At 39.4% G+C, this 137,132-nt stretch overlaps 2 protein-coding genes across 2 annotated transcripts; one reads left to right on the top strand and one right to left on the bottom strand.

Annotated features, from left to right (window-relative positions):
- Nucleotides 1–5,923: 5,923 nt before the first annotated feature.
- Nucleotides 5,924–35,919, top strand: SLC18A2 (solute carrier family 18 member A2). The gene is made up of 16 exons (XM_074831372.1): nucleotides 5,924–5,996; nucleotides 6,136–6,285; nucleotides 8,037–8,388; nucleotides 16,020–16,078; nucleotides 18,054–18,137; nucleotides 20,957–21,049; nucleotides 21,472–21,561; nucleotides 21,670–21,713; nucleotides 21,789–21,849; nucleotides 27,071–27,166; nucleotides 30,000–30,078; nucleotides 30,325–30,376; nucleotides 30,838–30,901; nucleotides 32,020–32,139; nucleotides 32,673–32,806; nucleotides 35,407–35,919. The coding sequence occupies exons 2-16, from the start codon at nucleotides 6,165–6,167 to the stop codon at nucleotides 35,515–35,517; spliced, it is 1,560 nt and encodes a 519-aa protein (XP_074687473.1). The 5' UTR covers nucleotides 5,924–5,996; nucleotides 6,136–6,164; the 3' UTR covers nucleotides 35,518–35,919.
- A 2,984-nt stretch (nucleotides 35,920–38,903) lies between these two features.
- Nucleotides 38,904–100,987, bottom strand: PDZD8 (PDZ domain containing 8). Its single transcript, XM_074831373.1, has 5 exons — nucleotides 99,937–100,987; nucleotides 80,323–80,445; nucleotides 75,211–75,313; nucleotides 45,801–45,963; nucleotides 38,904–43,496 (listed from the first exon to the last, which is right to left on the bottom strand). The coding sequence occupies exons 1-5, from the start codon at nucleotides 100,869–100,871 to the stop codon at nucleotides 41,299–41,301; spliced, it is 3,522 nt and encodes a 1,173-aa protein (XP_074687474.1). The 5' UTR covers nucleotides 100,872–100,987; the 3' UTR covers nucleotides 38,904–41,298.
- Between the last annotated feature and the right edge of the window lie 36,145 nt (nucleotides 100,988–137,132).

Consider the following 137,132-nt stretch of genomic DNA (forward strand, 5'->3'; position numbering starts at 1 on the left):
AGAAGACCCCTGCATTCATGCACTCAGCCTTGTCCAGTTCTGCAAAACTAACCAGTGCTAATGCAGGCAATGAGTTATATGCCAGCAGAAAGAAGAGGTTGAATCCACTTTCTGATGTAGAGCTGTGTTGTGGCAAAGGGCTTACAATGTGTGTAAAAGCTGGTTAATCTTTTAACCAGTTGACAAATGTTAAAGGTGAACTACTACTTAAACCAAATTGACCTTAAAGCTTCCTGTACACTCTGAGTTACTGCACAGGCTGATGCCTGGGCTAAAAAAGCAGGAAGGTATTTGCCTCTGAAGCCCAGCCACTGAGGGAAAAGCTATTGCTTCCTTTCTCCACAACCTGCTCGCCCTCTGTTTTCCTTCAGATTTCCCAAGGCATGTGGCTTGTGCACCATTACCTGAGTAACTGATGCACGGTGGCATCTTACATGCACACATATATAAGCAGGCACACACACGCGCACAACCATTTATGTGCATACATCTGTGTGTGTGTAAATATAAACACATACTACATTGTTATTACTAAGCCTGTTTCTTAACATATAGAGTTCACAGTTTGTGCCTGGAGGAGACTGTGTTTCCTTGCAAAGCCACCTAAAAGGCACCAGTTTCAAAAGACATGTAAGCGGTCAATATAAACACAATTTACATGCAATGACTGAATTCCTCTAAGCTCCAGGGATAGGAAAGATTTTTTTGTCAGATGCCTTTTAGTTTCAGACAGATTTCTGAAGAAAATAATTAGGTTTGTAAAACTGAGGCCAGCACGTCTTTCCATTGATCACGAAGCTAACAGTGGGTTGCCCTCAGGGTTGTGTTCACTGCAAACAGAATACCAGCTTGGAGAGAACAGATAAAACAAGGTGTTATTTAGCCTAGTTATTTTCCAGCTTTTAAGGTGCTTGGCAGACCCTCTTTTCTTGTCAGAGCAATGAAACATGTCAGAGCTAGACCTCACCATCACTAGCCTGTGGTCAGCAATACCAGAGTGGTTAGACAAAGCCTGAGACGGAAAATGGTAAAAATAGCTTCCCTGGCCATCTTGCAGCACGATGGCTCCCCTGACAGATCCCGAGGACAGTCATGTTAAATCCTCAGCATCACACAGGTCTTGCTAGTGTTTGCTCTCAGGAAGGAAAAATATTCTGGGTGCAAAAAGCCAGCAGAGAAACAATGATGTTTTGAGGTGTGGGACCAAAGGGGACTGCCCTTCCCTCCTCTTGTGTCACAGACAGGCACCAGTAACACAGCACTGGAAGAACCCCTTCCCCTGCTCCAGAATAGCTGAATGTTTTTTCTAATGTGAATAGAAAAATAGTATAAAAAGTGAATTTTAGAGAGGGTTGTTGTGCTGTAGAATAAAATTTCCGGGTTCTGAAACACTCTGAAAATTTCAAACCCTCATTGAAACTCTTATAATATTGTTTCCCAACCATATCAGCTTTTGGTTGGTTTGGGTTTTTTTCAGTGTGAATGGTACGGAGAAAACCTGAAGGGACTGTACCTCATACTTCTGCTGCTACTTTGGGTCAAGACTATGTGTGAACAATATTTTAGAGTAAGTGATCTAATTTGAAAAACTTTACTTTTTAACAGGTTAAATTATTTGCTACATAGAGATAGCCTATGCCATCATGTATTGTGGTCCAGGACTCTCCCCATGACACATCTATATGTCTTCTGACGTCTATCACTTCCCATAAACATCACAAAAAGAATTACCTATTTATCTTCATCTCTCCTTCTTCTCCTCTTCCACTACACCCTTCCTAAAACATGTCTGCACTTCCTGACACAGTTTCTTGGTGCATGGGGAAGTGGCTGCCCTATGTTCCTACATTAAAATTAACATTGTTGTTTCTGAGCAAAGGGGCAAGTGATGTTTTATTTCTTTTCAGCAGAGACACGAGCTGCATAATATCTCTTCTTCCCCCACACACCCTTTCTCCACCCTGAGCCTTTCTAGCTTTAAAGATGAACACCTCATAGTCTCAGACTTGGGTATCACACACACAGTTGTTCAGCTAAATAAATGTTTATCATTATAGATTAACTGATAAGTGACCCTCTTAAAAGTAAGGTTTCTGCTTTTTTTCTCTCTCTTCTGAACATTGCATGCCACAGTGAACAATCATATATATAAATATACACATTCATACATACACTTTCTGTAGGCTATATGTCAGAAAATTAAAATACAACACATATCCTCAATGCCTGGAGAAGAGGAGATGCATTATTCAGTGGAACTAACTACCACACAGTCTTACTACAGAGTAATTAGTATCATGACTGTTGGGCAAAAAGAAAAAAAATCTTGAAAGAGCTACAAAGGTTGAAAAAGCTGACTAAGTATATTACTTCTTATTAGTAAAACATAAGCTGCCAGGTATGTCTTCCAACTTAAATTGCAAGAATTATTTATAGCAGGAATTTTCCCCAATAGCAATAACTGCAAATGATTAATTCATACTGAAATCTAAGATAATTATGAATTATTGCAAATTAAACTCCAAGCTCTAAAAATAAATGTAAATCTTAAAACGAGACAGCTTTAAAAGGGATTACTTTTACCAAAGAAGCCAGCAAGGTAGTGCATTTCTCAGCCTGGATGGTGAGAACCAGAGGTGATTTTTTTCTAAATTTCAGCATTTAAGGAACCTGTAGGCAAACCAGCAAATGTCACTTCTCCCCGGTGCTCGTAATGACATTGTGCTGCTTCCCATGACAGCATCCAGGGCATCTTGCCATAGAGGAATCTTCAGCTGAGGTCAAAATTTTGACTACTAACAAGTACTATTCTCTAACATTGTTTCCAGACTGGTGATCATTTGCAGTATCATTGCCTGTGTGTTTATGGCTTTTATTTGTCTGCATAGCTCACTTGGCTACACAGGCTCTATGGCACCACAGAGGTGACTCAGGAGAGTCCACCATTCGGTCCACCAAAGACTGAGAGTCAGATACCACATTAAAATATTTTTTTTCACCCCCAGCTTTATGATGCTCCATGCCTTTATGTCTACATCCTAATGGCTTAGGGGTGTTTCACTCACAGGGGAGTATTTATAAGTCCTTAAAATGTTGATTCCTAAATAAATATATGCTTTTGGAACTAATTTCAGAGTTTATAATTATTTCTTATTAAAAGTTAATATGTGACAATATTATTAAATCTGGGTATAATAAGCGTGTGTATGCTTTAAAGGATAGTCAAAGCAAATAGAAGGAATAGACTTAACAAAAGAGATGAAGCTGACCGGCATTTTTCAAAATATAAAATTTAGCTCAGCTGTTCTGCTGAAAGCTCAAATAACAACTGGAAAAAATCCCACAGATTTTTTCCCTCCTTTTTGACCAATCTTAATTAGCAATTATAGGAAAACCAAATCATCAACAGCTTCCCAAAAGTAATTGCTGGTTGGGCTGTGGTCCTACCCTTTTGCTGCTTGTTCTTCAGTAGACACAAATATCACTGATTAAAGAAAAATAAATATTAATGAAGGAACCATTATATGCCTGAACACAGTTTACACCTGCAAAGCAGCAAACCTAGCAGGTTTCTGACCTGCTCACTTCCTAGAGGTAACCACAATTTCATCAGCTAGATTAGTAAAGCACTAGTATCCGTGCATGAGTAGGCATCTTTTCATGCAAATAAATGTATTCAAATGCTTTTATGCTTATCCATGCTAATAGTGCAGGCATGATTTTGCATATATATTTTAGCATTATTTATCAAACAATCAACTGGCTGAAGGCAAGAGAAACTTGGACAGTAGAAAAGAGGAGTGATGTAAAGTCCAGCGAACAGAGTGGCCAGATGCTGTCAGTGTGAGTGTCAGCACCGCAGGGATAGATGGATGAAGAGGAGAAATACTCTACAAGAAAGGGCTGGGAGGGGAGGCAGGGGGAAGGGGAGGTTCACCTTGTCACATAGATGATACAGAGAGAGAAGCAAGTTGTTTCTACAATCATATGCTTCATCAGAAATGGCTGGAAATGCATCTTATTTCTCTCCACATCTGTTTTCTGATGGGTGACAGAAACAGCAGCACTGCTGTCAGTTAACTCTCCTGTGAACTGCTGGGAATACAAAATACCCAAACCCATATTTCTTTCTCTGATAGAATATTGCTATTGACATTTCACTGACATGCATCCCCTAGTAATGCTGTTTCTACTGTTAACCAGAGCCAGTGTTCCTCTTCTCCTACTGTACTCCACACAGGTTCTCAATTAAACAACGTAATTTGTTGTCTAAGTGCCTTCAGGATCTGATACTTGGGAGATGAAACATTTCTCCCCAGTCCAGTCCAGTAGATCATACTTTTTTATTTCCTCTGAGTACAGAAGCAAAAGCTCTGTTTTGGAAATTCAACTTCAAACACGAATGTGCCCAAATCCTGAAGTTCCTGGTGAAAAAAGTTTGGAAAGACAAAACATTTATAAGCCATCATCCGAGAGTCAATATCTTATTAACAGCCTTGGGTGATATCTGTCATGTACCAGCGTAATAGGTCCTATATAAAAATAATACATAATAGACATGTCAAATAAAATCAAAGCTACCTGCATGCAAACAAAAGAGGGATGTGTTGTCACAATATACTCTCCACTTTTCATTATTTTTAGAAAATCTGTGTATAGTCAATAACACACTGTACGAAAATTTACTGCCATTCCCAAGGCCCGTTAAACTTCATCCAGAGATAGATTCAGGCCTAAGAGAGCAATTTAGACCATAAACATTTATTTTCTACTGTTACTCACACTGGAAAAACTCCACAGTGTAAATGTCTTTTGTTATTCCTGAAACTGGGTGTTTACAGCATGAAATGACTGCTGCCACAGAAGGGCCAGCGTAAGTTTGAGCACTGCTCCCTAAGACTGCATCAGTAACAGGATGCTTATGCGTCCTTCCTACTGCATCAGTAATGAAATCCTGTCACATTGGAAATGGACACCACCACACTGGTTAACATACACAGCAGGCAATGTAGTTAAAGAAACAAATGAGTTGAATACAGATGATGCCATCAGCTTCAGTTTGACGTTTGGTTCTGGGATGATTAACCTCATTAAGAGCCTTCCCTCAGGGTCAGTGGGCTTTACCAGAAGTGAAGCCCAGTGGAGACAGCGGAGCAAAGAACAGTTCATGAAGTTCAGCACCGGGTGACTAAAAGAAAGTGGTGTATTATGCGATATGAAAGACAATGTTTTACAAAAACGCAAATCTTTTTCAAAACATGTTTCTTGATCAGTTCAACACGGTTAATCTCTCTTTTTTTTAAGATAGATTGAGAAGAAAAGCAATTCCTAACGATGACGGCCTAATGTCACAGGCTGGGTACACCGCTTGGAATTCTGTGCAGAGCAGAGAAGAAAAATGAGCAATTTAAATGCCAAAAGGCACAAATCCCTGATTTTAGGAGAAGAATCAATCCGTGGCACTGTTTTCGATGCGGCCCGCCAACAGGGCACGCTGCTGGTGTGTTTAAGCGTTAGAGCAGGGACTTTTTTTTCCCCTTTGTATCTGTTTCGGCACACCTTAGTGGGTACACAGAGGTTTTGAGGTGGCCCAGAGATGCAGGCAGGCAGGCGGGGCAGGCAAGAGGGCAGGCAGGAGGGCAGGCAGGCGGGCAGGCAGGCGGGCAGGCAGGAGGGCAGGAGGGCAGGCAGGAGGGCAGGCAGGCAGGCGGGCAGGCAGGCAGGCAGCCCTACCCGGCACGCCTGCTGCTTGCCCCGGAGCATCACTGCCCGGGGCGGGGGGGAGAGGAGGGGAGTCCCCCCCCTGCGCCGTTTCCAGCACTCCCAGGGCTCACACGGGTACCAGAGGTGCCGCCTCCGCCTCCTCCTCCTCCTCCTCCTCCTTCTCCTCCTCCTCCTCCTCCTCCTCCCCGCTCCTGCCCTGCCGGCTCGTAGCGGGCGGCTGGACGGGGACCGGCGCCGGGAGCTGGGAGCCGGGCCGGGCCGTCGGGGACCGGGTGCGGCGCGGCCGGGGAGGGGGGAGGGCGGTGAACGCGGAGCGAGACTGGGGAGCTGCGGGGCCGGGGGGCTCCGTGACACCGCGGAGCTGCCCCCCGGGCTCCCCGTCTCGTCCCCTAATGGCCTTTGTCTCGGCAGCGAGGGGCAGCGGCGCAGGGACGGGGACCATGGCTTGGGGCGAGCTCAGCCTCCTCCGCTGGCTCCGGGAGGGCCGGCAGTCCAGGAAACTCATCCTGCTGATCGTGTTCATCGCCTTGCTCCTGGACAACATGCTGCTGACGGTAGTCGGTAGGTAGAATGGTTTATGGGCTTGTGGTTTTGTTGTTTTTGTTTTTTTTTTCCTTCCCGATTTATGCCAGAAATAATCTCCAGTGACAGATGTACTCCCTGAACGCACGATTAATGCTCTCAAACCAAACATTTTCAAGCACTGATTTTTTCTGAAACACGAGTGATATTCTAGGTGTTGCAAACACACTGCCATACGCATCGAAGTCTCGCTTTATTTCTGTGTTAATTGCAGGATAAGGAATGGTATAGAAAGGTCTTCATAATTCTTTTTTTTCTACTAAACGCCACTAATACTTCACAGAACAACAGATAACAGTATTTTTAGCTCATCATCGTTTTTTCTCCTGTGGTCATGCAACTGAAAGAACAGGCTAGATAACATTGGAGATGCCTGTTTCCTTGTGATAGTTCCTCTTTCCCCCACATTGGTCTTAAAATGATAGGTTAATAAGAAAACTATCTAACTGGGGTTTAAGAAAAACACTTCTATGAGTTGGTTTAATAAAATAATCCAAGTTTTGATCAAAGACAAAGATGCAACTTTTACTGGCTTCAGTGGCATAATGTCAAGAGCTAGGAATCTACTCAAATGCTGGAACATTTTTCACTGGTAGTTTTCAATGTTTATATGAATTTAAAGAAAAGGGTTCAGAGAAACGAGTGGTTCATGGATGCACACACACACACACACAAATGCACATGCTTCTCTCGGAAGTGAACCAGGCAGTGCCGAGCCGCTCTCGGACAATGCTGCAGTGTCAGCCTCTGAATTAGACTCCTGAATTTCTTGGGGCACTTCAGCTTAAAAGGTGATGCCACAATGTGGACCTTAGCAAAACCCATATTTTTAGCAAGTCGATTTTGCTTTTTTTTTTTTCATGAATATACTTTCTTAATAAAGTTATTAACATTTAATTACTTATTCAGTAATACCTATGCTAGAAGCTCTAGAAATTATTATAGTTTGCAGACTTATTGAAAGAGTGGGCTTTTTCAGGGTGAGATGCAAGACAAGGAGGGGTGATACTCTCACTAGTGTTAAATTGAATGAACCTGACATCTGTTTTTACAAATTCTGAAATGCTAATTTCTGAGATACATATTAATGCAATTAAATTGCATCTAAGATCCTAAGACATAAAGAAGGTCCCTGTTGGATGTTCTTTTCAGTGTAAATTTTTAAAAAAGAATGAGATGTGCAAACATCAACACATTAGTTCTGATTACTTAATATGGGAGTGTTACTTTTTTTCCTTCTTATGGCTGTTACTTATCAATATTTTTGTGTTTTGTTTTAGAAATGTGGATTTTTACATTTTTTATATTTTGGTTTAATAATAGTTTCAATGTTTTTCTCATTTTTCATGTTTTCATAATCTAATAAATGGATTTGTGCAGTTGTGTGCAACAAAGACTCTTCAGACATGGGTTTTGACACTTCTTATATTTTGCTTTCTGAATGACATCTGTATAGAAAATCTTATATTTATGAAAATGGCAAAAAGTAAAGACTAATGTAAAGAACTTTTTGTTTTAAACTGCACTTGGCTGAGTTATGGGTGTGTTTTTTCCCATGAGCAAACTTCTATTTCAGTTCTGTGTTTCCGCCATTCAAAGTCCTTACTAATGTGCTCTGTGGGAAAGCCTTTTATTTCCTCATCAGTGGCAAAGCAAACAGGAAAATTTGGTGATTCCATTTACAAATAACCTGATAATAAGATGCCAATATATTCTATTTGTTTTTCCAGTGCCAATAATTCCCAGTTACCTTTACAGCATCAAACATGAGAAAAATGCCACAGAAATCCAGACTACTAAGCCTAACGTAGTCTCAACAACGATGGACAATTTTCAGAGCATCTTCTCCTACTATGACAACTCAACAATGGTTACTGGAAATGAATCTGATAAGACACGACCCAGAGAGTTGCATCATACTCAGACAGAACAAATGGTAGTAAATGTGACTCCTTCCCCATCTGACTGCCCTAAGGAAGATAAGGACCTGCTGAATGAAAATGTTCAAGTCGGTCTCTTGTTTGCTTCAAAAGCAACAGTGCAGCTAATCACTAACCCCTTCATAGGGCCGCTGACAAACAGGTATGTTATTTCTGCTACGTTACTCAGGATTTTATATTGATGTGTTACTCCAGACTAGTATTTCAAAAGAAGTATCTTCAATGCTATTGTGGTTCTGGTTTACTGGCCACACTTTATCTGGAGGAATATTTTAGTGAAATATGCTTGGTGAACACTTCTAAACACCTGCATCCTTTCCAAAATAAATCGGTAAGCTGCACATGAGCCATCGGAGATGTTCGGTATTGTACACTTTTCCTCCAGCTCCTGAGACCTCAGGGTTTTAAGAAACTTTTGCTGAAATGGTGTTGAAACGTCTTCAATATAGTTATATGGGACCAAAAGGCAGTAGAACACAGTATTTACGAAACACTGTGAATTGATGATATATCTGTTACACCTGCATTAGGCAAACGTGATACTGAAACTGTAGTCAGGGTTCAGATCCCTCCCTTGCTCTCACAGAGAGACGCAGCTCTTGGTGCGATTTGGTATTGAATGATTCGGAGTCGTATGAGGTAGGAATCGGTGGGAAATTCATGTGGACTTCAGTGAAAAATGAGTAAGTGTCAAATTTTGCTGATGCCATGTTTGTCACTGAGTTCAGTGGATCACAGATTTGCATCAGTACACGATCTAGCCCGGCCTTCAAATTGTTCTCTCCAAATTCTTGCATATATATGATGCCTTGAATGAAATATGTTTAAATGGTACTTTATAGAAAATCTATTTGAGCCAGGATCAAGTGTATAAGCACCAATACCAATGACTTACAATGCCCCCCCCACCCAAGCACTAATGACAGTTTACATGGAGATTAAGAAGTATTTATAATATCATTTAAATTTTTGATGTTAATAATTTATTTTATTGTAGCATTTTGTGTAACTGTTCACCACAGAAGCAGCTGCAGTCCTCCTAAACAAACTATGAGATCAATCTCTGCAGGAAATAAACTCCAAATTGTATTTATTCGGGTCACTAATTTTCATGTTTCTTATTTAAGCTGTTCTTATAAAGAAGAATTTTTCCTTTCAGAAAATAATATGCAGCAGAAATTTGTCCTTGTAAAACACTTCTGTTAAGCAGTCAATGCCTATCATATGTGACAATACCCAGAACAACCAACAAACTTTAATGCTAGATATTTCAGGTTTTGAAGCCCAAACTACCTCTCTTAGGTTTTACAGCTTACATACATAGTCTGAGTGTTTAATTTCAGTCTGATAGAAGAGTATCCCAACTGAGGGCTAAACGGTGGTTTGACTCATAGTGCTGTGAGTTCAAAACCTGTATTCGCTCTGTGGAACTGATCTAAACACAAAGGATTTAAATGAGATAGACAGTTTCATTTCTCTGTCATTTCACCTTATCTCCTACAGCATACCACCTATACAGATATAGGTATGCCGTTGCAAAATTACTTTTCCACAAATATTGCTGCAAGTTGAAGAGGAAAACAGATTTTTTGTTACCTGGATTTTCTGTGTTGTTCTGTGAGGATATGATAGCTCATCCACAGGCAAAGTAACATAACATCAAATAGTTTCATAATAGTTCATTAGGTGTTCTTCAGATTTTCCTAAATGTCTAAATTATTGCCCTATTGATAATTAGCTTTCTCCGTTAGTATCATCATTTCCACAACCTGCCAAACCAGGAGAACAGCAGTAATACACTCCACGTTGTCAATGACTTATTCAATAGTGCAGTTACATCACACTGTAGGTATGATCTCTGCTCTTTGGTAGACATCTACCTAAGTAACAGGGTGCGTGTCCCTGCCGATGCCTCTCGGTGTGCCTGCGCATCCCAGGGCCAGAGCCCCGTGCTGCCTGTGCCAAGGCAGGGGGTAACCCCTCTCCCCTGGAGCCGACTGCCAGGACACGCGTGATACATCCTTAAGTTTGGCAGTGGGGCAACAGATGTTCTTGTGGCATCTCCCTTTGCTGCTAGGAGCAGGGTTGGCAACACACCAGTGTGAACATTAGTGCTGTGAGCTGAAATTTCCTCCTGGAAACATCCTACAGGTTTTTGAACGGGGCTGAGTGTGTGACTGCAATCGCAGGGGCTGGTTTGCAAGCTCAGATGCCCAACAAGTGCAAGAAGAAAAATCAAGGAACACATCATCCTGGTGTCCTGTGAGACAGACTCTTCTCTCATATCGCAGAATTGAGTGTCTTAGTGGCAAAGTGGCCCTAAATTAGATTTAAGGATTACTGGTTTTCTTTCATGCATTATTTGTATCTTGGTACCAGTATCTGCCTTTCTTCTGAGAAATGTTTAGCGGGAAATATCAGTTAACACATTTATCAATTAACTGCAGTAGTCATTGGCAACCCCACCCCCCAGAAGTTGACATTTCCTAATAACAATGTATATGATCAGTTAAAAAGCAGTGTGAAAATTGTGATTATTGTAAATGAAACAGAAGATATCTGAGTTGTCATTATAAAGACTTCCTTACCACTGATAAGCTGTTTAGTGATAATTGTTACTGCCGTTAGTACTTTTGCAAAATTTCAGCAAAATATCACATCTTAAGGAGAATTGGTTGCTTAGTTCAAGATTAGTGCTCACAGTTTGTTAGGATGCCCAGGAAGCTCCTTTTTCAAATAAGTTGCACACCATGTTCATGGTTTTTATTTTTCAGTCAAATATAGTTGTTCAGGAGTGGTTTAAAGTGTTAATCAAGTATGGGGTTACTGGCTTTCAGTAGGCACTGGCTTTGAGTGCTTGAGTTTGTACAGGATGCAGCAGAATGTTCTATTCATATGAGTCTGTGCCACTAATTATTTTAGGTTTTCTTTTCTGGAAGTTTTGTAGGCAGTTTTTCCCTTTTTCTGTAGCTACTGGAGGTGTAGATTTTTAAAAATAAATTTCAAAATTGGTTTCATTCAAGAAGTAAGTTCTGCTAAAAATATTTCTTATTTAAAGCCCAGCTCTTTCCATGGCATACCAGACAAAACACACACCTGGCTTAGTGAACTGATTTGCAATTCATGAAACAACACAATTTACCCTTGGTCTAACAAAGTCCTAGTGAAGGAAATGCTAGGTGATGGCTTTGCCATAGGATGTCAACACCACAGTTCCCACCATGGCATGGTTTCAGGTCAGAGTTGATAGTGAAATTGTTAAGAAACTATACAAACAGCACAGCACTTGATACAGGGCACTTTATGAGGAGGATGCACTGGCAAGGGGAGATTTAAGGCTCTGCCTAATCTTTTCCAGTGAAGAGTGGGCAAAGGCTGCTGTGTCCTCTATAACTAACTGATTTGCTCCATTATGTTTTTCAAACTCTTACCAAGCTCTGTGAATGAGGCTGTGAGCCCAGCTGTGCTAGCCCCACAGTCCACTAGAGCCAGTGAATGTCTCTCCTGCCACATCTCTCTCGCCCTTTTTTATCAGTCTGAAAAAATACATAAACCTTGTGCTTATCCATATTGGCCTAAAAAATCTAAAAATGAACAGATATTTTTGTCACCATTTTTACACCAGCCTGACTACAGCTTTGAACTTCTTTGCGTGAGAGAGAGTGGCTAGGACCATGATATGTTCATGACCAAGGTGCATGCAAAGAATGAGGCAGAGAAATAAATAGCGTTTGTAACTACTTAGTTACAGTTCAGTTCCTGTGTAAGCTTTCCTCTCAGGTTTTGGCAGGTGATTGAAATGGCCAGTTCTGCAGATTGGACAAAGCCCCTCTGCCTACCCTGTGCTACAGTAAGGAGCATAGAGTTGGAGAGTGCATGGCCCACACTCCCTGTCCCTGCTGACCCTGCACGTTCTTCCTGACCTTCACACACGTTCAGTGGTTCATCGGTTCATAACCTCGAGGAAAATATTCTTCTTGCCATACATCCTCCCCACTCTTCACAGGCAGTGAGGAAGAAAGCCAGACTGCCAGCCAGGCCAGACTTAACAAGGGGTGCTCACAATGGGACCGGTGTAGCTGCGTAACAACAAGGATGGAATCAGTGGATTTGCAGCACTGTAATGGATGGATAATTAGGCTCTAATCATCTGCAGCTGCTAACCTGGTCAGTGTAACCTTTCTTTTACTGCTGCACAGGACCCATCCCTTGGTTGTCTTATTGTAGGGTAACCTTGTTAATGGGTATAATCCACTTCCAAACAGTCCTGCAATCTGGGGCCAGCGTGGGACTGAAACAGAGAAATTTAGGCATTCTCCATCAGTGGAAGCCTTTCCTCTCCCTCCTTCAACTAATGACTCCAGCTTTTTCAGAGATGAGAAATACTTCTAGGAAGCACTTTTAGCTGCAGGTAGCCTTGGTGAAACATGCTGGACTGTGCTTCAGATTCTCTTGGAGGGTTTTGAAAGGAGTGCCTAAGGAAATTACATACTTGAGCGTGGTGACAAGAAAAAAGGAGAGAACACAGGCTCTAATATTCTTTTGTGTTACATGCATGCAGAGGAACAAAATGTAGAGATAACTGTGATGGAGTATGTCATGTCATGGCCAAGTAGAAAATGCATATTCACAGGTTTCATGTGGCAAGAACATGAATGGCCCAGGACCACAGGACAGATTCACTCAATAGTTGACTGTTACAAGTAGTGCCTCTCCTTTTGTGGTTGTTTATGTCATATAGTGTAATTGTTCAGCAAAAACTCTGTGCTCTCTAATATCTGTTGGACAAATCAGGGAATGCAGCTGCAGATTAGATGTTTGTGGTAGCACAACTGCCAACTAATTAGTGCTGCTATTTCAGGAAGAGGCAGGGTTTGCTAAGAGGCAGGGTTTGCTAAGATTATGCAGAAAAGGACAATCTGCATATCTAACTAAATGTCATCTGGATGTGGGTAAGACTTTCCCCTGAGCAAGAGCAGCCACAGCTTCTAGAGGTTCAGCAGTCTCATTCAGGGACCAGATTCAGCACACCAAAATCGTGCGTGTCCAAATTGTGGGTGAAGCTCCTGGCAATTTTTAGCTTTTCAGAGGATTAAAATAACTTGTTTAATTCAGCACAAGTATATGTCCCGTGCTGACCTGTATACCTTTGCATCAGCTTGTATGATGGATCACTAGCAATGCAGACTTGGGCTGAAATGTGCCCACAGAGTCTAGTTCTGAAATGATTCATTTCTGTCAGGAGGAAAAGGTATGTGTTAGACCTTGGTATGTGTGGTAAAGCATCATGGTCTGCTAGGTAGAAAGAGGACTGAGTTCTGATCCAGTTCTGCCCTCATCACCCTCTGCTATGTGTCACTTCACACCTTGCTCTGACCCTGTTTGTCAAAGATAAAGGAAGAATAATATCCGTGACCACAAAAATTTAGAACAATGCTTGAACAGTATTTCACTGAGCATTAGAAGTGACTTCCAAAATACTTCTTTTCTTACAGCCTTCAACCACCAGCAACTTTCCAAGTGTAGGAAGCCTATGGGAAGAATTGAAATCTGCTTTAGCTTGATAGAGTATCATTTAGAACTAGTACAATAGCCCTTCTCTTTGTTTAACTCATTAATGTTTATGGAAGATCTCACAGCTCATGTCTCTGATCTAGTGATGGGAACGTGAATGTGGGAACCAATTTGGGTAGCATTTGTCTTCATGCAAATAACTGAACTTTGATTCAGTGTGCTTGTAGCAGAAGCAAATTGCTGTTTCAGGGCCCCTGTGTCAAGTCTAACTGCTTGATTTCTGCACTGAAATCAGACTTCTCCCTCACAGTGTCCATCCATACCTCTGGGATGGCCTTGACAGACACAACCCTACTTTCTTTGCAATGGAAGAAGGCATGAGGACGTTCAACTTTTGCTTTTATACCACAGAAAATGATGACATCACTCACCAACAGCAGTAGCCATACCTGCAGGGGGTTTTTTTCATCTGTACTTCTATCAGTGCTTTCTTTAATTGAAAAATTTAAATCGAAGCAATTATGGTCAAACCCTCTGTGGCCTGTTCTGCCTGAGCCCACTGGGAAGGGAAGTGCCCACTTCAGCTCTGAGGCAGGCAAGAAGTTGGTAACAGGTAATTTTTTATTTCCTCATGTACATAGGAACATCAGTGGAGATTATCATCCCATTGTATAGTACCTACTATACATACAGCAAGAGAAGGGACAGGCTTAGAAAAATCATCCACTTTAAGTAAAGCAAACAAAAAAAGGTAGCATTATTCTCTTGCAGGCCAGGTATCAAGTTGCTGAAAGATTAAAATGATTGTCATAAGGCCACAGAGGAAGTCTGTGATAGTGCCAGGGATTTAATGTGCTGTGGAGATACCAGTCCAGTTAAGTACCACACAAGTAACTAGTTTCTGCTGGATATTTGTAACACCCACTTACAAATTTCAACTAGAAGAATCTGTGCACTACATTTTTGTCAGATTTTAATGCAGTGATGATATTTAAGGCAAAATCATTCTTCGTTAGAGATTTCTGTGGCGTGTAGAAATGTGCGTGCTAGATTTCTTTCATTCACAGAACTCAAATGTTACAGTGAGACATATAATGAAGATTGAGCCCTGCACTTGAGAGAGTTTTCCATTATCCAGGGTCCTTAACTGCATAAAAATTATATTAACAAAAAAACAAAGCTCAGAATAATTATTTTGGTTTACCTATGTCGTGACTGCCATTATTGAAAATTAAAATGGCCATTATAGACTCTTCCATGATTTGATTGACCTACTTCAGCCAATACTGCCAATATAAATGCCCAATACTGTCAAATCATCGGAAGCGGAAGTCAATCAGTACTCCTTTGGAAAGAATCATCCATTGTTGAAGAATTTGGCCATTAAATAATGTCTTTTTGCAAATACATTTGAGATGGACAATCCTACAAAAAAATAAGCTGTGAATAAAGTGTTCTGAATAGAATATACAGACTCTTCACAGCTGCCTGGGTAGTGTTTTGGTTCTAAGGTAAAAAAGTAGTATATTGTGAATTTTTTGTTGAAATTTCCATTTTAGCTGCTCAGAAAATGTATTTGCTTTCCAGACAGAAAAATTCTTTATTTACTGGAAACTTGAAAATACTTATAGCAACCAGGCATTCCTACAGGATGTTTAGAGTCCTAATGAAGAAGTGGGCTGGTGAAGAAAGCTTTGATCAGCTCCACTTTTACTCCTAAACCCATGGAAAGCAAAAATATTCTCAGGCTCTTTGGGACTTTTCCAGTGCTCCTGGCTGAGACAGAACTCCCAACAAAGCTGATGACAAATTTTTCCTGTAAAAAAGCCATTGGTTTGACCGTGTCTCATTATAGTCATTGTCTCATGAGGATGGAAACAGATGAGCATTGAAACACTACTGGGATATTTCAAACTTCATCATGCTCAGACAAATCTTCCCTTCTCGTATCCTTGGCAACCCCATGGAGGCCCAGAGGGGCTTTATTGAGAACAATTATGGTGGAACAAGAACAGGGCAATCAGATTCTAATAAGAGAAGGATTTCTTCCAGGGATTTCAGATACGAAGTCTGCTGTGCCAGATGAGAAGGCATTTCTAACACGGACAAATTTGATCATGTGGTCCACAGTAAATAGTTCAAAGCCTACCAAGGAGCTACAGGTTGGGTTTTTGCAGTGTGTGCATTCATGTGATTAAGTCTAACTCAAAATGTCTGTGAGACAATCACAGAAATGTGAATGTTGATTTTGTTTTCCAGAATAGGCTACCAGATTCCACTGTTTGCTGGCTTCTGCATCATGTTTGTGTCAACAATCAGTAAGTGCCCACATCTTATTTGGTCCGGCCCAGATGAAACTTTTAAATAAATGATCTATAATAATTATCAGTAGGAATTCTTCTTCTTGATGTAGATGGACTGATTTCCAAGGAGAATTTAAGGGTGGCTGCTCCATATGGATGGTGGTGCTGATGAGATTTGACAAGTGTGCTCTTATGAACATGCTCTAAGGAATTCACCACCTTCCATCCCACCTCGGCTGGTCTCTTCCTTAGCTGAACCTTTCTCTGAGGTTTTTGTAATCTGAAGCAGTGCTTGGACAGTTTTAAGCTGATAACTGTGGGAGCGCTGTTAGCTGTGAGAGGGCTGTTTTGCAGGGTCCTTAACAACTAGCTATTGTAGGGGCTTATCAGAAAGATCCTGAGGCTGCAGTGGCTTACGGGTAGAATATGAGTCAACAGTGTTATAGCGTTGCTAAACATCACTGTAGGATGTGCAAACAGGAGCATAGCCGGCAAGTCAGCTGAGATCATTTGTCTGCTCTAAATAACACTGATAAGGCCTCAGCTGGTGTTTTATGTTCAGTTTTGGCATGGCACTTAGAGTAGTAGCCCAGATGGAAAGAGTACAGAGAAGAACATCAAAGATCCTTAGAAGCCTGTGAAGAACGATTAAGGAACCAGGTTTGCTTTGAAAGGCAGATGTAAGACATATCAGAATCTATGACAAAAAGGAAAGGAACAAACAGTTTTCCATGTCCACTGTACATAAAGAATAACAAGCTTAAAACTGTGTCAAAGAAAATTTATGTTTAATACTAGGAAAATATTTCTAACTGCAAAGGGACTGAAGTGCTGGAGAAGACTACCTGATCTTAAGAGTCTCTGACAACTCTGGATTTTAGGAACATGTTGGACAAATTTTGATTGGGCTAAAGATAAGAGTAATAAGCCTAATTTATGACAAAGGGGAGTACTGTTGATTTGCAGGCATACTTTCTTCCTTTATTTTTCTTGATTTTTCTGTGTCTGCATGGGTAGGGATTTTTGGAAGACCCAGTGAAAAGCCCAAGAGGCACAATGCCGCAGGGTGGGTGGGAGAAGGGCATGTGCATCTTGTTTAGTTGGTGTGTAACAGCTTCCCCCAGCTATAACCTCTGGCAAAATTCCTTAGGTAACCAACATATAGGGGCTGAAAAAGGTTTTTAAAAACTCACTGGAGATTTAATGACACTGACCATGACACAGGCTCCAGAGATGTGCTTGGGTTTCTAGGACATTACTTTTCAGTGTCATGGATGGGGAATTCAGTGGGACTGATGAGTGCAGCATCTGGGGGCTCTGCCCCAAAAAGCAGAGCAGAGTCTGGGGTAAAAATCTCTCGGGGAGAGATAGACAGGCACCTCCGCAGGTGCAGTTTCTCTGGTGGTCTGCTGTTGGGAGGATCAGGAACATGCTGTAGCTCTTGAATGAATGGAAGTGGCTTCCCTGCACCTTTAGCCAGCTGTGCTCCACAGCATCTATTGCAGAGCTGGCAACAGCAGGGTAAAACCTCTCTCCACCCATTTACTTATTGGAGGAAACATCGGTGTGTGCATGCACGTGGGTGAGTGTGTGTTAAATCCTGCTTTCCCTGAAAGCCTGGAGCTTCAGACTAGGCAGCCTTAAATGAAGCAGTATGGGGAGGCAAGGCTGGAAAGAAAGGTCTTGTTACTCCTCCTGTGTGCAGGTGAATCAGAGCAGGATGTAATCAAATCCTAACTAATTAGTTAAAACTGCTTGTGTGCTTGCGTTCTGTGTTACCAGGAGGCTTAGACACCTGAGAGCAATTCAACACTGACACATCTAAATGCAATAAGAGAAAATAATGCAGTTAGCATCGAAAGTGGCACAAGTCACTGTAAACACTTGACTAAATTGTATGAAGTTTTTGTGATAGTTTCACAAAATCTAACTTTTTAACCTAGTTAGAATTAACCTAATTTAAAAGATTTACCTCTGTTTTTTTCTGTAGTGTTTGCCTTCTCTGGAAGCTACACATTACTGTTTATTGCCAGGTCCCTTCAAGGAGTGGGTTCCTCTTGTTCTTCAGTGGCAGGTAAGAGAAGAGTTGATAGAATGAAATGCAGATCACCAATTCTGCCATTTTTAACCATTTTCTGAATATTATTTTGTCTGCAGTTTCAGTAATTAGTACAAAAATATTCAATTAAATCAATTTCATGTTTTTTCTATCCCTTTCATATAAAGTAGTTCAAAAGCAAATGTCTTTTCAGACTTCCTTGGTATTTGGGTTGCAGTAAGGTAGAGCAGTAAATGAACTGCACTCTCCCTGGGATTTCTGCATCTGTGTCTTCAGCATTTTAAATTCATTTTAGCCATTTTAAAGGTCATCGGGAACTTATGTCGGTACTTATTATAGTAAGGATAGCAGCTCTGTCTGTTACTGAAATTTTTTGTTATAAAATGTTGTTTTCAAGGACTTACCATCCTGTCTGCGAGTTTGGACTCAGTTTACCAGTCCCAGATTTCCAATACAAGGTTATAATTTTTAAATGAATAGGTGAAATGGAGTATGGGTTTTCAGCCCAAATTATTCAACTATTTCTGAGACTTGGACTAGAGAAAATATGTTTTGTTCACATTAAAACATTTCACAATCTTTTCTTGGAAAAATTTCCTGTGATGGCAGCAGAAATATAAATTTGGCTTGGGAAGGGAGGTGAATACAGCATTTTGTCAAGAGTGTGTCTTTTGGCTTCCTCAGGAAAATTCCCCTTTCCAAGTTGGACTGGCCTATAAGCAGGGTTCACATAGAAACTTAACAAGAATTTGGCAGCTGGATTCCTCCTAGGTTCCTTTTGCAGGGATTTTGCTCCAGCCCACATCTGGGCAGCGCTGCTTGGGGCAGCGGGGAAGATGCAATGCCCCAGACTGAGCATTCAAACTGGGAGGAAGAAGCACCTTATGCTTAAGATGGGTTTGAAGCTGCACAACAAGCACTAGTTAAGCAGAGAGATTTAAGCCTGGATGAGTAGTGGGGATGTGGCTAAGGGAGCAGGCAGGGGCTGGGATGAGGAGCAGGGATGGGGAAGGCAAAGGCAAGCAGGAGGGGTAGAGACAAGAAAATCCATCTTTTTTCCTTGTACCAGTTAAGGTTACAAGTCAAGCTTTCCAAAGGAAATACATGACAGAATCAGAATTATTGTTCAGCTTTAGCTCAGTCCCCAGTCCCTGTGCAAGTGTGCATCTTGAGATATGGCTCTTACATGAGTATGTGACTTTTTTTCGGACAACCTACAAAATAGAGCAGAAAAGGCCAAGAGACCATCTAGTCCACCCCCTTCCTGAAGGCAGGATCAGCTTTGTATCTGTCATACCTCATGCATACTTGACAGGCATGTTCTCAGAAGCCTCCAGAAATGCCCTCAGCATCTAGCTTTGTGCTTAAATACCTTTACTGTCAGGAATTTTTTTCTGATGTCTCATCTAAAGCCTCCTTACTGTTATGTAAACTCATTTCTGCTTACCGTACTTGAAAGAACATGAAGAACAGTTTCTTTTCTTTGTCTTTGTAGCTTTTTTTTCATATTGCAAGACTATTATCACATCTCACATCGGTTTCCTCCTCTCTGGTTTTAAATTGAAAGTCCAGCAGTTGTCCCTCACAGATATTTTTCTAAGCTTTTGCTCACAATTATTGCTCTTCTCTGGATAGTCTCTAGTCACCCCCACCTTTCTTCCTGTGCTGCACTAAAACCAGACCCAGCACTCAGAAGAAGCTCTGACTCCTTACAAGGGCCAATGACAGTGAGAGTCATTTCACATATCTCATAGGCAAAGGAAGTTTTCTGTAATATTGCTGCCAATCAGTCATTTACCCACCCCACCCCACATTTGTGCATGTAGTCATTCCCACTTGAATGTAAAACTTCGTGTTATCTTCTTTTTACTGCCTCCTATTTTTTTCCCAGAATATTTCTTCAAGTCTCACAAATGCATTGTGAATTCTGGTATCATCCTCTAACTTGCTCTTCAACTGTTCATGCAAACAGTTTGATGTCATCCACAATTTTCTAAGCATGTTCATCCCCACAGAACCTCTGCTCTTATGGTGCACATGATGAATGGTATTCACTTAATGATCAATCATGCAATACTTTGTTTTCTTTTTCTGGCTCACTATATAGCTGTATTACTGAGTCCTACTTAAACCTTGATTTGAAAACAGAATTATTAATTTATTTGAGGACTCTTCTGCACCATTTACCTCTACAGTGTCTGAATGCTTCACAGAAAACACAAATAAATTGGCCTTCATGTTTCCTTTTGTGAAATGAAGGCTCATCATCAAATGCAGAAGTGAGGCATGTGAAGATAAAGGTCAAAAGAATCCTTTAATTTTGGAAGCTCAACTTGAAATACTCATTTTCAAAGTAATCAACTCTGTATAATACCTCCTGCCTAGAGCACAGCTAGCACTGACCACAGTTATAGCTGGGGGAGTGATCATCAGACCTTTGTGTCAAGTGCCTGGAATATAGCTAACAGATAGTAAATACTTGTCAAATACTTGTTTCACCTAGTTGAAAAGCATCATCTAAAAGCTCTGTGAAAAAGACGGGGCCAAAGAATCTAGCAAATGAGGGCATCATTAAATTACCTGAGTCATACTGTATAATAGAACATGGTCTTAGAGACCATTTATATTTGCCAAACATCCTTTTTGTTTCAAGGTAAATTCCAGGGGGGGTCATAAAAATATGCGTTTGTATTTATATAGAGAGGAGATACCTGCTGTCATGTCTGTGTAATGTTTAGTAGGGCTGGCAAATGATAACCATAAACTATAGTAGACAGCTGCCTAATTTTGTGTTGTGCCTTTTGTTTCAATCTTTTTTTTTATTATTATTTTAGGGATGGGTATGCTCGCCAGTGTATATACGGATGATGAAGAGAGAGGCAATGCAATGGGAATTGCACTAGGAGGCCTTGCTATGGGAGTATTAGGTCAGTGAGATGGAGGCTCTGCTGGCAAGAGAAACCACCCCCCAGCCTTCCCCAAAGCATGTACTTGTGTTCTATGAAAGCAGCAGAAGAGTCCAATCAAGTGCAATGTTATCATGCTGTCTCCAGATTAGATTCATGGTGCATGTTAAGAATAGCTTTTCCCACAGAAGCACATTCTTATGCAGATATATATGTCACACAGTAATCTCTGAGATGTTTGGGTTTTGTTTACATGGAAGAGTATTTTGGGGAGTAAAGAATATGGTTATTGTCAAGATCAATGAGGTTTGTGTTCAGTTATTTTTTTAAATTAAGCTTTTTGGTCACTGAGTGCCAATAGCAGGATGCCCAAATGCTTGCAGAGGATGTTTGTTCAGAGTCAATGTGGCTTCTCAGCTGTGTCCTTTCTTCCTCCCTGGCAGTGGGCCCACCTTTTGGGAGCGTCATGTATGAGTTTGTGGGGAAGAGTTCTCCTTTCCTGGTGCTGGCAGCACTAGCCCTGTTAGATGGAGGTCAGTAAATATGAAGAGTCGATATCACCATGTAGCACATCCCTTTCATATTGCTACCATCTAATCCCCTTCTCGAAGAAATGTTACAGTATTGATTTCTTTTCACAGCTGTTCAATTATTTGTTCTGCAGCCATCCAGAGCACAAGCAGAAGTAAGTATTAAGGTAAAACACTCTAGGCAATGGATGACACTTTGCCTTTCCTAATCCCAAACTTTTGTTTCATAGAGTCAGAAGGGGACACCATTACTGACACTTCTGAAGGACCCGTACATCATTATTGCAGCAGGTACCAGATCCCTTTTTTTTTTTTTTTTTTTTTTTCCTTCAAACCAACCATTGGGTTATACCTGGCATCCTGGAATGCCTCGGGCTGAGCTGTTTAACAATATTGTCATTTGCTGGTTTCATTTACATAAACCTCAAAGAACCTGTTGGTAATACAGGATGAATATACCAGTAGAAACATAATAGGCAGAAAGTTTGAAATGTAGGTGTCTTTTCAGGTGAGAGGACACTAATGACTTGCAGTTGCTTGCTAAGGCAATGAGATGTGGCGATGAAACTTTTAATGAGGCAAGTGAATAGGGCCAAGGCTTTTGGAGGGAGGGATTGCCAGCACATTGCAGGCACGCGTAGGGAATAACACTGAACTTTGTTTCCGTTTGAAGAGGGAGTGAATTTGGTCTCTAGAGCATGGATTATATTTCAGAAAAGGTCTGGGTTGAATGGTGAATGGTGTTTGGTATTACATGTATTGTTTGTCTAACGAGTCTTTCTGTCTCAAGGGAAGTTTGCCTTTTTGTGTTGCGTTTTGTTGAATTTTTATTCTGAAGTCTGTAATTAAGCCTGGCCCTTTTAAATGTTCATAAAATATCTGAAAAGAGATCATAATTTTTACAGTTTTGTTCCTTAATCCTGACCTGCTTGTTCAAGAAAGTGATTCTTCCAGGCATTTTTTGGGTTCACTGTTTCTTGGTGGTCTTAGGGAATGACCATTACCCTAATTATTTGACTAGACTCTTGATCAAGCTGTGACTGAAGTTATACAGACACTTTTGCTTGAGAAAGTCTTGGAGCATTAAAAGACCTTTTCATAGAATAAAAATGTTTGAGGGAAAAGAGTAGCAAGACCAGTACCTGTCATACGAGATCAGATCTATCATTCATCTAATTCAATACCTTGTCTCTTAGAGTGCTTAAAGCAGGTGCTGCAAGGCAAGCTTCATCTAGCATATAAAGTAGATTTCTGGAGAATAATGTAATCCCTGCCAAGGTCTAATCTGTGACAGAACTTGGTTTAAACCACAAAATATGACCAGGGGATTGATTTCAAGGAGTACTTTGCTTGACTTAGACTTAGCTGCTCATGCTAAACTAGTCTTAGCCAAGGAAGATAAAAGGTACCAAAGACCATGGATCCCACTGTTTTGACTATGTCCCATGCCTGCTAAGAGCAGGGGTGGACTTTGTTCCCATTTTCTAACATATTTGCATGGCACTCAATTTCTGCAGCTATTCTCTTCTCTGAAGCTGTTTCAGCTGATGTTTTGGGGCTCTCTAAATCAGGGATGCACAAACAGTCTCAGGGCAGCAAAGTAGTGAGAAGATTTGGGACTGGATAGCCTGGAATCAGGACACTATGTGCTGGAGAGACCTTACCTTTACTGCCTTGGCTCTTTTTGCCTCTTGCTTCCCTGCACGTGCTTGCAGGCACTGCCAGTGCCTCCTGTTTCCCCTTTCCCATCGTTGATCCGCAGCGGCTGGGCATGACAGGAGGGAGGGAAAGGGAGGATGTACAGAGGGGTAGAAACATAAAGACGTTCTCTGTTCCGATCCCTCCTGCTCTTGACAACTGCTCTGGGTGACCTGTCCTGCTCCCACCACACATCAGTGCCCAGGATCTGAGAAAGTCCCTGCCGTGGGTTACCGGCAGGGTGAGGTACAGCACCCAGGGTCTCTGCCTCCCAGGCCAGAGACTGCCTAGCACTGTGACAGTAGGGATGATGTTGATGTTCTCTAACCTCAGCCTCTTCTCCCTATGCTTTATTTCCCTTGCAGACTAAATTTGTTTTTTTTCAGAGCTGAATGACAAATGTCAACTAGAAATTAAGCATTTTTTTTATCGCCTACCAGTGCACATCAGTCCAAATGCAGATTTCTTGATGCCTCAGGAATATACTCTTTAAATGTTAATTGCTTCAGTTGTGAAGTTGTTGCTTTTTACAGCAAAAAGGGTCTGAAAGTTTCATTTGTTCTCCCTTACCCCAAGGAGTTTGGTATTTTCCTTGCTTTGTTTTCTGAGGTGGGAACTTCTGATTCTGATACTAACAAGGCAGGGTGGGTAAGCAGTTGGTTGGAACGGTAGAGTTGGCTCCATGTGCTGACACCTTGGGGCAATCAGCCAAGGCATCATGCCACGTTTCTCCGTATCTAAGCCAGGATAATGTCTTCTGCTTCACAAGGATGCTGTGAATGTAAATGTCCCACACTGTGTATGATGTTCAGATAGAATGATTAGAGAGGGGAAGGTTAAAAAGTCCCACTGGCTTTGCACTGCTCAGGGAGATCAGAGGTTTTGAATGGCTTTTAAGGCAGCTAACTACCTCATTAAAAAACTGACTGCATCTCTAGTGGGCTGCCTTGTTAACCACAAGTGAAAACCGAGGACATCTTAGGTGTGCTGCAAATGGACTAGCAGTTTAAGTGGTTTTTGCACTCTTGATTTAGGTACCCTAATTTCATGTATAAATTCAGGTTCAATCTCCTGAGCATGCGTCATACACTTGAGTCATAATTGTTTGCATTCACAAAGTACAAGCACTTTCTGACCAATTTGGCTCATCTATAGCACAATATTACTCTTTTTAACACAAGATGTCTTGAACTCAGACATGGTGCTCCTCTCTCTTCTTTCTGAAAGTCTGACTTTTTCCCTTGATAACCCATGTTGTCTGTGAGTTAATAACGGTGACTGCCACAACAGGCAGGAGGCCAGTGCTCTTACTCACTGTATAGCGCAGTCCCTATGGCCAGGCTTGCTGCCTGGTCACCTTTGGTGCTAGTAATGGCTTTTGCAGGGTGCTCCGTGGGGAGCGGTCCTGGTGGGCAGGTCACAAAGATGTGGGCATCAGAGAGATGGAAACAGATGATATGGCAAGCTCACATGAAAACCTCTGCAGGAGAAAGGAGCCAGAGTCTGTATTTGCTCTCATTTCTTAAGTGGGTGAAGAGGTGAAGCTTCGAAGTCAGTGCCATCAGTACTCACTGACCCAGGCAAAAGACACATTACTGACATTTTTTGTCACTGCTCATAGGAGCTCAGTGAATGAAGTCAGTGGCATTTTCACAGCCAGACCTCACTGAGAGGGATTAAAGAAACTTTAGGTACTACCGGGTGACAAAGTTGCATTGGCAGACAAGTTAGTTTAAAATATCAGATCCAAAAATCAGAGTTAAGACAGAGGTCATCATGAGCACATAGGTTCCTGAGAAGGTGTGTGACAGCTTTTCATTGGGTACCTGCTTTTGCACGGAAAAATACTGGTGATGTCTAGGGCACTCTGCCAAAGGCCGAGTGGGTTTTCAGCTGCGGAGATAGGATCCAGCTGGAAGGTTGCAATTTCACACCTTCTGGCCAACAAAGGGTGTTTAATCTAATTTTAAAAAGAAACAATGTGGGATTTATGCCTTTGAGAGATAGCCCTCTAAAGAGAGGTCAGCTTCATGCAAGACAGAGGAATAAAATATTTTTATCTTCTTTTGGGAAAGCTATGCTAAGGTAGCACAGTCTTTATAGGACTTTACCCTGATTTTGCAGAGTACCAGCTCAGGCTCTCACTTTTCTTTTGGGGCACATCCTCGAGATCTGAAGTACCTTTGTCACCATATACCTGACTACTTTAATAAGCTCTGGTGATGCTTCCTGACCTAATGAGAAATAGAGGCAACAAACATGTGTGTGCACACCTGTTTCTCATTTCTTCATAAAGTTCATGAGTTGAGTAAGACCTTTGCCATTTAAGCCATCTCTGTTAGAACGGCCCTGCACTTTTTGTGGCCTGAAATGTTTTTCCAGCATCAAGGAATCTGCTTGAGCGTGGCTGATTTTGGCTCGGAAGAGGGCAGCCCTGAGGTGTTTTAACTGGGGCTTCTCACAGACACTATGCTAGTGGGAGCTTGCAGCAGAGTGGAAAGGTTAGCTTTCGATCTAACCTTTTGTCTGTAAGGTAAAGCGGTGCTGAAGTGTTGCTACTTGCCCCAGGAAGGGAGTGAGCCAGCTAGCCTGGAAGTTCATTTTACGAATTGTGGATACACAGTCTAATATATTCTGACAGGTTTGAGCAAAGAATGACATCAGTGCTCATTTTGTTTTGAACTGTATGATGAGGAGCTTGTTCCAGGAGAAATAACATTTCTCTGACCTCAGACAAATTGAGCTTGCTTTTTTTAAAAAAAAGAAAAAAAAAAAGTAAAATTTGGATGGTAAATGACTATAAGGGCCTAGAATATTTTCCTAAATTTCAGAGATTATAAATATTAGGAAGAAAAGTGGGAATATGAGTTTGAGGTTGTCACTTCTAGTGACTTCCAAACTCCCTTGAAAGAAATTTTGCAAGGGATTAGCAGAGGGGACTTGTCCTGTTGCCCTGCATTAGGCTTTGACTGCCTCGGGTTCTCTTCAGTAAGTGGGAAAGGCATGTTAAATCCAAAGAAATACAATAGCGTTTAGTAATCCCCGCACTAAAGCTGAAGTGCACTACTGAGGATAGATGAACTTGACACAAAGCCACTGGAGTCTTGATCTGCAGGTGGTGGCACAGGGCAGAGCTGAGCCAGCAGGCAAGACTGAATCAGCACTTCCACCGCTTGTTATCCTTTGCGCCTGGGAGACTGAAGGTCCAGAATTCAAAAGAGATTTGGAAGCATTTGAAATTCATAGGGCTGGGCAGGCTCAGCCAGATCCATGCTTTGCTGCATGGACTTACTGGCTGCTAGCTATAGGATCTCTACACAGAATTCCCTTTTGTAGAGGATAGACATCTCTGTGATTGTCTCATGGTATTTTTAGGATCAAGACCTCCACATCTCGTTGTAGTCATTCTCAGATGATGGAGGCATAGGGTCAGAGCCTGTGCCTCTTATACAACACGGCTCCATCTTTGCCCCAGGAGACTAGATAAAGACCAAAAGATTGTAGCTTTAGCTAATCATTTGTACAACAGTCAGACCTCATGAACTTTCCAAATGTCATCAAGCTCACTGCAGACTTTCATATTATGAAAATAGCTTAACCTTTATTGCAGAATTTCTAGGAGAATAGAAATATACAGAAAGTTACTCTTCAGTGATTTTTACATTCTGTTCTATTTAATCAACATCTGATGCATGACAAATAGGACTGTAAAAAAGCGATGTTTTTTGTAAAAACATCGATTCTTCGCATGGGTTTTTGTTCATAGTCAAAAGAAATAATTGCTACTTTTTTTTCTTCCTCTTCTTTCTTTAAGGATCAATCTGCTTTGCAAACATGGCGATTGCTATGCTTGAACCAGCATTACCCATCTGGATGATGGAGACCATGTGTTCAAAAAAATGGCAACTTGGTAAAGTACAGTATATTATTTGCATATTTTTTATATTTTGTCTAATGACTGTCTCAGTTCTGGTCCTGTTAATGATGGTTTCCTTACACGCTTCTGGGTGGTAATTTTTTTTGACTTTCTTTGGTCAGTCTTTCTTTGTCTTTCAGTGGTCAGTGTTACACCTTCAAAATTGCAAACATCAGTTCGTAAGAAAAATAGATAGTGGATTGATGTTATTGCAATAGAGGCTTCAGTAAGGGGCAACACTCACATTGCAAGGAGAAATAGATGGAGGCAGCCATGGCACTGTGCTTGTCCCGGCCTTCGTGTGCCACAACACATAGTGCTGATCCTCTGTATTGATCTGACTGATGTTTACCTTTTTAAAAGTTTGTAGGAAAGAGTTACCATTATAAACACAACATGTATCTGTTTGATAAAGTTAATGTGTCTGTGCTGTGACATTTCATGAGGGTATTTTTTTAATATCAATATATGGCAGTTGAAAGAAAAAGAAAAATCCTTCATGAAAATTATGTTCAGTTAGCATCTAATAGGCCTACTCTTATGTTAATGTAGGTGTCCCTACACCATATAGAAAGCACAAACCTTAGTTCTAATTAATGCAACTCAGATCTAGGGTGGCCATAGGTAGCAGTCCTTAATGTCCTGCAGTACTGTTGAACATGGTTATGACTTCTAGGCTGTGATATAGCAACATTAACACAGAAACTTAGATATTTTAAACCTCGAGAATTAAAACAAAGATTGCTTATCTACCTCCCTCACTACTGGTGCAACGGAAATGAGATTTAGAAGTCTCTTAGTTGAATAGAGGTTCCTAGAAGGAAAATATCCGTTTTAAATTGAGACTAATTTTACCCCTTAATGATATAAGTAATTGACTCCATTACACTTTGTCTGATTTGACAGCATTAATTAAAGTTTTTAAGCCTCTTAAATTATATCTTGAACTGCAGGGTTTTAAGCAAATGATTATCTTATGCAATTTGGAGATCCAGCTGTTTGAAGCATGATCTGAAGAAGGTATAAAGAACCTTGATTTGATCAATTAATGTTACTGTGCATAAAGCTTATTTAGAAAATTATGGTTCTGCTTCAGTATACCACAGCTTACATGCCAACCTGCAAGTCTTATTTAGCAAGCCTTTGCAGTATTTTTTTTTTTTTTTACAGTTGTCAAGGTCTGCTGTATGTGACCATTTGGTATAAAAGGATAATTCCAAGCAGTACAAAAGTAGTTGTGGATACACAGGTGAAAATATTTCCCCAGTATCACCATTGTAACTCACAAGGATTTTAATCACAGGATATTGCTCTGCTAAAAATTACCTCTCAATTTTTTTTCTTATGAATATCAGAGAGATAGGAAGGAAGATGGATAGGCAGGAAATGAGAAAATCTATGTTGCCTTGGTGAAAGATGAGGAGCACATACACTTAAAGGAAATGGTTTGATTGTGTACTGTAATGTCACGGCTACTTTCTAAATCTGAATTACCTGATTTAAGAGTGACCAAATGGAAGGCTTGCCATGGCATGTGCTAATTTGTCAGACTTTTCCAGTTTTGTCAGGTTTCCCAGTTTTGTTTTTCTTAAAAAGACACAAAATTTAACAGGAACAACAGAAAAATACTGTGTGTTATTTCTTCCAAGACACATGAACCATTCAATGCCATTACAGAAGGATCCAACATTCGGCACAGCCACCTCATTCCTCTGCCTCTCAGATATTTTTTGTACAATGTCTTCTCCTCAGGGGCAGTCCCTGCTCTCTCACACGCCTGCATCGTTCTCCCTGGTGCTCTGCAGGCAGTGGAGGCAATGGCACACCGTGCTCTCCATTACCATTTCTTCCTTTGATATTTCCCCTCTGACTGGGTCCTTACAGGTAGGGAGAGGATGAATCCTCAAGTACAGACTGTAATTGGCTTTTAAACCAGAGATATTTCTGGCCACCATGCAGCCAGCATCTACTCCAGATACAGCTGCTGCTGGGGAAACCTCAAGACTAGAAAAAATTGCTGGTCCCAACAGTATGTTTTTCCAAGTGGATGTGGGAGAGACAGGAGAGTCTGCATACCCTCCCATCAGAGTCAGAGGGAATTTACTTGGGTGCCCTCATCTGCAAGTCATTACAGATAATTAGCTTTTTATAAATTTAAACCAATAACTGATTTTTTTTCTAAATTAACTTTTACTGTAAATATATCGGCTAAATAATTTCGAAACCATGTTTTCAAGGTTTTTCACCTTTACATTGTTGATACATGCATGACTTCAGTTACTTGCCCAAGGACCATATTGCAGCATTACAAACTCACCCTAACACGAGGCTTCACAGCATTCACAGGCTTGAGGGGGACCATGACTTGCAAAGCCACAGCAGCAGTCCTGCTGCCCGCTCCTCCGGGGAGGGATTCGCCCACCCCGACCGTCTTGGCCTTCCTGCATGTGCTCAGCATATGCTCCATGAGCCACACAACTGCAAAAGAGTTGCTTTCCTTGACCTATCCCAATGCTTACTGTAGTTAGATATAAACTTTTTGCTCTTTGTTGTTCCCCTCTCCCATACCCATTCTTGTAGCTGTTGCTGAAAAACTCTTTTCAAAGGCGTCGCATCACTCCTGCATTTCATAGATGATGTCCTTAGATTTCATGAGAAGGCTGCAACAAACCGGATATTTGATTTTTTTTTTTTTTGGGGGGGGGGATATGCACAAAGACTCTATTAGATGCGTTCAAATCAAAATTGCAGTGTCTGGAATTTATTAGTTTCTTCTAACACTTCACTAAAATCATTGCTGATAAAACATCTCATTCGTGTTTTTCAGGCGTTGCTTTTCTTCCAGCTAGTATCTCTTATCTCATTGGGACTAATCTTTTTGGGATACTTGCGCACAAAATGGGAAGGTATGCTTAATTTAAAAATAATAATAATCTTCTAGTCTGTTCATGTACCATTTCCAGTGTTTCACAGGGCAGTTTATTGATAGTGGAAATTATTAAAGTTTGTTCTACAGTAGCTAAATAGCTTTTTTGAACACGTTGCTACTTTGGTTGTGTAACTTGGCTCTTCAGACATGACTCTGAAACATTCAGGATCAGCCCTAACATCTCAGTATCACAGATCTCTGAGTGATGTTTCTTCTTTGATAGGTGGCTTTGTGCTTTACTCGGCATGCTAATCGTGGGAATAAGTATTTTATGTGTAAGTAAAAGATCATGTATCTTTCAAACCATCTAAATGTTCGTGAGTTCATCTTCAAATATGTGCTTTTCCCCATGAGATTTTGCTGAAGTTTCTGCTTTATGATATATTATTAAACAATGTGTAGTTAATAGGTTCCAGATCAGAGTTTTGAGTGCTTTCAAATTTCAATGCTTCAATTATTTTGAAGGAGGGCTGGCTCTGAAAGGAGGAGGATGATCCTTTTTTTTTTTTTTTTTTGAGCTGTCCTTGGCTCTTTATTCTTGCTCCTAATAGTGTGTCAGTGGTTTAATGGCACAGTTGTCTGAAACAGTAGCCCAAAACAAGGATCAAGCTCTTTAACTCTCGCATCTGTACAAAGCGTGCCATAACTACTTCGAGAATTTATCTTGGAAAAAGAAAACTAATCTCATTAGTATGTGCAGTGTGACATAATTAACTGCCTGAAATTTCCTTTATAGGTACCATTTGCTAAAAACATTTATGGGCTCATAGCACCAAATTTTGGAGTTGGATTTGCCATTGGTAAGAAAAATTACAATAACTTCTTACAGTCTGTTGGTGATGTAAAAATGATTTTGTATGAGGTTACATGGAAAGTTAGTTTTGTTGCCATTCTGATCTGACAGTAGTGAAGCCTGAGCTGTGGCCCGGACTGGTAGGTAGCAAGAAGGATTAAAGGATGGTGCTCAGACAGTTTCAACCAGGCTGCTGTTAGACAAGCTGGATCCTGAAGTCTGTCCAGAATTGCTCTGTCCACCTAAACAGATCTTTTAAACCATCCATGAATGTATACATTGTTTTCAGAAATAGAGCCATGCAGTACTCAAACCCCACAGTCTTCCCTGTTGTGGAAAAGAATTTATATAGACATTTTCATAGAAAAAAGAAAAAACAGGCTTAATTTTTTTTTTCATAAAATAGGAATTCTGGAGCCCATAGGCATGTATTCTTCTTTAAGTAATATGTATAAAATTTGCTTATGCCGGACCACACAGTCAGGCTGGAGTGGGGACTAGGGCTTGGTTTTTAGTGCTTGGCTGGTCAGCAAATGTTCTGGGTCATTTTCACATGAGGGATGTGTAGTTAGGAAAGAAGTTACAGGCACAACTACAAATCCCAGTATCTCAGCAGCTGTGTCGGCTGTCTTGTGCTGTTTCTGGGTCACAATGAAAGTGTGGCTCAAAAGACATGTTAAATCCACCATAATAATTTTGGTTGACTGCAGGCTAATGCAGTCTTCTAGGCCTATAGTAAGTGTAATATCGTACAAAATAACTTTCCCCTAAATGAAAGCTACTTGGCTGGTAATGTGAGATGGGAGCCTTTGCATGGACAGTTGCTGGGTAGTGGTTGATACGCTCTAAGCTCACATCTCCCTTGTCCTCTGGCAAGTGTCATATGTATACACCTATACATGTCTGTATGTGACCTCAGACACAGTAAAGACCATAAAAAGCACAGATAATACAGTCAATTTTTACACAAATCTTTTGCTTACTTAAGAATAAGCATCCTTTTAGTTGCTTTTGCATCCCTTTTTAACACATAGTTGGCCAAGACGTTAAAAGGAAAAAAAAAAAACAACCAAACAAAAAAAGGCAGTAGTTTTCCTGAAATGTGTTTCCCTCCCTCACCACCAGGAATGGTGGACTCCTCCATGATGCCAATTATGGGCTACCTCGTAGATCTGCGTCATGTATCAGTCTATGGCAGCGTGTACGCAATAGCTGATGTTGCCTTTTGCATGGGTTTCGCCATAGGTAAGTCCGGCCTTTTCCTGCCTGTAATGCACAGTTAAGACAAGAGAATATGCTACGATGCCAGGTGTGAATCCCAGTGGCATTTGCAGGCTTTATGAGCAGGGTTTTTTATTTTCTACAAGAAATCAAAGCAGAGGGAATTGTGTTTTGGCATCTGTTCCCCTCCTCTGCAGCTTCATTAGCTGTAAGAGGTTTGAAGGTGTCAGGGACTGAGCAAATAGGGTATCCCTAGGAAAGAGGCCTTGGAACACTTAAAACTTACACCACAGCTGCTGTGCTCCTAATAGTCTGCGAGGGGACTCCCCACTAACACCCTGCCTCCTTGAGTGCATAATACAGATGCCCCTAGGAGCATCTCTAATTTCTTCAATGAATGTGGAGCATGGAGCCAGGAAAGGTTTATGTTATAATTACAAACATGTCTTTACATTCCTCAAATCAATTTGTAAAGCAGGAGTTTTGTATGTAAAATTACTGTTGTTTAAAGTGACTGCTGCAAATGTTGTGTCTGAGTGACCTTCTGTTTATACAAGGTCCCTCCGCTGGTGGTGCCATTGCAAAGGCCATTGGATTTCCGTGGCTCATGACAATTATAGGGATTGTGGATATCCTCTTCGCTCCCCTGTGCTTTTTCCTTCGAAGTCCACCTGCCAAAGAGGAAAAAATGGTAAGCATAACGTGGTTTCTTTCTTTTTCTTTTTTTTTTTTTTTTTTCCAGTGAAACAAATGATAACTTATTTCTGCATCTTTGCCTCTAACTTCCCCAAAATGAGACCAGCACGGTTTATTGCATCCTCATGCATCATCTTTGGAATGAACTCTCCATTCTTTTTATGTCCAAGATATATAAAGAAAAGCTTTTTATTAGTTACATGTTACAAAGTCACAAATTTGATTATCACAAAAAAGGATCCAGCAGATATTCATCTGCAACAGCATATGCTGTGGTGAAGTCAGTATAAAAGTCATGTTTTCCCTGAAGTGCCAGAACTGTATTGACCAATTTTGTTTTATTCCTTTGTGTCCCTCAACCTGTTTTTTCCCATGGCCCTCTACAGTATATTTTACATCATATTTTTTCCTCCTCCTTCCTCCATACAGATCACCTGCCCTTACAAATTAATGGCTGCTTTTATCCTATCTGTACTGTGGGTTTTATCCTCTTTTTTTAAATATAACTTTGTCAATGACTTAATTTTCTAAAGCAGTCAGTGCTCCCCAGCTGCTGTATGGTGTGTCAGAAGAATGATGCTTGGCCACATCAGCATCTTGCCCAGTCCCTGCTGCCCACAAGGGGTATCTCGGATGAGTCTCAAAGCAGATGAACATGTTGTGATACATCCCTAAAATTAGGGGTTAAGAGACCTAAGTCAAAAGTGACACTGTGATAAACAGCCTTTAACAGACCTTTTCCCCACTGATGTTCACATTTGCTCTCTGAATAAATGTAAAAGTCTAGCTCCCACAGGAGCTGAAGTGAGGAGTTCCCTTGCTTATTCCATGAGTTCTGCCCCAGGACACCCACAAACGTGCCTTGCAGGAACATTTCACTCCTTCACTTCTATTGCTCACTGTTCACTTAGCCTGTCGCAAAAAAAAAAAAAAAAAAATAGATTCCTGCTTTGCTTTTGGTAGTTCTTTTCCTTTATTTCCCCTCCTATACCATTCTCCTCTCTCCCTTCCTTTCCCAGTTTACCCTTTCATATAATGTCTTTTTCTGCTCCCCTACTCTGCTGTTGCAAGACTTGCTGTTCCTGTAGATTTATACTAGATCAGGTTCAAAAGCCCTCTTACTGCAGGAGGGGACCCATTGCTTTGCTCACTAGCTTTCCTCTGCTCAGCAAGAAGATTGGAAGCTCCCAATGGTATTACAAGGCTATGCAGTGAGGAGGCAGAACAATCCCTTTTCTGATTCCAGGGCTGGGAACATCCTGGAAAACAAGTACCAATCTTTGCTGCAACATCTGTCACCAGCTGTAGGGCCAGCCCACCCAGTGCTCCATCCTTGCTTGTACTGAATAAGGTTGACTTGGGCCCAAAATGCAGTTGCTAGTTGTCTATTCAGGTGAAAAGAAAATGTAATTTTGCATGGCCACATTGTGACTATGCAGTGCCACATCTCTGCAAGGTAAGGACAGAACCTGCTGCGTATGCTGCTCACACTTTGTACTGGCATGAGCAGAACAGAAGGTGGAAAAATGAATCTTGCAAAAATAGTGGCATACATGAGGCTGGAGACCTTTTGTTTTGCACATATTTGGACTGCAGAATCCCAGAGATTCTAGTTAATCCCTTGTCATGACCTTTGCAGACTGCACTGGTATTTTTTTTTTGTTTGTTTTTTTAAATTCACTAAGGCTGAGAAACAGAAAGGGAAGAAAAAAAAAAGCAGATGTTGTTTGCTAGAGATAGGAAGTTTATCATGTACGTCCCTGATCACTGACAGGGTTTCACTGAAGGGACAGGATCTCTCCCCATGGCTTAAACACCCCCCAGTGTCTGCCCCCTGCCCCCAGCGTACTTTCACATGCAAAGTGACTCCTATTCCCAAACTGGCTTGTGTTGGTGAACTGATGTGCCATTTCTTTCGGGTTTGAAAAGAGTCAAAAGGATGGTCCCTACTTTGTGGTCTTTGGGTGATTAATTAAAAAACAAACTTAATCACATTCAACATAAAATATGCTGCACAACTGCTCCAAGTACAGACTCCAATTGTCCTAGGAAAATTCATCCCAAAGAATGCAATACTGTAGCTGGCCCTTAACTATGATAATCACTTTTAGCTTGCCATGGGTGCCAAGTCACAATATGTGGGCCACCACTCTCAGACAAGCCCAGTTATGCTGTTCTGGAGCTCCACAGAAAGGGGTGGGAAAAGAAAAGCTGGTAAGGGAGACTCAGCTTGAGGCAGTAGGACTCCTCTTGCTCATTCATCCAGCTTTTAACAGATGGAGATTAAACATAGGAGAGGTAAATTACTGTAACTGGAGAGCAGGTAGATGTATTTCAATTTAATACATGGTCTGAAACTACTGGCTCCAGTAAGGCAATAGAAATTTGCTGGTGATGTCTTTAGGGCCAAGATCCCACCTCACACAGACCTATTGACTTGATTTGCTCTAATTGAAATCAGTCTGGGCTCTGCTTTCAGGGAGGAGAGGTGAATCCCTGGATGGCAGATGCAGGAGGATGCCTGTGTGGTGGTCAGCCACAGACCTCGGCTTGATGCTAAGCAGAAATGCTAATATTCACACTGTTTTCTTTTAGGCAATACTCATGGATCACAACTGTCCCGTGAAAACAAAAATGTATACCCAGAACAACATCCAGTCCTACCCCATAGGTGATGATGAAGAAGAATATGAAAGTGATGAATAACATGAAAAGCCATATCATGTATTTTGGTGTACAAAATGCAGTGTTTCATGTGAAACATCTCATCCAGAAATAGGTTTTAGTTGTACTGTACATTTAATAGTGAAATGGTCAAAAAAATCCAAAGGTATATTATTCATCACCCATGGTTATAAAGCAGACTGCTAACTGCCTTATAAGGAGGAGGGAAAGCTTTTATAGAGGATTTGTATAGTGTTAATCTTTATTTTGTGTATTTAATTTTATTGAATATTACACTATATTTTTTATTAAATGTGTAGTATAAATCTGTACAAACATGTGAATTTTAACTTTGTTTTTTAGTCAACTCATTGACATACAATATTTCATATTTGGTTTTGAGTCAGGAGTTAGTTACAACAGCTTGGGTCTTATCTAATGGGAATTGGGGGGGGGGGGGCAGGGCGGGAAGCAAAGCTCAAAGAAAACCTATCCAATTTGCATCCTTTTAAATTCTACCCTTGTAAGTACATGGAGAGGAGCTGAAGGCTGGAATTCAGAGTGTGGACATTGCTATCACTTTTTTGATCAACTTTAGGTCATATATAAGTAAAATAAAAGGCACAGCATCTTTGCTGATTTAAAAAATGTGCTCTCCCTCTACCACTCATGGAATGTTGGGGAAAACAGTATTTTAAACAGAGGAGTGTACTGCTGTTAGTCAGTACTATTTAGTGAAATCTTAACTGGTTAAGCAGTTGTACAATATGAAGCCCCCAAAACACACAACACCGGGTAAACACGTAGGTATGAATGTGCATTGTTCTTCTCCCTTAAAGGGAATAAGAACAGCATGAAGATATTTTTTATATGTCTATCTTTTGCATCTTTTATTTTTAACATCTCAACTTTATTTTAGATGCATCTTAAGTGACTGGTTAAGAAAAGCTGGAGTAGCACAGTATTTAGTCTTAGCGTGTACTGGCACTAAGCTGAAAATTTAAGCAGTTCAAACTATTTTACATGTATTTACATAAACATCTAGAAATTCAATATATTTTTTTTTTTTTAAATCAGTTAATATCAACTTTGCTAAAAATGATGAAAAAAAAATGACCGGTTGTTGCCAATCTCTCTTAATGTTTGGGGACACAGTCTACTACAGGTAAAGCACTGTATTAGGCAGTCCCTATCTGCACTGAGAAAAATCAGACTTTGAAAGAAAGCGTTTTAAAACAATCCCAGCGTCCTTATCAACTGTGGTGTATCTTTTCATTTGTAAAATCAAAATCTTTATGTGCCTTCTTTCGTGTAATTGCAAATGTTTTATGTACTACAGTATAGATATTATGTTTACATATAGTTTTGTAAAGCGCATATACTATGGTCAGAAAATATGAAAAATATAGTGGATCAAACTTCAAGTACTGCTTTGTCAATAATTATGCATTCAGACCACATTAAAATAAAGTTATCTGAAAGAAGTTCATGATCTATTGTAACAAAGTGAAAATAATAAAAAGAAGAACCCCCCTCATGATTTGCCTTATGCATTGTGTTTTACTGTATACTAGGGGGGGGGAAAAAGTCAACAAATATTTCAGGTCATAGGAAAGCAACCCCTCGTTTCTAGTCCATTTGTAGCTCTGGACAAACATTTTCACTCCAGGTCATAAATATATGTAACTTGTTTAAGTAACCACGATAGCTTCCAAAATCAGTCTGTCATGTGGCTGCTGGTCTGAGATTTACCTTTTGGGGAATAGGTAAGGCCAAAATGTGCAGTACCAAGGGAGACTGCTGCATGTTCCTTAAATAAGGGTGAAGATTCTGAGAAAACAGCATAAGAGCCTTAAATGGTGTGAAAGGGTAAGCAGTAGGTCCTATGGCTGATTCAAAAAATCCACTTACAGATTTTTGTAGTGGTGTATTTTCAAATGCATTCTTCTGAATATGTAACAGATGGAAATCCTTCCTTCAAAGCTGAGAGGTGTTTGGTGACAGACGTTAATACAGCATAAACCAAGATTCTGTCATATGTTGAGTACTTCACTGCCACTGAGTAAGTAACAGTTGTGCAGATCAATGATTATTTACATTATGTTCAGATTTTAATGTTGTAGATCATTTGGATACTTGAAACTTTGCCCCAAGAGAAGTTATTTCACTTAGCTTCACTGAGCTCTTTTGGTCAACATCAAATTGTTAATCCAATTAAATTTGAAACTAACGTATGTTAGAATTCTAGATCATCACACAGTCATTTATTTGCCAGCTGATTAACTAACATTGCCTAAATTCACAAGTATAAATGTAATGCAAACATAGCAACATATATATATATATTTAAAAAGAACACAGAATGGCTTACTTCAGGGCTTGGTTCTGTACTTTTCAGCACATCAAAATTAAGGAAGAGCTCACATTAATCTGCAACACAAAATGAGTATGAGAAGGAGGCCCAAGAACAGATTAACTGATCACATTCCTCTTCTGAAGATGGAGCTCGGTTTCTCCTGGGACCTCACAGAGCAGCATCGTACCATGGCTTCCTCAGCAGACCCACACAGCTCAGTCTGGCTCCCCTAGGCTCTTGCTCCATTCCTGCTCCACCAGAACTCAGAGGAAGACAGAATTAAGAGTCATGCAGACACCCATGTTGGGATTCTATGTCACCGTTCCCCCCCAAACCAGATATTTGGCAGTTGTTCTACATTTTGGATTTTTGTTGACAGGAAGTAATTTTAGTCACAGAAAATACACAAAAATCCCTATTCTGTCCTGGAATAATTTGGGTTCTTTCATATTTCGTGTATTTTGATCTGTATCAATCTAAGCATGACGAAGTCACTTAATTCACTTGCTCCCACTGCTTAGTCCTCCCCTGTACTTGTAAACTTCTGTACATGTTTTATTTCAAATTTGAGGGAAAAAAACAAGGATAAGTAATTACAAGGAAAAACTGATCAGATAGAAATGAGCCAGTAAACAGAAAGAATTTGTTTAACCCATTAACCTTTTCTGAAGGACAGGGCAAGTCAGAAAATTTTTTCTTGGGCAAGATGTAACTCTGGTGGTAGTCACTGTCACCAGTACTGCTTCAGTTACTATTTGTGCAGTGCTTGGAGGTCTTAAAAATAAACCCCAAATATTCTTAACATTTTATAAGATTATAATACAAGGTTATCTAGCTACACAACTACCATTTTGGAAGAAGCTTATGTCTACTATTAAACTGTGTAGCATAAAAATAAATGCATATGCAAATAGAAAGAATGCATAAAAGCCCAATTAATCCAGCAATCAGTAGTTTTATTTAATGCAAAATGTGTGGTTTTCTCCCAAAGATCTTTCCTTTAAGTAGTGGCTTCAAATGATAAACTACTGCAATACAAACGTTTAAAAAATATTAACACAAAAGAAGTTGATAATTTAGCAAAACTATTTTATTAAAGCTTATTCTCATGATAAAATAATAGCCAACAAAATCATATTAGGCAGATCTTCTGCAAATGTGTGCAGCTGCCACCTATTCAGGTATCATTAAGTCAAGATATTCTTATTTTCTGTGGTATTCTTTATTTTCAGCTATTTACAGTCAAGCATGAAGCAAAGATTACATCAGGAATGTAGTATTACAATTCTCCCTCAAGATTCACCGTTTATTGTAATTAATGCCAGACAGGAATTTAGGTTTTCCTTCTTATCACTAAAATACAACTATTTTGCCCTTTTCCCATTCAGTATATTTAAAAATATTGCACTACGTTTAATTTATCTCTTACAATCATCCTTAGCAGTACTATACGAGGAAAACTATATCCAGCTTTTCTTACCCACTGTATTACACAAGTCCATTTAAAACCATGAATGTGTTTTTGAAATCAGTATTTGCATTGTTTTCACAGCTCCTTCATGTGTACCAGGGTTTAAATGAAGTACTTGGATATATTTGAAAACCTCTGCAGTAGTCCGTAAGAGCAAACACTGATGGAGATTGAATGCAGATCACCACCAATAGTAAGCCACTGAGAAAATGGAGTGGGGAAGTCGTAATATGCATCTCAAGCAAGTATAGGTTAAATACCTTTTAGTCAATAAGGGAAGCTAATTTTGTGCGATTATTTGCTGAAGCTTAATTTCAGAAGTGTCACATGCCTATTTTAGCATGGATAGTGTTTTCCATACATCAACTAAGTAAGTATCAACTGCCCAGAACTCACAAAAAAGTGCAAGTAGTTGCATGAGTGGAAGTAACCTTTTTGTTTAGAAGTACAAGTATGCTTTTCCATCTGTGAAAACCATTGCTTCTTAAATTTTCCCATCACAAAATAAACTGAGAAGCAAATTTAATGGAGAGGTACATTACAGACTGCCTGAAAATTTAAATCAGTTATTTCACCATCTTAGATTCAACTCCACTTCCACAAAGGCATTTTTTTTCTACTACCAGTGATAATGATACCATTACCTAACACAGTACCTAAAGTAAAGATGATATTTTATACTGCATTTCTATACACAGAAGATGAAACAAAGACATGTTTACAGGAAATAAATAACAACGGCCTCAGCCCGGTGATGCTAAGATCAACAGTTTACACATAGTACAAGACCAGATAGTTCTTTTCAGAAGCTGCTGGCTGAAATTCTTCCTCATCTCTACTGGACTCTATTTCGACTCAAATAAAACATGTTATATACACTATAGGACATCTTTCTGACAAAGGTGATTCTTTTCAGACTGTCTCTTCTGTCTGAGAAGCTGAATGCAACTTACCACTATATGATTATTCAAAAGTGTTGAGAGAACATTTAGCTATTTTGTAAAGTATTTTGTACCTTAAGTTTTCTGAAAGGATAGTCTGCAGAAATTTATTTTCTTTTAAATTATTTAAACCATCATCACATGCTTTTTCATAGAATGCAATGAAACCTCCAACTCCTGTGAAGAACAATTTTCCTTTATGAGGTTATCAGATAATACAACAACACTTAAACATAAAATTTTGTTTTGGAAGGCACCAGCCTCTTATCTCAAATATTCCCAATTAAATTATTCTGAGGTACTTGTATGCACTTATATCTAGTATTATTTAATCAGGATGCAATAGCCCAAAGTTCTAAGGAGGATTTTTTTTAGCCTAGCATTCCTATATTTCATATTAATTACAAACTATGAAGAGCTCTTGTATTTAACAAAAATATGAAAAACAAATGATATGCAATATTATCTTTAGTAAATATTAATAACAGACAAAATGAAAGACCTTTTGTTTGCTTTCATGGTATGTTTGGCAAAAAATACACAACTACCTAGAAGACGTACAATAAAACTGTGATCGACATTTTAAAGCCTGGTCCCTCAGTGACTTCTGTGTCAGTCATCAGCTTAGGCATGCAACAAGCTTATAAATTTTTTCATCATACAATGGAAACTAAACATTTTGAAAATCCTGCCTGTTTCCTGTTGAAAACACTAGCTCAAAAAAAAAAAAGGGGGGGGGGGGGAAGTAATACATTAGGATACCACACATACTAATGTGAAATGGTAAGGTTACATAATTAGAAAAAATAAAAATAAGTTATTAAAAATAAATTTCCAATATAAACCCCAAAATGTAGTTTTAACCAGCCAGTTTAACAAAATGATGGTGCTGTAGCTGGAGAAGAACCATTATTAGCTGTACTCTTACACAGGCAAATAACTTGATAAGCAGGACATGTACATTATGCCAGTGTTTTAATTTAATCTTTGTGTGTTTGTAATTAAGTGCAAAGTATTCTTTTAGTCCATTCCTTCAAAGGCTAAATATGTAATTATCAGTCTACTGATTGAGGTGGATCAACTGGTTCTTCTGATACGATGTTGAATGTTGGAGCCTCCATCAGACTGATATCTTCGTTATCCATTTCTTCTGCTATGTTGGGTTCCTCTGACTCTTTAGTCACTCTTTTGGACTGCCGCTCTAGTGACATGTTCTCCAAAGACTCTATATCCTCAATGCCTGCTCTGTAGTGGATCATCAGCAGTGTAAGGGCCTGCAGTCTTTCACCTGACTTAGCCAGCGCAGCAGAAATCAAGGCTTTTTTCCTTGCATCAGTTGTCTCTTTTTCTTCTTTAACAAGTGAATTATTATTTTCCAGCTCCTGGTCTATTTCATTCTGCAGCTTATCCAACATAAATTCTAATTTCTGAAAACGCTCCTCTGTGGGTAAACTTCTGTAGAGATCACGTCCAATTTCTTTAACAGCAATGAAGACACTGTCATCTAGACCACCCTCCTTTCGGACCAACTTTATCCCAGTACCTGCTGCACGTTTTGAAGGACTGCTTGGCCCACTGATTTCAGTATCGCTGCTTTCATTATCAGAAGTGTTTGGTGTGTGCTTTGGCGAAGGTTCTACCACCTCTGTTCCTTGTTCAGAAAGACGAGCTTTGGGGACTTGACGAAGGTTTAACAAACGGGTGCTCGTATTGATGATATGCCTGGTCAAACCTGTAGTTCTGTTAACAGATTTAGATTCTGAATCCACACGAGAGGATGCAACTTGGGGAGCTTCCTGTCCTTCTGCTCTACAACCTCCCACAGTTCGATCAAGTCGCTTTTCAGCTCCTACACAAAAAGGTGTCTCAGTTAGACATTTTTCTTGACATTTTTTATGGCAAACATAAGCACAGAGCATGCACTGTGAAGCTGCTTTAGTCCATACTTTTTTTTTGCAGTAATCACACCAAGTTGGATTCTGAAACTGAGTATCTTGAAAGTTATGCTTATTCTCTGTAACAACAGTTTGTCCCAAGTAAGGATCCTCTTTCTGAAGTGCACGAGCTTCTTCTTCCAAGTGACATTCTCTTTCTTTCTCCAGGATTAAGTTTGAATCATCTATTTCACCTTCTTTTAAATATTTGAAGTGTAAAGTTACATCGCCATAACAAAACTTTTCATTGAATCCCTTATGGGTTGTCAAATTCCGCAATGCTGTTCTAGTGACTGCTGCTTTAGGTGTGGGAGCATCCAGTTTAAATGTTCTAATATATTCCATTGAGGATGTAGCTATACAATCTAAAGCAATTTCTTCAAGTTTTATGCTTGCATATCCTAAGCAGATAAACCCACCTGCTTTGAAAGGGTCTCTGCACCACAGTGCAACATTAAGGTACTTATGGTATCCTTCTACTTCAAACAGACAGGAGGATGTTCTCATCCTTGGCCATCGGCCTTGCCGGATTTTATAAGGAATTTCTGGTGATTCCCATGTCTGATGATCATCTCCACTATCTTTGTAACTACGTGCGTTTTCTGCAAGTCCATCTTTTAATGTATCTTGTTTTGGCGCTGTTATTACTTTTGATACCGTTGGGTCTTCTATTTGATCATTATTCTTCACTACCTTCTCTGTACATTTATCTCCATTATTTGTAGGCGGAGGTGGCCTCTCTGGTTTTTCAGAAGGTACACCTCCAGTTTCTAACAAATTTTGGGTTTCATTAGTAGGTAAAATAGGCTTACTTTGTGGCCTAGGTGGCACAGGAGGCTTAGTACTGGATCCTTGTGATTGTTTACCTGATTGCTGTGATGCATCTGAACCCTCAACAGTTTTGGGCATTGCCACTTTAGCTCCATCTTTTTGTTGCGTTTTTGATGCTGTCTGATAACTTCCTAAATGTAGTTTTCGATTCAGAATTGGAGATATAGTTCCGAGTGGCTTAGCAGCAAGTATTACTACTGAACGTTTGGGACTCGGAGTTGTTGGCAGATCTTCTTTTTGGTCAGGAGATTCACAAGCTAAGTCCTCAAATTCTGAATCAAAATCTCTGTTATCAACATCAGCTGATAAACTAGCTTGGTCATCTTCTGGCTGTGTCAAGAAAGCAGTGTCTTCCAGTTGCCCAAATCCATCCTGCAGTGCTGAACCATGCTGATTATATCCAACAGGCCTTTCATAAAAGACTAAAACTCTGTCCCCAGCCTGTCTAATAAGCTTTAACACTTGGACAGTTGATGTGATTTTAACACCTATTAAAAAAAAAAAAAGACAAAAATTGTTAAATTTTAATTATGATAATCTAAATGGCCAAAAATAGTCAACAAATGTTTAGATCTTTAATAGTGATAATAATAGTGTTGCTCACTAACAGAGCAAGTCAATTATGGCAGAAGAGCTTAACTGAAATGTAACAGATGGACCCTTTCCATTTTATTCATACAAATATATCACTTCAGAAGCTGGAAAAGATACTAACATAAATACTCCAGTTCTCTGTTATTAATGATGTAATCTTAGAGTAATGTTGATTTTATATTCTAACTTTTTTAACCTTAATCTTATTGTAAGTTTGGACTTTTCAGCAGCAGGCATTTAATAAAGGATTCAAAAGAGATGGGTATCTTTAAATATAGTTATAATTAAAACAGAAGCAGGTGAACAAAGAAAATAGTTCCAATATGTTAATACAATATAGGCACGAGGCTACATTCTCAGTATGGCTGAACAGTGAACTGCATCATCTTTCTCATCAGAACTTTCAGAGCCATTTGACAGTATCTCCAGCCTATGGTAAGATTCAACAAATTACATGCAAGCTAAAATATCTTAAAGAGCACACAGTCCAAATAAAGTCATGGAGTAAAAATGAATTTTGCCTTGGTTCTAGTGCAATCATCAATTGTCTGTTTGAAACAACTCAAAACCCTTTTAAATCATTGGAGCAATGCAATGGGGATTTAGGAAGTACCTAATCACAATAACTCATTGTAGTATTTAAGCTCTGGCCTGTAAATTAATGAAAAACTTACTGCAACTGTGTTAGCAGGGAGTGTAAGTAGTTCATGTTGTAAATATATGAAGTTCTATCTTCATACTATTTTACTGCACTAACTCTTCTATACTCTCTTAGTGACTTAGAACCAAATACAAAATTACTGTACCTCTCATTTATATGGTTAATGTTTGGAGAAGAAATGTGTGTGCTGTCACATGCAGGTATAGCTGGGATACTATGTATCGCTCATAATCACGCAGTTCTTTCTGCATTTCTTTTTCTACCGACATGATGGAGATAATCGCCAAATCACAATATAACCCTAACAGAATTTCTTTTACCATTTTTCCCCTAGAGGAATTTCAGTTTACATTCTATTTTATCAGTGCTGCCTACACTTACTTCTAAAGTGTTATTAATACACAGTGATATTTTCACTCCTTCTTAGTCTTTATAAAAGCCTGGACAGCATACAAACCCCAACAAAACGACTTAATGATTCCTACTCCATAACATTTTATCTAGTCCCACCATATCCACTAGAATAGAAAACATTGCATTATTATTTCTTGATGATCATAACCAGGTTCCTATCTGCTCCTTCCACTAAGTTGATTAACCACTGTTCTTGTTAATGGTTTAGCTGTCTTTCTGTCCACTGTCATCTATTCTGCAGGTCCCCTCCAATTCTCAAGCTTAAAGCAGTAAGATTTCCAGTATCAGTTTCTGGTTACAGTTTATGATTATGATCTAGTTCTCTGTTGGTGAAAAAGTCCATGCAAACCAGAAATATTCAAGCTCTATCTGGAGAGGGTCTAATTTAAAACTGTAGAATATAAACTAGTAACAATCCACTTCATAATGCCCAGGGATTTCAACAGAATCTTTACTAAAAAGCCCACAGTACCCTCCCCTGCAGAAGTCAGAGTAACTTTTTGCCTCAACACAGCACTTACCTGCCAGTTACAATTTGGCCAAAGTCTTCAAAAATATAAGAACTTCAGAGTAGATTTCTACATAATACTTAGGTTCCTACATGTCAGAGTTGACACAAATTGATACTAAAAGTATAAAAACACTATCAAATAATCAGCAGATCTTCTTGGGTCATTTTGACATTTTAGACAATTACTCTGTTAGTCAAAAATACTACTTGTTCCATACTTAGCGCCTTTAGGTTCAAAGCTGTGTATGCAGGCCTAGGATGTAAAATGTTATCGTTTTCTTTGTAAACTAAGCACATGTTGTAACATCACTGGAAGAAACTAAGTAGAGAACCTCACAGCATCACTATTAGAGCAGTTAAAATATATTTACATTAAAATGTTTATTCAACTTTATTTTGGCTTTTACCTAGCAAAGAGTAAATAAATATGCAACAAAACAAACCAAGTGAATGATAACCTTAAGCAGCCATAAATACATAAATGCTAGTTTTTATCAGGAGTGCCAGGCATAACTGTAATTGTTGAGGAAGGCAGTCTAGTTGAACTGTATGCAGACATGTCCTCCCGGTTTGCAAGACAACACTTATTTTGAAAGCTGACATATTACTCACTGCCAATTGCTAGAAGTCTGTCTCCCCTCTGTAGATCAGCAGCTGCCGCAGGTGAGTTTGGAGTCACAGTTTCAATGACAACATGCCCTGCATCTTCTTCCTTGGACTGCACAAGGCGGAGCGTGAGCCCAACGCTTTGCAGATTTCCTTTCACCAGTTCTGCCTAGAGAAAGAAATTAAAAGTTAAAGAGTATATTGATTAAGATGACTGCAAGGATTCATGGTTATTAATGATCCTTTAAATAAAATTATACAACTGATATTATTAAAAAAAATTACATTAGGACATCCATTGACTTCATTAAGCAGATTATCACATAATAGGTTAACTGTCTGCCAACCCAGTTTAAACCTTTGGAGAAAGATAGAACCAAATGTCACCGGTTCTGAAGAGCCAAATATGCCAAAACTAGAGAACAGTGCAAGGAATTGTCAGCAAAATAAATATATATATACACACACACACATATATATAAAAATAAGTGTATGTGTGTACACATCTGTTCAGTAGTTTAGATACAATTAACAACAATACTGAGCTAACCTATGGAAACACAAATCAGCAGGAAAGGCAGTACATGGCTCATCTTCACAAAAAGCCCCAGTCCTAACTAAGCTGCAACTAAACACCACCTCATTGTCCATTTTATTGGGAAGAAGTTTTATTAAAAGGAGCACTGTACCATCAATCTAGGTATCACTTTCAGTATACCACATTGGTGTTCTAAAACCTGTTACAACAAGTAGCTCCTGAGTAGTCTACACAAAAAAGTGTTTGGAGTGAGAAAACTATTATGTACTTACACATTGCTAAAGCATATTTAGAATAAATCTAAATTAACAATAGCCTAAGAAGTTGCTTCAAAGACTAAGAACCCTTTCTTCATATCTACCTCAATCTCAGTTATCTTGTTCTTTCAAAAAATGACTGATGTGCAATCTCTGTAGTAGAGTTTCATCCCACACTCATGCACAGATCTCTCCTAATTTGGAAGTCCCTACTGAAGAATAGATCTAGGTAGTGGTCAATTGTTTACACAACGCAGTGTCCAAGATCTTTGGCAACTTTTTTCTTAATAAAGACTATCCTTAATGAATTTAAAAGTGTACTTTTTTTTTTCCCTAAAGCACATTCCTTCTGGACTGTTTCAAATGACTGTCTACTATCACTCCACCAATGTACATTCTGTCTATTTGAAAGGGGAAATCATGGTCTGTGTTTCAGCTCCAAGGACTGAAATTTAATTTGTTTCTTTGATTCCCAAGAACAGAGAGACAGACATTGTAGAAAACCTCCACAGAAAATTTTCTATTTGGTTTCAATTTACTGAGTTTAGGTAGACAGTCTTGTCCTCCATCCTTCTGCATTTACTTTGTTGCTATTCTATTGTCTATGTTTGAACTGTCTGGCGTTGATCCTCTTTCAAGGATGTGTTCGTTTGCTTAGTTTTGTACAATGGCTTTCCACAGATGAAGTGGATTACTTAACTTCAGTACATGGCTGTATGGCTTTCACTCCTTTCCTATAACCTTAATAGCACCATATCTTTGTTAATTATTGTTCAGTTCCTTATAGAACTAAAAATGCTACACTGAACAGTTCACTTAAGAACAGCACTGAGTTTGAAGAAACAGACTTGAATTAATTTTCTAACCTTTACCTCTAGTTTTCTGCATTTCCCACAGACACTTGAAGATAATATTTTCTCTCAAGCTTTGTTAACGTCTGTTGTGAATACCCAGTAATGTATGTAAGAATAACAAGACTAAATACAGGCTTAATTGTGGTTCCAAGATTCAAGGTTCTTCTATAATGCAAACAAGTAAAATAGTTGCCTACAGAAACAACTGTGGTAGGGTTTTTGTGTTTTCCTTTTTTTTGTTTTAATTAAGGCTGCTCCCATTTACACCAAAGAAATGCTGATACATAATTAAATTTTTAAAAAATAAATAATAAACTCTTAAGTGTTAAGAAACAAAGAAAAAGTGTAAGAAATATCTCTGGAAGAGAGAAAATGTTTTTTAAAGAAAATAATTACTCTTCTGCTTTAGTTCTTTATATATAATATGGTTTTAAGTGAGCAATTCACAACTGTTACATGTGCTGTATGGAAACAACATGAACGATTACTACAATTTCAAACAACACTAGTTGAACATTTTAACTGTCAAAACCACAAATTACATTAATTTGCTGTGGCAGCATACAAACCTGCAACAAAAACTCCTTCCAAAGAAATCACTCCCCTATGCTATGTAGCTCTGCATATTATTATCAGAAAGAATGGTCTCCTTGTTGTTTGATATTTGCCAGAGTACTCAAATCTCAATTTTCCTATGATAATTCCTTCGAAAGTCTTACTCTAAATGATTACAGTTGGAAAAAGATTTCCAAATCCTTGTGTTTGAATAGATAAGGAAACTACGATAACGAAGATCAGAAAGTAAACTCCCACTTGAGGAACACTGACAAACATGAATATTGCAAAGGACTGACAGCAAACTATAACCCGTTTTTGCCCTAATTTTTATTAGTCCACTGAAGTATAAACCTCTTCAGTAAGAGAATTTAAAAAAAGAAATGGATGCTTATACAGAATGGTGGAGAAAAAAACCAAAACAGGATGATTTTCCTCTTAACACTAAGTTATTCTGGCCATTTAATTACAATCCTTAGGGATACATCTATTTTGATTATAGTTTCTTCTGAAATCATATTAGTTCTGGATCTTAATGCCCAGAACTGGAGTTAATTAATAAGGCAAGATGTTTTAAAGTCATGGCTCATCCAAGACTGATAGTCTGTTTAGTTTTGCATCACTGCAGACGAAATGTTGCTATAAGTTTGTCCGCAACATGAGATAACTCTTGTGCAATCAGTCTCTGAGTAGATCAGAAAAAACATCCAACTGCTGAAGGAAGCTGGCCATCATAACTCTTTTACAGGAATTACCTCATGCAAATCGATTTTCTTTTACAGTTGGTTATTTTCTCATCCAAAGAGTGGCACAAAGAAGCGATAAGATTTCTAAAGACCTTTTTCTTCAGAAAGCAACAAGCTTTATTTGAAACAGAACGTCAGAGGGAAAACAAGAGCTGGTACTGCAACATCTAGTGTTCTGAAGAAAGGCTGCAGTGTCCTCTAACCAGTTAGTACCTGCAATTATGGCAAACTGCGTGATGAGCAGATATGAGAGAAGCACAAAATTAGACAGTTAAAAGGAAAAAAAAAAAACGTTACCGAAAACTCTTTCTTACAGTTTGTCAGTACAGACCCTCATCCTCTTGAGCTTCCTTTGAATCCAAGGATTTCTTTGAGCAGATCTCAATAGCGGATGACTTAACAGTGAAAATATTCTCTACTGTAAAAGACTAGAAACCTCCGAGGTGATTCCCAGCATTTCACCCTTCCCTCCTCCCCCAGGGCGAGACCACATAAAAGAAACAAGGGACAGCTGGGACCAAAGACACTTAGGTATCTCTGAACATTTGGCTCCCATGCAGGGACACGGACCGCAGATTACAACGCGTATGAGTCACTGATGGCAAGGAGACTTCCAATATTCTAGCAGTATCTGATGGAAAGCTGTTTTTGGAAGGAGAGCGCCTTTGAACATAACAAGCAAAGTTCATCTCAACTTTTTATTAACTTTGGCACAGTCACAAGTTTTCTCACGAAGTAAACTGGTTCTATTTATCAACCCAAACCAGATGAATAGTTTCCCCGATTTTTCTTTCTGGCAACTCCACGTTTCACCAAGTAATACCACAATACCTCAGGCTAGCTGCAGTGCAGGTAAACATCGTTTCAAGCCCTCAAACACCCCTCACCCCAACAAGTACACTCACAAAACCAAGCATCTTCGTACACCCAGCACAGCTACTTTATGTCTTTCTGCCTCTCCCTTAAAACTTGATAATAAACATGAGAGCCAAAAATCTACTGGAACACGAAAAATCGGAAGGACAAAGATCAGGTAAATGAACACAAAAGTTAGAAGAAAATTACTGATAACAAAAGGACATTTATTATCAAGGAAGTTTGCTGCAAGGGAGAAAAACTAACAGCTGTTCTTAAGAGAAAGGAAGATTTTAACCAACTAGCCATACCATATTAAAGCAAGTTTATTTTAATTTGATCTAATTAGTAGCTGTTTTACTAGTTCCTGCAAACTTTAGTAGTTACTTAAATAAGGAACAAGACAAAGCAGATAATACTACTTGCTTGTCAGTGACAGAGTAATTTATATTGAAAGAGCCAAACTGTGTCATAGAACTTAGAAAATGTACCTTTTTCTAAAAAGATAAGCAACCCCCAGACTATTTATGAAATACTCATTGAGATTAAGACACAACAGAGCAGGAATTACTATCTTAGGAAAAAAATGAAAAGAAGTAATTTCCTTAGTGTTTTATTATTCAAGGAAAAAAAAAACCACACCAAGAAGAGGACACGAGATGTCCATTCACTTTAAAATGAATAAAACATTTTTATGTGGGGCTGTGAATGGCTGACTTTTACAGGACAGTCTATAAGCATTGATTTCACAGTACAGGCTTTAATTCATTTATATGCATCAGTGTATGAGCCACTGCAGAGCATAACCCCAGCACTACTTTCAGTTCAGTATTGGAAGTATGGTCTGGAAATACAATGCAGCAGAAAATTAATGTTGTGTCTTGTAGCCCTTCCTTACCTCAGCCTTATCATTCTGAAAGCCTAGATGTTGGATGTCAGCGAAAATCAATTTTTCGAACCTTTAACAACATACTGATACTGAACTCCACAGCTACACAGTGATCATTCAGAAGTTTATAGCTTGCTAATACCATTTAAATGGCCAAGTATTTACACGAGTGTCAATACAGGATGCAGTGTTAATCTTCAAATGATTCATTAAGTTATCAGTCTGAAAGAATTTGCAAATGCAAATGGATGATAAACATCCCTCTTAGAGGCAACAGAGAAATGTGATGCCATCTCATTTACTACTTGCTTCCAAAACTGTACCTACAAAAGTTAGGTTAGTTTTGAATACAGAGGTAAGAATGTCACCATTAATACTGGAGTCTTATAACTACAATGTAAATTAACATTAGGTATAGCACTTCCATTCAGAATTTCTAAGACAAGACAATAAATAATGCCCATCAATAAATACAGAGATTACAACATCTGGAAAAGCACTTATGACAACCTCTTACTAGTAGTGCAACATCATTCAGCTAAACTTTAAAAACTATTAGATGCATACAAAAATAAAAAACCAGAAAATTAAGTCATAGCATGATAATTAGAGCATAAAACTTTTGCTTTTAAATCAAATTACTTATTTTCAGGAACTAAAAAGGCAATAGTTTTTTAAAAGCTTAATTTTACTCTGTAATATTCCATATTTGCTTAACTATTTGTAAGCATTAACAAAGCTTTATTAGAATGTAGTAAGCATGTCACATTCTTTTGAATAAATGTTGAGAAAAGCTTCATCACCCAAGCACGTAAGAAATCTTATTTCATTGACTTTACATCAACTAACTAATAATATTTTTACAAATATTTCTTATTCCCTATCAGTGGTATGTAACACACTGTATGTATCACAAATTGACATCATGTCAGTGCTGTACTGTAGATAAAAACATTTTTTTTCCACCCCGTCAGAGTTACTATAGTTGATCTTAGGTGTTCTTGCAAGTTATGGTCTAACGTATTTGCGGGAAAAAGAAGAGAGTGTCTATGAATATGCCTGTAAAGCATTACATTCTCCTAGACAACCCTGCATGCTGAGAGGAAAGGAAGGAATATTTCATGTTAAAAAAAACCCAACATTAAAGTACAAAACTAGGAAGCAGTTCCTTCTATTCTGAAGACTCAATATATTTGTATTATTAAAAAAAGGTTTGGGCATATATCTTTAAAGCATGGACTTTAACATTATTACTTTTTTCAACCCTATTATTGAATGCAGTCATTATATATGATCTGCACAGTGAAGTGATTGCTAGATTATTTATATGGGCTAGAGGAGACAGTGAAAGGAAACAGGTATCACCAATCTCACGATACACTCCTTAGTAACACTACACTCAAAGGGAAAAAAGGAATTTTTTCCATCTATGCTTTAGAGGAGTAGATATTTTTCTTCTTTGTGACACAGCCCCAAAGCCCAAAACTATGGGGTCAGAGTAGCACAAGCCTTTTCCAACCTATTCTCCAGCCCTCCTGTCTACGTGGCAGGATAATCCCTGAAGTGTTCTAGGGAAACTGTCAAGAAAAGAATCTTGCACAGAAAGTGTCCGACCAAGAAATTCATGATGACAGAAACTCTTTAATTTCCCAGGCATAGAGAACAGTCCCAGCAATGTAAAGAGGAGAGAGTTTTCTGAGCATTTGAGAGCCGGCCTTATTCTTGGGGATGCTTAAATAATTGAGTAGTCAATAAAGCACATACTTACTATCAATTATAAACTGTGTTCACTATTGCGTCTTATACATACATAGGTGTAGTGATACACACATACACAGTTGCACAGAAATCCATTAAAAATTCAGATCATAAACTTATTAAATAGGCTGTGATTCCCAAGTAACTCCCTAGTTAGTGTGCATTCAAATATACTGCAAAACCACATACAGACCCAAAAAGAACAAACCTGGGAACTTTCAGACATGTGAAAACACGCTAACAGAAAATTTTTAAAAAATATGAAAAAAATCAAAAGCTACATCAGTATTTACAGAATAACTAGACCACACAATGTAACAAACAGTGAAATGAAATAGTCTCTGTAATAAAATTAACTCTACATAGAAAATTGACTATTTTCCTCCCCACTAGAAACAAGCCACTACTAAGAAAAAGGTTGAAGGTAACCTAATGCAAAGGATTATATACTAGCTACTTAAAATATCAGTATGCATCACAGATAGAAGCAATACTGTATTCTAAGAAACCAACATATACTAGGAAACACATTTACAAACTTCAAAATTAGTTTACTGATTTGTGGATTAATTTTTTTCAAATCATTCATAAAATGTGTTTCCCAAGATTGCTTGAATAAAAATCTGACTTTTATTGTTTCCATAATTGAAACTAAATCTTAAAATCTGAAGTTCTTACTGTTCTAAAATCTGTATGAAGACTTCTACGAAAATAATTAACATACTCTTTCTTGCTATGTAATAGCAAAGAAACACACACCTTTAATATTAGACTCAGTTAATTTCAACAAATACGTTGGTTTGTTCTGCCCATCCAATCTTTTTATTATCTTGCCAAAACATTAGACAAATATGTTGAATGAACATGTATTTGTTCTAGATATAATAGAATGGGGGATAGGGTGGGGTTTTTTGGGTTTTGTTTTTTAAAAAATAATTTAGAAATATATTTAAACAGTAAAAAATATGAATAAAACTTTCAATAAGAAAAGGAAAATATCTACTGCTTATGAAAAAAAGTCATTTGTCAAACAGCAATCCTGAAGATCCAAATTACTGTTCTTGCACAATTCATTTTACAGTACTCAACTGAGCAGCTGCTAAAAAGGTATTCTCCTGCCCATTTTGCTTGGAAGAAGAAATTTGATAAAACCATTAAAAACTTAACATGCAAAACCAAAGTAAATTTTGAAAAGCTAATAACTGCAGAATGAGCTTTCACCATAAGTAGATACCACCAGTAAAAATAAAACAGGACCGGGTTACAGTGGATATAAAAATACTGACATTTAATCAGAAGTCTGTCTCCACAACATTGTGGAATTTATTCAGGCACATAACCACATTCTCTTACTCCATCCTATACCACTTAGTCTAGTAGTTAAACCATCCCTTGCTTCTACCCAATGTTCACTGTAGAGTTTGGGGTGGGTTTCTGGACCAGGCTGATCCTTCAAATTTTAGACAGTTTTAATTACTCGCTTTTTGCTTTACCAGGTGTTCTACATTCCTCTACTGCAGCTCTTCCTCTGCTTTGAAAACTTGTCACTCTAGAAAGGCTTTTCCATACTCTCATAGCTGTCCTTGGCAGCCGTACACTTTCCTGTTCTGTTGTCCACTAAAAGTCAACCTTTTACGTTGATCACCTTGCACACCAAAACACTCTGAACAATGCATTCTGTCTTGAGAAGAGTCTTCATCAATAAAACAAAGAAATCAGCCAACACTCAAAATCACCTTGAGAATGAATATTCACACAATTTTTCTAGTGCAATATTTGCAATAACAGAAAATATGTTCTTCACCTTGTTTAGTTTTATTCAATATTGTCAGTTTTGCAATTATTGCATTTCTATATATATTTGTGTTCTATATCCTATCAGCTGAAAAGCACTTGCCGATTGGAGTATACATAACCAACTAAAACACCAATTACTAACTGGCAAATTGGGTACAGATGGCACTATTGATCATTCATACCGTACACAGCTTTACGGGACTGGCTATACCTTTGTGCCTTTTTGGGTGTCACTGAACAGATACTAAAATCATTAGCTTGTGGACTCTTCATGTTTCCTTGAAAGGAATTTTATAAAATTACCCACTTCTAATGCAATGGATTGACTCAGATGTTCATCCACCAACACAAATATCTCTGCAAGGTTAGGGTGACTGTCACAGACTTCTCAAAGGGAGCTCTGAACACTGATTAAAGCAGAGGAATTACACAGCCATTTCAAAAGGTACAGTTTAAGTTCAAATGCTAGGAAATATAGCATTCAGAGAGAAGTTAAGAAAGAAACACTGGAGTCCTAATAGCACTGGACCTTTTAAAGACCTTTTTTAAATTGTGAAAAATTCAGCTCCAGAAAGAGATTTTTTTTTTTTTTTGTTGATTTGTGATTACTGTTCTCCCACTCAGCAGATGATGAACAGGACATACACACCACCTTCCCATTTCTTCTCCCCTTCACTAAGAGCGATAAAACCCAAAACCAACCAACCAAACACCCCCACAAGCACACACATGAAACACCTTTGTCTTCAAAAGACTTGTTACATTTACTGGCATCTGGAAACTGCCAGTAAGTAATCAGTTCTTACGTTCTCCTGTGACTCACACACAGAAATGTACACGCTGACTTTAAACCTGTTAATCTGCATTCTGATGTCACCCTGGCACAAGATAATCTAGCCCACTCCAAATTTGATGTTGAGACAGCACTAAATCTTAGTACAGACAGGTTGGTACTGCTGAGTTATTTCAGCTATATCAATATTATAGTGCTGTACTGAAGCGTGGACCTACCTTCAGCTGCTATGGGGGTGTCTAAGATTTTTACTATTCTCCACTTTTTTTTTAATTATCTTTTTGTCCACTTCTAGTACCTTTAAGCATAACACAGAGTTTTCTCCAAGCTATACTGGAAGTAGCTTTTAATGGACAGAATTTTCCATTAAGGGGTATGTCACATTTCAGCCACCCCAATTAATAAAAAAAAATTTAAAAATTTTGGCACACACTTTCTATTTAAACAATAAAATAGCATTATTAATGAAAAAGTCTGTACAGCAAATCAGACCTATAATGGATTCACTACCTCTGCTTTCTTAGCAAGCTCTGGCATAGTCACCAGCTTTGCTTTTTGTGGAATATTAGGAACAACAGATTTCTAATGACAATAAAACTGAAGAAATGGAAGTGGGATGTTAGACATTTTGCTGTTAGTTTTTCGAGCTATGTGAACTGTGGTCTGTGCACGGGGAGACACAACTACCTCAGTTTTCACATTTGTTTTTTGTTTTGGTTTTTTTTTTTTACTTTTAAGAAGAAGCAAATTTATGGATAAATTTATTGACATTTTTTTACTAGTCATCTTACATAGCAAACTAGTGGACTTCATTATTTTCTGTTCTACATATCTTATAAAACCCAAGAAATGTGATGGTAATTTCATTCTCAAATGAGTTACATATTGGACCAAGATTATATTTAAAGTAATAATTCATTAAGGTCACAATACTACAAGTGTTACGCACATGTCTAACTTCACCATCATGCGCTATTTGTCTGAAATAAATGTGACAATTAATGGTAGTAAAGTTAAACATCTGCATGTCTGCTTGATGAGCACTAAAAACATTTGACATCAGCAAAATCCAGAAGAGGCTAGTTACTGAACAGTATAAGGAGCTCCATCCTATTTTCCTCAGTACTTCTGACACATAGCAGGTACCTTTGAGCTACTAAAAAAAGTCTACCTTCCAATTGTACAGTGAAACAGGTTATGTGACATACAAAAAGTATGTTTAGCAATTATCATTAATTGCTGAGGAATTCTCACTAAATAGTAATTACAGGAGTTGAATGGATGAGTTAAAGACAAACAAGGCAGCAGAAAACCTACATTTAACTTCAAAGTGTCAGAAGTAGGTAAAATGCAGACCTTCAGTTTTACATGGAGCTTTTCTTTGGAGAGCAATTTAGTACAAACACCAACATAGCTCTTCTTTTAAGTGCTCTTACTCACTGACATCCTTTTAGTCTTTATTAAACCCAACTGTGATAATTTTCTTTGGCCCTGAAAAAATGGAAAAGATTGATTTTTTTTTTTTTCAAATCTTATATCACCATTTATGTCTTTGACAGAAAAAAGGCTTCCCTCAATATTGCTTAAGCATGACTCAGTCACCATATAAATATTTCATAAAAAACTCAGTCTAATAGCAAACACTGAAATAAGGTTAGTGAAACTGGATATTAAAAAGAAGTTCATTAACAATATCATGTGTGACACCAAACCAATAAAAAGTGTACCTAGTTAATGGTTTTCTTTGTTTAAATTTGTTACGAATCGCTGTAATGCAAAATTACAGATAAAGGAGATTAATAAGAAAAATAAGAGTTTATGCACTGTGAATATATGCACACAAGAGGTCAACTCAGAGTATTGTTCACCTCTGAGAAGCAAAAAAGAAATTAAAAACGTTCAAGTGGATACATTAAAAGCAAGCCCTCTATAAAACTAGTAATTATATTTATCTTGGGAGTACCTAATTAATAATGATAAAACAGTTACTATTAATCTTCATGTAATAAATTCAAAATATTAGACTATCAGGTAAAAGTTCTTTATAATGGAAATAATATTCATGGTGAAGAGTTTTCTTCTCCACGCAGAGAAACTGCTTAGCAATTCTGACTATCACACCCATCAGCATTAACCACCTGATTACTGACACGGATATTGCCATCAAAACTAAAAATATGGAAAGTTATTATCCACTGTAGTTACAGTAACATGCATCACAGATGCCAGTTTCCATGGAAATAAATATGCAACACTACTTTCTAATGTATACAAATCATAACCCTTAGATCTCACGAATGGGCTTAAAAGTCACATTTTAAAGGGTTTAAAAGTTACATTTCTGACAGAAAACTGTTGATGGAAAGAATAAGTGCATTATTTATAGGTAGATTTTATTCCAAAGCAGAAGTGTTTTATTTAGAGCAACAGCAATGCTAATTGCAGAGTTACATCTGGATACAGTGCATATTCTGAAATGAGCAGGAGCTTCATAAATAGCCCCCTGCCTGGGAATCTTCTGCAAAATCCCTGGATTTGGGCCGGGAGCAGGATTGCTGCAGCACTCTTCCAAGGAAGAGCCCAGTGGTGCCACAGGCAGGGCAGGGCCGGGGAGCAGTGGCCACCCCAGGAGAGGCCAAAGCAGGAGACGCAGCACTGCTCTGCCCTGCTCTCCCCCAGCTCAGCAGCCTGGCAGACCCCTTACACTGCCCTCAGCCACAATGGCATTAGCAGATTAAGTTTTGAACCAAACTTGAGGAAATCAAGTAGTGTCATGTGACTTAAAGATGCCATTTATTTAAACAGTTACTTACACAAGAGTGTGAAAAAAATATGTAAGAGACTATACTCTTACAAACAAACCATTACAATTCTGGGTAATACAAATTACACTCACTGATAACAGTCAAAGCAACAGGGACCTCACATGTACCTAGAACCAATGTAATTCTACAATTTGAAATATCACAGAATTTAAGTGATCACAATTTATTATTTCTGCACTGCATAAACATCCTATCTACTTGACAGCTATTACACTTCTCGTCAATATTAATGGCTAGATGGCTATTAAAGAGAAGCAGAAGCCTGGATTATACCCTGCGTGACCCGATCAGTTTTCAGACTCCTACATTCCCACAGAACTAACTAAATGCAAACGAACTAAAGTAGATGTAGTAAAATGATTCATCATCATCAACAGCTCTTCAGAGATTAAAAAGATACGTCTGTATCAAAACAGTTCCTGTTGCATACAACCCCCAAACGCCATCCTTTGCCTGGTAAGACCAGAAGACCACTTTTCTTCTGAAATTCTACATTACCAGGACCAGAAGAGATGAGGATTTATACCTATCTTATTCTGAATAATTGCTGTAAGAAGGCCAAGGGTTTTTATGCAAATTTCTCTACAGAGAAAGGCAGCCAAACCACACTGAGTTGTTTTCAATTAAGTTCTGGACAAAACACTGCAGTATAAACACACAACTATATAACCAGTAAAGATTTCCATGACCATACATCTATTTCTGGTTATTTTGTTGAACACATCACATCAAATCAATTTGTTTATGGTTATAGGGCACAAGTCACTGCCAGGCAGTGAAACAGCGGCTCAGTGTCACATCTGATTAGTAGCACCAAGACAACAGCACACCTAGAAGCCAGATTCTCATACTGTTACTGTTCATCACTTATAAAAATTGCCACAACTATTAAACTGAAAAAGATCTTTACACCATCTAAGTCAAATACTGACAATTCACTTTGCAAAAGAAATCAATACCCAGCTATATTTGCTTTGCACTTGAAAAATATTCTAGGGTGGTTTGGGTTTTTTTTTTTGCACACGATATATCCAAAGAATGATTTAGAAATTGAAAGTTAGCTGTAAGTTGGAATCAACATGCTATCCAACTTTGCAACCCAGCTTCTATTAAATGCTTCATGAAAATCCAAAGCCCTGAATTTTCCATAGGATCATAGAATGGTTTGGCTTGGAAGGGACTTTCATGTTGCAGCTTTCTCTCCATGTAATCAATGTGATCATAATTGGCTAACAAAAAGTGGGATTTTTTTTTCCCCTATAGTTAGATATCTGAATGACAAGAATTGCTGTAACACTTAGAGAAAAAGCTGAATATCCTCCATTTCTAGACTATGAAAAAGCTTTATTACAATGGATGTCCAAAAAACAACACAAACAAAAACCACTTAGCTATGCCACAAAGATTTCTGTTAAACCACTGAGACTGGGATTGTGCACTATCATGAGGATTAGTCACAATTATGGTAGAAATCTCTCCCATAATTTACCTCCCCCCATTATTTCTGGAGGTAGCAGAACATATGAGTTCTCTAGAAACCAATTTTATACCCCAAACCATTAACACTGAAGCATACAAAAGTGGTAAAAGAAAAATACTCTTCCGGAAGCAGCTTATTAGGAGTCAAAAACAATAATTACAAGAGGAACAGGTCACTACCACTAATGGAAGTAAAAGTTCATTCATTTTGACTGTTTTTGTTTTTTTTTTTTAAAGTATTTTCTGGCTCAGGGAAGTAATATACACCAATTCCTCACATCCCTATCATACGGTAAGTGAAAGAATGAATAGGAAATTATGTCAAGCTCAAAACCGTTTTTTCTTACTTCAGCACTCACTGTAACTTCATATACTCTAGTTTTACACTGTATTATTTTTAAATTAACAACAGATCTTATTGATAGCTGGTGAAATATATAAGAAAAATACCAGATTTCATCACGCAACATCTTTATTTCCCTTTTCCCCTTCTCTCCTCCAACAGAAACAGGGCTTGCTTGGGACTGCAACAAATTACCTTCCCCAAAGAATTTACAGCTCACTCATTTAATTGAAAAAATGAACAAAGAATTAGTCCATATTATAGAATGCCTGAGAAATAAATATATTTTTTTAAAATAGTCATACTGAATGGGGCGGGAGACTGTCAAATGCACACGCATGACAGAAGTCCTTAAGTAGATCTTATTTGTTTACTTAAAAGTATTTGTAAGGTGGTAAAAATCTTTCTACATATTACAGGGAGAGAATCTGCATTGGTTCGGAAACCATGAGTCATTTGTTTCTTTGATTTCTTAAGTAAGAATAATTCAGTTTACTTAATAATTTGAACAAGCTTTACCAAACAAAAAAGACTAAAAATTACATCCGAGAAGTTGATGAAAACATTGTTTGTGATATAATTTGAATGATATTCAGCCATGGTACTATACTTTCTTGACCATCACTGTAAGGCTGTTGGTGGAACAGCCCAAAAAAAGTCACTGTTCACAAATGGCACATTCAATAGTAAGTATTCAAAGTCTGAGGTTTCTCTTTTAATTTGACACTTTAAAAAAATATTTTATATGAAAACCTACAGGTTTAAGAGATTAGAGGTCTACAGAAAAACCAAACATGCAATGTGAGGAGTGATGAAATACCTTACAGTAAAAAAAAAAAAGTAAAAAAAGAAATATCTTATAGCAAAGCTTCAAGATACAAAATTACCAATTACATCATTAACTTGCTCCCAGTTTGTTATACAGTAACTTAACTTCCACCACAGTTGGTGAGAACAAGAGATGTGTTAACTGAAAGAAACCTGTTTGCTTTTATAACCTCTGTAACACACTAAAAAGCCTAAGAAAAAAAATTAGCGGGGGTGGGGGGGGGGGAGTGTAAAAACACCACATATGTAGAGATAGAGAGGGAAAGGAGGATAGAGATTAAAAAAAAATTAGATCTGGATTGGAGAACTGCAGTCTGCAAGTCCATGGGTGCAGTCCCATGACAAATCACTCCCGATTTTCCCACTCCCATGACCCCTGATTATTAAAACTTTATTAATTTACATCAATTACCAAGAAACCCATAGCTTAAACTCTGATTTTTGACTATCTATTTGTGCACAATGTTACACACTTGGGTACTGACAGCCATGCACATATTACGATACATTCTACTGCAAAAGAATATGAAGAATTGTCTTTTTTGTGAGACAAAAAAGACTATTTGGAGAGCTAAAAAAGCAAAGCTATCTGCACAGTGCTTTATTTTTTACTTAGGAGTCTGTCAGCCTGCAATGCCAGAAGAAAAGCATAATGAATAAACACGTGTGTTCATCATGCACAGCTTGCCCTTCTTGATGAACCCTTAAGGTTCACAAAAATAGCCTTTGACTTACGTATTTTAATACCATTTGAAGAAAAGCACTGCAAGATAATTAAACCAGAGGTACTTCTGCACTGCTAAGTCATACAAAATACAAAAACTGGACTTTAATTTAAATGTTTTCAGCGGAGCATCTTTAATATTTTTTTTTTTGCCATTTTCACACCAGCATACATGTCTGAGTTGAACTGGAAACAACACTTTGCATACAAAGCAGGCCAAGGTTAAAAACAGCATGCAAAGATCATGACTTGTGTATGATGATGAAATCAAGTAATATATTACTTGTAATTATTGAAAGAGCTATGGCTTTATTACACAGAGAGTGAATGTGCTTGCTTCCACGGAGAATATATGGGGTTTTTTCAAGGGCCCTTCTCCATGGCAGCTGATGGTGCCACTGTCAACAGCGATAAACACAGCCCTGATGGAATCAAGTGGCAGGACCCAGCCCTGCCCAAAGGTAAGTGGAGAGGGGCAGGGTGGTCCCACAGCAGCACCCTTGGCACTCCCCTGGCAGCCAGGCTGCCCTGGTGGAATGGGTGACCCCACCATGGTGTGGGGCCCAATAGCCAATTCATCCCTACAGAAAAACAGAGGTGTTTACCTGGGCTTGCTGCAGCTGTGCATTGTAGGGGGAGCAAAAATAGTAAAGCTCTAACGATGCCAGAGGGCTAACGGAGGGACTACAGCCAAACTGCAGTGCCTCCTGGTTTAAGTCTCCGCCTGGTTCAATACTTTTTTTTTTTTTAAAAAAACAGCAGTTCAAAAACAAATTTTACAAATCACTGTGCTTTCTTCAAAAAAGTGTTATACATGTATACAGATACTCATAGGTATGAGATATCTAACTGTATATTAAAATGAGATTCTTTCAATGAATGAGACACTTTGAAACAGGTATCAAACTTGTGCCTCCAGACTTAAGTGACACTCACTGAGTTGACATAACTACCTTAATACAGTATGACCAAATATAATTTACTGAAATTGTTAAATACCAAAATATTACAATACTAACAATAACTAATTAAAAATAAATCATTACATTAACTAAGACCCCTAGCTAACAGTCACGTTATACCAAGTATTCAAGATAAATGGCAGCAATACTCAGAGAAGGAATCTAAAGGATACATTAGAGGAAGGGGTGAAGTGATAGATACGGAAAAAAGCATGCCTGCATGTAAATTCCACTCATTCAGGTTTTGCATACCAGCCATGCTCTCTCTTTTACAGAAGGCAGTGCTTTAAAGTGTTTCTGGCCAACTGATAGTCACTAGCTGCCCTGCTCATTCAGCATCCTCAACTGCTATTCTTTCTTTAATAAAATACGTAGAAAAGTATGACTGCCATACACATCAAATTCATGATCTACTTGCAAAATCTTGTGTCTTAAGTAATGGTTGGCTAACCATTGTTCTCTCATTTTGGATTTATGCTGTTGCTTCAACAGAAATTCCACCTATTATCAGTAAATTGATCCTTTTTTTAAAAGAATTTATACTCCTGCACTTTGCATTTAGCAATATGTAATGCTTGAAGCTTACCTAGTAATTTGTAGGACTGCTTGACACCAGCCACCATAGCAAGGGAAAAAAAAAAAATTTAGCTTGAAGAATTCCTTTCAGAAGTTGGTAAAGTTATTCTCCAATAAAAAAAATTAAAAAATAAGAAGTGCCAAGTTTCAATGTCAAAGATTTATTTTCTGATTTGATATTGACAGAAGAAGGAAATAGCTTGCACCTCTCCTGTTCTACAAGTGCTTTGCTGAAAAGGAGGCCCAGGATACAATCAGTCAAGACCTACATAGCGTCTTTCCCTAAACTGTTCTTTCTGCAGCCACAGCAACATTCCTTGCTTCCCTTCTACTGTAGCTTTAAAATATTTATTTCAGCATTTGAAGAGTTATACAGTGGGTTGGGGGTTTGGCAGTATCAAAAGAGACCTCTTTGCTCCACTAAATTATTTTTTGAACATGCAGAAAAGAGTGTATTCTGTCCAGGACACATTTCCAATGCCTTTATAGGTTTCTACTTCCAGCTGTCAAAACGAATCCAGAAATGAAACTAATCTCTGTAAGAGTAAGTTTTGTGATCTTAGCTAGAATCTTTGCTTTCTGGTAAATCTCATTTACTTTCATTCCAATTATTAGACATGAGAGAATATTGCTCTAATGACCTTTCACAAAATTGCTTCCTCCTAGCAGCTATTTTTAAAGCTCAGGAATTAATTACAGTTCTTGGTTACCTCAGTCATATGTAACCAAGACTGTGGTTCCTAATGCACTTCTGTACATCAGTTGGCAAGAACCTGAATGCCTTTGCTGACAACAGCGGCCAAAAGTCCGTTCCTAGTTATTACAAACATATTTTTAGAATAGATGTTATTTCAGATTCTTTTCCAATAGCTAAAACTTCAAGAATTGTAGAAGAAATAGAAACATTTATCAAACGTGGCAGAAAACTTTGTTTAAAAAAAACATTCTTTGCTCAAATATTGTTTGCAAGGAATAAAAATCCATTATAGATGTTCCCATCGTTTGGCTAAACACCCGTTGTAGCCAGACTGCATAAGTTTAACAAATGAAACAAAAATATTACATATTTCTTAATTTCTCTCTCCAGCAGGTCTGTAAACTCAGGCATAGCCTTGATGCAATTTTGCTACAGAGTTTTTAGGCTAAAACTGCCTCCTGCCTGGACTGTCCACAACACAAAGAGATTTTACTCCATCTGAAGCCATCCCTATAGAAACAGTGCTAGACTGGTCCTGAAACTAAATCACTTATTTTATTAATTATTTTTATTTAACTAGTCGAATTGAGTTCGGATAGCTCTGCTGCCCTCCCTCCCTGTAACAGTATAGTCTGTCACGTACTATTTAGTGAGGAAAAAAATAAAATTTGAAGAAAAAGACTTTTTTAACAGCTAGCACAGCCTGGCTTCCAGGGCTTCTCTGAACAAGGTCCTCAGCAGTTTTGAGTCAGCTTAGCCCCGACCTGGGTGGAGTTGGGACCAGATTACCTCCAGAGATCCCTCCCATTCTGCATTACTCTGACTCTAGTCTAATAACCAAACAGATACCTTGTCCAGATATCATTTAAATCTTGCTTGTAATTATAGAAATATATATACAAAGAAATGCTTGACACCAAGCCAATTTTTCTGCTGAAGGCAGCTGTTTAATGTTTCTGATAGAAACTCTCGGGAAACTTGTAGTTGTACTATAAAGTACAGATAAGATACGTTCATCAGGTATTTTAAAGATCCCACACTAGCCAAATATTTACAGCTACTCTACTCCCATGATCTTACTATTCCTATGGCTTTGTTGGCAATATTATTCTTGTGAGACATCCTCTAGTCTCTGTTTATGCAGCTGAATTGATGCAGTTATTAATCACCGCACCTGGTCTTCTGCACCAAGCTAATAGTCATTATTTGCTCTCACTTACTACTGTGCCTGCTTTCTCCTTTAATAATTAACAGATATTACATCTCTAAATGCTGTTTAGAGAACTGGTTTGGTCAAGTAATACAATTCCTAGCACCTAGGGTATTTCCCTTACTGGAAGCTTTCAAAGAAATTCTGGCTAACTGAAATTTTTTTCCTAAGCGCCTTATTTTTCCTTGCTGACACAGCTGCTTGACTAGCCATGACCTTCCTAAACTCCTGTGCTGAACACAGAGTGCAGTGTTTCACTCCTAACACATCTTACCCCACCTAAGTGGAGCAGCTTCTTCAGGTCAAAACAGCATGCCTGCAACTCAGGCACATTCATATCAGCCTTGAAACAACAAAACCAACCCTACCTCTCCCTTACTGCCCTGTACTTTAAGAGGTCATCACAACTAAGAGAACTCAGAAGCACCCTCAAAACTCATCTCATTAACACTCAGCACTAGACTTTACTCCTCCAAAGTAAAGCAACAGTTCAAAGACATAACAAATTACTACCAAAGCAGTGTAGCTTCTTTGTTTTAGGTATCACAAGAAATCAAGTTACCTAGACAGAGGAATATATTCACCTGCACATCATCACTACCTGTTTATTTTCCATTTTGAGATATTTTATGGGATTTGAGTCATATGTATCTATTCTGTCCTGCCCACAGCTCCCCCCCTCCCAGATACTTAACATACAGGCAGCTAGAGCCCTCCCAAGTTTTTTTCTCCTATGCTGATACATGAAATGCTTTCATTCCACAATCTGTATCCCATTACACAAAATGAGTGCTTCATCAGCGTCACTGCATAATTTAAATCCATCAACAAACAACCCACCTCCCTGTCACCCCACGGGAGGTAAAGTTTAACCCAGGCTTCAGCAGCCCCTCTGTTACTTCTTTACTATGCCCCTCCATGAACAGAAAAAAAAAAAAAAGCTTGATGACCTTTTGCCAATAGATCTGTGCCACACACAAGGCAGTGACAAAATAAATTTTATAGTTTAACCTCATTCAAGAGACAAGAAGTAGGAGCAGCAACCCAGCCAACACCAAAGATGTAATTTGCAATTTAACAGCTGCTCAAAGCATATGTCTACATTTGCTCCTTAGTTCAGATCAGGTGTGTGCTCTTGAGGCAGAACTTCCCATGGTCTCTACCTACTGTGCTTGGGCTTGCATTACAAAGCACTCCTGGAACAACGTGCATTCCCACCAGAGGAAGCTACACCAGCCAACGTGCTCCTGGGACAACGTGCATTCCCTCCAGAAGAAGCTACACCAGCCAACGTGCTCCTAACGCTAACCCATGGTCAGTCCAGGACAGACCAGCAGGGCCCAGTAAAACCTCCATGACTCATGACTCATACAGTGTGGAAGTCATATCCTCAGCCCCCAGGCTGTACCCTTTACTAATGTAGGGGCAGCCTAAGCATCCTAATGTCAACAGTTTGTGATACGCACATCCATTCTTCAAGCTGTCTTTATTTATATGTACATGTCCATAGAGATGACAACTTTATCTACAGTCTATACATAGGTCTCAGACCCAGAAATTATGAGTAAATCTGTGTTATACATGAGTATGTACAACACCTATCAACACCTGTCACATGGTGTTTTTCATATTCCCTAAGAATAGGTTATATAACTCAAATCTATTTTGACTCCACATTACACAGAAATACCATGTGACTAAACAGCAATTTATAATTTAAGTTACTTGTTATACACTTAAACTAGTTCAATGAAATCATATACACTATGTATTTTTGTCTCTACTTATCACAAATGTACATCTGATTTGAGACCAGTGGAAATCACTGGTTTGAACGTGGGAGAGATTACAGTGGAGATGGACCACATGCTTGTTTGTGTTATGAAGTTATGAATACTGTAATCCTATGCTCACTTCACATGTAGTTCACGTTGTTATGTAAAGTGATTGTATTTTTAGTTTAAAAGCTGCTGTACAGCCTATTCTTAATATATTCCTACAGATGTGTGATTTAACTACTGAGGAGCCTAGAAAGAGATTTCTGCAATTGCTCTCAAACATCATCTTTGTATTTCTTGACTCTTTTGTATATCATTGGAGCTGTAAGCACTTATGAACTTCAGATAAGCCAAGCCCAATTTCTCAGGGGTCATTTGCTGTATTTACAAGTATCTACAGTTTTTAATGCATGGTCAACTTGTTATACATGAGACTTACATTTTAATTTAACTGAAGAACAACAACCATCTTTTTTATTTTTTATATATATATACACCCACAAATCTATATATAGAAAGTGCATGTATTTATATATGCACAACTTATACATATATGAAGAGTGTATATATATTTGTTTAGATGTGAAAAATTTTATGGCTTTTTTTTTATAATAAAAATTTTAGAAAAGTTTTTGCATATCTAGCCTCAGATTTCCAAAGGCTTTTTTCGGTTTTGTTTTCTTCCTTCAGCTAGGGATAATATATAGCTTCAATTGACATCAAATGGATCTGAGCGTGCACAGATACTTATTCCAAACTAAGCACCTAAAAATGTAAACAGATGACAAATATAGATCTGAAGATACTGACTTTTGTTTAAAATATATGTAAAGACATACATAGTTCAAAGATTTTATTTATCTTACCAAAACTTTAATGAAGGCAGCCTTTTAACGGACTGCATTAAGGGAAATGCTCCATTTTCTAATGATGATTCACTACCAATTACTTCCAATATGTAGGTGTCCTTTGCAGAGCATCACTCTGCTATATCTAACCTTAATACACTGGAATGACCTTTTAGTCATTTTATTTGTATGATGGGAATCGGCAATTCCATTTTTGATCCCCAAGGCTTTTCCAGAACAATTGCTACGCTGCCCGCTCATATTACTTTCATTTCTATTTGCAGTCATTGTAGAACATTTGGAGAACAAGCACCACACTTGCATTCCAAAATGGTTGCTTATATGTTTTTTTAATTAAAGAAAATATTTTTAAAATGCTTGGTCACCCTTAAGAGAAAGCAGGAAGAATCACTTACCCTGCACTAATAGTTATCTCAATGTGTACTTTTTTTGTTCAGTAATTTAATTCAGGAATTGAAGTTCAAACACAGGCTCCCTTCTTTGTTATTTCAGGAGACTGTTCACCAATGGAAGGAAACACTTTTTGACATGCCCAGTTTACTTGGTGAGGCCCTGATTGGTGGTAGGGAAACATTACAACATTGCTAAAATCCATACAAATGGGTAAATTAGTTTCAATCCAATTACTACATCCTTAGTAGGAAGAGACTCCAGTCTCTCAATCTGAAAAGAAAAAACCTAGTAAGTTAGGAAGAGGTTAACTTTTATATAGGTGGGCTGAAAAAATACATTTAAAAAGTAAACTAGAAGACTGAAGAGGAAAAGAATCTACAAACCAATGAGAATGAAAACAGCTTATTTTTTTCCAAAGGTGGTTGTGGATGTCTAAGTAAGTCTCTCCCCTTCCACTCCAGCCATGTGCAGCAGCCTCCAACCTAAGCTGCTAGCTCATCTGGCCATACAACTTTGCAATAGGATGTAAAAAAATAGTTTAGAAAGTCATTCCAGAAATATACTGAATTACCCAGAAACCACTTTGTTTACTCTGGTCAGTAAAACACTGTTATCTCTCTTACAATAAGCCATACTGTTTATACAAACAAAGTTAGCTTTCATACATCAACCATCTATTTAGCAAGATCAGCTATCACTGCAAATCAATTTCTTTGCCAATGAGAAACACAGGTGCTTTAAAACCTACTTAAAACTCTTTCCTGCATCCAGTATTTGGACATGCAGCAGAACAGATAACAAGAATACCAAAGAAAATTCATCAGCACCACATCTAGTGGCACACTAAAACAGTGGTTTGTCTTAGCTTTTACAAGCATTTTCATGGAAAAGGTATAATTTAGTGTTTACTTAATGGTTTTATATTTTAAATATTAAGTTAAAAAATATGACAAGAAAAGCTTACAATTGCTACTCAAACTGGAAGCTTACAATTGCTATTCAAACTGGGTACTATCAAGAGGATATGGAAGATAGGCACCTAAAAGGTAACTCAAAGAATCTACTACAGGTTGGTTACTACATGAGCAACCTTCAAGGAAAAAAACATACAGTGAAAGTGAATGTCATTTATCAGCTCTGTAAAAAGCATTAAAAGAACAGAATTAATCCCTGATCAAGCTTGAAATTTTATATAGCTTTTGTCCTAGAACAGTCATACAGACAGGACTTACAAAGGTGAATCCACCCAACACAGCCATCTAAAAGGCTTGCACCTCTTCCATGACTTTCTGATGAATCAGGAGGTCACTACCATGCTTTCAGAGTACAACACCCTGCAAAATACCAACTTGGAAGATCCCAACTGAATAGACAGTATCACCAATGGCACCTGCAATACAACTCCATTACAAAATCTAATGGAGATTTAGGCTGGAATTAAGTGGCTTCAGAACAGACTTATTTCACTATACAAGACAAGTATGTGGCTGCAGAAGAACTTCTCTTCCTAAGTCCACGCACCATGGATGAATTCTGTTGGCATCTCTTAAACTAAGAGTTGGGGATGGGGAAGTGCAAACACACACAGAGCATGAAGTCCTGCTCATTACAGATTCTTCTCACTCAAGTTATTTTATCCATTAATCTTTTCACCTGGTATTTTAAATCTGAAACTCGGCAAATCGGACTCATTGCAAGCAGGCAATCTCTGCAGCGCTCCAGGGGAGGCTGGGAAGTATCACAACTTCAAGCTTGGACTTAAGAAGAAATAAAGAATGTGCATGTAAGGAAGCTACAGACTTGGTTGCACATGATGCATTTAGAACTGTCTGCTGCCAAATGTGAAAGTGTAGCAAACTCTGCTTTCTACCTGTCCCAGGTGAGGGTATGTGTGCCCAAGGATGCAGTACATGATAGCTTCTGAATTATTTATAAGCAGGCAAGAAGTATCAGGTCAGGCTGCAACTACAGCAACGACATCTGGTTCTAAACAACTATCTGAATATACATGCACTTAAAAAAAAAGCTGTTAGTGTTTGGTTTTTTTTTTTTTTAATGTTCACATTCAATAGTCTCTGAGCAGTAAAGAACTACAGTGCATTTTCACAGAAGGTCTCATTAAATCACAGAAAAGCTTTCAGAAGCCCCAAGTCAAAAAGCTTAAATGTTTAGGATGAGACCAAAAAAATCCTGATGGCCTTCAAGTTTATTTGAAAGACGGATTACAGAACATTATGTAAGGAACAAATCTCAGAACTATTCCCCATTGTACTTACAAATATTATAAAATTTTACAAGATCATGAATTTTCATAAAAAGTGACATTTTCAAAAAGCTTCTCTTGCTTTAATCCTCCTCCTTTCTTTTCATAGGATTAAATGCTGAAATGGCAGGCTGTTAAATAAGCACACTGAAATGCCAACTGTAAGGCATTTAGCTCTGTGTATTTACAAATTAATGTTTCACAGTTGCTTTAAATTTTGACATTATAGTTTAGCATCTTGAGGCAACTCATCTCAGAAGGTGCTGGATTTGATTTACATTATTTACATTTTACATTCATACATTACAGCACTGGAATACCTTTAAGTTTCCCTTAATCCCTGATAAAGGAAATTCAGTTTTATGAAAAGCTGAGAAAAATTGCTTTGTTTTTATAAACAGTTACCAACCAGCCTGCCTACAGCAATTTCAAAGTTACCATTAAATTTATGTATAAAAGGCCATATCCATCAAGATAACCTCACCAAAAGAAGTGGAGATCATGGCCTATATACATGTATGTATACACATGCACAAATTCAGAGTGCAATATTGAAAGACAGTGTCAGTGGCCTTCCCCTTCAGTTATTTCAGTGCCAACCACAATGTTCAGAATGAACTGGAGAAAAACTTCAAACAGAATTCCTAAAAAAAAAAAAGTGGTGGGAGGCTTATCTTAATTCTTTAATTCTTTCTATTGTTCGGTTACTTCAGAGGATATTTGTGTGCTCCTGCTGCAAAAGTAAGTCCTATGGGCTCTTAGATGTGGTGTTTTAGATGGAAATCTTTACTTTGCAGAATATGAAATGAAGTTTCTGTATTGCTAAAGTTAGTATTTACAGAAGGGGTTTCCAAAAAACCCCAAAAAACCCAACCCAAAAAAACAACAACACAAAAGCCCCAATACTTACTACCTTTAGGAATACAAAACTCTGGCTATTCCTACATAACCATCTCAAACAATGTAATAGTTGAAATCAGAATTTAAAGGTGTTTGCTCATATTTTTCTTAGATTATCTAACTGGATTTAAGAGAATTTAAGATTTAAGAGAAAACTTGGAAGGGATACCTTTTGTTTTGCAGTTGAGCACTCTTCCCCATTACTTTACATTCATACAACCAATAAAAAGCACAAATCATTTAGAGTTTGTACATGCTTCCTGGGTATAAGAGTATCAGAAGATACCAATCTATTTGCAATAGTTTCTACAATTTGTTGAAAACTAATTTATCTATCAGAAAAATCAATACCCTAAAGGACTATGTAAACATGACTACCAAGATATGCAGAACAATTCTTAAGAAACAAGATTCTCATTTTGATATAATTATACTCTTGATTCATCCTTCTCTAGAGTGCTGGAATCAGAGCACAGTGCTAGCACTCACCATGCTCAGGGCAGCTGAGCATCCATAGAGCAGCCAAGGCATCGCAGGGCCCACATAAGAGGTACTTAGAGCTGCAAAGCTACCTAAGGGTTCTGTTACTAATACTTCAAGATCATTTCTATGTCCATTCTTCTATCACTTTTAAGGAAGGCAGACTATATTTTCCTTTTATTCGTAGAGCAATGACTTCAGTTTCTGCTGAAAAATCACATTATTCTTCCACAACGCTACTCATGACAGTATTGCTAACTGACAGTTCAGCGGACATAACCTTCACATTTACGACACAGCCTCCACTTAGCATCTACAAACATATATCTAGACATATCTAATTATTTAGCCATAGCCACCTGTCTAGTAATCCAATGCTGCTAGTGCTAATTCTACACCCTATGCATAAATAATTAAGTCTTACATAGCAATGCAGTGATTAATGTTAATTCCAGCAGCATGTACTACTCATTAAGATATTTAAGAATGTTTACATGTGTCACATGGGACTGTGCCAAACCACCTCTCTGAAGTCTTATTGGTGTTTCAGATTGATTTGATAAACAGAAGCCTGAGACACCTTTGTATTATAACAGACACTTCAATAATGCTCTAGATACATTCAATAACATAGCACCTTTTTTCAAAATCAATTTTGACACCTACTAATATTCCACAAATAATGGGATCAGATTAAAGTCTCACCAAAATTCATTATGAAGTATTAAATCTGTCTAATCTTTTATCACTACTTCTAACATAATAAAAAGAATGAAAACACCAAGAAGTATAGAAAGTTATGAGAATTCTCCGCAGGAGTGTTGTAGAACATAGTCTGAATCAGAGGATGTATTGTCACGCCAATGTGAGACTCTTATAAACTAGGCACTTTTAAATCAGAACATCTCTTTTTACTTTTCACTTCAACTTAGTCTATCATTTCTCCTCCATAGTTTCTGAAGTTGTTATTCATTTTAAGAACTTAATCTCAAATAATTATTGCACATGTGAGCATTAAAAGAAGGATTTAATATCAGAAGGACATTAAGTATTGCAGTCAGCTGCCTTGTGGTTAACTTGGCATTAGAGCAAAAAAATCACAATTAAACATACAAGCAAACTTTTTGTTTGGAAAAATATCACGGTGTTTTATCTTTATAGCTTACTATTTAACTATTCACACTGTTACCATTTCTGAGAAAAATAACTAAGTTCCAGTGTTAAGTGTGTTAGGAACACTTCCTATTTTGTTGAGGATCTTTGGCAATACTTGCCACTCAGTGAGATATCCTAACATTTTCAAACTTAACTTGCATATTTAACCTAATTTTCTACAAAAAAGAGACTTCCGTGATTTCACTACATCTGTTGAATATAAGTTGAGAAGCAAAAAGTAGTTCTGCAAGTTGCTGATTTTCAGTTTCCATATTCTACCATATCAAGATTTTCAAAAGCAGGATCTTAAAATTAGGCCATCTATCTAGTGGCCTAAAGTTCAAGGTGGTCGAGCACACTGAATTCTTCACACTGACAGCAGAGTTAGAGATGCAGCAACTCAGATAAGGAGTGTCTGCTCTCTGGCAGACAGTGTTTGAACGATGCTTAATGAAGGACTGCAACACAGATGCATAGAAAACCCTTCTGTACATTGCAGGCCTGATTTCCAAAAGCTTAAGGAATTTTAAAAACATGCCATTTCATTTTACATGCTGAAACAGAAGATGAGTTCTTGAGAGTCTCTCCCCGAGTACTTTCCTGTAGTTTTGAAAAGGAACCATTCCACCCTTGATCAGTTTAGTCCTGCTGCCATCTGCTGTCACAAACACACCAGTGCCTCGCTGTCTGCAGAGTGTTTTTTCTTTTCTCTTCTGTTGTTAGAGAGTAAAAGAATATATTCCAATATCGCTACTCAAAATTATCTAAAAGTAAGCACAAATTTGTCCAGAGAAGTGTAATGGTAAATCAGCGTACTGCCACCTTCATTGCTAGAGCCTCAACCCTGCAGATCAGTGCATGGTTTCATACACAGTTTATCCCAAAAAAAGGGTTGTTCACATGACAATTAGCAGGATTGGGTACAGATCCTGAAATTGTTTGGGGTTTTTGTTGGGGTTTTTTTGGTTGGTTGGTCTTTTTGAACACTGGCAGTATTGCTTGTTTCTTGAAAATTTTGAAATACTATTAATTAGGAAAGGGTTCAGACTATGAATTGGCCAGACTACTAAGGCTGAATTGCTCCTACCTTATCCTTATGTGATCACACAAAGAGACTTAAACCTTTAGACTGAAATAAACTAGAAAAAGTTAAACAAAATTAAAAACTTCTGCATAAAACAGATTAAACAAGAAGGTCTGAAAATAAATTACATCTACCTCCTGCCTAATCCTTCAATGAAGTCTAGCAACCTCTAGAGTTAAGCAAACTCAGTAATTCCTCTCAGGACCACTGGAACGCTTTATGCCATCGCTTCTGGTGGTGCAGTGCTCCAGTAGCTTAAACTAGCTGAAGCTGCTGACATCCCACCCTTCTTTCTCCTTTTCACTGGCAATCACGCAGCAAGCCAGCTCACGAAGTTGCCATGGCTAACTCACAACCACATAAACACCCCTGACTGCGTTAGGAGCAGGTAGAGAGGGGGCCAAGACAGAAGCAACTCTGGAAAACATAGTCCTGAGCTGCCATCCGTTTCTGTGATGCCTGGCTGCTGCACCACACTCTGGGACAGCTCTTCTCTGAAGTGTCTCAGTCTGTGCTGCAGCTGCAGGATCCCCACTTGTTGCTTCCCTGCTGCACTCAAAGTTAATTGCCACCCAGTGTTACAGGTTCCTAAGAGAGCATAGGTGAACCTCTACCCTCCCTCCCAGTTTTTCATTTGACTAAGAATACAGCAGCTAAGACAACAAAAAGAGGCTTTCTGTCTGCTGCCCTTTCTGGCAAAACATAATATACAGGAAGCTGAAAAGAAGTATCATAGCATTTATCACAAGGAGTTTTAAAAACAATGCAAAGCGGAATTTAATTGCAGAAACTGAATGAGATACTGAAATTCTGGATTATTCTGGTGGAAAAACAATGCTGGTCTCCAAAGACAACTCCAGTCAGATCTAACAAGGGCACAAGGCTTACGATAGTTGCACTCAGACAGCAGAGGGTAAAATGCAGGCCATTGATTTTTGTTCCAGTGATTTCTTTGCATGAAATCAATTGTTAACAAACTCTATTTAAAGCTTCTGGTGGTTTGTTTTTTTGTTTTGTTTTGTTTTTTTTTTTTCAATAAGCACATTACTTACTGCTTATCATAAGACCAACTCCACTTGATTACTACCACAATATCACTCCAAAGTGAAACAGAAAGGCTCTTTCATACATTGCACCTTGTTTGAAGGAAAAAAAAGTAACTCATTCTCACACACACCAAAAAAAGGCAATTTGTAGGCTGTATGCTGTTATCAAGTATGATAATTAGCAAAAGATTAACTTACAATACCACCAATACTACTACTTTCTGTATTTGCAGACACTTGTAAAAGTATTTTTCTTTAGCAGACAGGGTAGGATTCATACGCTCTAAAAAAAGTTAGAGATCTATGGCAATTGCCTACATTTTCACAAAATGCAAGGGAAAAGGAGGAAGTCAGTCACACACACTACCCTCTGATCCCACATATCTTCAACGCTCACATCAGAAGGGAATACACCACTAGCCAGTGAAAGACATGTAAATCTTGCTCACTGTTTTCTAGACGATACCCCACACAAATGGAACAGGACTATAAAAAAGCATATTTTACACTGTTTTAATGCAGATGGACAGTTGATGATATATTCAAACCAGGTACATTTTCAAGCACAGTTGTGATAACTGAACATGATGTTGTCCATACGTGTCAATTTGACAGTGAAAAGCTTTGGGATAAAAAGTAACTGGTCTGTTATGTTTTGGTTTATTTTTTTCTTGTTGCATCACCCATTTGATTGCCCAAAGATACACTCTTATCAGTAGCATAAGATATACTGCAATATGCAAAGGTTATACCCTTTTTTACCGTTTTAATAGAACTTCTTGATTTTTCTTCCCAAACATTACTGCTCAGCTCCATTGTGCAATGAACATTTGTTTCTCTTTCATAGGATCCAAACATAAGTAACCTGAAATAGAAAAGACTAGAGTAAGAATTTTAATACTATTACATATATTCCAGGTATCATGTTAAACTCACCATTCTTCATTTCTACACTCTATTATTATCAATGTGTACACACAGAGAAGGCCAGACAGAAAAGATTCCACAGGCACAGCCTTACACCAAAGAAAGACACTGCCACCCTCTAGTGGAAGAACTCCATAAACATCAAATACAACTTAAAATTTTAGGCTAGGGGTTTTTTGTTTGTGGGGAGTTTTTTTCCCTTTTGTGTCTCCCTTTTTCTTCTCTTTTTAAAATAAAGTGTTCAATTAGTTGACTGGGGGTTTTTTTGGTTTTTTTAAAAAGCAACAATAGCCACAAGAGTCTTCCATTCTAGTACTAAACTTCTCAATATACTGCTACTCTTCTTGGTTCAAGAGAGCGTTAATGTAGATTAAAGTCACAGCTTACTACTGCTTATGCTTCTATTTAACTAAACTGGGATCCTCCCATATCTGTAATTTTTTGTAACATTCATAACAAGTAGAAAAGTGGTTCTTCATGCATGATACCCTTATTCCAGAAGGCTGTAAAGCTTTTATGGTAGATATTGGTACTATAAAAGAAAAACACCAATAACCTTTAGGCTATAGAACAGCAATAAAGTCATACACAGTTTATCTCACAGTAGCTGGAAGCAGATAAAAGATTAAGATTTGTTTGAAGCTTTTATTCCAAAATATTTAAGAGAGCTATTAGATTTTAATTCCCCCTCAAACTTCCTCTATATATTTGACAAAGACAGTTTCTATGCTTTCATTCAAAGTATCTTTTGGTTCAGAATCAGTGATTGTATCCTGTAACCCCATCTTCAGATGGAAAGTTTGCATACTGTAGTGAAACACTGCAAACAGAAGCCATCAACCTCATTTCCAGCTTGACCTTCAGCACTCATTTGTCTAGACACTATTGATTTGATTACTGTAAGCAGAAATCCAGCCTCAGAACCAACTGACTGGGTACAAGACTAAGTTTGTTCAAGGTTACTTGAACTAACAATCTCATGCCTTCTTTGCTTATTTTTAAGTCATCCTCAGCAACCCTCTGTGGGTCTTCTGTTCTGCTTTTAAGTAACAGGTTTTCCTCAGCGTCTCATTGATATCAGACAGTTCATTAAAGCTTTTCCACAACTGATCACTGGTTGCACACATTTCATCTTCTGGTCACTCAGACACATTCTTGGGGAATTTTCCAGCGGTACTTATCGTCCCTCTAGAATATCAGCACATTAGCTATTTAGTTGTCTCATACTGGTGGCAACTAAGATGGAAGAACACAGACAGGAGGTAGCTCAAAACAGGAGTAAAACATAATTTTCAGCGAGAGCTGTAACATGAAAATCACAAGTAAAACAGCAGGCCACAATGAGATTTCACCTTACAGTAGGTTACTGACACACAACTTGAAGAAATATATCACAACACAGCAAAGCTATACATTTAAATTTTAAAGAGCTCTTCATGCTGGGGTTTGGAATTCAATTTCCAATTTCAGAAAGACAAAAGGTAAAGTTTAACTGCTACTACACTAAGGAAATGTGTTTGAATAATACCTCCATTAGTATGCAAACAGCGCTACTGTATTCTATAACACAGCTGCAGATAAAGACTGACATTTAGACTGTGTCACAACACATCTGAAACAACTGGATATTAAGGAGATACTTGTATCCTACAGATTGTAAGTTTGTAAATCAGTATGAAAGAATGTATGAAAGACATCCTGAAACAAAGTTTATAACCCCAGATATAATTAAATCAACCAAGAAATGTGATTAAATTACCACCTGAGTAATTAAAATATGTACATAGAAAGTGAATTTCTATTCCTTCCCCAATCGTAAGTTGGATGGTTCCCTGCAGCAAGCAAGCATGAGGTAGAACAGTGATTCAACAGAGTAGCTATGGATACGAAAATAGTTGTTTGTAGCTGTCCTGCCTTCCAGTCTGAGAGCTGTGAGGACTCCAAGACATGAAGTGTTTGTCCTCTGATACAGAATAACAGAAGCACATGGAGGCTGTGGTCACCTCAACCCTTGAGCCAAGCCAAGCGCTTCAAGTTTTTATACTCTTCTGGAAAGGAGGACGAATAACAAGGCTATCAAGTTTCCTGCTTTTTGTAGGATGATGCTGAAGTACTGCTCTGCAAACCTAACAAGAATCTAGTATGGACAGGCAAAGTACACACCAACCTTTAGTAACATGTTATTTATTACCAGGTATATAAAAAGCAAGCTGAATTTATTTCCTTTACAACCCTTTCCTAATTTTTTAATTTCAAATGTGGCCTTTCTATTTGCAAGTATTTTAGGAGCTGAAACAAGCAGAACATTTCCTAAACTTTAAGAATGCCAAAAGCAGATTCAATATTCACGTACTTAAAGGTGTCACTGCCGCACACCTGAAGACAAAAGGAAAAGAACCCATAAAACTCCAAATTTGACAAGTCAGTCTCAGGTACACTCTGTGGTATTTTACTAAGTAACTATCTTAGGAGAATTTTCTTGTCCATAAAAGTTATCTATTGAAACAAATGCTAATTTAGAAAGCCCACTTGATGGCATAGCTTTGGAAGAGTATTCTCGCCCAATATAATCAGAGTTTATAGGGTTTAAGACTTTCTTCATAGCATACCTTTTAAAATAAAAAATAACAGAGCAAAATTTTACAGTGTGTTGCTTTGTTTTTCCCTTTTCCTTAAAGATTTAAGGTAATGACAGAAAACATGAAACAGCATTTTTTCAACAATTCTGTGAGGAATTCTTGTACAAGAAAACCGACATTTTCAACAGGTCAGACAAAAATTTGCAAAACCTATTCCTTATTATTTCCACCAAAGTTCCCATCCATTCATTAATTTTAAAAATGTGCAAAATTTAATTTTTCTTTCAATAGCATGACACCAAGGAAAATAATAGGGTCAAGCATGCAATTAGAAAAGAAACAAGTGCAAAAAGTGCACCTATTTGGTCATGTGAAGAATATAATGAAATTAAACTAAACATAACATACAGCAAGTTTACTAAATGTTTTATCCCTATAGTTTCACCGCTGTATTTCAGACTTCAGCAGAAGTAGCAGAACTCTGTTACCAGACTAGATGGAATACAATGGCAGCGGTGAAGAATCCTACTCCAAATTCTGTACAGAAGTCAAATAGCTGAGAGAGAATATAAAAATCTTCTGGAGCACCAAGCAAAACTGAAACATACACAGAAATTAAAGTCATCTTTCATTCTGAAACGAGAATGATCTCCAAGACATGAGTGAAAAAGCTCTGTATTTCAGCATGTAGTGCTGTGCTGCAGAAGAACCACTGAGAATCATCCCAGGCAACCTTCACACCAGCTCACATACAGTGGCGATGAAAAAGGGAAATTTTCTCAATGTTACTTTCGTATATATTGTATATTTCTTCTTTTACTACCAAAATCCTCTATGTCTTTCAGCTTCTACCTCATCCATATCCTCAGGTGCAAAGTAAGCAAGAATGTTTACTCACAGGGGGGCTCTGTGGACAGCAGTTGTAGTTTAGTTCAAAAAAGATGGGACACCTGGAAGATCTGAGGAATTACCGTGGAACCAAGAGTCAGACATCAAGATTGAGAGGTGTGTGTTGAGACATAATTTTCAAGTGTGCATCAAGAAATTCCAAGAGGCATAAAACAGTGGATTAAGTCAGACCTGAAGCTTAAAAGACCTGACAAATCAGCAACTGCATCCTCTCCCAGCCATCTGATAAGCATCTGTGACAGCTGAAAATACTGAGAGGTCAGATGATGTCAAAGTGAGCAATCTGGCTTCTAAATGTAATGGAAAGAAACACTACTGATATGTTAGTGATGTTACACAGTGTTTCAGAATCAAAAAAAAAAAAGAGTATTTAAAAGATTAGTTTCCAAACCAAGAACTGCACACTACTTAAGGTAGTTATTTTGGGCCCTCTTGCAATAAAAATGAATGCGCTACTGGACTGAAATTGGAGACTGCCTATAAAGAGTAATCATGAGTTCCCTTACTCAGTGTGGGTAAAGAGGAAACACTCCTGGCAGCCAGGGAGTGCACAGTCATTTAGTATTCTTGGATCATTCACTGAAAAAATAACACAAACCTAGGGAGACATGTAAGCAGCAATTTTATTACAAAAAATAATCACTGCTGTGGCCCACTCCACAGCACTGATAAACCACATTAGTACAGCAAACACAGTTCAACCAGTTGTACAAGGCTACAGAAAAAAAAGTGCAAGGAGAAGCTCATATGGTAATACAAGCAATGAAAACAACAGGTTAAAAAAAAGTCTTGCTGCAAACCAGAGTTTAGTTCATAAGGAGCAGAAGGGCACATGACTAGATCAAAGCCTAAGCACTACTTGGCTAAGTTCTAACATAAACCAAGAACTAAGACGTCTGAAAAAACCCCAAACAAATGAAGATTTTCACACACCTTTTCTCCAGCTTTAAACAAAATAATTTTCTCTTCAGTGAATGAGGTAGGTTTTCTTTCTTGCCATTATTTAGTTCAAGACAAAGACAATAAACAATGCCTTATAAAAATTATTTGGATTTGTCTAAGTAAGACTGAGTGAAACAATTATTTCCCTTTGCTTACAACATAATACAATAGGATAATTACAACATTTATACTATCCTGGAAAGAGATTCATGATTTGGTGTGCCAAACAAAAAAACCCAAAACCAAATAACAGAAGGCACAGATTAGCTTGTAGCCAGCCCAAATTCAGAAGAAAGGGCAAATGCATGTGCCTACACAAAACATAGAAGTGCCTCAGAAACTTACTGCAAGTTTCATTCGTACATTTTTACTTAAAAAAATACATTTCTTGCTTAGAGCGCAATCACGACACCAAAGCTGCTACTTCCTGAATCAGGACTACAGCTGTAATTAGTACAAATTTAAGAAACATGGGTACTTGCTTAGTCAAGAATGAGCAAAAGACCACAAAACATACCTTGTACATTCAATTAACGTGACTTTTAATCGACCTTCTGTCAACAGAAAATCCTGTATACAGAGATCTCGATCTTCATATTCATCAGGCGGCACTACTTGAAATGGAAAAAATGGCTTGAACCTGAAAAATATAGAAGAGACTTATCTTAATTCAGATGACATAAATAACATTAACACACAGAAATGAAAAAAAAGGCAACAGGATTGCAATGAATCTTTAATGGTCCTGAAGAAAAATACTACCACTCCTACATATTCATTGGTCAAAAGGACCAAGTAGAAGCTACTAAAGCTTTTTGAAGGAAGCTGACTGAAGAATATATAAACAAAGATTGCTTCACAGGAATAGACTGAGTTATATTTACTAGTGTAGATAATTTTGAGGAAGTAGGAAGCTGATCAAATCACAGAATATGCTTATGATTGCAAACAAGATTTAACGCAAGAATCCTTTTGCAGTAAATGTCTTACCAGGTCTTTAAGTTTATCTGCATAAAACACCACAGCATTAAAGGTGAAAATATACTATGACCCTAAAGTGAGAATTTTTATGACACCACTGTACTCAGAAGACTGGTGCATCCTAATGAACAGTACACTTCAGTCACACAGATTGATACTTCTCTCATTTTGTGGAAAACATTTGGTTGTTCTTTTCAGCCAGTCTTCTTGAGTTAAAATAAACAGGTATTCTAAATTTTTACCCTTGAGCCGTATTTCCCTCATCGCAGCATGTGATTCACAGGAAAAGCAGTTCTTGTTCAGGATACTAAGTGTTTTTACACACGTTATCTCACCACATAATTCTCTCTGATTATAATATGCCAAGTTACAAATACTGATTTCATTTTTAAGTGATAGTGCTTCAGTGTCCGACACGGCCACGATCTGAGGGGAGGAAGGAGGGGGAGAGGCTGCACAGCTGCAGCCCTGTCCCATGGCAGACACATGCAATGCTAACAGCAAGGGCCACAACCCTGCAAATAAAAAGATATCATGGAATCTGCACTAGCATTTATATAAAGTATTTGAAAAAGCACTTGCAGGGTATTCCTTCTTTCTGTTTTTATTTATCGCTCTCATTTCCTAGCACTGCCCCGTGCCTTGGTTTCCATCCCCTGTCATTGACACAAGCCTCCCAGTGATTATTTCTCTTGAGAAGACTTACAAATAGCAGGACACAAGCACCACTGCCTGCAGGGTGTATCTGCCATTTCATGAGAAAGAAGTCTTTCATAAGTACTGTTTGCTCAACCATCAGAGGCATCTGCTTGTCACATTCAGAGATCACAATATGTTCAGGAAACAGTCACATGGATCTGAAGAGTTTCAGAAATTCAAATAAATAATTAAGCGCCCTTTAACTGTCGGCACACTCTTCGGGAGGGAGCTCGACGCTCTGATTCAAGACACTTCGTTTCTGTATGAGCATCAGCCTCGTACAGAGCCATGAGAAAGACATTTCTTTTGTTCTCCTTGTGAATAAATACAACTCAACACTCCCAGCTATTTTCCTGAAATCCAATTCAACTCCTAACTTTAATTTGGTTCCAAGTTTCTCCCTCATTAACTCCTTCAGGAAGAAAAACATTTTGAATTTGGTCAAGTAAAATATTGCATTTGGAATACTTTATTCCATTACTATTTTTAAGTCTGTGTATGAAAAATACGAAGCTATTGAATCACACTGGCCGTGGTTTAGGCTTACGAGTACACCATAAACAACCAACTCAAAATATGCCTTGTGCATGTATTATCCGGTCTGATATTTTACTCAAAATCTTCCTTTACAGTTCATGAATTATTAAATAGTATGCATCACAAGGGTAGGAAAAATACCACCAAGACGACCCCAGTATTTTCACTCTACAAGACTTAACCGCCACTTCAGGGCCTGGCCGTCTCCTTGCTCAGACCCACCCCGAGCCATCACAGCACACACAACCCCACACATTCCTCACTTTAAGCACAAGCAAGGGTACCCTGTTCCTTGTAGAAATGATTTTTACTCGCTCAAAGTACAGATTTAGATCAAGATTTTGTTAGTCAAAAAATGAAGAGTTAGGCAAGCACACCAGAAAAATAATGCCAAGTTTTCAGTGAATAAATACTTGTAGGTTTGGGGTTTTTTTCAGTACAAACAAACAACTTCAGTTTGTACCATCAACTGCCCATATATCTTCTCCCAACATCTATTATAAAAAAAAAGATAGTTTTCCATGGGAACCTCAAACTAATGACTACCACCAGGAGCCTCAGTGAGCTACAGAAACAAGATTTCTGTAGGGAAGAACAGACAAAGCAAGAGGATCCAATAGGTTACCATCACCTCTCCAAATTTCTGCAAATGCCAGGCTTAAAGTGTTGGTATTGATAAGGTCTTTCCCTTATATATACACTCACACCATAGAACAGCCTGAGGGCTATTTAACAAAAACACAAACCTGGACAAATCTAATTTCAATACTAACAATAAGAACAAAACAAAAAAGCAAAACAGACTAAAATACTCTGGTAAGAACGCAGACCTATCTACCCAAATATTCAAACTGAAAGTGTCATCTCTCAAGTAACTTCAGAACAAAGCATTAAGTACAGCACACACTGTAATCTTTTGCTGCAGCACAGAATGACGAAATAATCCTCAGAACAAGCCAATTTTCTTTGTAGATTAAGATATAATATTTGCTATAATTTTGATTTCTATTTTCAAAATAGACCTTTTTTAAATTAATACAATGACTTAAAGAGGAAAAAATTCTAAAATACCCTTGCAGTTATATACAATAATACACAAACACACTTAACATTGTATGCTGGACTTTGTGTAACACTAAATTAAATTTTCTGCAAATATGGGATTAAAAAGCAGTCTCAACATAATTTTTAATTTACAACAAGCACTTATGTTCACATTTTTACCACTGCAACTAATTTGCAAAATCCTTCACAAAAAACCTAACACATTACCTATTTCCATCGGCATTAGCAACGTACAAAGAGCTAAACACCCCACATTAAATGCATTTTTAATGTTTAAGTGCTGCTCTGAAGCCTTCTAATTTTATAACATAGCACTTATCTATTTAAGGTAATTTACTGAGAGTTTGTACATTTCCAAAATTAAACATCAGACAAATTACTATTTCAAGTAGATTTCAATTACGTATTAGTCAAGTGAATTGTTGACAGACTATTTAAGTACAAGATAACCCAAATTTATTTGGAAAGACTTTCCTACTGGGAACTGGTGAACGAATACAGACCCAGACGGCGACAGTCGGTAACACGGCAAGACTCTGCTCCCTTGTGTTGTAAAGCCACACACAGACAACCTGCAATCCACGCACACCGAGTCAGGCATCACAGGTTCTCCCATCCTTTTCCCCATGGTAGGGAAAGCCTATGAGCTACCCTACCTTTTAAAAACACAGTCACCACTAACAAAGAGCACTCTGAGGAGTGTGCTTTTACAGAGCCAGCCCTGCTGCAGTTTTGTTCAGTCTAGCAGGAGCGCAGCAGAACAGCAACGGACGTCCTCTGCTCTGCGGAGGAGCCAGATTCCCCACTTCTGCAATGTCTGATTTTCCTGCTTGAAAACAATCATGTTGCTAGACAAAATGTAATCGTGAAGTTTGTTTCATAAAGCATTTACAGTAGGGTCAACAAAACACATTTTTAATACAAAAGCAAAGCTGTATTTCTTCATATTGAAGTACCAAGAGTAGGCTTTTAGCTAACAGTGCTAACAACACAATTCAGTGACCCAGACAAGAGATACAAACTTATTCCCAAACCCTGCAGATCACAGTACCTTTGGCGATTCAGTATCTCCTGTCCCAGACTCTCCTATGTAAAGGGGGAAAGTTTCCTATCATGCTAGGTTCATTATTACAATGTAGAACTTACTTTATTAAATACCTTGCATAAATAAACCTTGCTGTAACTTCTGTAATAGCTTTAAGAGTTTATTTTGCTACCCTCTAATGTTTAGTCCATCTTTAAAGGGCAAAAGTCCACCAATAAATGCCCTAGAGAAATTCACCACACTAATGAAGAAAGGAAAAAAGATGGTGTAGCCTGCCAGTAAGCCTCAATTCAAAAAGTCTATAAAGAAACCTTGACAGCAAACTAAATGCCTCAGTCTCAGCTGGTCTCTGCCCTCCCTCATCACAGCAGCCATCACAGGATCTGGTCAGCTTTGGTAAAGTGCTCCTGTGACTTCAAGGGTGTCACTTTGCAAACTGAACAAGGAGAAAAAAGAAGCGGTTTCTATTTGGCTGTCTAGATCTTTAAACACTCATTCAGTGTTCTCAGCTCCCCTTCTTACCTTTAACTGGTAACCAAAAAGTTAGTGGACCTCCATCAGCAGAGAACAAGCCCATAACAAATGGTTTGTAATCAGTCCATTCACTGCTGCAGCTCAAGAAAAAGGTTTTAAGCCATGAGAATGGTGTGGAAAAATCTAGGAGTTGCTCCTGATAGTACAATAGTTGAAAAAAATATTACCAAAAGGTAGTTGGAAGAAATATGGTACATTTCTAAACTCTGTTGAGCTGTTACCAGGTTCTCCATGGCAGATTTTCATTGCATCTATATTAAGACCCTTTTCAAGCATGGTCTAATGCTGCCATCTCCTTATTCAGCAAGGTCAAAAGGCAAAATTCATGCTCAGGTCAGAAATCCTTGACCTTCAAAACAGGATTACACCAACTCAATCCACATATTCAAAAGCCTCCTTTTCAATTCGAAACTTGTGAAGTGATACTAAACAACTATCAGAAGTAGGGTAGATTTTATGGGAGAGAGATTTTACTGTCTTTAAACCATATACGTTAAGCCTTTGTAAACCTTTCATCTTTTCCAGAGAATCAAAAAAGGCACATTGTAGCGACACAATAAAACAGACACCTTACACCCCTGCCCCAAAACCCTGCTTGGATATGGCATGCTATTAAAAAGAAGTCTTTGAAAATGCCTTATATTAGATGCTTATAGTGTGTTTTCAATTCGCTTTTAAATTATCAGTCTCCCTCCACAAATTTATCATCTTCTTTGTCCAGAAATCTAAAATTCAAATAGCACACTATTAAGAAAAATATTGTTAAAATGCTGGTTTTTAACAATATAAATATGAAGAGCAATACCAAACTTCACGTGAAACTTTAGCAAGGGAAAAAAAGCCTGTAAAAATGCTATTTAAAAGATGCTGTTGAGTAGCAAAAGCAATTCTCAACAAATCCCACAAGATACAAATAGCAAAAAAAAAAAGTAATTTCACATGAGGAATTAGGTCAGAAGATTATACTGAAAGATAATTAAGATAAAGTTACTCAATTAATATACAGGATTACAGTTATACTCTAAAATAGCGCAATACTGAGCTCTTCCACATACAAAGCACAGCAAAAATGTTTCCAGACACTGCACGCCGTCAGTAGATCTCCTTCATATGAAGGATAGCTACACTCTGTTCATGCCATATTTCACAGAATCCATTCAGTGGCTCATGTGCTCTCATCCCATCACCACCCCACCCAAAGTCTAGATCAAAATTACATCAAAAAAAAACAAAACAAAAAACCACCAGACAAATCAAGTTTGTTCCCTTCATTTGGGGTGTTTTCAGCCCCTGAATAACACTATTCTTCCTTCCAGTTGCCAGTTCTGTGGGGGAGGAACTCACCTACTTGGAACAAGATTGTAATTCAGTGGTTTAGTTTTAGAAATGTCTGACCTATATTCCCAGTAATTCGTATTCACTATTCTGTGATGATTGTTTTGTGGTCCTTCAGCCAAATTTAACAGACAAGAGGACAGAAGTCTTTCATAACTTAGCTTAATTAACCTATTACCTAAATTAACTGCTCCCACCACTACCTACTTAACCACAATATTTTTTAGTTACATGAGGAAATCTATTAAGAACTGGGAAAAAAATATCAATTTATCTGGCCAAAGATAACCATGCGCTTATATGTTTCTGTTCATTGCATCTGTTACGAATATCCAGAATCATGGTAAAAAAAATAGTTAAGAGCTGAACACAGACAGGAACAAACTTCAAAAGCTCTCAGTACTCCATTTCCTACTTGGAGAAGCAGAAAGACTTACAGCTTCACTTGTAAATGCAGGAAGAGGCTAGGATTTTGTAGAGCTTTTGCTAAGAAGTGAGAACACTCTTCTAGGTAAGTTCTGGGAAAAGTTTTAAATTATTCTCTAGTTTTACAAAGGAAGTTTGATATCTAAAACAGCAGTGTAAAAATTACTGGCTATCCGTCTAAGACCACATTAATCATTTGTATTATATGAATTCCAGCACTACTCTGCTGCCATAAAGATTAAATATTTGTCAGGTTTATGAATTTTTTAATCGAGTTACATTAACTGAACATTTCCATCTTAATAAACAAGGCAAAAGAGAGCTTAAATCTCAGAAGAGACCACCAGTTAAAAATGCAAGTATCTTCAGCTTAAGTCTACTTTGTATACATTGCAAATCTTAGAATTTTGTTTACCACTCTAAGTAAAAATTAAATCAAAATCTAAAGACAGACGGTGTTTAGTAAAGCATCACTTTCGTAACTGCTACTGTATTTGAAGATTCTAGTATCTAAAATATTTTTGAAAGAATAACTGCTGAATTTATTTTCAGTTTCCGCAGTACTCAAAAGTTTCAACTAACTACAGAACAGAATTCAGTCATTTTTAGATTGCCTTTTTTATCTAATTCACAGAAATACAAGTCATGCACTTGTAAAGTATGTAAGTTTCAAAATAGTGACTGACACCAGATATTTTAAGTCATAAGAAAGTCCTCTATTCTTACACTGTGTGTAATTCAAGAGGAAGTTTTCTTCTACAAAAATTCTAAAATATTACAATCCTCTCCTAAAAAGGCACGATCACATTAAGAAGATTTTTCAAAGTACTTATCTGCTAATATTCACGCTTGTTAGGGTTATGTATTATAATGCTTATATCATTCTTCACATTGAAGATATAAAAATGGAACTTATCCTTATTTTGAAAAAAATTACTAGGTGGTACAGTGGTACTAGTACCGTGGTGGCACTGTAGATTTTGCAAAAGCAATTCTCTGGCTCCCACTGATTTCACAAGGAACAAAGCTGCAGAACTGTGTCACTATTCATATTCAGGGGACTTCAGTAATTCAAACTATACTCTTAATCAGCACAGAAATCTACTCATTTCAGCTTTACTGACACCCATGAAAATCTCGCTTACAAACAACCTCCAAAACACTGCAAAAAGAGAGTAGGTTTATTTTCTAGGAAATTTTATGGAAAACTGCAAATCAGTTCTAGCACTCCACCCACTGTGTTACAGGATATTTTGCCACAGGCATGTAGGAGGCTCATTACGTTCTCAAGATATGAACAGTCACTTTTTAAATCAAGACCTCAAAAAAAAGGCAAGGATTTTGTTATTAATCTTTTTCTTCAGAAATGTTTCACACATTTCCAGATTCTTGAACTACAGTTGTCTTTCTTACATTGACATCCATACTTCTGAGGTGTATCTCAAATCAATCACTCAAGACAAACACTTTTAAAACTTCAAGACCCATTCTACAAGAACAAATAGAAGAACAAATGTAAATAGTCAAGCAACTTCTTCCAAAATGATGGAATTCTTTTTCCTGCTTACATGACAGAAATTGTAAATACAGCAGGGAGAGCCCTTAAGATTTGCCATTGCTGTCTGTATTGAAATAGCCATGGGTAAAAAAGAAACCTTGAATCAGGCTTATCAAAACTACTTTCTTATCAGCACAAACAAGATCAATTTGACCATGCACAGACTTTTTTTGAATTTCAAGAATACTAGTTTCCCAAATTCTAAATTCCATAAATACTGAAATAGCTCAGTTAACTCAATGCAGTCAGTGCCTGTTTGATCTCTGAGTTTTCATGTGTTTTTTTTTTTTTAAATTGTATGTGACCTAGCTGAAGCCAACTGTTGGTTCAAATTAAGAGAAAGAGATCAAAATCCTGCTATATTTCAGTCTCAGACAGGACGAAGACAAAACTTCCCTGTCTAACCAGAAATCCTGAATCATTGTGGCTCTGCTCCAAATGGGACAGAAGATGCAGAATATGCTCTTGTTCATGTAGAGCTGAAAGAGAGGCAGGTGTGGTTCAGCAACCAGCTTTTAGGCATTCAAGGAGAACAGCAGCAGGAAAAAAAAAAAAAACACCACACCGAAAAACCAAACCAATAAATCCAAGCCACCCCAAAACTCTACCTTTAGCCAGCTGAATTAGAGATTCGTTCCAGTAACTGATGCTAGCAAAATGCTAGCTTTTTCTCACTTCAGCGATATATTATCCTATAAGAGGTCTCAAGTCTCTCTATAAACATCATCTCTCCGCAATCCTGGTCAGAGGAAAACAATGCTGATGTTCTATTAGATGAGACATCCTCTTACACTGCTTAGACAGAAAATGACCATCTCCGTGATGAAAACAGTCACCAACAGCTGTAAGCCAAAAGTGAAAGAATATTTGTATCTGTTCCGAATTCTAGACATGATAGCTTTCCAAGGTTTATCCTCACTCCTCCAGCTAGTTTTAAAGATGCTCAAACTACAGAAGTTTCTCTTCAATCTACATTTATCTAGTCACTTCTGACAAGACAGAAGATGGTCCAATTCACAAAGTTTTCCAAAGTGGTGGAGACAGTCTAGCTCAGGATTAGTAGTACCATTTGCAAAACTGAGATGACATTTAACCTTAAAATTGTAAACAGCCGTAAGTAACGATCTGTTTTACAGACAGCTCAGCTATTCAGACTGCAGTGGTGGGGAGGGCACTGCTGAGGACGGGGACACACACCATGGCACATACTTGCCAAATGTCCCCCAAGCAAAGGTGTCACCATTTGTGAGTCACAGCATTTTATTAATGGGCCCGTACTGTAAACAAGCAGGATCAAATAACGCAGAAGCTAAGCCTGGACATGACCTGTGGCACCACTGTTAACAATCAAATACAGGAGGGGCTTGCGAGATTAATTAACAGGAAGAATTCCTACACTTCCCAAATCCTACATCACTGATGGCAAATTACAGTTGGGACTTGTGAATACATTTGAAAGAAGCAGCTGCTCAAATTAACATAATCTTCTCCCACCATCCCCATAATGAATTTGGATATTTGCTCTAATTTGCCCTTCTTTCAGAGGAACAGGGGAAAAAAAAAAAAAATCTGAGTTTTTGTAGTATTGTTTTAAAACAATACCACTGACTAACATTGCTGTTCCCACCCCACCTCCCCTTGTAATCCATTGGGCTCTTTGCTTGGCAACATTAGAATTTGTTTTGTTTGTTCTACCATATTGCATTAAGTTTTGTTAGCAAGTATGCACAGTTATTCTTAAAAAAATAAAAATACAAACTGTTGAAGTTTTCAGAGCTACACTGCATCATTTCCACTTTTTAATTACTTAGGAATTATTCACCAAGCCAGATCATTCACAGCAGTGATTCAAACACCAGCATGAAGCCTTCTGCCATGTCATCACAACACTATGACCTTCAGTTTCTACTCTCCTACTTTAGCTCAGGCAAACAGGAATAATGGTTTAAGTCATTTACTACATGTCCATTTCAGTTCTTACCACATGATTGCCTACATTTAAAATACTATATAAAAAGTATATTTGACAAGATATTTTTCAAAGGTTTTAGAATCATGTCGAGCATTTACATATGTGGTATTAGGTACTGTAAATATTAGTATCTTCATTTCAGTGACACTGGCCATTGCAAAAGCAGATTGTAGCCTCTGTACACATTTCCTTCTGAACCGACATTTTTCATAACTATGTTGCCGTTAAAACTGATACAGGAAAATACATTGAAGCTTAGCATTAAGACTAAGTTTAAAAAGTCAGGAACCAACTATGTGTTATGATTTCCATCAGATATCACAGAATCATCTAGGTTGGAAAAGACCTTGAAGATCATCCAGTCCAACCATTAACCTAACACTGACAGTTCCCAACCACACCATATCCCTCAGCATTATGTCAACTCAACTCTTAAACACCTCCAGGGATGCGGACTCCACCACTTCCCTGGGCAGCCCATATCCACAGATAATTTTAAAATATTGGACAAATATTAAGAAATAATTTTGTAAATTTACATCTCAAATTGTCCCTGTAAGTTTTACAGTTAAAGCAACACAAAATTGCCAAAAAAAAAAGTATTCCTAAATGATTATCCTAATTTAATTTTATGCTAGTCATATCTGGCAATTAATTACTGTCTTTAAGTATGTGGAACAGTCTGATTAACTCTATCATCAGCTGATCTCTGTAATACACTCTTTATTGCAGACAGATTTTTGACATCTGGTAAGTCTTCAAAAATATGAAAACTATATTGCTGTAGTAGAATCCCTGCATTTTCCTTTACACAAAACAGTTTTAGCAGAGAGTGCTGGATGCACTGTTCCTCACAGATCGTTCTGCTGAACTATAATGTAGCTGCAAGCTGAACAGGGGAATTATTATAAAGGTATGTTGTTCCTATGTAGTTTTAAGGCTAAAGTGAATTACAACAGCTAGTGGGGAAAAAATAACAACGTAGCTCTCTAGAGCCCAAGCCAGAGTTGAAAACAATTTCTGCCTTTATCTCACAAAAAATAAGGTTTTTCCTCTTTCTTCTCTGCTACACCTAGCATTTCCTTTAGTAGTTTTGATAGCTACATATGGCCACAGACAGGTCTAATATGTAACTGGCCTCTAGCTGGGTCCTGCAGTAAACTGAGATGCACTCCCAAATCCTGAGAGGGCTTACTAACCCAGGCAGGGCTCCACAAGAGTAAGAATTCTTCCAGAAGGAAGAGTGCTTAGGGAAGCAAATGCACCCAAATGGCTTTGGGCAGGTGTGATGCAGAAGTCTGAACTACCAAACCCAACACAGCATATACCCAACTTGCTGGGTAGAGCAATTTAGGAGCACCCACATCCATGACACAACATACGCAACCATTTCACTGTTCGTTAGGCACTTCAACCGGACTGTAGAAACTTTCTTTGCAACACAAATGTATCTGTAAACTGAAGTCTTCATTGCGGATTTTTTTTTTACCGCTTTACTATACACGCTGGCTGGGATCACTGAACAGCTTGAAGGCCTGAAATCTAACCTAAATTCGATTGGCTTATGAAACAACTGCAACTTGATAAACAGTGAAGGTAAATAATAACAGGAAAAGCTTCCAAAATGTGTGGATCTTACTTGTGTCTCTCAACCAAGATGAGCACCATTCCAACAGTAAATTCTTTAGTTTAACCAGAAACTCAGTGACTGCAGCAGAAACTACTCAAATAAGTTATTTATAAATTGTGTTCAGCTTAGTATGTCACAATTAATCCGCCAAATGTTTATAAAATAATGACTCCCAAATCACCTTCACACAAACTGACCTCCACACTCATTTCCAAAATTAGAATTTATCCACTGTTATGAACAAGCCCTCTTCAAACCTCAAACAACAAAATAAACACTTTCAACAGGGCATTTTTTCCTAATTATATAAAATATTGATACTCATATGTCACACAGAATGGAACCTGCTCAAAAAGCTAATTGTTCCCAGCTAACATATATAATATTGGATCATTGCTTTCTTCTGGACAAAAGCACAGTTTGAGATCATCATGCTAAGGTTTTTGTAGTTCTGCAATTCATGGATTTTAACAGACTGGTGTGGCACAAATTATCTATTAAATTAACAAACCACATAGGTATGTAAAATTCTCTCCATATTCATTTTAGACAATAAAGTTTATTCATCCTAGAAAAAGCTTTAAAGTCTTTTACTACTCTCTAAAGAACATTAATATCAAGAATAACTCAATGTTGAAATAGTTTTAAATCAGACAAGTGTGAACATGAACTGTAAACACAGGAGCATATCAGGTGACTTCAGGCAATCTCTGCAGGAATGCAGAATAAGCAGTTTCCCATAGAAACCCAGTAACATGAAAGGACTAGCTCCAGTAGTGAAATTGACAGCCTGAGACTAAGCTTCACCATCACTGGAGCATCACACTGTTCTACCACACCGATTACTAAAACCTACTGTCCTTACCCAGGCTGCTTATTTAAGAGTTTTCTGATCAAGTATCATCTGCTAATAAAAAGACGAACAATTTCACATGCTTCATATATATAAAATAGGTTCTACAAGAGACTCGCCCATTTCAACATCAAATGAGCTACTGAGAGCTGTACCCATTTTTGCAGGCAAATTCTGTCCCTCTGTTCCCTGAAGTAATCTCCAAGGAAAATCCAGTGTTCAGTTTTTTGTGACCCACAGGGAACATTAGTCTCACTATCTATATACACAGAAACTAAAAATCATAATACAGCCTGTAGAAGGCAATTCAGAATCACCCAACTCCAGTGCTTGAACACACCTACCTGCTCCAACAGACAGGTTCAGAGCCAACTCGGACATCTGTTATATACCTACAGTTTGGTAACATGATTAACTCCTATACGCCCTATATTTACTTTGAAATAAGTTACCTCTAAAAAAATAAAAAGTACTACTGTTTATTTCATATTTTATTTAAAAGAACTGAAACCTATACAAATTATGACAACGGAATAAAAAGAAAAGCATTTGTCCTCACTGCGCAAGATCAGCTTAAATGTTCAAGATCAGAGTTCAGATGAACAGAAATGCCAAGTCTCAATGCTAGTGCATGCGAAACACCATGAAGTACCAAATAAATCTGTGATCAGATTTTTCAGAGACTTCATTCATGATCCACATGAAAGAAGTTCACTGCAGGACTAAGATCAAATAATTTTTAAATACAAAACAGCAAAGGTGTTAAATAAGGTAATTTTCGTTATTATTGCACAAAAGATATTTTAGATACAGCTTCAAGAAAGAGAAGTTGAAGGAGGTTTTATTTTTCTGTCAGACCAATTAGCCTTAATGTTTATTGGATTGCAATCTGCAGCTAAAATTTATTCTTTTATGTCTTCATCTATCTCTCCCTCCAACTGAGATTTTTTATTTTCTTTTTTTGTCCCCGATTATACATCTGGTCTCCCAGTATCTTCACTAATGCATCTCAAGTCAGTGCCTTATTAGTTCCTAACCCTTACGGGTAAAAAAAGAAAACGTAGTGTTTGTTGACTAATCATAGGAAAAGGCTCACTTAACCTGAAAAGAATGCCACCTGTATACAGGGAAATGTCCAATATGTAGCTGGTCATTCATTAAATCTGACTTTATTATGAACAAGTTTCAAACTGGCATTCTTTCAGAATTAGATCTTTCCACTGTGAAAGCCTGTGAAGTGCTGGAGCTGGGGAAGAAGACTAAAAGATTTCAAAATCCCTAGAACCAATAGGCTTTGAACTTGGTATCTACATAAGGAGACTTACATGCATACTTTGTACCACATACTTTCATTTAATCTGAAGAAACATGTATTTAGTGACCATACAGTAAAAAACTCTGCACTACAAAAAGATTCCTTCCACACATGTAGCACCCTTTAAGAAATGAAAATATTTAAAATTCTGGGGTTTCCTTTCGTCAGGGTGCCTAAAGATCCATTTATCTAACTTCTGTATGAATAAAAAAAACCTACTTGTCCATGCACTACAAACATAATCTTCCAAGCATGAAACTACTGTCTGCAGACAGATCTACTGATTCCAATTATCACTGCTTTGCCAATAGCAGAACAAGTCTTTGTGCTGGCATCATTCAGAGCATTACCTCTGCAGAACAGTCTGAAAACCCACAAGTATTATAGTAATAGAGCAGAAAAGGACTCAGATTCTGGTGGGGGGTTTAATGCTTCTGTATACTAGAAGATTTTTGCACCTAGAATAGGCATGGCATTAAGAAAAAAAGCCTCCTCTTTCCTTTCAGCAGCAACAGGAATGAGAACGTCAAACAGGAGTACCTTACAGATTTAACTAGTAAGAGAGACTCATATCACAACTACAGTAGAAATCCACTCAGGAAAAGAATCTCCATATCCTCCCCCTTTGCAGAGGCTGTAGAGAAAGTAGGTATCTCTACTGGCTGCTGATTTCTGAAGTTAAGACATGCTCACAAACCTACTCTCTATGATTATTTCCAAGTATAACCTCATCATATGAATAATATATACTGTTTTAAATTTTATACTTTTTCCAATAGCTCTTTTACCATATTATGAAGTCATTTCTATTATAAAACACACTTCAAATCAATAGCTACTTACATTACTTCTTAGCTTAAGTTTTGCCAAAAATAAGAAACTGCTGTGTAACTCTCAAATTGCATTCTATAATGGTAAATTAAAATAGGCTTGTCTAATGGTTCTTCCCAGTGAAATTCAATATCACCCCAGCTTCCAAATAAAGCATAAAACTATTTAACATGACTAACAATATTGCGAATGACCAGTTCCAAGGATAATTCATGTTGGAAGGGACCTCAGAAGGTCACCTAAATACCTGATACAGAAATGTTAGAAGTAATCCTTTGTGAGATCACTTCTAAAGAAAAAAAGTTATTCCGCTCTGTGCTAGCATGCATTACAATAAAGCAAAGTATATAGTTTCTCAAACAGGCTAGTTTCAATACAAAATATTAGCTTTTTTTAATGTAACAAACAGAAACCAAGTGTTCTTAAAATACACAGAACTGACTCACTGCTTAGGCAATAGCTAATCTGCTTAGAATCTAAATGGATGAACTTGCAAGACCTTAAATTCAGAAAAAAACAGCAGCTGTCAGATTTTTTACATCAATGATTAAGAAATACCGGAAAATTACATTCTGGAGTGAGACTAGTCTGCAAATACTTCCTCTTCACCCTTTACATACACACAAAGAGCTTTGTATCTTCATTATGGAAAAGTGTATTTTTGTTGTCTAGAAAGAGCCCAAAACCCAAAGCTCTTCAAAACCTACACACAGAGAGATCAGGACCTGTTTAAAACAACAAAACTACAGCTGACTGTTCAGAATAGGCTTGACAACACAGCATAATTAGTGCACCTATATACCTGATGTGATGGAGGGGAATATCAAGGTTGCCACCAATAAGCAGCTTAATCACAGGTTAATGAGCAAAGTACAGCTGATGAGAGAACTAACAGAGATGAACCCGTGACCACTGCAACAGCACAGCAAGCAAGGAGATAAGACACCTGAACCAGTCCTTACTACGTGTCTCTAGATACTAAACACGCTATGGCAATGCTAGTAACTACAGCTTAGTGTTAACCACTTTATCCTACTATCAAAAGGACACAATACAGAAAGTTAAAACCAACATGAACAATGTCTATAGTACTACTTTTAAAGAACTGCTTGAGTGTATACAATAAAAAATGGGATTCAGGCCCCTAGATAAACTCCACTTTGTGCTGATAATCAGTATCTACCATCCTGCTCTAGTAAAAGAAACCTACATGAAAAATACAGTGCCAAGTTACACTGACAGGCAAGACTGACTGAATATGGTTCCTGAGAGTGCCAGCATTAGAGATTTTGGGACAGCAAGACACAGCTGGTGGATCCGCCCTCCAGAACACCAATAGTTGACATCAAACAATCAACAGGCAAGTCAAGGCTTTCCAAGCTCACGCTCAAGCTCCATGCACTGGACAACTTGTCTTAGAACTAAAAAAAAGGTATAGTTTAAACAGTTAATTCAAGTCAAAATAGAGTTATGGCATAGGGCCAAATAAATGATACCTACAATTCTTCATTACCTTACTGAGGTAAGGGCTAGTTATAAAAAACAAAAATCTTGACTCAGTTATCTAGTTTCTCAAGAGTGCAGCAGAACTCATTTCTATTGGAGGGGAAAAAAAAAAGTCATTTTAGATCTTCCCCACATCTGAACAAAAAAACTCTGACAAACCACAAGGCTCTCAGAAAAGCTATTTGCATTTCTATTACAAAGCAACAACAAATACATTAAGATTAAAGCTAACTATAAACCAGTAGTAACTCTTGCTACTATCAACTGAATTGCACAAATCTTTTATATTTTTTTAGTCATCATTGATAAAAGAAAAGCCTAACATTCACTGAATTTTACCAGCAGCCTTGCTTCCAAAGATCTAACCAAATTCTACTATATGAGATAGCAATTGCCATTCAGTGACAGAGCAGCTTCAAAATAGGGTGTTTTGCCAGACAAACACATTTCTTAAAGAGCCAAAGAAAAGTGATTACACACTATTAGAATAAAACACAAATTACTACTTACTTGCTTAGACATAGAGGGCACCTCTCCTTTTTCAATTACTAGACAATTGCTTTTATGGAGGAAATCATACATAAAATGCTAGGCAAACTTTAAAATGCACTTACTAGTCTACATTGCCTCCCCTCATAGACACTTAAGAGTGCATCAGGAATGCAAGATGCCTTCTTCCACTTCCAAGCTACAGTCACACACATTGCACAAAGTCACTCCTAGCAATGGATGATTCAAAAGATGATGATCTTACTAATCATTGCTTTGCTGCATAAATTTTTGTACATAACTGGAAAGAATACAATAGTACATGCATAGTAATTTGGCTGTAGCAACAGAGAGTACACACATAAAGACACAAGACTTTTTTTAATGCAGTATTTTACAATTAAATAACGGGGGGGGGGGGGGGGCAGGGGGGATCTGCTTTACACAAACTTAGTTATAGGATGTTCAAAATCAACTCCTGGAAAAAGTTCTTTTCTTATCCCATTCACTACCAAGTAATAACCAAGTTGCCTAGTACAAGAGACAAGGAAAATGGCATTTTTTTAATTTTTAATGCTACTTAGAATCTTGAAATAAGATAAAATTCCTTTGTGGACTTCAATCTGGAAGCTATCAGGGTAACAAAGTGCCCCTCTTAACCAGCTGAAAGGGGAACTCCTGGCACTCCAAGTGCTTTTGTTTACAAGGTTGCAATTACTGCTATCCAAAGATTTATTTACAAAGGTACTTAAGCAAGAGTAGGGAGACATCAAAAAGGTTTTGAAGTACACATGGAAGCAAATACTATGCACTTAAACAAAAGGCATATAGGCCTTATAGGAAAAAAATGGGGAGAGGATAAGCACATTCCCTGTAGATGAGAAGTTGTTAAGTTTTAGGTAAGGTAACAGGTTATTAAGCAGTTGTGAAACTCTCCTGACTTCTTCCTATACATTCTTTGCTAAGTAACATATTAACATACCATAACCCCAAGCCAACATATTCTTACAAATTCTATTAAAAATACCATGTTCTGCATTTTATCAGCAAGGGGCTTGATTTTCCAAATCAGTTTTCCATACCGTTTAAACCATAACGTCTAAGTTCTCAGCTATGACACCATGTAAGAATGTATCGTTACTTCTCAGCTGTTAGAAAGTTTTGCTGTCTAGGGATCTAACTCACCTGAGACACGCTGGTGGAGAATACATGTTTTCAGACTGTGTTCCACAAAACCTTGGGGAACTGTGGATAGCTAAAGGTTCCCATACAGGGGTCTGTGCTCCCACTTGAAGCTTTAAAGGCAAAGTTCTATACAGTTCGGACACCAATGACCCAATCTTCCCTCCTTAAGACAATATTGTTAATGCGCATTAAGCTTATTGTCCTGCCTTTCCCCTTCACAACACAGTGGGTCAGAATGACATGTTCAGAACATGGCATAAAATTTAAAGGTCAAAACCACCATATACAGGGTTGGACACTGTTTCACTGAACATTTGCCACCCTGTGCTATCAGCCTACTATCTAGTGTGAAAACCAGCTATGATACTGTATTTCCCTGTCAAGCATTCATAAATTCCCAACTCCTTATAACTTAGAGAACATTTTAAAATAACATCTCATTCTTAGTTCTATAATAATTTATGCTTCCTGTATTGTTCTCAATGTCAGTTACCATCTATCCTCACACTTTTATTCATTTCTGCCCCAAACACTGCACTCTGCTTCTTTCCTTATTTCCCCCTTCAGTCCCTTTAACATGTCAGTGGCTCACACATGCCTCATCCATTCTCTCTGGCACAGACAGTTTGAGAAACATGTGGAAAATTCATTACCTCTAACTAAATGATGAAAGCGCCCTACTGCCCAGGTGTATCTCCCACAGAAAAAATGAAGATGTCTGTCTTTCTCTGCTGAAGGGGAGCAGCACATCATTACTGGTTCTACAGGCACCCTAAAAACTTGCTTAGAGTGTAAAGATCACTTGCTCTACTTACTCTTTCTAGGTATGCCAAGAGTGCTCACTCTGCACCACAACTGTGCTATCGCAGTCTCTCCTTCAGGCTCTTCTCCACAGTTTCAGTCTCTTTCTAACACAGTAAGAGAATGGAAGCAAACTTGCTCTTGACAGCTTCCCTGCTGCCCAGGGGTTGCTCTCTTCTGGAGAGCGATTCAGTACCTCAAAATGTGCAAGAACCACCATGTAACTCAAAGAAACTACTTATTGCCCTACCAGGGCTTTCCAAATCTTGGATATTTTACACTTCCACTTTCATGAGAACTCTTATAAATTCAATTGCAGAACAACTGGCTGAAAAGGCTTTAAAAATTACATCATTGCAGAGCTAATTACACTTCAAAATTCAAACAGGCATTTTCATTTACTCATCTCTGATGAATTTCAGAGAAAAGACTTATTGCAGAAGAATGCAGTAAACAAGACAAAAATCCTTACTGAACCCATAACACAACCTACAAAGAATAAACAAAAGAGAAAGGAAACATGGTATCCTAAGAGTGGCAAGACACCTGACAGAAAGGGAATATGGCACCTGAACAGAGGTAAGACATTCAGTATCTTTTAATCAGAAATGACAGTGGAATCAAAGTAAAGATGCCACTTCCCACCTCTGCTACAGAAATATCACTGAACATTTCATTATATTCATTGTATAATGCAGTCTAGGCATTTATAAAGGAAAACATACTATCTTACAAAAAAGACAAAAAAAACCCAAGAGGTCCCCCCATTTTACTTACCACAACAGTGGCAATACTTTTGTTACCAACTTTTAGATTTCCCCAAAGTTACTGAAGAAATTCAGCAAGCCAAAAAGGAAGAACACACCATCTATCACAGGATCTCAAAAACACTCCCTAGAGAGTGAACTTTATCCTTTCTCACATTAAGTAACAACCACCTGGCGTCTACAGGTAAGCACAAGCCACAAGTCTTGCCCAGGTTGCTCACCAGTGCCAGAAGCTTGGGAGAACACCCCAAAACTACATCTTGTCCACAGAACCATCCTTCTACCTTTCCAAAGGAGATATCATGGTCCTGTCACTGGACACCCAACAGGATCCCAAAATCTTTGATACCTACTAATTCTGCCCTTCAGTTACACACAGCTCAGGGCATGTCACAACCTCACTGTGCAATGGCTTCTTCATCTATTATAGATGGAAAACAATGCAAACCTTCATGGAAAGCTTTTGATATCAGACAAGCTATGCACAAGTACCTCTACTGTGGAGGTGACAACAAAAAAACCCTCTTTCTACCTATTAAGATCAAAACAGCAACTCTAATGCATGCCACCCAAAGAAGCATTGAGGACACAGGACATCCTACCTGATTTTATAATTGGGCAAGGTGTGCTTGCGCTTAATAACTTTCTTAAACTGGTTCACAATGATGGAAGTGAGCTGAGGCATGGGCCTCCCTTCAAACTGAGACTTCACTTCAAAGAGTATCACAGGGTCATCCATAAAAGAGAAGGACCAGTGCGTGAAGGGCAGGCGCGTGAAGACCAGCTTCAGCTTCCCCATCACCCGCGAGATCTTGACAAAGAGGTAGGCCGACTTGCCAAACACCAGGTCGGCATCGATGGCCAAGTGGAAGCCACCGTTGTACTCCAGGTCTACCTCAAAGCCCAGCTCCTCGGGGCAGCCCTCTTCATTGCAGACCACCGGCCGAATGAGTTTGACAGCCTTGAAGACGGGCAGGACGTTGCCAAGAGAGACGTCCCTGAGGCTGAGCCCCTCCAGCACCTTTCCTGTCATCTTGGCCTGAAGCAGCTCCTCAAACTCCACCTTGATCTTCTTGGTGACCCAGTTCCTGACCAGGGCCGTGTCCCTGAGCTCCCTGAAGAGGAAGAGGAAGATGGCATTGAGGAAGTGGCACGTCTCCTCGCGGGAGGAGGGGGCCGGAGGGGGCTCTGGCTGCTGCTGCTGCGGCGGCGGCGGCTGCTGCTGCTGCTGCGGCTGCTTGGCGCTGGGCTCCGGGCCCGGGGCAGCGGCGGGAGCCGCGGTGGCGGCGGCCGGCGCTGAGGCCGGGGCCGGGCTGGGGGCCGGCTCCGGAGACGCCTGGCTGCCGGCCGGCTCCGAGCCCTGGAGGTAGTCCCTAAGGCTGTGGTCGGCCGCGACGCGGGCGTAGACGAGGCCGTCGGAGGCTCCGGCCGCCCCAGGGGGCTCCGGCTTCTTCCTGTAGAGGAGCAGGAGCTGGAGCAGGAGCGTGAGGAAGCAGCCGGCCAGCGCCGAGAGCAGGATCACATAGACCAGCAGCATCCTCGCCGCGCCCCGCGCCGCTCCCCGAGCGCGCTGCCCTCACCGCGCCGCCGCCATGGCGGGGGCCGCGCCCGCAGGCCGGCGTTTAACGGCCGCGGCCGCCCGAGGCTGCCTCATCCGGGTCCCCCACCTCCCTCTCGGCGGCGGCGGGCAGGGGGCGGGGCGGGGGCGGAGCCGGGGCGGGGCCAGCCAACGGGCGGTGCGGCTTTCCCCTCCACGCCGTCCCATTGGCGGAGCCGGGGAAGGCTCCGCCTGGCACGTCACGGCGCCGCGCGGCGTGGCGTCACTGCGCGGCGGGCGCATGCGCGCGCGGGGAGGGTGTGCGCCCGCGCTGGGGGCGGCTCGGCCGGCTGAGGGGGTGAGAGCGGGGCGGGGCGGGCACCTGCGGCTCTCCTCAGCGGCTCTCCTCAGCCAAGCTTCTCAGCCCATCTCCTCGGCAGCCCGCTGCCGGGGCGCACGGGGACGCGCACAAAGCGTGCCAGTCTCCGGGGCGCCCCCCGAAACCTGTCCCTCGGGAGGGGCCGCGGGGCCGCCGTCGCCCGCAGCGGTAGTTCAGGCATCGCCGCTGAGCGGGGGGGGTGGAGGGGGGGGGGACGTCCCGCCGGTGGGAAGGTGACCGGTTTCGTTGGGCGCTTCGTTGCCCAAGGGACGTAGGAGGAGCGATGAGAGAGAAAGGACATTCAGTCTTTTCAGAAACAGGCAGGTGGATGCTGCTTGCCCCTCTCCAGAGCAATTCTACTTAAAGAGACAAAAATCTCTTTTTGTGGAAGTTCCGTGACTTCCTAGAACCTCTCCTCTGTGTCCTGCTGATGAGATGCTTTTTGCAAAATCTGAAAATACTGCATAGATGACATTTTGTCAAGCTCTGCTATTATTGGTGATAAGACATAAATCTGTTTTCATCCTCTTCAACTATTTACTAATGCTTAAAAGCTGTCATTGAATAAATGAAGTAAAAAAAACCCCAGCCAAACATATGGAGGAAAGGAATATAAAGAAAAGAAAGCTGAGAACTTTGCACATCGTGATATTTCAGCCTGTGATGTACCTGAGATCGCAGTAGTCTTGTGTGTAGGACTGAACTACTGCGGCAGTCTAGGACAGACTGCGGCTTCGCTGGGGTCAGAGAGGTCTGGAAAGGAGGGCACCCCAGCTCCCAGAGCGTGCATAGCCCTCTCAGGGGAGGCAACAGATGTAATCCGTGCGGGAGGCAGGGCGAGTGGCAGCCGGTCAAACTTGAGGACCAGCAAGAATGGACATTTATAAAAATTGCTTTAAAAGCAGTGAACAAGGCTAGAAGAAACTTGACACGAAGCAGGGCTAAAATCAGTGGGAAGAACGTGTGTGGAGACACTTCAGGAACTCGTTTTGAACATTTTGAGAGACTAACCCAGAAGACCCATTATATTAAAATTTAGTTTACAGAACTGTCATATAAAATAACCATATTTGTTACTGGCAAATATAAACATACTTCTAAAAACCCTATTATTCTAACTCAGCAAACTCATTTAAAGGACGGATCAAAACTGTATGTACTGCTGGAGAATGTACTATGACAGCTGCATATTCTTTTTCCAGGTGCTTCCCTGTGTCAGGGGTAGTCTTTCAACCTTGAAATAGAAGTTTTATAATTTCTGAAAGGCAGCCACAATTAAGATAAAAGTTACTTAAATGATAAAGCTTGGGGTTTACACCTGTTTTTATTTGTAAATATCTAGCTAAAAGGTTCTTATATAATGTTATATTTTAACATAATAAAAGAAGACTCAGGCTCACATTGTTGGTTACTGTTTTTTGCCAACCTCCAGAACTACTAAATGCAAACAAGAGAAGAAAACGTGAAATTTAAATGCCAGAAAGATAAAAGCCCTCTTCCCCCTCCTCCTTCATGAAGTGTGTGGGGTGGGAGGATTGAAAAGCTCTTAATGATGCAGTGCAGTGGTTTGAAACTAGAGATTCAGTATTAATTTTTTATAGGTCTTGTGACTGGAAGTTGAAATGCCTGGGTGTTTAACAGAGCATTTCTATAGAAATACCAGAGAGGTCATTAGTCCAACATTTGCACTGCTCTGGTACAGGCCTTTACCATGGCTAATACAGGCGTGTGTGGTAAGAACGGAAAGGTTTTGGATTTGCAACTAAATGGCTTGTCAGATAAGGAGTAATATATTCAGAAAGGCAATAGCAGCCTTGGTTTTGGGTCAGGAGGAACAGCAGGAGAAAAAAAAGTCATGTTGCAGATGTCTGAATTGAGTATTTTCTTGTGTTAAACAAGAAGAATAGAAAATTTGGCACATTTTGTGCACCTGATGACAGCTTAAGAGCCTCTGAAACATTCAGCTCGGTAATCGCTTTTCTCCTTTCCCATGGACATTTTCCACAGGAGCTGTGTTATCTTAAAGACACGTTATGAAGCAAGAATCAGGCATGTTTTAGCATTTTCAATGAGAATGAAAGAATAAAGGGAAATAGCAGCAAATGCATTAACATGAATACAAAAAGGATGCGCAAAAATGTTACATAAAATAGGATTGAAATAGAGCAAAGAAAATTACCTAAATTTGTCAGAGTAGAAAAAAAAATCTTAATACCATCTAAAAAGGGCCTTTAAGAGCATATTTTACTTTGGCTTCAATTTGGAAGCTGCTATTTGCATTTTCTGGAAGTCTGGGTAAATAGAAAGGTGTATGCAATCTCATCAATTTCTGCCCTGGTTACACAGAGCTTTGTAAAACCGTGTAAAATATACTCAACTATTTGCACTTTGAACAAATGGAAATTATCAAATAGGATGCAAGACATGCAAAAAAAAAAAAAGACCCTATATATAGTAGATTTTTTTTAAAGTACTAGGGGAGAGTTCATTAAAAGAAATATTTCACCTATATTTAAACAGGAAAATACTCTTTTCTTTTGCAAATCAATTTAGAACATGAAGGCACCAAACCTTTACAGGTTTGGTTTACTGTTTGTAGTACAGTGTAGAACTTCAAAACCAATTTTCAACATTTTGCAGGAGATTGCAACAGTGATAGTGTACAAAGATTGCAAAATATGTAATTTAATAGAGAGCAAGTAGCATAAATTCACAGAAGGGATGTGTTTGAGCCAGTTCTTCTAAGCAAAGAGTAGTGACACTCTGGGAACATTTGTCTTGATTAATCTCATTCAGGACTGGTCCAAGGATCTTTGGTTTAGGAGCATTTTTAGTTAACCCCAGACAGTAGGACCAGTCAAAGAGGCACACTTTAAAGTTCACATCAGGGCACCAGGGAAAGACACATCCATATCACAAGCTTAGAAAAGCAATAACAGGTAGGGTTTTTTTCAAAATTACCAAGTAGTCTAAATAGATTATTTTTCAAAGCAGGAAGTGCTGGGTTGTTTTGTAATGAGTGGTTTTAGTAATTTCCTTCATCACTGGACTGGAGTCATTGCCTGTTTTTGTAATATCTGTTGGCAAAATTATTTCATTCTTTCCTGGGTCTCCTATTGTTTCTGTATTACATCTCTTAGAGACCATAATTAGATTATCATTCTCATGGTGCTGCATGAAACAGGATTTAGAAAGTGATTAGGTAAATTTATGAGGAAAAAAAACATCCACTGAAGGCTATTAAATAAAAAGAGTGCTGGAAGTTACACTGGTGACAGACTGCTGGGGGGCGTCCTTTTCCTTTGACTGTCCTCAGGCATCTACAATTTCAGACAGGATGCACTACACAGAGAGCAGCTGGTCTGGTCCAATTCTGAAGATATGATAAGAAATAAAGAAATGCAGTGATCAGGGCTGCTTCCAGTTCCAGATCTGAACTCTGCCAAGCACAATGTCATCTTATTATCAGGTGATCCTACATTTTATTGGAATGAACCTCTTTAAAACACTAAGGCTTTAGATCATGTGAGCTTTCCTTTGATGCCATCTAAATTCTTTTTTTTTTTTTTTTAATTCTGCCCTTGAAGGGCAGGTTGCAGTATGCGTCTGCTCCCAGTGCTGGCAGAGGGGGCTCCCCCCCACCTCCAGCTGCTCCCTGGGAAGACTTTTTCTGTTCAACTCACCTGGAGAAATTCATCTGTCGCGACCCCTCTGAGCCCATTCCTTGCACAGAGGACGGTCCATCTCTTGTGGCTCAGTATTCATTTCTGAATCCCTCAAGTACATTTCACTGTTATAAGCTAAATTCCTCCACTCACAATTGGAGGAAAAAAAATACAGTTTGGGCAACTCAATCATATTTAGGCTATATTAGGGCTGTAGAGAACGACCAGCGGATCGTTAGCTGGAATGAATTGTTGGATCCATTGAGTTGCATGCATGCTTATACTACATACATACTTAATACTTATCCTACTGAAAAAACAGACCCCCCCAACTTTTAGTTATTTTTAAGGATGGCAACTGAGAATGTCAGGCAGCTTTATTCCTATCCTAGAAATGACTCACCGTATGAATTCAGAAAAGGAAGCTAGACCCATGTTTTCAAGATTGGAATGCATATTAAATGTTGCTTTTTGGTTGGATCCCACCTGAGATGCCTAAACTTCCATTTTCAGAGCTAATGAGAAACTATAGGGTTTACTTTGAAATTGTGAATACTGCGTGCAGCAGGAGAAAAAAACAGCTCCATTGGCTGCCCAAAGATGCAGATACACCAAACTGACATTCACTTTGGAAAAAGAAGAGCTTTTTAACTTCGTGGCTCAATTTACCAATCCAGTATGATCTGTCACACAACAGGAATACTCTCATGGTTTATGAACAGCTTTGCAATCTTACATGCAACAAGTAAAGCTTGAGTTCGTTGGTAATAGTGGCCTAGAGCCCAAACAGTTTGGATCAGAACATGTTAAAACAAAAAGAGAGTGAGGATTTGCATCCAAGGTTTAGTTTGGCCCAAATACAAATCCAGTATTTTGACTGAAGCTCATCTTTAATTATCATCAAAAGTATGTTCTGCTTGTTTAATCAAGAGCTTAACATTTTGGATGTAAAGATGCTTTGGATACTTACTTCAGGAGGCTCATGTTCAAGCTTAAAGTATCATGGCTCTTAATTAGGGATTCTGTTACTATGTCACCCAGACCCTGGCTTTTATTATATCATGAAACAAGATCCTCCACTTAGGAACTGTAGCGCTCAGATAACTTTTCCAAGATTTAAAAAAAAAAAAGGCCATTTTAACTGTAAATATAACAGATTCAGGCTTTTTATATTACCAGTATCCAAGGCAAACTGAAGATTTCCTTTATTCCCTGCCTGCTGTTACATCTTAAGTCCAGAAACTGTTCTTCAATTTGCAGACACAAGCGAGGCTTGTCACACGTATTTTGCTTCTTCCTGCATTTGCTTCACTGACTTCTGGTATTCATGTAAATGTGAGCTTGCTTAAGCTTTAGAAAGTGATATGTTTGGGACAGTTATTATCACATTTGTCATTTAGTGTTCACTCAAGTACCTTTTCCTTACATTCTCTGGAGCAGATTCACTATCCCTCATAAGAATTGCAGGCAGCCTCCCCGAGGCCCTCTTGCACACTCCCAAATCGTCTTTTTCAGAGTGGAGATTGTTTTAGCTACTTCCCCTAATACATTTCAAGTATAATTACACTATGATCAATATGTTTTAGATGTTCCACAACCTCACATTTTTTTTAATACTTGGCTCACTTCCTGGATTAGTCCAAAGCAGCCTCTGGCTGATGGAGAGGCTTCAAGAAACTGCATTAAAAAGCAATTTTGAGTTTGTGTAAGGATTCAATGGCTAAAGAGTTAATACACACTTCAGGGATGAATGTAATTTTTGAGATGAGGGTCTCTGTGAGGCTTTGTGCCTCACTTGCCCTTCATTAGAAGTGTAATTCTCTGCATCGGTCTGCAGGTAGTTGGTTACTGGGCTGGGGTTTCTGCCTCGGGTCCTGGCAGCAGCTGGTCGCAGAGCATCTGCTCTGTCTCGTTAGCCTCCAGATAAGCTCGGCCAAATCAGGCCATGGCGAGAAGCTTCCTCCCTTCTGCTGGAGGTTACCACCCCTGCGGTAAGGTCAGGGCTGAACACGTGTCCATGCTGCAGCCATTTCAGTGCAGAGCCGAGACACTTTATTAGCCTTTATGGCCATGAAGGGGGGGGGGGGGGAGAGGCGAAAGGGCTGCACGGGGGGAGTGGGAAAGAACTGCCTGGCACTTCAACAATCCGAGCCCGAGATCTGTGTCCTGGTCTCTGGAGAGTGCTTACTTGTGCAAATACTCAGTAATCCAATTTCACCAGCTACAGTCCTAGGATCAGTGACAAGCTGTGGCAGGTCTTGGGTTTCTGTAGCTGCTCGCAGCTCCTGTGTATCCTGACACTGGCTCAGCTGGAGAGAAAAACTAAATAAGGGCACAGTAGAGGATTTGAGGGAAGCTGCCCCAATTCTGAGAAGGAGTATCTCAGAAATTTTAGCCCAGATCCATGAGGTTTCTTGGACAAGGAAGATTCTGGGATTTCTCTGTTAATCCCCTTTGCCTCTCTGATTGCTTCTAAGTTTCATACGTGGTATCAAACCACTAGAAAGGAAAAAAAGGACTTTACTGGTCAGCTCATCTACTTACTCTATGGAGAGGGTGTGTCTGTGTAAGTGCAGTGAGCAGGCATGCCTGTGTACTGCCACTCTGGGACTCCTTGGGCTTCTCGGTGCTTATAGGCATCCACATAGGGCTGTACATAAAAGCTGTCCATCTAAGCATATGTAAACGTGTTTGCAGAACTGAACCTCTCACAAATGCTGAAGAGATCCTTTCATTTTCCCTCCTGTTTGCTCAGCCCTCCCTCCTCCCAACCTAACAGTTTAAACTAAAATTAAAATAGCCTGTTCCAGGCAGTCGAAGCTAGACCAGGCATTTTGATGTAAATAAATTTGGGGGGAAAAATTACCTATTTTAGAGATGAGTCTGACAAGTCCTACATAAAGAAAGTTTCCACAGTTCCCACCGCAAAGCTGGAAGATGGCCATTTCAGCTCCGTTCCTTTTATGAACTCAAGGCCATTTAAGCATGAAAAAGTAGATGGGCTTTTTGTTGCATGATCTTTTGTATTGGCAGGAAGCTCAGGAAACGTTAACAGAAACACTTATTTACATGTTCTTGTTTCTGTACCTTCCTACTAATGGCTTTTCACAACAGTCTTCCCATGCCTGTGTTAGTGCTTCTATAGTCAGAGAATGAAAAGACGCATGTGGACTCCCATAGCTTTACACATGTAGTTTTATTCCCTTCACAACATTCACAGCTTTTCTTCAGGAGATGGCCCAAAGACTATGTTTAATGACAAATACTACTCATTGCATGCATATCTGGACTACATACTGTAATACATACACATATGTATGTATATGTAATACATATACATATCAATCTGGGCTACATGTTTGTAATAACATAAGTTACTCTGTTCAACCATGTAAGACAAATAGTTATATTACTGAAATCTCTGTAAATACCATTAGTAACATGTTTCAGCTGAGAAAGCATAATGTTACAATTCCTGTCTTTCTCCTGTTAGAGTTTATTTAATAGTCTGGTTTCATACTATGCTGTCTGCACTGCTTCTGTTCGGAGTCTGTTCAGAGCAAGGCAAACACCAGCCAAATTTAAATTCACCCAGAAACACAACCTCAAGTTTCTCGCTCAAAAAGTGACATTTGAAAGGACAGAAGCAACTCGTAGTTTCTCAAACATTTTGCAAGTTGGAAAACTGTATTATCTCTGTAGTAACAGAGATCTGGCCTTATTCTTAGGCACTGAGGCTGTGCCACAACTTTTTCACACTTTCTACCTTTTTTATGCATAGGACACTGCAGGGGAATGGGCTAAATGAACTGCCTAGACAAAGAATGTATACAAAATAAACAGGAAAATATTAGGGGGGTTGTTCTAATGTTTGGATTATTGGTAAAAATAGATGAAAAGCTCTGGAGAAGTGTGGTTTAAATTGGTGTTCTTCATATTCACTTCCAAACCACTGACAGGGAAAAAAATTCAAATCCTTCTTAACTGAAGAATAATTTCCCCACTCTCAGGCAGACTGTATTCTTGTAGCTTCCTTTAAGCCAGAAGGCGAAACTCATGTATATTCACACAGTTTTGGTTCTGTTCAATATCCATTCTTTTTTCCCAGGCACCCAGTGATGTTAGGGGTACTGGATAGATGACAAGGTGAAATTCTAGTCTGTGGGCTAAAAGAAGTGAGGAATTTGTCTGTTGTCCTCAATATCACAGCAAATTAGAAATTCCTCCCACTACCAGCCTACAACTTCTCAGTTATTCCAATAACTTTAGAAGCATGTCTCTAAAACCACATCTGCCTGAAATGCAGCCTATATACTTCTATTTGAATTTACTTATTGAGCTCTTGGTCTAACAAATGGAAAAACTGAAGTAAATATTTTCAATATGAAATTTAAAACTTCTCTGAAATAAGCCCTAAAGAAGCTTGGCTTCCTGAATAATTTCTGCTAAAATTTGTCATCCATACAAGGTTATTTAATCCGAGTCAATATTAAAAAAAAAAAAAGCCAGGAAGATGAAAACTGTCATATAAAAAGTGAAACTGAAGTTCTGAGGGCTGCATTTCAAAATACTGTTATTTTTATTGGAATGGGTAAAGCTTAGAATATGGTAATGAAAACTTGGAGGTTTTTTGCCAAGATTTTGACTTAACCACTTTTGATCAGCAATGTTTTCTCAAAAACATTTTTAAAAAGCGGCCCGTGTAACTACATGAGCACCAGCAATACATTTTCTGCCTTCACTGCTGTGACCTAATCAACTAGACTTAAAGACAAACAAAATCTTTAATGCAGTTGTTGTTTGAATGCCATGTGTTGCAACTACTCAGATTTAATCGAAAAGCTCCGGATACATGCACTGCCAGCCATATGAATTATAACCCTTATTTTTATAATAGGATTGTTGCACTGATCACCCCATTTGCAATGATCCTAAGCACTTCTGCTTTAGAAAAGGCAGAATGTATTAAACAAGGGATATCTGCAAGGGCAGAAAATTGTTAATGGAGTACTAAAACTGCACATTTACAAATTTTTAAGGGTTGAAAACCCGAGTAATCCTCCTCTCTAGCGTTGTTTAGTTCCACAACCTGTATGCTCCTACATACCATCTCCTACAAGTGGGAGTATTGTCAGCTTCTACTAGTCTGAGAGAGAAATTGTACCTACGTGGAATATAATCAATGCACATCACGTACAATGGCTATAATAAAGGTCTCCGTAGCAACATTAAGAACAGTTATTTTTAAATGTTCTACTTTAGTCTCACGTTCATGTTTTTTTAAATACAACTATTAACTGTTTCCACTCCAGATGCTGCTGTGAGCTAGTCATCCAACAAAACTCCTTTGTTGAGGCTTGAAAAGATGATCCCTGCCTTGTTTTTCCACAGATCACTGCAGGCTTGCTTTCCTTTGCAGTCAGTAAATATCCACTAAATATTGCATAATTATTTATCAACACACAGCTGATCTGGAAAATGAACCTGTAAGAGCTCCCTTTCTTCTTGAGAGGAGAAGGAAGGGGTACAGAAGTAGAAAGGATCTAAGGAGGAAAACCTGAGCAGGTTGTGGCTGAAGATCCCCCCAAACTGGTGGTACACAAGCAATGGAAAAAAGGGTAGAAAACAAGAGGCTGGGGAGGCACATCATGCTCGAGAGCGGGGCTGGAGGAGGCAGAGTTAGCAGGTAAGGTGGTGAGGAGGTGGAGGAAGAGGAGGCTGGAAGGGATCTCCCCGAGCCCCCATGAACACTGCCGCAGGAGGAGGAGCCGCTGCCGGAGCACAGCTTGGTTAAGAGAGGAAGAACAACAGAAAACAGTTGGGTTTATCTCAGGGATCAGAAATGGCTACTTCTGGAGGAGGAGCAGGAAGAATGATAATATTTTTCTGAGAAATAAAGCAGCGTGTAGGTTTTTCTTGCATACCCCTCCTTCAGACCTGTTTCCCAGAGCTTCATCCCCTGTTGATTCCAGCATAAAGACCGAGTTAAGGCTGGTGTGGGTTCCCAGACCTCCACATACCCAGAATTTTTCTTTGTTATCTCAGGGTAATCCTACTGCTTTTCCCTGGTTTCTCACCCCTACAGAAGGCAAAGCAGTTCGTGGGGGGAATGCAATTTCAGGCAGGTTAAACAGGCAGAAAGCAGGCTAAGCTCAGCCCCATGCTTAGAGTAGTAGTGGGGCTTAATTTCTGGAAGGAACAGAAAGCTCTTCCTTTTCACTGTTAACTTCTTAAGAGACAACCAGCAAGGGCCAATAATAGAAATAACTTATATACTGCTGTACGCAGGAGTGATATAAGAGGAATAGAGGCAGGTCTTGGATTTCATTAATAATATATAAATATGCATACTGGGTAAAAAAACAACCCTCCTAAGTTTGTTAATAGACCTCTGAGATGCTGATCTTTGTCTCATTAACCTAAATGCTTAAAATGTCATCTGACAATACTGTTTGTACCATGCAGAAATTATCTACTTTGGAGGGAGCACGAGTTGGGGAGCATGAGACTGTACTCATCCGTTATCTGCTCTATTAATATACACACGCCTCTGCTCGACCTCTGGAGCAGCTTAGGCACAAAGGATGTCACAGGTAAAGATGTGAAAATTACATGGTAAGAAGGATGGCTGGAAAAAAAGTGGGGGTTTGACAACAGGCCTTGTCAAAAACAGGATGTCCATAGACAGGTAAAAGGAGTGAGCTCTGTACCATGTTAAACCTCTTCAAGGGAGGCTGAGGTTTTTAACAGGGATACACCAAGAGATGCATTTGTGCAAGAGAATTGCCTGGTGAGGGGGGAGCTGGTGTATTTGGGCATTCCTCTTTTTCCCTTCTATTAGGAAGGGAGCACAGATTTATTTGGCTGGCAATTGCCTAGAAAGTTCTCCTTCTTCAGAACTATATCTCCCTTTCACTGATATCCTCCACTGTTTTACTGGGAAAGCCTGGGAGTGAGCTTGTTGATGGCAATTTGGCTGAGCATCCCATATCTCTAGGAAAAGGGCAGCCATCAGCAGCTGTGTGAATGCTTAATGTAATCAGTACGGCTACTAGCCAAGCGGGTGGGGGAGGAGGAAAGTATCTGAAGATTTAGGACCAACTGCAAGGATCCCTGCCAAAGAGCAGCTGGACAGGCTGCTAGCTGAAGCCTGTTACACCACCGCGGTTCATAACCAAGGTAATTGTCTGTGTTTGATTTTACACAGGAGATTTGTGGGCATTAATACTTCCTCCACACCAGTTGCTCAGCATATCTGATGCCGTAACATGAGCTTGCCTGCTTTCTTGTTGGTTAAAAGGGCACCGTCAAGGACATTTTCAAAGTATGTGCCAAGTTATTTGTGAAACCTTCTCAGAACAGTGAAAATATTGCCTTTCCACAAGGCCAAGTTATTCTTTGCTTCCTGCAGTTACTCTCATCAGTGTGATTCTTCTCACAGTAACTTTCTTTTTAGCATCTTTTATTGGAAAGATGCATTTACTGGGGCAGACTGTTCACCTGACACAAGATAGGTGCCTTTAAGAGCAAGTTAAGGTTCAATGCAATGAAGATTTTAAAACAAGTTAATGCTGCTCTACCGCACATCATCAACTTTTCCCTTATACTTCCTCCACTTTTAACTTTTAGTAGCATTAACAGTAATATCCCAGTCTGTGGTTGGTTTGCATTTTGTGGTTTGTTGTTGTTTTGTTTTTTTGACACAAGCATTACCTACAGAAATAGGTTTTGGTCAGAATTGAGCAGCACAGCACTCCCTTCACTCCTTACTCATCGTTCTGGCTCAACATTTCACTCCTGTGTTATTCTGTGTCTGGGCTCAACCTGCCCAGCTTCCAGCGTGTTTCAACATTCAAGGACAATATTGTAATAATTTGGATACCAAACATGGAGAGAAGGGCAGCCCTATTGGACAGCTATGCCAGGATTCCTGCCCTAGCTCTCACCACAGACCTCAGCTGAGTTGCTTCACATCTCTGGAAGGTACGCTGTCACCTGAATCCTATGAGAAGATGGGGTTAGCTCTTCAACCGTAAAGTCACACCTGTAAGTTCAGGATAAATGTACTTACTAAAATTACCAGCTGTTTAGATAACTTGGTCATGTAGGCACCTCTGGGGAAGCTAGAATAAGTATCCTTAACTTTCATCTGCACTAGTGAGCTGAACATATCTCTTGTTGGAGGCCACAGCTGCAGGAAACTGTGTTATGCTCTATCGAAGGACCACAGGGCCAAGTGAGGGTGCTGCGGTTGCTCACACTACATTTTCTTTTCCTGTGGCTTGGTGACTCATCTTTCACACTTCCTTATTATCCCATTTACCGACAATACAAAGTACCCTTTTCTAATAGAGAAGCATTTAGAAGCACTGGGTTTTGGTAAACAATATAAAAATTATTCTTGCTAGCCATTAGGAGTTCAGGTTCACATCTTTTCTGAGGAATGCTTGAGAGAAGCCCTGCGGAGAAGGACTTGGGATTAGTAGTGGATGGAAAGCTGACTATGAGCCATCAATGTGCGCTTGCAGCCCAGAAAGCCAACTGTGTCCCAGGCTGCATCAAGAGAAGCGTGACCCACAGGTCAAGGGGGATTCTCCCCCTCTACTCTGCTCTTGTGAGACCCCCCTGCAGTGCTGTGTCCAGCTCTGGGGGCACCAACATCAGAAGGACACGGACTTGCTCGAGTGGGTCCAGAGGAGGCCACGAAGATGATCAGGTGCTGGAGCACCTCCCCTGTGAGGACAGGCTGGGAGAGTTGGGAGTGTTCAGCTGGAGATGAGAAGGCTCTGGGGAGACCTTAAAGTAGCCTTCCAGTACTTGAAGGAGACTACAGGAAAGGTGGGGAGGGACTCCTGATCAGGGCATGTAGGGATAGGACGAGGGGTAATGGCTTTAAACTGAAAGAGGGGAGATTTAGATTCGATATAAGGAAGAAATGCTTCCCTGTGAGGGTGGTGAGACACTGGCACATGTTGCCCAGAGAAGCTGTGGCTGCCCCCTCCCTGGGAGGGTTCAAGGCCAGGTTGGACGGGGCTTTGAGCAACCTGGTCTAGTGGAAGGTGTCCCTGCCCATGGCAGGGGGGTTGGAACTAGATGATCTTTAAGGTCCCTTCCAACCCAAACTATTCTATAATTCATGCAGACACACTTCCTTTCCATAGCCCACTGCTTAAACATGTGACGCAACTGTTCATAGTTTCATCAATACCACTAATGTACTTAGTGCTTCTCTAGTCCAGAATTCATTGATGAATGGTGAGAATTTGAAATATCTGATCCTTAGCATCTGAAGACTTCATGCTTAATAAATCTTATGCGTTTCTTTTTTCCTCATTTTTGTCTAACAGAACTTCCAATGACTTTTCTGCGATTGCCTTGGTTCATTCTGCTTTAGCTGATGCCTGTTTGCTGATTAGCTCATCTAAGGAAATTAAGTCCTGCATTGATCTGGCAGACAGTGCATATGTTCTTGTGTACTATGATGAAGTAGCAGGTGCAGAGCTTGAAAAACATACCCTGTTATTTGTAAATGCAATAAAGATGCCAAGGAATAAATTGCAAGATATTGCTGGACACATAGATCTAAACAGGCTATTGCTAAACAGGTACTGTAGAGTAACACAGCTGAGTGGATGAAAAAGCACATAGAGGATGGTAATAATCAAAGAAAGTACATTTTCATGTAGGTAAGAAAGGAGGGTACCCTCTGTCTTCTCATATTACAGATACTGGGGTTTGTGATTTTCTTTTTTAAGGTTTTTTTGTTGGACTTTTTTGGTTGGTTGGTTCTTTTTAAACTGTGTAGAATATATTATTCCAGGACATTACTCAAGTGCTTCAGGAATCAACCACATAGAGACTCATAGCTGCATCCTTCAGATTTCCTGTGACATTAAAAGCGTTACTGACTAACCAGCACAATAAAAATACTTATCCTTTGTACAGCTTCTTCTGGAGATACTCTTGGCTCGAAGAGACAAAATAAAGTCTAAAACTTCATCCTCACAGGTCTTCTGGGACATGAGGCTCTAAAACCTTGCACTTTTTGAATAGCAAAAGATGCAAAGCCAGCCCATACTTTCTCCAAAACAGATAAGCATCTGCACATCAGCATGTAAAACAGAACAGCGTAGAACATGAGATCATTAGATCTTGCCAAGATTTGTCCAGTCAGGCTTCCTGTAATGTGATACTAAATCTAGCAACAGAGGAGTACTGGAAAACCTAAGTGCAATTCCTTCACTGGCAATATTATGCCATTACATCTTGTCTAAATGGTTGGTTTCAGTACTACTTATTGATATTAACAGGAAAACTTTGTAGTTGTATAGGCAAACTCAAGCAATCATTACAATGAAGACTTTCAGCTTCTTCCTTTTTTGCCCCCAGATTGAGTCACCATTGAACTAGAATCAACACAAGGAGGCATGACCTCATGCGTAAAAATATGCAGCATCGGATGACTTTTTTTCATCTATGGCTAATGATGCAACTGCTACCTTCACCAGGGAGCACAACCCTCATTTTTGAAGAGCATGAGTACATTTCCCACCACACAGTTGAGCTCCCTCACCTGTAGATAAGTAAAGCTACAGAGAACTCTTTTCTGTGAGAGAGGTCCTAAGAGGACAGTTGAGAGAAAACAAAAGACTGCCAGCAAATATTACAGTTGTCTGCATTCAGAAGAGCCTGGGAGAGGTCCACTTCAAACCAGCATTGAATCCAGTCATTGAATGCACTCCCCTTGTGGGATCTATGTGCTGTGGTGCCACCACCACCAAGAAAGTAACCTACTTCCTGGCTGTCTCAATAACTGAGACTTTTCTGGACAGATGCACATTTTTTTTAGCACAAGTTAATAGAGAGTTTTGTACCTTATCAGTCCCTCTGTATTTCTCATATGTGTTCACAGGGAGTTGGGTTGGTCCCTTTACATGGGCAGGAGGACAGACTTAGGGTCAGTGCAGTATCTGCTCCTCAAGGTATATTCTTGTACATTGTTTGGTTTTCCAGTGTGTAAAGTGACAGAGCTTTTCAGCACAGGGATGAAGAAATCCTGCTGGGAAAAAAAAGCAACAGGTGAGGTATTGTTTCACCTTTTACAAACACTATTTTCTATTTTGGTGGTACGGTTAGGAGAATGAGGCAAAGGACAAGCTCCAGCCTTCCTGAGGTGATTGTATTGGTAACAGTTACTGCTACTTTGGCCTGGTACTTGCCTTCCAAGTGCCAGCATGAGACCAGATACCAGTAGAGTTTTATTGTTTCAACCATGTTCAACACAAACTGGCATTGTCAATGGATTTGGGCAACGCTATAGCATTACTTTTTTTTTGCAGGGGGGAAGTTGTCAGGAAAGAAATAAAACTCTATTTTCCTCTAACAAAGCTTACTTTTCAGGAAGCTCAAGGGATTCCACCTTTATTTCTTGCTACAGGAATTAAAAAATAAAATAAAATGGAGACACAGCCAACGGCTGTTGGCTATACAAATGAAACAGTTCCCTCTTCCACACATAGCAAGGACTAAATCTATATGCCTGTATCTCCAGCACCAGGTAGCTGTCGTGGATCCTTCCCCCTGGTGCCAGCAATCTCAAGTCTTAACAAAACACCAAGGCACACAAGCAAAAATATGCCGCACTCAAGACAGTGCAGCAGTATATAACCAGTCCACAGCCTTTTTTCTTTTCAGCCAGCAGCAACCCTCCGTACATATTACTTCTTCTGTAGGTGGGTCACCTAAGGACCAAATCCCTGGCAAGGATTTGAAAGATTATTAATAATATTAATAATAATAAATACTTCAACCACCCCTTTTAAGATTTCATTTCTTAGTGAACTGCCAAACCTCCAAATCTCAAACCTCTGAGAAAGCAAATCTCAGTATTTGCTCTGAATTCAGCCAAGTTTAATCCTATTACTTTCTATTAACCCCTGCTAGACTTACACTGCCTCATAAAGGCTCTGCTAGAGACCAGTTTTCTCACTTACTCCCTTCTTCCTTCCTTTCAACCAACCTGCTGTCACCCAACCCAGGACTGATGACATAAAACTTTCCATTTTTAACTCCTCCCTTGCAGCCTGATATTGTTCTCAGATGTTTTCCTGACATCTGGTAGTGGTAATCTGTTGAACCTCTCCTGGCTCATAGGATGTCTCACACCCCATAACAGCAGGGTACCCAGGTGGAGGCTCAGAGCTACTATGGAGACAGGCACTGCTTACTTTCCCCTTCTGTTTCCTTAGCAGGAATCAAACCTCTAGATAATTATGAACTTTTTGGTCTGTTCAGCACATTAGGGGAGAGGTGATGATTTTAGTTCTGCAGTATTAATAAGTTCCTTGGATATCTTTTGGGAAGTCATCCCCAAATTTTCTGAAAGGAGCAGAATCTGGATTTTCTGAAGATACACATCTCTGTTAGAAATTAATATGAATGATCTACCATATGATTGTAAGTACTAGCTGAATATAAATAGTTGTATCTCTTTGGTGCTTTACCATTCAATAATATGAGCTTGCTGCCATCTGTGTCCTATTTGTAGCCTTAGCATCTATTAATCCCAAAAGAGGAATAAGCGTTACCAAGTAAGTAAACAAGCATTACAAGAAATGGAAGGAGAGAAATGACAGCCATCCTGACAATCACAAAAGTGGCATGCCAGAAATGTCAATCATAATGTCCTTAAGCAACCATCCTAAACAGACAAGAAGGATATTTTATCAGGCTGCTATCTCAGATGAAGCATCATCAGAATCTGAAAGACTGGCTTACGTGTCCCTGCTTTTTAGTTTCAATACGTATGTTTTCAGACTCTGTACATTTTGTCATTCCTTGAAGTACCCATATTCTAAATGTAAACAATGAGTAATGAGCAGGGGGTTTACTCCAACACTTCCCATAGCTGTGAATTAAAGGTTTGTATCTCTGTGCAGAATTTGTTGCTCAAACGCCTAAATATAATACCCTGTCTCAGGCACAAATCAAGTACACCAATGCCATAAACCAGGCAAGAGCATTACCAAAGCCCAGGGCTCAAAAATGAGTGAGCTCCTTCAGTGTAATGAGTTACTTACTGAGCATCAGTGGAGCCAGATGCTCTCAGCCTGTCACATATTTGAGGAAAAATGTGTTCATTTAAATGTCAGCAAAAGAAGATTTAAGATAATGCATTTTTGCCGTGTGTTTGTGAGGGTCTAGAAGTATGCATGTGGTTGAACCCCCAGCCTCGACAAACACACAGTAACTCTCCCACCAACAATAACTGGATTATCTCTCCCAACCCTGAACTGAACCACAGCAGTCACTTCAGATCAGAATTGAGCGAGAATTGGGCTGTCAGAGAGGGTGTAAATTTAACTTCTTAAATCATAAGTGAGATCAAGTGAGAAACAGTATTTTACTGAGGATTTACTTTATGAAGTCATAGTGTCAGCACTTTACTAAAGAAAAGCCTATTGTCTCTGAGGGAGAGCTGAGCATTTCCTAGTGCACATTTAGTCAGTAAAAAATATTCTGTGCCTGGTTCATGCTGGGCTGTTCCCCTGACCACACGCTGGGCTGGTTGGTATTTTTCTAACACACCGAGAAAGAGAAGCAAGGTCTTCTCCAAGTTCCCCAAATCATAGAAACCAGCTGATTCACTTGTCAGTGGCCTGGTGCATATTCCACATCAGGAGCTGAGTCACTCTGCAACCCTGGATCAGCAAGAAGTGAAGCAGGGTGGCTGCTATCCAAGGCAGTGCTCCTGTGTCTGTATGCTCAAGGTCGGGGAGCTATTTGTATGCTTGAAGTACGCACTTTGCTGTATTTAGCACTTTGTGGGTTGGAACACCATGATAACATGATAAGAATAGAAAAAATCGTGATGTAGGAAAAAATCACTCATGATGTAGGATTGCCAAGTTGGACTTGAACTGCCTAGATCTAGTGGACATTTCTAAATCTCTGGAAATAATGCTATGAAAGTTTTAATCAGTGTCTGCACTAGGAAACTCTATTTCATACACATTTCCGTTAAAATAAAGCATTATTTCAATTCCCTCACCCATCATATAGAAACCACGACATCTGTATGACTCCAGGCAGTGCAGATAGCCCCTTTGTTCAGACAGCATTGCCAGAAGACATCTAAGAAGCCAAGCAGATAAATAGAAACCATCTGAGAGCCACAAAGCCCTTTGAAAAAACTGATAAAACAAGCTGCCAACCTGCATAGACAACCCAAGTTCATCCGTAAGACCTTTACCTTTAACTCACTTCAAAACACCTTGTTGAGTGAATTAATCTTCTTCCAAAGGCCAGCCCCAATGGGAGGGAACATTCTTCATTGTGTGGGGCAGAGCAGAGCAATAACTCCAAGGGCAAGAAGCTGTTGCACTAGCCCTCGAAAAGATGATCTGGGTGGATATGGTGTTTTTCTTCACTCTCTGGACAGCGGTACTTATAAAACCTATACACATTTTTTTGCACACAGAACACTTTTAAGATATGTAAATAGTGGTAAATCCAGTCCACGCTGTTACAACCCAAAATTACAACAGCTGTCTCAGTTTGTGGCCACTGGATGTCACTACTGATCCATTTCAGAGGACCAGCAGATTTTTATGAGAGCAAATCAAAACCCCTCCTAATTTGGAGAAAATGAAATATTATTTTACTTATTATTATTGTTTATGAGAACTTGTCAGCTCATTTTCCTAAGTCAGCATAACACGCCTGTCACCTTGTCTGTAACTGTGAAGGAACACACGCGCAGACTGTTTTCTTGCTTTGCCAGACAACTTCTTCTCATTAGGGAGGAGACCTTGTGATCCAGGGGAAGAAACTGCAGCCTTTAAAGTGATGACACCATGTCAAGGCCACTGTAGAGCAGAAGCATCTCCGTGCAGCCTGGGCTTATGAGCTGGAGAGGAAGGCAGGCAGGAGGGGGTGGTGGGACCCCAGGAGGCAGGTATGGATGCTGGGACCCTGCTCCATGCTTTCCTGGGGCTGGTGCTAAGTGCCAGCTCCTCACCACCCTCTTTCCCTGCCTTTTCAATGGAAACAGTGTAGATCTGCTTATTTTCTTGGGGATATAAGACTGATCCCATGTATTATAAATTTTAAAAAGTGGTAGAGGCAAAGCACCTGCCAGGTAATGAAAGATGAATTCTCTATAGATCCATCCCACTGTGTTGGACACTTGCATCGACATCAGGTGAGAGGTGGGTCTGCTTCTGAAGCCTTGCAATGAAGGAGGTAGCAGAGTTGAGAGGACAAAAAAATTATTTTCCATGATATCTTTGCTCTGCTCTGTTGGCATGCCCACAGTCAAGAGGGGAGACAATCTGATAGAAACAGATGAAATGGGGCACTGAGGAGGGAAGAGAGAAAATGACATCAAGATTTGGATGAGACACTGGGGTTTTATGACAAGAAAAGGGAAGTTAAGTTGATTCTGGAACAATCACATAGAAAACATCATGAAACCAGGAATCAGTCTTGTTTCCCTGAGACCTCAGAGCAGATCATATACATTTACACACTTAGTGCAGCGCTCTGGAGGGTCTGACCACTCACCAGCCCGACTGGTGGAGTGCTCTGCTGAATGCTCTGCCAGTCCACCCTGCACTGCCTGAGTCCCACCTCATGCTAAGGTTGCTTAGTACTTCTGAGAAGAAGGTCCCATTTCCCACTTGGTATAGCTTCACTAAACTTTCAGCATTCAAGCTGAAAATTTGTTAGATTTTCTGCCTCAAGCAGAAAAACAAGGGAATAAAACTATTCATCTATTTTTAAGAAAGAAAATTGAAAGAGAAATCATATATACTCAGGAGAGACTTCTAGAGATTAATAATTGGACTCTTCCAAGATTTATCCCCTTTAGGCAGGCAGGGGTCCCCAAGCCATTTAAAGACTGGGTGACAGCCTGGGAGGAGAACAGAGAACTGGACCAGACAGCTAGAGGGATGGAGAGTTGATTTACGACAAGGTGGAATTAAGTTGTTACAGGCAACTCAAAATTACTGCCTTTGAGCTCATCCTTGCTGCCTTGAAGTGTTTTGAATGGAATTTTTAGAGTGGGTATTCTCCTTGTGAACCAGTTTGTGGCAGGGCGTTGTTTGGGGTGGTTCAGGTATTTTCAAAAACAGAGGACTTCTGAGCTCTGGGGTTCCCAAGCTCCATTACAGGCTCTCGAAGAGGAGAGCATGGCCTTAGAGCTCCTCACCCAACCCAGGAGCTTGGTCCGGTGTGGATTACATCAGCTTGATGAATTCCTTACAGTGACATAGCCAGATAAAGATAGCGGTGACTAACACCCAGTTATCTAATGGAGCTCTGGATCTAACGGGACTGAGCTAGGGCTCTCCCCGTCACCAGGCTCTGCAGCAGCCTACCAGCCCACTGAGCTCATCGGAAACCTGAGAAATGCATCTGATTTCTGCTGGGAGGTTCATTTTGATTTAATCAGTCTGGCATTGTGCCAGCATAAAAATTTCCTCTCTGAAATTTCCAACCCGTTTCAGTGAGAGCTAAAGGATAACCCAAGAAGGTCTTCTGCACAGCTCCTCTTTGCCTCCTATTTCCTTACATGCGGAGCCATATTAATGCCATGGGGAAATGGCATTATGTGCAGAGATGTATTAATGTGTTGGGGAATGAAAGTATTACTTACATGTAACAGCAGAGAGGGTATATGGAGCAGGTACTTCACTTAATCAGCTGACTTTGCTCAGAAAAAGAAGCAGCAAGACCATGCACGCGGGATCCATCTTTTTCCTCTGCTAGTGGAAAAGCTACTTTCTTTTTTAAGGCAGTGTATCCAGTGAAGTACAGTTCACTTTGCCAGTGTGACTGGGAGTTTGGCTGGACAGAGGAAGAAAAGAAAAAAAAAAAAAAAAAAAAACCACAAAAAACCCAGCCAGAAGAAACAAAATGCCATTTTGGCCAAAATTGCTCCATCTTTCCAGACCCTGGATTTCTTTATGTACCCTGGGAGAGCCAAGCAGGCAGCAAAGCTCAGCTGTTGCACCTCAGTCCCAGTACATTGCAATGCCTGTAGGGTTAAAAGCTTTTTAATACAGAAATAAACAAACACGGTGAATGGGTATTTGGAACCAAAGGCAGCAACCTTTACACCATGCCAGTACATCTTTCAACTCCACCAGTAGTCCCATTGGTTTCAGTAGAATTACTTGCAGAGTAAGAATCCACTCAGCCTGAGGGAGGGAACCTGATGCCTTGTTTTCAGCTGAAGATGTAAACTTTGGGGCAAGGATCATTTCGATTTCACAGAGGCTCAGTTTGGCTCTCGCTCAAGCCAGGGGAAAAGGTGACCATTCTGTAAAGCAGCATATTGCAGGAAAGCCATTTATCAGTCCAAACCAGGAGACTGAACATCAAATTTAAATTGCCTTTTCATCAGCTTCATTTCACAATCATACTGTATATTAGGCTAGTAAAGTTGAATTTTCCTAACAAGAAAGCAAAGAGGGAAGGAGCTGGCCAGAGCTTTCAGAGACACATTGGCAGGATCCTTCCTCACCCACTCCATCGGCTGGCAGATGACTCCCCAAAAGCCTTTCTCCCTCCTTTCCTGGAAGTGTTGCTTTGTCCTGTGGAAACTCAGATACATATGATAATATGTCAGGAGTTCTCACCAGCTGTTTTCATGAGTGTTACGAAAGATGCCAGATGATTATCTGAGGCCTTCCCACCAAACCCACATCTTCAGGGGGACGCATGGAAGCTGGCAAGATAGGGAAATCCTGTGGCCAAAAGCTTTTGGAGAGAGCAGTTTCTCGTCCCACTTGCGGAGGCCACACTTAAATATTTGTGGTATCATAAATATGCTCTTTAGTGTGTGCACTAATAGATCTCTGGAACACATCTGGGTTTGGTGGCTCTGGACCCTTGGACTTGTGCAAGGCAAGGTAAGAAATGTTCAGTGTGTGTGTGTGCTGGAGGTGTTGGGTGGGTGTCTACTGGGCTCAGTCCCATTCTGCTTGACCCTATCCTGGTACTAATGCAATCTGCCACCTCTACAGCTGTGGGAGTTTGAAAATAACAGTTTTCTATCACTAACCTGGATGACTATATCTTAAATATTACATATAGGGAGGAAAAGTTACTACCGTAGGGAGAAAACTTAGCAAAACAGACCTCTAGTGCCTTACAGGTTATGTAGCCACTTACTCATGCATGAAATGGGTATAAGATATTCTCAAATTTGATTACATAAACATAGCCGATAATGCCCTGCTTTTACCCAATACAGTGATTTTATGCTAAAGGGTGTCACTTACATAACATGGTGCTAAAGCCTCTATCTGAAGTCTTAATTCCATCCTTTGGGCATACTAAAACGCCTCCTTGGGGAGGAGAACTTCTCTTTCCCCCCATGCCCTTGCTCTCCCATGCTGCTCATGGCTTCGGAGGAGTCTCTTCAGCCTCAAAAGCTGAGGTCCTTCCTAAGACAAGCAAAGTTAAAGACATGCAGTAGCCTTTCCTTGTAGAGGTTTGGTGTAACAAGACAGCAGTCCCTCAGGGGGAGAGGGATTGAGGTTGATTTTAATGATTTCCTTCATGTCGAAAGGAAAGTTTAAATGGATTTCTGTGCCCTGAATGTGAGAGCAGAAGAAGTGATTTCTGTTTAAGTAGGTGTTAGGAGGTAGGAAAGAGTGTTGTAATAACAATCTGTCTCATAAGCCGAGGAAGTGAGATGTTGAATCTGTACCCAAACAAAGAGTGAACCTGAGTCACAAGAACACTTTGTATTTATAGGGCAGCTTTCATCGGAGAATTTCAGAGTGTTTTACCGACCTGGAGAGCCAGGGGTAAACATATGAACTTACACCGAGTCCAGCTTTCCTTGACGATGTCATGGAGCCAAACAGTTAAGGAGCACAGAGCCAGGGGCTGTTTCAGTATGAGTAAGAGGACAGATTTTGGCCCCACATGCTTAACTTTCACATCTCTTTTCCCTCGTAAGGTCAGCTTTCGTTCCACTTTATAGATGGGTAACTGATGCGCAGGGATCCCATGGAGTTTGTCCGAAGTCACAAATTGAGGAAGTTAATGAAAAAGGACCCAAGAGTTTTGACTTTGTGCTCTAACCCCAAGGAAAACTTAATTTGGCACTAGCAGCTGCTTGATCTTTAGGGCTTCTGCATGAACAGGGAGTAGTTTGCTTAATGAAATAATATCCCAGGCACATATGAAGAGCAATTACTTGCTCTCATATAACTCTCATGTATTCATCTAGAAAAAATGTTCATGACTCAGTCATCTGGGATGGTTCAAGCTACTCACCCTCCAGCATGAGGCGTAGGCATTACAGTGGTGAAGTTAAAAAGGAAGACACATGACCTCAATTACTCACAAGGAGTCAAATTATGATCTCAGATGCAGTGGTATAAATCCAGAGTCATTCCCCCCCTGAAGTAATTGGCATCATACTGTATTTCTTTAACATACGGGAAATCAGAATGCCGTCTATAATCTCAGTATGTCTGTAGAGCTTTATTCAGAGAGGGGCTATGCTCTCCAGCAGTGGATGATGGTGATGGAGAAAAATAAGGTTGGAAGATGTACAAGGTAGAAAAATGTGCCAAGATTCCCTGTAGCAGGAGCAACAAATTAATACCTAGTTTTAACAGTGTGCTTAATAATGTTTTCACTTTTTTATCAGGTTTTCTCCATTTTTTAATAAATTATATAAATTAACTGATATAGAGAAGGACTTCTTAAGGGCCTGTCTAGTCAAACTCCATCTTTAATTCCTCATTTTTGCTCTGGATATCTTAAACAATGAGGAAGGAAGGGTTTGACTGTTAAGGAAGTTGAAGAAAATGATGAACTTACAAATTTACAGATGGAGTGTGACTACAAACACAGATCTAGAATTAGGGACATTGCAAGTTCAGAGAAAAGAATGATTAATGTAACAACCACAATGAACTGTCCCGGTGGGACATCTGAAATTGTATGAAACTGTTTCCATCAGTGCAGAACAAAGGACCTACGGCTTGAAGAGCAGGGACACCGGATTCAGCACAGCGGGAGACCGCATAGCAAAATATTATAAATAGACCCTCCATTTATAGTTTCTGAGCTTCCGATAACTGTGATATTCTCAACCTTACAGATCTAGTAATTTGGAACTGATAGATGAGGACTTTGCCCTTTGGGACTACGGAAAACCTGGCAGAAATGAAGATGGAAAGGATTCAGTTTGACAGAGGAAACACATTATAGGCACCTAACAAGTTTCCAGCACGTCAGGCAACCCCGAGTTTTTACAAATATGTATGTTTTTACCATATTCTAAGCCTACAGAAGCAGTCCAAACATAGTTAAATTATATTATAGGCAAATCGTACCAGCAGCATACAGAGGGACACCCAGGAGACCCTCCATAAAAACTCTGGATGTGCAGGAGGACTGCCAGGGTGCCACCACAGAGCATCCTGCCTACTCCCGCTGCCGGTACTGGGAGGAACACAAAATACAGCTCCAGTGCGTGTAGCAGTACTTTATGGGCATATATCACTATTTCTGGCTTGTCTTCCAGCTGTTACCCAATTCAGATTCCTTCCTGAAAAATCTTGGCACATACAGCTTGTTGATATAATTTCTAAGTATGCAGAAGACATACATGTGCACCAGTAAAGCTACAGATCTTGTAGACTTAGGAAAGTGATACCTGTACTACATGCACGAATTACATGCAAAATAGGTATATTTACATATGCATAACACGTAGATGTTTTTGAAATGTGTGACAGCGTATGTGTACTGGAGTGCAACGCAGGGTCCAGGGGTATACTTGAGTGAAGTGATGAAGAAACTGTTTGCACTGGCACCGCTGAAATGCTGGAGCCTTATGCCTCTCTGCAGAGAGAGGCATTGTAACAACTTGAAATGTTTTTGTGACAGATCCAAGAATAGTAAGCCTTTCCCAGCACCAAGTACAGTTGAACTGACAGTTTGCAGTCACTTGCTGTGTGTAATTAACGATTCTCTGTATCTGCATCAGTCAAGACTTCTGCTGTGGAACTTCCACATATCTGGTAACCCTGACAGAGAAGGATAATAGGTGAAGTGGCATCCGAATAGCACCCAGCCCAGTGTAGCTGAGCGTGGCCAGCTGCTCCATGTTGTTTCAGAATCACAGCTGTGTCCTGGTCTGGTTTGGGCACTGTGTATATGCAAAAGTGTAGACCAAAAAACCTAAGTACTTTGCTGAGTATCCTGTGTAATAAGTCTTTTTGAAGCCTAGCCTACATGCAACTTTATCCAATTTTATACATTTTCAGTTTAGGGGTGATTTTTTACTGAAATAGTACATCAGCCCATCCCTGCACATCTGCAGTGTGTGCAGTGTTATCAGCAGAGAAGGTGCTGCACACCAGAACAGTGTACACCAACCTCCCACGTATAAGCTCATTTTCCCTCTGGAGAGGCAGTTCTGCTTTTCTGATGGACAGTTAGAACAGTATGACTTGGTAGTGCAAACAAATCAATAATCAGGGAGATTCATGGGGGATTCTCCTTAAGCCTGGCTGCGCTGCTGCCAACTTGTTACAGTGCAGATTGTGTGGCTGAGAGAGCAGCGTACAGTGTGTACATGGTTGTGTGAATATTGCCCTGAAACCTCCATGGGCTCCTCAGAGCAGCCTCAGGTAGGAGGGAGGTTGCCATCAAGATGATTACCTTCATCTGGATCTGCTTTGAATGAGACAGGGAGGAATTGAAAAATCGCATCAAGTTTCTACTTAAAAATTCCTGGGTGTGAGGGTGCCAGATGGTTGAGATGCAGGTCATGAAGTGCTCATCTCTGATGCTGTTACTGAGAAGCTGCCCCATGAGACTCACGTGTGGCACCACTTGATGGCCATGGGCATCCCTGAAGGGGCACAGGTAGCGTGGGGTAGTCACAGGGTGGCCGTGGGTCTGAGCATGCGGGATGAGGTCGGAAGAGTGGGTGCATGTCAACCTGCTGATGAACACCTGCAGGCACAGCCTCTTGCTGCCCCTCAAAGTGCTGTTCTTCTTCTGACCTGGGACCCCAATGGGAAGTGCTCATTGATTCTTTGGCTAACCACCAGCATCCAGGTCTCTGAGCCAGGGAGAGGCAGCAGGACACGTGGCTCATTCATGAAATGAAGATGACTACAAGGTGGGAACATCTAAAGGATCCTGAGAAATTAAAATGTATCCTGTGAACTCTGAGAGCTTGCTGAGAGTTGTGGCTTTGCGGCTGGGAGAAAGTCAGGCAATAGAGGACAGTATTCACAAACAGGGGAGGTTCTGGTCTTTGAGAAGCTTTAAGGAAAGGGGTTCTAGCTAGTGCTGCATGGAAAGGCAGTATCATTTCTGGAGGTGACACACCTCCCTTATTTTGCTGAGGGAGCTTGGGTCTCATCACAGACACCATCCCTTATAGGATCTGATGGGAGCATAGGGCTGCCTTCCAGCAGCACCATCCCAGGCCCTGGCCAGGACTGAGTCTGCAAGGCTATATTCTGGGAAAGGTAAATCCTTAAAATTGCATAAAGATCACTCTGCAGCCCTATTTTCAAAAGCCTTGATATTGATCTAACTCCTCTCCATCTGAAAGCTATCTAAAACACTGCAGTGAGAGTTATAGCGCTGTGGCAGAGCACTTTGAACTGCATTTTCCTCATATTCAGTGAATAGAGAATGCTTAATTGGGTATTTATTTAAAGTGCCAGAGCCAACAGGTGTAGGTAATTTAGAACTGCTGAGGACAAATCACCACATGTAATGTTAAGGCAGTTACTCCAGGGAGGAGAGAGGGAGGGGGAAAATACTATATATTAGCATAACTATCTCCTCGCACATCCTCTCTGGTCTTTGCATAATATCCCAGTCCTGTGGGCCCCTGCCAGCAAAATAAAACGATGATCCTAGCCCTGTGGGCCTATTATTATTGATTTATAAAATACAGCCAGTTGTGTTAAATGTGTCCTTCCATTGCAAGAAAGAATTACTGGGCATACAGTGGTGTAAGACTGTGGTGTCATTATTATGCTATATGAGTTACACATAAAGGCATCTTCAAAATGTCTTTTTTTAGGCATTTCAACCACTTCATGGAAACCCATCTGGAAATAAATGTAGCTGGCCTAATGTATGTAATGAATTTAATGTGCCATTCTTCCACATTAAGGAAAAATCTAATAGGATGATTGAGTGGGGCCAAACTTCTCCAGGAAATTCCTTTATAATACATGATTGAATTATTGTTTTTCTATTAGGGCAGCCAAAACATTCAGTGTCCTCGACAATACAGGATGTGTGCCGTAACTTTTTTGCCACTAAGCTAGGCATACTGTATCTGGACATATGCCCAGCTATTTGAGTATTTCCATTTGAATGATTTATTTATTTTCCAAAGAAAGACTACATAAGTTATACAGAACTCGGCAAATTTCTTTCAGTTCAGACGACAGAACTAGGTGCCTGGCTGCCAAATGAATGAAATCTAAGGAATCCAGAGGCATTTACAGCAAAGCTGAGATTTTCCTAATGGATGCCTAAAAGTTATGCTCATGAAACTCCTAAACCTTTTCTCAATAGAAATTGGGCACCTAACTCCCTTTGCAAATCCTCATCTCAAGTCTGCATTCAAGCCCCTAAGTATCCTGATTTTCAAAAATGTTGGCCTTCCAGCTACAACCACATAAGCTAGGAGAGGCTGCTGAACATAGCGCATGTGAAAATTGGGTTATTTATTTATAAGCCTAAATATGATCCTAAGAGCCTAACTTTAAATGCCTCTTAAAACCTAGGACCAGTGCTTTTACCCATTTAACTTGCACAGAACAAAGTGTTTTACAAACTTCTCACTAAAGATATGAAGCTATGAGTGCATTGTTGTAACATAAACACACTGAGAAATTGATATAAGATATTTTGAGCTGGTAGTTCAAACTCCCTCATCCCTCCCACCCATAAGCTGTTGCTGTTATAATACACAGGAGGATAAAAGAAAATAATTTGAATGTTTTTTTTTCTGGAAATATACTGTGTATTTCAGACATCTACCTGCACTCCCGGGGTTTACAGATATAAAATGTATACAATTATTACCGCACATTGTGAAAATATGCTATTGACTTTGAGATATCCTGGAAACCCATACGTAAGCAAGTATATGGCGATGTACAAGAGGAGATGAGGAGGAGAACTCTGGATTTTTCCAACTGTAGCTTGGGAAAAGGTGCTGTATATTAGTGTAGCCTCCTAACCCTGTCTACAAAATCTCATGGCTCATTTCCTGTAGCAGTAGAGCCTCTTCCCTTCTGTCTTCTTAATAGGGGAGGGCAATTATTTTTTCTTCTATGAATAAAATATTTGCCCCCCAAAAGTAGTCCCAGGTCAAATTAGTCATATAGATGCAGCTGGAAACTATTTTTGGCCTAGGTTTACAACACTGTGGAGGATATCCAGATACTTTACCAAGTATTTAAGGCACTCAGCCAAGGTGTGGGAGATGCAGGTTCAGATCTATCTGGGGAAGTGGATTTGAATCCACCCCTTGAGAGGTAACTATCAACAGCATCTTGCTGTATAGGGAATAGGGGGGTGAGAGAGAATGATTCAAGCAGCCTGAGGTTTGACCAGCTCCTTGTCTCACTTGAGCTATGTGTCCTTTTGCAGGTCCCAAGCTGCAGGGGAGCTGGGACAGGTTAATGAACCAAGCAGGAGACTCAGTTTGATCTCACAGACTAAACCAGACCACTTTTACATTCAACTGTTCAACATTCATCTGTTTCAGCCATGCAGAGATGAGGTTGGGCTCACCTTCCCCCCGCCCCTCTCCTAGAGAAACCAGTGTTTGATTTCTGTGTTTGATTTCCTATTAATCCTCCTTAAACTGAAACTCAGAGATTATCTACCACTGAGCCAGGATCCTTACTCATCCTGGCAGAGATCAGGTTCTGACCTCTGGGACATCAAATAAAAGTAAAGAGGAGGGTAATATTTATTGCCTTTATTAGTAGCACAAATTCAAAGACACCCAAGTGGGTAAAACTGGAATGACTCAGTACCTGCTCTGTGCACACAAAAGGCTTGACCTCTCCTTGTGATAACATTTCATTACGCGTGCCCCACAGCCTTGCTCTTCAAGTTTATCTCGAGTCACACAGCTCACCAGGTTAACCCATACATTTTGTGCAGGATTCTGAAGCCAGCTGAGTGTTTATCATCCTTGAGGAATCTAGCCCATAGAGGTTTGATTAATTTTTTTCATACACACATAAACAGATTCAAGATGTTCTTGTTCAGCCAGAGAATAAAGGTTTCTCCTGCTATCTCAGTTCTCCATCAGAAAAACGATCAGTCCCAATGTGCCAAGATTCTCCCAAAGGCGTAATTGCCGTCATCTGTGTTTACTAACGCAGGCTTATAGGCATCCTGAAAACCAAGGACGGTGTCCTTTCCCAGCGTGAACTCCGAAGTCCGGATAGTCCCAGGTTTGAACTGCTTCTTAAGCCTACCTACAGTCAGGATGCCTCTCAGATAAGACCAGAAGATCCCATCCAGAAGTAACGCCGGTCAGCTTCAATCAGTGGCCCAACCTCTCAAGAGCAGAAATGTTAAACCCATGATTCCAGTTTGGACAAGTACAGAGCATGACCTAAACCTCCTTGGTTCACTGAGAGTCTTCACTTTCCCTCCTAAGTTGCCAAATCACGTTGTCAGGCACTGTATAACTGCTGATGTGGTTTTGAACTCTTAGTGCCACGTGTGGGTGGATGCTAAAGAGTCGTTATCGATAGTGAATCCTCATTTGCTATTAAAAAAAACACTACAGCATCACTGAAACCTCATCTGAGGGTCGAGCCATTATACATCCACACAGAGCTCCCTGGGGTGCCCTGGACCTGATTCTCCTCTCCTCTGAGGCAGAGGGCAGACTGTTTGTCCAGCACGAATCCAACTAAACTAACAGTCTCTAAGTGATTTCACTGATCTTAAATGAAGAAAAGATTATTGGGTCTAGGATTCAAAGAAGTGAAAAATTTCCACCCTTCCGCCCTTCCCTGCCAAACCCCAAATATTTAAATTGAATGCAACTGCAACTGGACAAAAAAAATCCAAAACCTGAATATTTTGATTTTCTGGGATCTCAGTCTTGTTACTGAGAAATCAAGTTACAAAAGGTAGGAAAGAAAGTACATCTTAGAAAATCCTTGATCCCAATGCTACAGCCTTGCCCTTTTGTCAGTGTCCTAACAGGACATGAGGTCATCATCTGAGGATGAAAGGCTTTTCTGCCCAATTATTTTTCAATTCTTTGTGGGAGCAGGAGATGCCTGCCTATACAGTCTAGTATACCCTGCCTATACTATCTTATTTATGGTCTGATCATCAGCACAACTCTATTTCAAGCTAACAGCCTGCACATCCAGGTTCATGATCTTTGCTTTTTATTTTTTTTCTTTTTCTTCTAATTTTCTTGCATGCACATCCACACTTCAGATATACCCAATTACATCAGGTTTTGAACTTTCTCCCATCATGTGCTATCACAGAGAATTGTGCAAACTAGAATTCTTACTCCTGAAAGCCTGGAGCTTGTCAAAGCACTCCTCTGTACAACTTTCTACTGGCATGTTTTCATGTTAATAAAATAAAATGCCAGAATTTGGGATTCTCTGTAGTATGTAAACAGCTTTCCAGAGCAGTCTGGGGAAAGAGCTTGTTCACCAATTGCTACAGCTATACAATGTTAATAAATGTCATTATTAATATACTTACCTTATTAAGCAAAATAATATGAATTCTTCCCTCATAAATTTTTACAGTAACTCCTCCCTGCACAGTGCTCTAACTGACGAGGATTGTTAGGTCTAATTATGGGAACATGTGCTTTAATGTGTTTTAATGTCATGTTTTCCTTTAATTGTATTATATCATAAGCCTCCTCTAGAAATAACACTATTAAAGTTTCCTTTCAAAACAAAGATCAATCAAAGAGACAAGCAATTATTTCATTATCCTTAAGAAGCTCATAACATAATGAAAGGAATGTTAAAAATAAACTAAATGGGTGTACTTGATTGAAAGAATAGATCAGTCCCAGTGAATTTTCTCAAAGAGTAAAAAATTATCCAGGATTAAGTTTTCACAGCTTTGAGTATATTATGGATTCTCTGTTTCTAATAATTAAAATAGGGAAGCCTTTCTCCAGTAATAAACTAAGAATGAAATTAGCAACAGTTGTATCTGAATAGAAGCAAACGCTCAGGATTAAAAGCCAAAACTGCAGTCCTGCAGAGCAGGCGGGGTTAGATGATGTTCGGGTTGACGGAGTCCTCTCCAGCCTGGCTTGGAGGACACTCCACATGTGAGATCCTGGCCTGCTGTGCTGGGGATGCCATTCCTGCCACCAGCTCCCGGGCAGCCTCAGCCCTGCAGCTCAGCGTTCCTACCTGCAGATCCCTGGCCTTGGACACCTTCAGCATGGCTTGGGAGGGAGTTTGAGGGGCAATGCGAGGGGAGGCTGCGGTGGAGGAAGCCCTGCTGGGATGACTGCCCTGCGGTTGTGCAGCTGGAGGAGGAGGAAGGGGCCCTGCCATCAGTGCAGTGATACATGTCTCCAGATACACCAACAATGGATGTAGTCCTCCCTGCCCTACAGGACATGACATCTGGTTTTTTTGAAGAGGGAGTGAGTGGGGTTCCCTTCACGAGGAACCCCTTTGAAGGGAATTTTGCAGAGCTTGATTTATGGGCCCCACTTTGACTTTTTTTTTTTTTCCTTGCAACTTATTGCAATACTGGAGCCTTTCAGAAGCTCAGATACTGAGGGAAGAAGCAGGGTGGAAGGACATCAGAGAAGAACTTTCGCAACAGAAAAGCTTTCCCAAGAAACTGGAGAAACTGGCAGGTAGGAAACGGATCACAGGAGGAGCTTGTATCTCCTCTTGGTCCTCTATCCGAATCTGACTTCTCTGGCCAGTAATCTAAAACTAAGAGCATCTAGTAACCATGAGGCCACCTGTTTGCAGAAGGTGAAGATAAGCTTTGCCGAGCTCCTACATCCTGTGTAGCAGTGATGCCAGATGGACCCTGCAGCACAGAGGCCAAAGTTTGAAAGAGCCAGAAGGAGCAAATTTCTCATTTCACGGGCAGAGCAAAGTGGCTAAAGCAGAGACCTGCCTCACCTCCAGTCTGCCTTGCTCAGTGAAGGGGTAAAAGAAGGTGATCAAAGGCGGATCTCAATTCACGCCCTGCTCCATTGGGAAAACCAGGTGAGCTTCACTGCTAGCCCTGTGCTCTCCACCCAGCAGCCATCCAGGACCAGGGGTCACTCTGAACAAGCTGTGCTGGAAGGAGCTGTTTGGACATCAGCTCTACCTACATGGCCATATTGACCAGCATAACTCTCACAGATGGATGTGATTTTTTTTCTCCTCATGGCAGAACTGGGCTGGCAGTGCCTTCTTGCCGTTGGTTGGACCTGGGCTTGGAGTGAACTGTTTCATCCAGTCAATACTGCTTACATTGAAGAATATTAAATAAATTACAGTATGTCCAGGGATATTTCTTTTTGTAGAAAGAAACATGCCAGACATTGAGATAAATGCAAGAATAGATGACTGTATGTTACATATATTTGGATGTCTCTTCTAAGCTGCTCAGATTTTTTTAGCTCACATTGGTCCCATTTCCCTGAGCAAGGCAAGGAGTGGGATCAGCTGCACATGGCCATGTCGCCAGGTGTGAGAACAGACGGAGGCTGGGTACAAGGGCTTCATTCTGCTCACTAACTGCAACAACATGGGTTTCAACAGGACTAAACTGGGTCCTGACTTCCAGAAACAAAATCCCACTTGGCATCACTGCATCCCAACATGGCACCATTTTTGGTTTAACCAGTTTCTCAATCTATATAACCAGTTCATCCTGCTTGAGGTGTATGCATTAGTATTAATTAGACTCTCTTGTGTTTGCCGAAGCAAACTCTCTGCCTGAGGGTTTGCACCCTTTTTTTGCTGTTTCTTTCTCTTGGGGAGGCCTTGCTGTGGCAATTTCTTTCACATGTTGAAACTGTTGTTTTTCTAATACAACTATACATTTTCAAAAGCTTAGTATGGAAGATATATTTCTAAGTCAGATTTCTTGCCAGAGGAGTAGTGAACACTAAATGTTGGCTGTAGACAGTGGTAGACTCAGGATTTGGTAGTTAACCAGTAAAAATATTAAAACAGGCAAAGTCTGTCATCACATAAGAGACAGCTTTCAACTTTACTAAATGTCTTTCTACTTACAAAGTTAATGGAAACCAGTCACAATGATAAAATCTGTGACTGTCTTAAATAGAAAGAATTCTTGGTTCCTTGTGGTAGAAAGAAGACTGGAATTTAAATTCTTGGGCTTTCCCTCCTCATTTTTAATTCCTTTCATTTGATTAAAAGAAAGTTTTAAAAATTAACCATCCAATGCAAGAAGAAAAGAGAAACATATATCTTAGTAAGATAAAAACCCAACCCTTAAAAAAAATACCCTAACCTTGCAATTATGAGAAATCCAACAGCCCCAAAACATGCAGACCCAGCGCAGATAGAGAAGGTAAACAAAACCTTGGGCAAAAAAGGGCAAATGCAGGAATGTTACTGGACGATGCCTGATAAAAACATGACGGGAGAAACCACCACGCAAACCACTTGGAGCTCAGGAAAAAGAATAGCAACCAGGCAGAGATGGGAGTTGTAGATAACAATGTGGGGAAATTTTCTGAGAGAAATCGGGGAGAAAAATAAGGGCAATATTCACATAAAGAGAAACCTAAGAGATCCAGATGTGCTAAAAGGCCAACAGAGAGGAGAAAATCATGAAGAAAAGAAGCTTTGAGAACATGGAGTTGAAAAGTTGTGATAGCTCTGGAGAACTTCACCAATTACTGAGCATTAAGAAAGGTGGAGAAACACAGCAGCTCTTCTGCCTTGGCTCAAACATCTCTGCCTAAAGAAAGAGGTTGGACTACAGCATAGTGCTGCTGCTGCAGCCTTACTACAGGTCAGTTCTGGAAACAAACCTCAACTCTTGCAAGCACTTTGGGCAAGAAGCTGTCCTTTTAGTCGTTTTTGCATGATGCAGCACACTGCAGACTCAGTCCCTTGCTAGGGCTCTGAGACAACTGCAGTGACCCAAACAATAAATAGCAGAGTATGTCTAAATCTCACAGCATCCAAACTGAATGAACTGACTCTTGTTGACCTACAAAAGATTATGTTGGCCATTGCAAGGAAGACAAAACACAAAGTCAGCTGGTACTTGGTGCAGATTCTTGTCTGCCCTCTGGAATATTCTTTCAGAGTGATGAAAGTGGAACTAATATTTTCTACCCTATGAAAACTTCTATTGTAAAAATGGTCTGGTCTGGTCTGTGCTAGAATGAAGACATGACGCCCTGAAGTTTTACATGAACAACCAGAGAAAGAGAAAGATTCTCACCACAGCATGTATTAGCCCAGTGACCTTGACACCTGCCTGTTAAGATCTTCTCTTAAGGCCAGCTCTGCCCTATCTCAAGTGGGTCACCATAAGGCTATCTTGTGGTTGGGGCCTTTTCTTCATTTTAATAACAAATTCCAGTCTGGACTGAGAGATCTTCCCCAGTCACTGTTAGAACCAACATGATCTTCCTACCCTGACAAAAAAGTTTTAACTTGGACAAACAGCCATACAGACATTTCTCCGGATAAAAAGGCTTAACTGAATTTTTCCCATCAGACTCTACTTCCAAATGCACATGCCCTTGTTGGGTCTGATCCAAACATGTCAAAGCCAACTGGGTGGATTCTTCTAACCAAACATTAACCATGTGTGAGCTGGATGTTTAAGCAAATCCTTCAGGTTGCTCTTTTGGTCTATAGAGCAAGAGAAAAATAGCCATGCATAGTGACTCACCCATTTTAGGTACCTGTATCAGGGTGGTGTGAATCATTTGCTGGAATTTCTTATAGTGTGGTTCACTGGAGACTATGTTTCTCCATGAATGAAACAAGGTTACCTACTAGTTACCTAGTTGGTAAACTTCACTGCCAAAGGTCATAGAGATTAATTCCAGTCTGTCTTGCCACAGACTTAGGTTAGACTCAGAATCCTTCAAGTTCCATTATAAAGACCCCCAAAAATATCAAATTAAGACAGAAGACTGAAAGCCACTGCAGTCATAATTGTTCCTGTTAGAGGAGCCTGAGCTTCATTTGAGAGACCAAAACATCATCTGAAAGTCATAGATATGAACCTGTCAAAATGGCGTTCACTAAACATGCAACTTGTCCTTGTCTCTCCTCTTCCTCATGCTCTCTTCTGCTACCTGTGTCTTACCAATGCTAATGTTAAAATGTTAAAAAATGCTGGTTACCTGTGCAAAAGCTTACAATTTCACTTAAAAAAGCATCTCAGCAAATGGCCAAGTGTAGCAGAGGCACACAGGCATTTATGCTGCAATGTAGCTCTCAAATGATTCCTCTTAAATGTTTAAACTTAGTTATTCCAGTCAATTTTGAGCAATATTGATAGTTTTTCTAGTTTTCAGTAGTAATGGACAGTACATAATTACTAAAAACGTAATATTTTTACACCTGGGCTCTTTTATGATAATGTTACTCCTGTGCAAAATTAAATGTCAGCAAAAGAAGAGTGATTCTAAAATGAAATTTTAAATAAATGTATTATTACACTGAGGAGGTAGTATGGTGATTTAATATGGTGACTAGTCACACCTGAATAACTAAAGAGTTTGTTTTTACAGGGAAGAGCTAAGTTTACTAAAGCAAAAGGAAAGTATTTTGTTACAAATAGATTATCTTAGCTCTTTCACTTAGTTTGGTGCAAAACTTCATGTGGAAACGGGGATTTGACAGAAGTGTAGCTGGCAGGGGAGGGAAAGGGAAGGAAAAACAAGTAAAAAGTTATCAAAGCAAGGTCCCTAAACATGAAATGCTGTGGAGGATGTCCAGAGCAGGCAAGGTCCTTCCCCCAAAGCTGTGGGTCCAGGCTCTGCAATAAGACCCCATGGGGTGCCACATGGGTTACTGCAGTGGTCGAGCTGGCAGCAAGATCAGGGATGCCCCATAGCTCTTCAGGGTGAGATGTGCAACTATGTGGGGCTAGACCATCTCCCTCTCCACCGCTGCCAGTAGTCAGATTCCTGCTGCCAAAAGCTACTCTCCACCTACTATA

This window comes from Strix aluco, chromosome 7, assembly GCF_031877795.1.
Source record: "Strix aluco isolate bStrAlu1 chromosome 7, bStrAlu1.hap1, whole genome shotgun sequence".
Taxonomy (NCBI): Eukaryota; Metazoa; Chordata; class Aves; order Strigiformes; family Strigidae; genus Strix; species Strix aluco.

Coding starts and splice junctions, on each gene's coding strand:
- SLC18A2 (XM_074831372.1), top strand. CDS start 6,165: ATGGCTTGGGGCGAGCTCAGCCTCCTCCGCTGGCTCCGGGAGGGCCGG. Junction 16,079..18,053: donor CATGTTTGTGTCAACAATCA/GTAAGTGCCCAC, acceptor TTTTTTCTGTAG/TGTTTGCCTTCTCTGGAAGC. Junction 21,850..27,070: donor GTACATCATTATTGCAGCAG/GTACCAGATCCC, acceptor TCTTTCTTTAAG/GATCAATCTGCTTTGCAAAC.
- PDZD8 (XM_074831373.1), bottom strand. CDS start 100,871: ATGCTGCTGGTCTATGTGATCCTGCTCTCGGCGCTGGCCGGCTGCTTC. Junction 45,964..75,210: donor CAAGAAGTTCTATTAAAACG/GTAAAAAAGGGT, acceptor TTCTTTCTCTAG/GCAGAACTGGTGAAAGGAAA. Junction 43,497..45,800: donor CAGACTTCTAGCAATTGGCA/GTGAGTAATATG, acceptor TTTTTTTAATAG/GTGTTAAAATCACATCAACT.